The 144179-nt window shown below is 38.6% G+C and overlaps 3 protein-coding genes and 1 pseudogene across 6 annotated transcripts; 3 read left to right on the forward strand and 1 right to left on the reverse strand.

Moving 5' to 3' along the window:
* Positions 1-9287: 9287 nt before the first annotated feature.
* On the forward strand, positions 9288-15482 carry LOC149833333 (zinc finger CCCH domain-containing protein ZFN-like). Of its 2 annotated transcripts, XM_090015051.1 has the most exons (7): positions 9288-9980; positions 10062-10219; positions 10823-10885; positions 11976-12095; positions 12233-12529; positions 13604-13933; positions 14460-15482. In XM_090015051.1, exons 1-7 carry the CDS (start codon positions 9872-9874, stop codon positions 14751-14753), a joined length of 1371 nt encoding a protein of 456 aa, XP_089871177.1. In that variant the 5' UTR covers positions 9288-9871; the 3' UTR covers positions 14754-15482. The 2 variants fall into 2 exon arrangements, with proteins under 2 accessions (XP_089871177.1, XP_089871178.1); XM_090015052.1 differs by lacking the exon at positions 10823-10885 and having other exon boundaries at positions 9313-9980; positions 14460-15434.
* A 2512-nt stretch (positions 15483-17994) lies between these two features.
* LOC149833334 (GDT1-like protein 4) lies at positions 17995-69261 on the forward strand. Its single transcript, XM_090015053.1, has 9 exons — positions 17995-18293; positions 18413-18481; positions 20350-20499; positions 20592-20690; positions 20894-20966; positions 35705-35790; positions 40721-40804; positions 40982-41041; positions 68821-69261. Exons 1-9 carry the CDS (start codon positions 18180-18182, stop codon positions 69007-69009), a joined length of 924 nt encoding a protein of 307 aa, XP_089871179.1. The 5' UTR covers positions 17995-18179; the 3' UTR covers positions 69010-69261.
* Positions 69262-78993: 9732 nt separating this feature from the next.
* Positions 78994-79632, forward strand: LOC149833335 (molybdopterin synthase catalytic subunit pseudogene; annotated as a pseudogene). The gene has a single exon (XR_016433158.1). The product of XR_016433158.1 is annotated as a molybdopterin synthase catalytic subunit pseudogene (transcript).
* A 9435-nt stretch (positions 79633-89067) lies between these two features.
* LOC149833336 (DNA repair protein recA homolog 3, mitochondrial-like) lies at positions 89068-95616 on the reverse strand. Of its 2 annotated transcripts, none has more exons than XM_090012805.1 (8): positions 95414-95616; positions 94499-94556; positions 94186-94403; positions 93337-93424; positions 92926-93098; positions 92263-92409; positions 90929-91063; positions 89068-89890 (listed from the first exon to the last, which is right to left on the reverse strand). In XM_090012805.1, exons 1-8 carry the CDS (start codon positions 95465-95467, stop codon positions 89504-89506), a joined length of 1260 nt encoding a protein of 419 aa, XP_089868931.1. In that variant the 5' UTR covers positions 95468-95616; the 3' UTR covers positions 89068-89503. The 2 variants fall into 2 exon arrangements, with proteins under 2 accessions (XP_089868931.1, XP_089868932.1); XM_090012806.1 differs by having other exon boundaries at positions 89753-89920.
* Between the last annotated feature and the right edge of the window lie 48563 nt (positions 95617-144179).

Consider the following 144179-nt stretch of genomic DNA (forward strand, 5'->3'; position numbering starts at 1 on the left):
AATTTCTCAGATTGGCTCGCATTTCTCATGATGTGTGGGGCCACCAATGATGGTACTGTGGGTAAACAATGCAAACTAGGGCAATAAATTTTCAAAATGGACCTTCTTAAATGCAATGCCAACCATAGGGTGTTAACGGGTCGGGTTTACCCCTACCAAACCCTATAGAATCCAGGTATGGTGATAAATAAGAAGACCCATTTAAGACCTGGGTCCGGACCTGAAGGTCCGATTAATACATGGAGCTGGGTATAGTTTCTAAAATTTTATACCAAGCCCGAGTTCCGATTAAGACCCGCAAATTTTCAATATAAAAATGACAATAAAATAGTATGTTACTGGGTCTGGTTCATATGGTTATTATTGGCTCTGGGTATGGTTTCTCTTATGATGGGTCCAATTGGACTTGAGTTCGGACCTGATACCATACCCTAAAATCGGGACAAGGACTGGTTTCACCTGGGTCCCAACCAAACCCCACCGGTTAACACCCTTAACCATAAGGGTGTGTGTTTTGGGGGAACTAGAATTCCCATTGGGGTCTTCAGTTGCAATGTTTGGAAGAAATTGAGTTTTTTTTGTTTTTTGTTTTTGTTTTACGAGAAACCCTCACCCACAACTAGGGTTAACAGGCTCCATTTGTTTCGGGTACCGAACCCAAACCCAAAATCTCAAGTATGGGCATGAAAATTGCCAACCCAAATAATATTCGGGTTGACCCAAACCCAACCTAAGCAATATGCAGGCTGGCTTTGGGTTATGATTTTTGCCATGTACCTGACTCGACCTGAGTATTTTATATGTATTTTCAGTAAAAGAAAATTTCTAAAATTATGTGAGTCCAGGTTTGAGATTCAATTCTCATGACCCGACAAAACCTGAACCTGGTCATTAATTATATGGGCGGGTTCGAGCCAACATTGACCCAGCCTGTTGACAGCCCTACCAAAACTGAGTCACTTAATAGGGCCTCTCCCCTTTGCATGGTAAGCCGCCGGTGGGGTTCATGACCACCCTAGCTTACTTGCCCCATTTTGTAATGAATGTTTCTTGTTATCATGGATACAATTATTTTAAAATGTTTCTAGTTTCTTCTACATTTTGAGATTAATGTATGTCTCTTAAATTCTCTTAAGTACAAAATATAACTTCTTTTTTTTCAAAGGCAAGCTGGGGTTAGGCAGACCCCTACCAGTTATACAACGATACCATTGAGATTTGAACTTGCAGCATCCCATCTCAAGGTGACGTACACTAGCTTCTCCTACCAGACAAGCCGAGCCCTGCTGGTCTGGTCAATGAGCCAAGCTAGTGCAACTGTGCAACCTGACTAGTTTGGGGTGAGCTGAGGGTGCCGGCCACCCAAAAATCAGCTCACCTTTTAAAAGAAAAGGAAGGAGACTGCGTCAGCCCGGCCCGCCTTTGTTTCTAACGATGCCGTTCAGCCCATTGGCTTGTGCTAGGCCCGGAGTAACCCTGGTTCGGTCTAAGTTGGGTCGCCAAAAGGAGGCCCTAGCTCGGCCCCATTTCCACCTATAGAGAACATTTAATAGATTAGGTGAGTTTGATGTTCAAATTGAAAATACATTTGCAAGTATTGATTGAGTAAATGACATGCCTGTGACCAAAGGCGTGGGGGGGGGGGGGGGCAGGACTGGGCTGTAGCCCAGTCCTGCCTCTCGAAACAGTTAAAAAAAAAGTTATTTTTTTTAAAAGCCCAGTCCTAGCCCAGCCCTGACTGCAGCAAATATTTTGATTCGTCCATATGAAATAGATTTTTATTAATAATTGTAGCCATTTTTTATTTTATCTCAAAAAAAAAATCGGGGGCGCTGCCCCCTAACCCCCGACTATCACACAAAATTTTTTTGTTTGCTACACCCTGAATCCTAGCTACGCCACTGCCTGTGACTATAACTTTCTACTTGACACTGGTAGTATCCATAGGACCATAGTGACAAAAGTTAAAAACGTGATTTTTCTGCAGTAAAAACTTGTGAGATTTTGATTTTTTTTTTTTTAAATTCGTGTTTTTTTCAGCAAAGTCTTGGCAATAAAAAGTAAATTAAAAATAATTTTATAAGAAAATATAAATATGAAATGTTTGCAAATAAAAACCACAGTTTTTCACAATAAATAGCGGTTAAAAAACTTAAATATCACATTTAAATGATGATATTTATGTTTTGCCAAAAAAATCATAATATTTTGAATATATAGTGAGAAATTGCCGGTTTTAACTTTTAGGTAATTTCTCGCGATATTTATCACTATGGTAGTATCACAGTACCAAATTTTTCCGAAGCAACACTCATTTTAATTTTTACCCAACGGGGGCTCTGCATGGTTGGTAGGAGCTGTCAGTGTACGTCTCCCTATGGTAGGATGTTGAAGGTTCAAAACCCAGTGATAAGTTGAATAATAACCGGTGGAGGTCAGCCTAACCCCAGCTTGCCTTTCAAAATTAAGAAACACTTAATTTAATTTTTCCTGTCATCAGTTAGCATGGAAAAAAAAACAAGGAAACAACCTAAAAATGAAGAACTTTAGGTTTACACATTATTGATAATTTTGATTTTTTTCCGGTTTTATTGATATTAAAATTCTCAAGCTAGGTGACTGAATACCCTTAGGCTGCAAAAAACTGTATAATTTTTTCTACTTGTTTTTTTTATGATGAGAAACCCTTGCTGAAAACCGGGTCACTTTATGGGCCTGCCTTCCCGTGAGATAAATATCCGGTGATCACCAACACCCAAGCCCTTGCTAAGCCCACCAGTTAAAGGCACCGGGTACACTTTGCAAAACAATACCAACTCCATAGTAATGCAGGCCTCTTGTATGAAAATTTTTCATGACAGCCAAACCCTCTGCTTGCTGTCAATGGGATGGGTATGACATGGACCCAACAAGTATCAGATCCAGTTACTGTCTGATTAATTATTCGGGTTAGACACATAAGGCAGGGTGGTCGTGGGGTCTCACCCAGGGTTTTCCTTGCTTCGGTGAAGGTTCCTCGTCATAATTTTTTTTTTATTCCGGTTAGAGACGTGAGGTGCCATATAGATGCAAAGCCTGGTATGGTTTATGAACCTGGGTCCAACCAAAGTACAGATAAGTTTAATGTAAAATGTATTAAAAAAATAGTATTTTATGTAGTCTGATTTAGGTTATCCATGTAGGAGCTGGGTATAGTTTTGCCTTTGGTAGGTCCAGTTGTACTCCAACCCAGACCCTATACTAATTATCACCTCAGAGTTGAAACTAGGTCTGAGCTCACTAAGCTTAGTTAAGGTCAGACCCATTCGAGTTGAGATCAAAGGAGCGGTAAATGACATGGCTAACTGCATTAGCCAATCACATGACAGCATTGCATGGCCCCACATGAAATGTTGTCCAGTGGCACTTAGCCATATCACATAACCTCTCCCTGGATCCCTACTCTTAATGGTCACCACCGCTCCCGTCTCAAAATCTGAACCTCCATTCTTGCCTTCATCCTTATTTTATGTCTTCCATCCCCTGTCCAAATGGGGGCAAGGCATGAAATGTGTTTAGCATGATTTGTTTGTTAATGATCAAGCCTCATATTGCATTTTATTAATATAAAAATTATAATTTTTTGAGTTATAAAAATTTGGCACAATATGGGACATTGATTTTTGAACTTCTTTAAAAACCTAATTAGTTATTATAATCTATAAAAAGTTAAAATAATAAAAAAAAGGTGATTTCTACTACTCATTCCTTACCTTCACTAGTAGCTTCTAATCACATTTAAATAAACAAATCAAAAACTTTGCACGTAACTCCTCAAATCAGAATTAAAAAAAAACAAAAACAAAAAATTACTATTTTTAAATAGGTGTGCACGTGGTGTATCGAAACTGGCATATCTCTCCCTTCTCAAAAGAAACAACCAAAAAGAATCTCGGGGAGCCCGCGCATTTCCGTACATCCATCTGTCCTAGGGCGTCACAAAGAAAAAAAAAAAAAAAGGGCGTCAAAATAGACCACCGACGCGTGGCGTCAGTTGGTGACCGAATTGTTTCAGCGAATGGATTCCCACCACGTGTCCCGACAAGTGACGCTGCGCGACAAGGTCGCCAGTTCGACAGTCGTTTTCAGAAAAGACGGACTCGGCTTTTGACTTTTTAATGACCAAAATGCCCTCTTCTTCTCTGGGGCCGCTCAGGTTGATTTTGGTGAGTAATAAAAATCATTTAAATAATATTAAAATAATCTCCGCTCGTCGGTGAGTGACACCTTAGCGCGTTAACGGGTTGAGTTTGCGTAGGACACGCCCTACGTCATTAAAAAGTGGATGTTGACGTGAGCTGTCCATCTTGGAGATGGACGGTTGTGAATATAGATTGCAGTTGTAAACTAACCACGATCATGTGGGCAGTTGATCTAAAAGATGTTTGACACTACTCTGTACCATATACGTTAGCATGATAAATGTAGATGACGTGTGATGACTACGGCTTGTCAAGCCGAACCAACCCAACAAGGCATGTTGGGGCTTGGCTCGCTTAGCAGGAGGCATGCGCAGCGAACCGAGCTTGCTCAGGTTCGGCTCGAGCTCTTTCGTTTTGCAAATGAGCCGAGCTTGTACATGGATCTGAAGCTCGAATGAGCTAACGAGCCGAGCTCGTTAAGGCTCGATAAGACTCAACTCGAGCTGAAAAACATGTAAGAAGTAATAGTGAAATTGTTTTCCTTTGTTAGTATTTCTTTGGTTTTCTATCGTTCTCTCTCTTTCTCATTCTTTTTTATTGAAGGGCCGGAGAGAGGAGAAAACTCTCTATGTGTCGGTTGAGCTCAAACTGAATTGGCTAGGGCTCAGCTTGGTTTGTTAGCTTAACGAACCAAGCCGAGCCTAGGTCAGTTTAGTTCGTTGTGCTCAAGACGAGCTTAGCGAAACAAGCCAAGCCTAAATACCAGTGGTGCAGGCTTAGGCTAAGCTCAAGCCGAGTCTGAGCACCATTTTACTTGGGTGAGCTGAGCTTGAATGTCAAGTTTGGCTCGAGCTCGACCTCGTGTGCATCCCTACTTACCAGTAGATCAAGCTCATGACTTGACTAGTGCTCTTATTTAACTGAACATGAGTTGGCCCAAGCGGAAACATTTCATAATATTCATATATGAAATATATAATTTATGTATTATATTTAAAATATATATATATATATATATATATATATATATATATATATATTTATATATATTTTTTACATTGACACAAACAAACCATCCTCCAGATGAAAGATCGAGACATGTCATGCTTGCGATCATTGTCCCTGCAACAAAAAACTCTGTTAGCTTACCCTGCTCCAAAGGAGTCATCACGCTTCAGCTTAATTACTCAAGGGGTGGCACCCATTGAATTTGAACCTAAACATATATATGAATGTATGTTTTTTTGTCATTATAGGCTCAAATGGTTAAAAGTTAAAACTAAAAATAACAAGGAGATGAGTTCCTTCACAGTTATGTTCATAAATACACATTAATGTCTGCTACTTGTGGTCTTGAAACCCAGCTACCCTCATTAGTAGCACCTCAGCCGATCATATTATTACTATCCATTGATCCATGATTTGTTTGGAACTGCTTCTGTTTCATGAGTTCATGACCTCGGCCTCTAATGAGAACACTAGAGTTCACGAAATTGGTCGTGATATGGGCGTTCTAATCCTGTTCGTTGGTAAACCAAGTTCTTATATTACACGGCACATTCAGTCGCGGCTCGTTTACCTGTAGACCAAGTTCGTGGCTCCGCTTGTCTGGTAGGAGCAGCTAGTGCACGTCACCTTGTGTTGAGACGCTGCAGGTTCAAAACCCAATGGTATAGTGTAACCGGTAGGGCTCTACCAGACCCAGCTTGCCTTTGACTCTTGTGATTGGCCGAGCGGATCAGCTCAAGCTCGGTTCATCTTTGAAAGAAACATTCTTCATGCTATTTATATATGAAATATATAATTTTTATACATTAAACTTATTATATATATATTGCATTCTTTTATTTATGTATTATACTTAAAATATATACCATAAAAAATATTTTTTTTTAACTATACGAGCTCACCAGAGCTGAGCTGAGCGCCCTGTGTTCGGGCTCAACTTGTTTAAGCTAAACGAGCAACTCGTGGCTCAACTATGAGACAACCTTGAACAAATTAGTGACAACCTGAACCAAGTCAAGTCATAAGTTCGGTTTATTTTTCAGACCTATTTATGATTGGGTTCTCTTTGACTCCTTGACATTTGGTATAGGCATGGTAACTAGGGGTGTCAACATGTCCGATTTGGTCAGACCTGACTCCAACTTTTGTGTATGATATCGGTTCCAGACCCGGGTCTAATCGGACCCACCATAAGAGAAACCATACCTGGACCCAATAAGAACTACATATACCATACTCGGGTTGTTATCATTTTTACATTGAAAATTTGCAGGTCTTAATCGGAACTCGGGTCAGGCCTAGGTCTGGTATATAATTTCACAAACTATACTAAGATCCATGTATTAATTGAACCAGGTCTGGTATAAAATCTCATAAAGTATACTAGGATCCAATAGGGTTTGCTATGAGTTGGGTTCAGGTAACCTGTCCTGTTGACACCCCCAATGGTAACCCTATCTAAAAAGGCTAACTTAAGACAACTAGGGTGAGTATGGATAAGTCATAAGAAATCTTAAGGGTGTGTTTGATTGATTGTTCGAGATTAGACAAAATGGAACATATGTTTTGTCTGTTCTATAACAAATGTACTACACCTGTGTTTGTTTCAATTGGGCAAGAAGTTGTGTTCTTTGAGCATGATGTTTGATTTTTACGCAGTGTGGACAACTTTGACAAATATGGGTAATGGGTCAGATGACTTCGTTATGGATTATACAACTCGATCTGCTCCACCATATGAGTGTTTTAACATGTTTATTATGGATTTTAGTTTTGAGTACAAACTTAAAAAACAATAAATATTTAAATATTAGATAAATTAAGAAATATAAAAATTGATATTTTTTGATATATAAATGCTTTAATCAATTTCATATTGAATCTAATTATGAAAGTTTATTAAAAAGGTAAGGATTTTAGCCCCAAATATGGATCTAAAAATGGCTTCCAGTATGAAAAATTATTGATATTTTGAGTAATTTGAGAAAAAATAAGAATTCATATTTTTTATATATAAATGCAAAAATCGCAAATAAATCATAAAACCCTAAAATACAATGAAAATTATAAATAAATTATAAATAAACCAAAAAACCTTAAACTATAAGAAAAAAAATTCATAAAATTATAAATAAATTATAAAAATAAATATTAAAAACCCTAATCAAATACAAGAAAAGCCCTAATCAAATTAACTATAAGAAACTCTAATTAAATAATTTGAATGAAAGCCTTAATCAAAGAAAATAAAAGAAAAAGCGTTAATCAAATAAAAAAATCACTAAATCAAATTAAATATCAAAATCCTTAATTAAAGATATTTTATTTAAAACCCTATTCAAAGAAAAAAAAACTTAATCAAATAAAAAGAACCCTTGTCAAAACCCTAATAAAAAAGAAGAAAATTAAGAAGATGAAGAGAGAGAAAAAGCGAGAAAGAGAAAGAAAGAAATAAACAAGGAAAAGAAAAAGAAAAGGGAGAGAGAGGGAGATAAAGGAAAGAAAAGAAAGAGAGAGAGAGAGGGCCTAACCGTTGTCCTCGTTACCTTGCCTTGCTTCTTGGCCACTGTATGGGGGGAAAGAGAGAGAAGGGGGGGGGGGTAGAAACCTCATAGAGTTTTTTTAGGGTTTTGCACATCCAACATTTGATCTTCGTAGCATCCCACATGTCTTCAACTTCCTACCAGATGCACAATCAAACACCCCCCTAAATAGTACTAAAGTCACTTGCCTTATATGAGAAATGCTAAGTCAATATTATATTCAAGGTGGCATGAGATCGCCCCCAAAGAGGGTTGGCATAGTGGGATGGGGCAATGTTGTCAGTTTGAGTGTGCATCAGCCTAAATGTATCATATCACCAAAAAATCGATACAATTTTGACCCGAAATAATAAATATAAAAACAGTTTAAAACTAAATTTTTAATATTATTTTAATAGTTTTAACATGTATCATGCTTTGATTGAGACAAAATACTTTTTTAAATATTTTTAAGCCAATTCAGAATAATACACTTGAGTATATATCGGTATTGTCCGATACACGGGAATCATTGGCCAAACAATACAAGTCCAATTCCGATACTGACAACATTGGGATGGGGCCTAGGCCGCTAGGCAAGCGGTCTAGGTTCAAATATCGTAGATGTCAAGCTGAAGCATAGTTGGGGCAAGAGGTAAGCCCATAGAGTTTTACGTAGTCAAGACAATGACCATAAGTATGTCAGGCAGAGCCAACACTGTTAGGTCTCTGGTTTTTATGGCTGTTTCTCCGTGTAAATCAATATAAAAAAGTGGCATTAGATCTTTTGCCCCAACCTATACATACAAACAAAACAAATTTCCTTGATGCAAATGTAAGGTCTGAGACTTATTTTCAACTAAAACACCTTTATCCACGGATTAGAGATCCAAAGATCTAGTTCAAACTAGAGATCCTCGGATCTGAGATGGGGTGGGATTCAAACACACCCTTAATAATCATTAGCAACTACTGCAAGAAGCTCAACACACTCGACTAAACCAACTCCTTCTAACATGATACCATTCGCGCTAATGCCGTGCTTGTTAATGGTAAATTTTTTCTCAAAAAGTTCGGATATTCACTTCACATTGACCTACGTGGGATACACCACTATGAAAAAATTTCACCACTATTTCCCCACCTCTTTAGGCGCCCACAAGTTTCCGTATGCACGAATGGTGAAATCGCCCAAAAATATGAGAAATCCCCGTACAAAAACGTTCCCTCTCGTCTACAACAGCAGCATGATATTCCGTTTTCGTACGAATTTCCCTCGTTTTCCCCCGCTTCCAAAGCGTATTTACCAGAGGAAACGTGCAAAATGAATGTCCCACTCGCCGTAGTAAAACTAAAACCCACGAGAAGACACAATAATCCGAGCCGAGCCGAGCCGAGCCGAGCCGTGTGAAAAGAGTCACGAGGGAGAAAGCCCAACAGCCAAGTGGGGAAAAGCAAAGATTAAAGGAAAAAATAATAAAAAACGTATCATCCACGCGGCGGTCCGCGGGCCGTCGGTAGATCACCATCCTCTAGAGAGAGAAAGTTAAACCGAGAAAACAAGAGAGAGAAAGGCTGAAACAGTAGAGAGAGAGAGAGAGAGAGAGAGAGAGAGAGAGAGAGAGAGAGAGTATGTATGTGGGGGGTGTGACGACGACCGTACCTCTGCGTGCGTGGTTTCGGCGCTTTAAATGCATCCTCTTTAAAACTGGGAAGCCCCAAAAATAGGGGAGGAGATCCGCTTCAAATCCCTCCACTCCCTTTCCTCCTTCACTCCTCCCATTGGCTCTCTATTTTTCTCTCTCTGGAGGATAAAAAAAGAGTGAGAGCGGTTTCTGCGGGGTTGAGGGGAGAAGGGAAGAACCCAAACGGTGACAAAAACGCGGTGGGCCGTGCAGAACCAAAAACGGTTGGTTGGCGTTGAGTTGCGGGGACGACGAAGGCGATGCCTTGCGTGTTGTTTCTGTCCGTTCTCTTCTGCTCCGCCCAGTGAGGCCGACCCTAAACACCCCACCACCATCGTCGAATGCAGTCCTCAATCTGATCCGCCAGTCTCGCGGGCAGGTATCCGACACAGTAAGAGAGAGAGAGAGGCGGCTGTTCAAGCGCTTTCCGATGGCGAATTGCGCGTCGGTGGGGGGTGCGTAAGGGGCGTCGGCCATGGATTACACTGCGGCGATTCAGATGTCCAGGCCCGGGTTCGCCGCGGCGGCGGTGACGGAGGGCTCGCAGTTCGCGCGGACGAGGGCCGGCGGCGGCGGCATAGAAGGTTATTCCGGAGCTTGGTTCCCCGGATGTGTGCTGGGTTAGGGGTTTCGTCTTTTTGATCGTGTGTTTACTTGTTTGACAGATGCAATGTGGCAGATGAAGCTGAGATCGAACGAGATCGCGGAGCCGGGTCCGTACCCGGAGCGGCCCGGGGAGCAGGATTGCGCGTACTACATCCGGACGGGGTTCTGTAGGTTCGGGATGGGCTGCCGGTTCAATCATCCTCCCAATCGGAAGCTGGTAATTTGTTTCTTCGGTTTCTAGGGATTGGATTTTGGGAATTGCGAATTCCTTCATTCGCTTGCGGTGTCGGGGATTGTTGGGGTTGCAAATTGCGATTTTGATGCGTTTTGTATTCGAAAGGACGAATTTTTGTTGCGTTTATTGCTGATTGATGTTGAGGGGTGGGAATTTTGATTGCTCTTTTGATTGCCTTCCCTTGTGAATCTGTACCCAACGGGTTGATGGACGCAAGCGGGCTCCGGTAAGCGTTGGTTGATTCTTGATGGTCATTGTGCATCTGTACTCAACTAGGTAGCCCCCGTGTTTGCGACCAGTTTCGTGTTCCAACCCGGCGATATGTGGCCCTCAAATCAGGACCCTGATGAGTTGCCTTGGCTTGCGTGATAAAGGGATTGTCTGCAAAGCAATGAAGCGAAAGGGGTTCGATTTGGGGTGAGAACGTGCCAATGTGGTGTTGTCCCGGGTTGTTGATCTGAGAGATTGGTTGTTAATGAACTGTGCATTAGTAGCCATTAGCTAGTTGGTTCACTGGTTGGATTCAAATGCTGGTTAAGATGTTTGTTTTGTTTTAAAAATACTTGGCATTGTGCGATTTGGCAGGCTGTTACCGCTGCGAGAATGAAGGGAGGGTACCCTGAAAGAATTGGGCAGCCCGAATGCCAGGTATCCTATATTGCTTCCGATCCCTTGTGGTTGAATCACATGGTTCCGGGCTGAGAGGTTCCGATATTGCATTGGTGTATGTAATTGCCTGTGTGGGTTTCTGGGTTCATCCTCTTTGAATTGTTGTTATTACGAATTGCCATCCTGTGTGCTGAAGACATATGTTGATGCAATGTTTACTTTAGTTCTTGTTGTAATCTGTAAAGATATGGAAACGTTTCTCTTGATGTTTGAAGAGGATATGTCAACCACAATCGCCCCACAGGCGTGGTTGGTTCATTACATCAAAGTCTCTTATGCTTTTAGTGCATTTATGGAGGCAGTATGCTTTCATTTGTTTTGGTTACACTAGACACACTGTTTTGATTAAAGCACATACTTAGAAGGGCTTGGAGCCCAATGAAGGCATCAGCTCATTTGAGGTTGCATGTGTTGTATCAGTGCATTGTTCGTGTTTGAATTTTGTGGGACATCCAATTAACGGATGTAAATATAGAGAAAACACCTGCATAGTTATGAGCCATCTGATGAGGGAGGCAATATTATAAGGTGTGTGTGGGCCATGCGGCTGATAGCAAACTCACTTGGAGCTCTAAATGGTAACCGAGTAGTCTCGGACTCTCAGCTTCAGCTTGTGCACGTTTGGTTAACAGTCCTTGGGCTTTAGTTTCTCATCACTGATATGAAAAAGTGATGCTTTGTCATGAGGTGGTTAACCTACGAAACTCTAGTCCTGTTTTTTCAGAACATTGAAAAGGTGTAAGCTTCTGTTAGTATGTGTTTTTGCTTTAATGTGATGATATTCATGTTCATTTGGTAATGGGCGGTCATTGTGAGTGGCATGGTGTTCACATACTCCACACCTTTTATGTGTATGCAAATCTATTCAAACAACATTTCTCCGTTCTTCTATGTGCATGTGTAATGAATTTCCCATGTGAATCTAGGTGTACACATCTTTTAGTATTTTTGGTTTTGGATTGCCCAATAGATACCTGTTCTCTCTTTAAGTTGTCTGTACTTGTGGAAACTAACCATGCCTTTCTCAGTTGAACTTTGAAGAACCAACAATTCTTTAATTGTTTTGCAGTATTACTTGAAAACGGGAACATGCAAATTTGGAGTAACATGCAAGTTCCATCACCCTAGAGATAAAGCAGGGATTGCTGGAAGAGTATTGTTAAATATTTTGGGCTACCCACTCCGCCCGGTATCTCATCTTGTTCACAGTCACTGTTGTTTTAACATTTCTTCAGAGATAGTTGATGCAATGATGCAAGTCCTGACTATAGTTTTTTGGAACCCTGTTAGCCTTACAGTGTTTTTTTCTTCCTCCCCTTATTGCAGAATGAGAAGGAGTGTGCTTATTACCTTAGAACTGGACAATGTAAGTATGGCAACACTTGTAAATTCCACCATCCACAACCGACCAGCACAATGGTCTCATTGAGTGGATCAGCTATTTATCCTCCCATACATTCTCCGACAACTCCTGGTCAGCAGTCTTATCCAGGAGGACTCCCAAACTGGCAATTGTCAAGGGCATCTTTTATTCCAAGCCCTCGTTGGCAGGGTCCTTCCAGTTATGCACAGCTGATTCTTCCTCAAGGAGTAGTGCCAGTTCCCGGCTGGAACACGTACACTGTAAGTTCTACTCTTTTCTGTTTTTATCTAACTGTCATTGCTTTGTTTTATTTTGTTCGTGGTGATACTGTGGGATGTGGCTTGAGGGATGCCTGGGTTGCAACCATCTTGGGTTACCACACTCCAGATTGCAGTTCTACCCTCTATCATACGTTCCATTCAAGCTCCTATGAGTAGAGTGAATGGACCATGGCATTCTTCTTTCTTTTGGAACTGGTCTAGTCCACCCTTGGGTGGCACATCTCTCTGGAATGAATGGATCTGGTCTGAAGCTGGCAGCGTATGGCTGATATCATTTTAAACATCATTTTCTTTGTTAGATTTCTTTAAAATGTTTTTCTCCTTGACTTGAAAATAAGAAAATCAACTTGCTTTTTCTGAGAAGCTCGTCTCCCTAGAAGAATGAACTTCGATGGATAAGCCAATTATACTTATTCGGTAATTCCAATATCTGGCTATGTATTTGCCATTGAATAAGCAATTTGAAGTGTACTGTAAAAAAAAGCAATTTGAAGTTTAACTGAGTATGTGTTTTTCTCTTTTTGAAATGTATAAATGCATTTCTATTTTTAAGAAAATTTGTCAGGCTGATTTTTCTTGAATACATGTTTATTTCTTAGCTTATTTCTGTGATCTCTTCATGGCCCTTTATGTATAACCGGGTTAGGATTCTTCATGGATCCCAGTATTGCGACAGAGTGGATCAGGTTAATGTGAGGCGTGTTTGTTTCATTTTGCTGCATTTGTGACCAAACACATTATACTGCATATGTTATGGTTATTTCTAGCTTGGTTCATTTTATGCATAAGATTGTTTCCACAAAGGATGATATTTGAAGCTTGAGGTGCTGCTAACTTTTTTACATTTTAAGGGAAACCACATGCTGAACCTGAGTATATTCTTTGTCACCAGGAAAAAAAAGTTGAGATTGAATTTGGACGATGGGAATCATTTTGTATTTGTTGTTCTTTATGCGGACACACTAACTTTATGAGCTCCCTTTCAGCTAGTTTCCATTTCAATCTGATATCATCTTTAGGACTATTCCTCAACGCACATGTTTAATCTTCCAGGGGCAGTTAGGTTCAATGTCATCTTCAGATGGTCAACAACAAGCTTTAGGAACTGGTCAATATTATGGGACCTCTCGCCAGAATGACACGATGGATTCAGGAGGTCAAGGAACCTTTTCTCCTTATGGTTCGGGTTCTGTTCCGGTGGGGCTCTTTGCAATTCAGAGGGAGAATATATTTCCTGAGAGGCCTGACCAACCTGAATGCCAATTTTACATGAAGACTGGTGATTGTAAATTTGGTGCTGTATGTCATTTTCATCATCCCAGAGAGAGGTTGATACCTGCTCCCAACTGTGTCTTGAGTCCGATGGGACTTCCACTGCGCCCAGTAAGTTGTATCTATTTTTCAAATATGCAGTTGCATCAAAATCTTATGTTTGAATGTTTCACTGGATTCACTACATGAACACAATGCATTTTGTCATTTTTGCCAGTGCTGAATGATCCCTAAATCACCATTTAAGTGCCAGATGCACTTAATAGGAGGGGGTTGGACTGAGAAGTGCATCTTGTACCATTTTGTGAAAATGTCGAATTGTTGACCTGTGTATTACAATGCATTTTGTTTTTTTTTGGAATAGTGTAATCTGGTCCATTGATGCGTTTTGTGTTTTAGTCTCTAGTGAGCTACATCAGCATCCAAATTGCAATTAGAAAAGAATATCTTTGAAGCATTTTTAGGGGTCCCGAGACAGATCCTTTTTGGTTTCTCCACATTGGATGTTTTGTCTGTGTTGTTTGGACTTGGATCCTATGCATGATGTTGTATGTTATTGTTTTGTCAGTCTCGATTTTATACTTGGTTATACTGCAATTATATGCATTAATAATTGTTTTTTCCTTTTTTTCCCCAGGGAGAACCCTTGTGTACATTCTATTCTAATTATGGTATCTGTAAATTTGGCCCCACCTGCAAATTTGACCATCCCATGAGTAGTGCCATCTCTTTCAGCCTGCCGGCATCTTCTGATGTTCCAGTTGTTCGTCGGTTATTAGGAACATCATCAGGAACACCTGTGCTACCTTTGACATCAGAAGTTTCTTCAGAAGCCGGCTCTGGAAAATCTAGGCGGCTTCCAATATCGGACACAAGGCAGATACCTTCTGGTGATCAGAGCATTGACAATGAGGGGTCACACACTGCTTGAAGCATCTGGCCTTTCCCTACGTTTCCTTGATCAACTGATGACAAAGGTCTTCCTTGAACTGAGGTTCAAGGGCATTAAAATGGTGACATGTATGCATCATCGATCTTTTCAATGAGATTCATTTTTTCTTAGCCAAACTTCAGAGACTTCACTACTGCACCCTGTAGACTTTCACTTAGTACTTCATTCATCTGCTCTGGGTTCCTCTGCCAATCTTACGGGGAGAACTTTTTCATGGATTTGAGATGCTTTTGGGAATTCCTCGTTCTTATTCTGCCTCTGTACTTCCACTACCATCTCTCTCAACGTCGGCCTGGCATTTCCATGGTAAATTTGAGTCTGTTATCCAATATCTGTTTGGCTTTCTCCTGAAAGTTGACCTGCAACTGCTTGTCCTCCTGCCGTCCCCCCCCCTCCTCTCTCACTATATATATATATATATATATATATATATATATATATATATGGGATGATGATGGGAAGTTCTCCATTACTCCTGTGTCCTGTAATTTATTTTTCCTGTAGATAGCTGCTCCATTGTCAAATTCTATTTTCGTGTTGTTCCCATCAGACTGGAAGATCCAGTTTATTTTCTCAATTCCATAAGTTCTCTATCGAGTCAATCTTTCAATCTTGGCTTCTCTGGTAGAAGTCGTGCTATTTCAATTGACCCCCCAGTTAGTGAGAATACAATAATTTGTTCAGAACATGGAAATGGACCTGCTCAAAGTATCAGAAGAATTAATTTGATGGTCTCTATCGAGTCAATCTTTCAATCTTGGCTTCTCTGGTAGAAGTCGTGCTATTTCAATTGACCCCCCAGTTAGTGAGAATACAATAATTTGTTCAGAACATGGAAATGGACCTGCTCAAAGTATCAGAAGAATTAATTTGATGGTGTATGCGAAGATATTGTGAAAAAATTTTCTTCGCTTGCCTCACAAGTGAAAAGAAAAACGAGAATCGGTCACAAGACCGATGGAAGAATCTAGTGCAGTTATACCATTGTTCTATGATTTATTTGTGGAAATTCAGTTTACCGGGTATCATGTGGACTCTCTCAAGAACTGTTGTCTGATTTTTCTGCCATTACAAAAAATGTTAAAAACAATTGTTCTTATTCCGGCATTTCGAAGACCATTTTATTTAGGTGTGGCTCTTTTGCACGTGCAAGTGTGTTTGTGTTTGTGTGTGCTAGTAGTGATACAAACGGCTTAGTTCTTAGTTCAAAACATTGTTTTTTTATGATGAGGAACCCTTGCTGAAGAGAGAAAAAACCCTGGGTGGGGCCCCTCGACCACCCTGCCTTATGTGGCCCACCTCTGAAAGCTATGGACACACCCGTGCGCACCGGTGGGGTTTGATCTGGGGTCTTCAACTCCACCTTCACAACCATCCCGCTGGCTGCGGATCACCCGGGGGTGGTGCTTAGTTCAAAACATTGTTAAATGATGGATTATGTGAGGTCGTGTGCGCTATACGTCCAAAGTCTAGTCGTTGCAGTTAAATAACTGTGTTTATATATATTCATGCTTCCTCAATTCGTTGCATTATCTGTGGTAATTTGGGTACATGATTAAGGCTTTTGTCATTCTATAATGCATGAGATACAGTGTTTGCATGTAGTACATTGTGCACGTATCTGTTCAACGTATCTTTGGGCTCAAGGTGCCATCTTTCAACATAGGCACGTATTTCACACATCTACAAGGAGTTAGGTTGGTATGAATTTGTCATTTGCAGTTTTTTTTTTTTTTGTGAAACCTGACTGTACAGATGTGATCTGCATGGTTTTGTAGGAAATGATTCTTGGATTGTTCATTTGGACACTTGATCCGGCATTTTAAGACTTCTAAAGTCTAGGGCCCACAAGCACTCCACTCAATTGGCTGAGGGGACTCTGTCACCAATTTGACAGGAGGGTTCGAACCTCATGGTTGGTGTCCCTTGCCCCAAGGTCGAAGCTGGGTATGAGGGACCTCAAGGGTTTTACCAACAGGCCAGTCAATGTGTGATAGGTGATGTGAGGGTTTCTCTTGGATTATCCAAAAAAAAATCAATGGTCTACAATTTTTGTGAAATTCAAGGCTTTTTTCCATTCAAAAACATGATCCAAGTATTTATGCCTAGCAAGCGGACCATGCCAAACATATTGGTGAGGTCAGATTTGTACAAAAGTGTTCTAAATGTCCAGTTCGCATTTATGATAGGTTGTACCTACCAATTTATGTTGTTAGTCCTTGTACTCCTCAACATTTAGGAGAACCAAATTGTAAAATGTGAATAGGGTAGGGGTTAATTTGCAAAAAAAAATAATTCACTAACAACTATTTGATGAAAGACATTTTGATAACTAGTTAACCATGGTCATGCTCTTGACAGAAGAACACGGATCCCATGGGTTCTATCATACATTCAATCCTAGCCATCCAATCAACGGCTAGATGGTTCTGCAGGATGGTTAGGATTGAATGTATCATGGAACCCATGCTATTTCAAATGCTGGGATCCATGTTCTTGACAGAAGCACCAGTTTGTAATTAAGGTGAGAAAGGCCAAGACTGATCTGCTAAACAACGGACGGATTCTTTTGCAATTTGACTGTAAGCAGATTGTGGATTTAAATCGAGACAGGTTTATTATGAAATTTCATAAACCATACAGTTCCATATATTAATCTAACCTTGGGTCTGACCTGCGTTCTTAATTGGACCTCCTCCTTTTTATCACCAAGCCCGAACCCTATGATGTTTGGTACATGTCCATTCTGAGTCAAACACAACCCCTTCACACCCCTATCTATATATCCCTGAAAAGGGAGAGGATATGACCCAAAGCTCCAAACCTGTCAAACCTAGTTCATGCCAGACGGATTTACATCAGAACACAAACAGGGGTCCAGATACATTTGGATCTGGACCTCATTAAAAAGGCCAACAATCGGATCCTGACCCGGACCCACTTGGAACCAAACGTGCATACGGCCTTCCGCACTAGGGTCAAGCGAAACGCGTGGATGTGATGGTGTTATAGTAATTTTGTTGAAGACAAAGTCCCAAAAGATAAAGAATGAATCCAATATGATTGACCCGACCGACACCAACCTGTCTCGTTTCTCGCTTTGGAGCCATGTGGAGTCGATAATTTTGTCACCCTAGATCTCCTATTATTTTCATTTCTGCCATCCCCCAGGTTCCTTTTTTCCCAGATTTATTTCTACCCTTTTTCGTCGATCAGAATCTTCAGCTCCCGCAAGATCCGATGCGATTGTCATAAACGTTGTTCGTTTTTCCTGAAAATTTGTGGCTTCTTATGTTAGAAAATGCCATCGGATCCGGATTTTCGTTCTCGTTGGATTAATTTCTCGTAAAAATCCTGTTCTTTCCTGAAAATTTGGGTTTGGAATTGGAGGTACAAATCCCGATCATGGCTGCATCAAGGAACCCAAGAAATAGGCGTTCCTCTCCCTTGTCTCTGCTTCTTCTTCTTCTTCTTCTTCTTGTGCCTGCGTCGGTGATTGTCTCTTGCGTCTCTGCGGAGGTAATTCCTTTGTTTTTTTTGGGTTTCGGTGATCCTTTGGATTCTTTGTGGAAGTTGTGATTTTTGTTGGGTTTTGTTCAATTTCACATTTTCTTTCGTGGGGCTGTTTTGGTTTGTAGGAATCAGGGTCAGATGCTGACGGGAATCTGTCGAATGATCCCATCAAGGTGCTCGATCGGCGGTCGAAGGTGAGCGAATATCTGAGCTTCTGCTTTGGGGGTTGTTTTTCGTCGTCTTCGTCTCGATTTCTTGAATATCAATCTGGCAAAATTGCGAATTTTACTTGTTTTTTCTTGAGCACCAATCACGCAATTCTTGTAATTTACTTTGTATGGTGGCTCAGGATTTGTTGCTGTTGATGTTTATTTGGTTTTCTTGAGTACCAATCACACAATTCTTCATTTTTTTTAAAAGTAGCGCAGAGTTCCTTTGGGTGTGGAGATGGTGGTAGTCTTGTGATTAAGTGGTATAGAATGATGCCTGCTTTTAGAAGGACATTTATCCTTTTATCACACTCATGTAAGAGGAAGAACATTGACGATGAGCTCTGCCTCTGGTGGCTATTTGTCTGTGGTAAATTGAGGGCATACTTGTCCAAGGCTCTTACAAGGATGAACATTGTGTTATAACAAACCTGTACCAGCTCCTTTTTTTGTTGGCTTCTCCCGAATAATGAATTTTCTTTCATCTCCATCAACCATCAGATGTCAATATTTTTTCTTCGTGATAGACATCATGCGGTACTTGTTCAGAAGCTAATGACAATCTCAGAATTGGATTTACACCACAGTTTTTGAAGTTCTGCTGAATAGTGATTTTTTTCCTCAATATAAGGAATCATTGAAGAATCAAGGCTGTAGAAGGTGCTTTGAAAGTTGCTAAGCAAGCATGAAGCACCTTCATTATGTTACTTATGGTTGTAGATCCAACCATCAAAGCCAGTTTGGACTCTGCATAGAAGCAGGAACTAACCATTTGAAGGGGAAGGCGTTGTACACTGCTTTGCTTCATTGAGGCCTTTACAAAGATCAGCAGGCCGTTCAAGCTGATGTAGTCTTTACAGTACTTTCCACCCAGAACTCAAACTGGAAAAACCAGAGAGTCCGTATAGCAATCCAGTTTCTCCTCATTTGCCTATAAACCGTTTTTGTTTCTTTTTTCAAAAGGGCTCAACCTGTGGTGGGCACAAAATATTATTCTTGACATGGTTGAGTCATTTTACAGAGTTATATGTATAAAGATTCTGTAAAATTTTCTATTATTTTGTTTTACATTTCTCTTCTGCAATCCCAGCAATTTGATGATTCACCATATATTTGGATACCAATTCCGTGAAAATTTAATTTGTTGTCCTGGCGAACTCAGCTTCCTAGGAAGTAATTGAGAATTTTTTGGAGTCAATAGGATGACAATTGGCATGTGGTTTATTGAGAAGCGAATTGTATAATAGATCTACTTAGATTTTAATTTTTATTCAATTAATCATATTAATAATGAATTACAATCTGTTTTATTAAAGAAATGCTAAAGAATATTCTTTTCGCTGTTGCTTTATTAAGTTTTGTAGAGATCAATTATTTCTCCATGATGGTTTAGATTTATGTGTGGCTTTGAGGTGGCAGTTTGATTGTGGGGCTCTTCATAAAAAAAGTTTTTCTTGCTGTATTGTGCTTCTTGGTGTTTTAACTTTATTGGTAATATTAATGTTTGTCTCAATGGTGTAGTATCTGAATGAAACAGGCGGACTTGTTTTACAGCAAGAATAAAATGCAAACAATGAAATGTAGCATCATTTTCCAAGTAGAAAATGGAATTTCTGGGCCTCAATAAGTTTCCATTTTTAAATGTATGTATTCTGCACTGAAAATGACTGCCTGCAACTATGTGTATGCTTCAGAGGGAATGATGGTACACCTAGATAACATTTTTGAATCTCTTCAGCTTCAAATATCTTTCTATATAGAATACCGAGTTTTCATGTGTTTCCTTTTTAGTTTTCACTCCTCCTTGTCCCCTCTTGTTTGTGGAAATATTTCTAACATTTCTTCTTGGACAGATTGTTCTGCATACTTTAATAAAGGATAATGCAGCAACAGATGATGAGGGATCCAACCTTAAAGCTACTGATATAACTGGATACTCAGAAATTGGCCTCGGAATACTGGATGCTTTTTTTGCTAGTTTGTCAATGATCATCATCAGTGAGGTTTGATTCTCAAATTCCATATTCAAAGTCCATCATAATTACAGATACATTCTTCAGTTGATATTTGTGGCTCTTATTCACACTCCCTACAGATTGGAGATGAAACATTTATAATAGCAGCTCTTATGGCTATGCGTCATCCAAAGTCCATTGTTCTATCTGGTGCACTTACTGCGCTAATTGTGATGACAGTAAGCTATTCTACGTTATTGGTGTAGTTGATTATCAACAACCTTTTATTTTCTTCTGTAGTGATGATCTGAAACATGTTTTGACATCATTATTCTTGATTTTGTGCCAATTCTTTGAGACATGTGTCCTTTTCGGTCAACATGTTCTCTTTATATTCCTTGATATTTGAGATACTCATAGCAAAAGTTCGCTTGCATTATAGGTTCTTTCAACTGGGCTTGGTAGAATTGTTCCCAACTTGATATCAAGGAAGCACACCAATAGTGCAGCTACAGGTGTGTCATTTACCTTTTCAAGACCTTTATTTTTGGCTAAATATAGTTAGCCCTTCTGGATTGGTTTCTTCATTTTAGCTTTATAACTTGGTGTAATAGGTAATGGTACCAAGAAAGAACACCAATTTGCAAATGGAAGCGTTAATAAAAGCACCTAAATTATTGCTCTGAGAAATTCCGTTCAACTCAACTTGAGTTAAGAAATTAATGTTATTATGTTGCCCTCTCTTTCTCACTATATTGTTTATTAACCTTTCCTTTGTCAAACCTGACTTCATTTCCTGCCCATCCACCCAAAATGAGGCTTCCTTCTTTAGCAAGTCACCTTTTTCATCATAACATGAAATTTCTTTTCAGCAAGGTCACCTTCTCTCTCTATCATAACCTACCGTAATCCTTTCTCTATATGATGCTCAAGGTATGTAGTAGTCGTTGACCTATGTCCGGGTGGGGGGTCCCAACACCATGCTGTGTGCTAAAATTAAGGCAGACAGACAAGCTAGCATAAGTCTGAAAGTGATGCTGTTTCCCAATGAGTTTGGGCTAGATTTAAATCCTCATTGTCTGCTTGAACCTTAGATCAGGTGTATCTGATATATGTGCTGTCCCAAACAAACTGCAATTGGAGAACTAATTTTCAGACCCATTCATGCTCTGACCTGGATCTAGATCTGAACCCACTGCACCAAGGGCCTGAGCAGGATCCTCATCAGCCACAGTCTGCCCCAATATTTGACCTGTTTTTACCTTGTTCTGAAGCTCAAAAATTTTTTATGATGTTTCAATGCAACACAACTTTCACAATTCATATCCATCCACTTCTCAAGTTGATGGCCAGATTGGAGTAGTTGTCCAGTGCATGTTGGTCTAGTAGTGGATGTGGTCCTGAATTAGCCTTAGCAATTTTAGTAGGTCCTCATTTTTGTAATTACAAGGAATACAAGGAAGATCAGATCTTAGCAAGTAAACTATGACTTCAGAATTGGAAGGATCTGAGCAGGCAATCAACTTCATTGTTTCTTGTAACCTATTGATGCAGTATCGATCCTACTGCCTTCGATAATTTGCTTTCTTAGATTTCCTCAACATTGTGCCATAATATTCTCAAAGTCAGGACAAAGTAGCATAAGCAGTTGAGTACTTGAGTCCCCAAGTTTGAGCAAGAAATTATTTTTATTCTACTGAGCTAACTATATAATATAACAGGTGAGGCATGACGTGTTTCACAGGTGCATCTGTATGCTTCCAAGGATGTTTCTTGTGCATGCTCTGATGGGTGGAAGAGAGCAGAGAAAAATAATGATGGCTTAAGAAAGAAAATCCTTCAGAAGAGAAAGTTGGGGCGATTAAGACTTTTCAGTTGCAATGCAGCATAAGAATATGAAGGAAACAGTGAAAATAATAATTGCTGTTGAGAATCAACTCTTCCCGAGGGAAAAAAGTATCATGCATGCTTCACCATGTTTGATATTTATGAACTTTTATATTAGAAGATGAACCAAAGCCACCAAAAGGATGCCACAGAATTCTGGTAAAATCACTTGAAGCACTTTTGGTTCAACGAACTTTAAAGTTAGACATGATCATTGAACATAATGGGTGGGTTATATAGTTTTTGCATGTTAAAGTTTTAGAAATAGATGCTGAAATAATGTCTTGTAATATTTGTTTCCTAATTGGAGATAAGAGCACAAGCAACACCTTGTCTCCTACCTTGTCCTTGCCTAGATGTAGATGTGGCAATAGACATAAACAATCATGGATATTTGCACATTTTGCAGGCTTTATTTGGCAAACATTCACATATGATTAACTGTAACCAGATTATCTTGAGTTCTTCATTAAGCAATGTGAATTCCAACTCGTCCTACAGTAGCTTGAACATATTCCTCCAGTGTTGTGTTAGCTGGAGGGCTCTAGCTACAGCCAGGAAAGGTGACACCTAGGTGATAGGATTCCAGCAGCCTGAAAGGGATCACTTTCCTTGTTACCATCACTCTCTTAAAATTATCATGATCCTTTTGGAACCTCACCCATCCCACTGTCCTCATAATGCTGACCCAATGCAAAATCGAGTGGAAGAGTCTGAAAACCAGATAAAGGAAGGTCACACTGCCTCAATTGACATCATATCAGCAAATTGCTATCAAAGTCACCATGTTTATCTACTGTGCTGTATTTAGTGGAAAAAGAAACCTCATTTTCCACTCTTTTCTTGTCTGCCATCTTCTCCTCTTTTCTTTTTGATTAAATAACAAATGTGAGTTGGTAATTTATTTTATAAAAGGTAAACATGTCATTTCACATCAAAATTAATGTTTTTCAGTATGTATTTGATCAGTAAACTATAGGCAGACATATTGAATTGTTTATACTATAAGCAAGTATTTGTAATATGCACTACATAATGGGTATATGTGAATTTCGTGATTCAAATACTTGTGCATTTGCAGTTTTTTATTGATTGTTTTCTACATTAATTTTTCACAGGATCAAAGGTTAGTAGTTTCCCCTGTTAACTGTCATCGTCTCTGAAAAGATGTCACGACTGGCCGAATCTGTTTTAGTTTTATTTAAACACATGCTCATTAATGGCATGTTGTAATTTCCACACTTTATGTAAATGGTATTTTTGTACCCTAATTAAACTGTACGTGTATATAGTTAATGAAGCAAAACCGCAGACCCTAATTTTGGGTTTTTTGCAGCCACCGACGCCTCTCTCCCTCTCTACTCCTCTTCCTCTTGTGATTGATGGTGGAATACCATTTCCTAACATGGTATCAGAGCATTAGATCCTTTGAAGATCGTGTCCGGCCTCTTTTTCATCTTCTAAGGTATTTTTCTCTCGATTCCTATCGTTTCTTCTTTTCCTTCACAATCCAAAATACTTGATTTCTTCTTCTCCAGTTTGTTTCTTCTCTCACTATTCTTTCCTTCGTACCGCTGCATCTGATTTCACCCATACAATAATCTTTTCTAACCCCACAATATCAGAATTCATGTTTGCGTGATTTCAAAGATTGAAATCACATCAAACTCGTTCTTCCCTTCATATTGATGTCAGAACTGAATCTGATCTGAACACGATCTTTGTACTGCCTTGATTGATTAATATCACTCTATCTACCTCTTCACTTTGGAATTTTCCCTTTTAGAAAGAAAATACGTTAAAGAAAACACATTATTTTCATATTAACGTGTTTTCTTACTGATTGATATTTTTTTTTCTTTAGAGTTGTTTTTCCTTTACTACATATTCTGTTTTCTGTCTCGGGTCTGCAGGTTATTATTAAAAAAAAAAGGGCAAGCAGCTGAGTTCTCTAAAATTCCATTATCTGTTATAAGTTTTTATTTTGTTTGCTCTAAAGTGATTTCTCTTTTAAGTCTCTTAATCCTTCTCGTTTTTCGCTTCCCATTGACTATGGATTCTTTTTCTTTTTCGCAATCTGACCTTTCTTCCAACTTTCTCAGTCAGCTTGTGTCTGAGAAACTGTGTAACGCCCCAAATATTTAGCTTTAAAATTTTGGAATAATTTTTTTTTTTCTAAACAACAACGGAAAAGCTTTATTAAATTTTTAGTCAAATTATTTGGGCGGGTTACAAGTAATAGCACAGACTCCAGGCATTAAGTAAAATAAACTCTTGCATTGATATACCACAAGTTTTAAATTACAACTTAATGATTTATTACAAGTCATGTTCCTCAGGACATCCGAAGAAGATATGGTCACATGGCACTGTCCGCAGCGATGATCGCAATTGCTCACCATACTGTTTCCTGAAAATATTAATTCAGAAGGAGTCAGACTACCATGTCTGAGTAAGAAGCATAATATCCATATGAGTGTGCACAGTATCATGTGTACAAGTATATGTGCAACATGTTTAGATAGAACTAATAACCATTTAATAAGTGATAAATGTACAGGTCACTAAAGTCAAATATTTCATGATTAATTTTCATCAACATCAAAGCATGATACGTCATATGCATGAACCATATTTATATAAGTAATAACAACATTGGAAGTTATGTGGATGTACACCTGACTTAAGTAAAACATTCCATGTAAAGTTTGCATAAAGCACAAACCAATGTTCGACACATCATTTACAAGTTATCACATCTTTCTTGAAAAGGAAAATCGATCTGAGGCATGCACCATAGGAATCACAGCTTACTCAATAATTGCAACATCAAGCTGTATGCAACTACTTGAAGATTTTTCTTAATGCACTAACTTTATGTTTCATCTTGTTAATTACCCTGTGGGTACGCACAAACATTTGACATCGTAGCGGACCGAGACCACATGGGGGTCTATTATTTTATAACCCGTGTGACTAGCCGTACGGATATCCAAAGGGCTAGAACTAGAATTAGGATGCACCCTGTACTTCTGCAGAAGACTTAGATCTACCACCTAGGACAAATTGGTAGTCCTGACCCCCCTAACTCCGAGGACTGGGGACTGGGTGAGACCCCTAGCTCTCACAAAACAATAATTGTCCCACAGAGCTTGTACCATCTACCCTCTCTAAGGTAGACCATGGGTCCGGTAACATACACCGTCTTTTAGGTGTACCCAGAGTCTTGGGAAATCAGTAACATATACCGTTGTCAGGTATACCCAGTATCCTGGAAAACCAGTAACATATACCCTCTTTCAGGTATATCCAGAACCCCCTTTAGTTATTTTAGATATGTATAATTTTTTTCCATTTTTGTTAGTTTGGATCCAGTAACATACACAGTCTTTTACGTGTACTCAGAACCCTGGGAAACTAGTAGCATATACCATCTTTCAGGTATACCCAAAATCCCAATAGAAACTGGTAACATATACCGTCATTCAGGTATACTCGAAATCTAGATTTTTCATTTATATGATCATATATTAATTTGACTTTTATTTTTGGTACTGAGGTATACGTGTCGTACCCCGCTCGTCATGCTACCACATGGCATCTTTCAATTTTAACATTTCATAAGTGCTCGTATGGCACTTTTAGAGTTCTGTGAAATTGCCAGCTAAATTGTAAGCTTTCACATGACCATGGCATGACAAGTATCCTTTATTTTGCAAACTATTGTAAAACAAACATAGATCCCCTGACACAAATATGTCATAACACTTACACACAAATCATAACTCAATTTATATGCAATTTGATTAGCATCATAAGTGCCCATACGACACCACAAGAGTTGTGCGTGCTCAGTTTCAACCTTGTACCATCATGCCCCTATATATATATATATATATTTTTTTTTTTTTTCCATTTTTACAATTATAACAAAATCATATATTTAACCATAGGCGGTTCCTGCACTCAACCTAGGTTGCAACATTCCTATGTCAACCACAACCCAAAACAATGTGCACAAGATTACATCATTAACCTCTCATTCCTTTGGCTCATGTACCAACACATAACATTCTCTTCGTAAACAGATAATAAAGTAATTCATCATACTATTTAAACGTTCGTACTATGGTGGCTTTGTCGTGACCGATATATGTGGACCATGAAGGGTTTTCGACCAACCAGTGGTATGTATACTATAGTGAATTGCCAGTGCAATACATGTGTATAGACAAGGCGAATTTCCTTTTTTTTTAACGTTCATTTATTAATCTCATGAATTACAAGGCATACACCAACACATTGTGGCGGTTTTAAGTGCTCGATTATAACCGTTGCCATGAATATTCTTTCATAGATGAGTGTTGATGCCTAAACCCACAGTTTAGTTTATGGCTATGTATTAGCCGCAAGGCAGCGCTCACTTGCCATTCCCACTGCAAGGAGATATACCTTGTCAGACCCAGAGTGTTCAGTACACTGTGGCCTGCATCCCAGAGGCTGTGGAGTGGCATACTTGGGGTGGTCCTAACATTTTTGCCTTTTTACACAGGGTGGCAACTCTCAGAACTCTAAATTTAGATTTCCAGGTTGACAGCCCAAACACTCCACCATAAGACCAATTCATGACCTCCTTTAGGTCCCATAAAGTGTTCCAACTTAAATGGGCTTTTGGTCTCAGACAATCTAGTTGATCACTTGGACAAAGCATCCAAGTGCTTGGTAGTTACCACTGGTTGGATTACACTAACTTTTTTCGTTTTGCCAAAAGAGATCATATTTTATTGGTATAATCATTTTGACTCTAGAGGCCACAAATTCCAGCTGACTTCATACTTCAATCTTTCTAAACATATGATCTATACACCTGTCAATTGATCATATAAAATATACATAAAATATCTTATTGACACCAAACCATTAGTAAAATTAATATATAACAGATAAGAAGAGCTGTAGACAACATATCACTAATGTCATGTTAGTAAATATGTGATCATTGGTAAAATGAAGCATTGTACTGTTGGTGTTGATGCCGTGTTAATAAATATGGGGAAAACCTAGAGTTGCCTAGCTTGATTTTCTCTCCAGTATGAGTATGAAACATAGAAACAAGAAAATTAGAGAAATAAAACACGCTATTCCCAAAGGATAATAGGGTACATGTGAAACGAACTAAAACCTATAAAAATTAATAACGTTTTTAATTATGCGATAGTTCACAAGATGGTCTCAACTCAAAGATAAAGAGATTCACGAACCAAAACCTATAAAAATAATGACATTTTTAATTATGTGATAGTTCACAAGATGGCCTCAGCTCAAAGATAAAGAAAGAGAACAAGAGATCCCCAACCAATAAGCCCATCTACAAATCAATTAGCCATCTGGCAAAACAAGAATATATCAAATACAACATGTTAGACTATAGTATCGTAGCATTATTAATCTGTTTTCTCATTTTGACAGCAAACTTTTGGTGAAACCTATTATCAACAATAAGCACAAGTAGAAGAATGCCTAGCGTAAAATATGAGCAGAATTAAGAAGATTTTCATTGATAATATTACCAAAACACTTAATCAGAATAAATGGGGATTGTGTTAGCAACTTTATCAAATCTTACAAAACCCATGTTGGACCCTGGAGTCTGGACTATATGGCGCACTGAGCCTCATCCAGAGTCCTACATGGTTGGTGCACCTCCTTCTAACCACCTTGGTTATCATTAGGTCCTCACAGGTAAAGGATGAGGTATAGTGGCAGATGGGTGCAGGGAGGCCAGATTGATGAAGAAAAGAAGGTCAGGATCGGTTCCAGAGAACCAAAAGAAAGTTAAGCTCAGAAACACAATACCAAATAATAAAAAGATGGAAGACGCAAACAAGATTCGCAGCAGAAATTCATAACCCAAAAACACAAATGCTGCAAACAAAACCATCTACTAACAAAAACAAGAAAAACAACATACAAGAAGCAACCGATCACAGGCAAAATCCAAAAGCCCCAAAAAAACAAACCCAAAAGGAAACCACAAACTAACACAAAAAAATTCCATTCAAACGCAAAACCCGAGCGAAGAATGCTGGTACACGCAGGCAGCTAGTCCGGCACTAGGGATGGCAGTGGGGCGGGGCGGGGCGGGGGACAAGGTTTCCACCCCCGCCCCGCCTCAAAATTTTATCCTCCACCCCCGCCCCGCCTCCGCGGCGGGGATGGATTTTATCCTCCACCCCCGCCTTCATCCCCGTTTCATGTCCTCCACCCCCGCCCCGTCCCCGTCCCCGTCCCCGCCCCGTCCCCGTCCCCGCCCCGCCCCCGCCCCGTCCCCGTCCCCGTCCCGACCCCGCCCCCGTCCCCGACCCCGCGGGATGAGCGTGCTCGTCACCGGCGCCGCTGGCTTTGTCGGCACCCACGTCTCGCTCGCCCTCCGGAAGCGCGGTGACGGTGTCGTCGGCCTCGACAACTTCAACGACTACTACGACCCCTCGCTCAAGAAGGCCCGCCGTCGAATCCTCGGCGACCACGGCGTCTTCGTCATCGCCGGCGACATCAACGACGCCCGGCTCCTGGCCAAGCTCTTCGACCTCGTCGCCTTCACCCACGTGATGCACCTCGCCGCCCAGGCCGGAGTCCGGTACGCTATCGAGAACCCGGCGTCCTACGTGCACAGTAACGTCGCCCGGCTCCAGGGTTAGGAAATTAGGGAAGGGAGTTAGGGTTAGTAAACAGTTCATCTGAGTTGGGGGCGGGGATGGGGCGGGGCCGGGACGGGGATGGGCCGGGGGCGGGGCGGGGATGGGCCGGGGCGGGGCCGGGGCGGGGATGGGGCGGGGCGGGGCGGGGCGGGGGAACGTGCCAGTCCATCCCCGCCTCCACCCCCGGACGGGGATGGATTTTAACCTTCATCCCCGCCTCCATCCCCGTTTCATACCCTTCATCCCCGGTCCAAACGGGGCGAGGCGGGGCGGGGCCCCGCTTTCCCCCGGTCCACTGCCATCCCTATCCGGCACATACATGTGCTTCATAACACCATGCATAAACACACGGAGATTATGCCCTTACCTCGTTGAAGATCAAATCCGGAGGTAGCCACGCTTCCTTCGTTGGTGCGTTGAATGACCTCAAGCAAGTGTCTTGTCGGAAGTACTGGAGAAAGAGAGACGAAGAGGAAAGGCCACACTGCTGGGCTCTGGTGAAGATAGAAAAATCTGGATTTGCTCGGCTTTTCGCGTGCTTTACCCACCTTTCAGCTTCGTTCTTCTCGGAAGTAACAATAATAGTTTGGTTCATGCACCCTAATGGGAATAGGAATGGCCGGAGAGAGGAAGGGAATGGAAAAAAGAAAGGGTCGGATGGAGAGGGAAAGGTTTGTCCCTACACTCCATTTTTTTTAAAACCTCCTTAATTCCCATTCAATTTTCTTGAAAGCCCCCCTTTGCCATTATTCCCTGTAACTCCACTTTCAAAATTAATTTTATTGCTTAGGGTTTCCTTCCAAAGGAGGAAAAACGTAAATGCCATCCTTCTTTATTTGGTTTTCCCCCAATCCATTTATGAGGCTGCCCATTTAGAGAAAGAAAAAGAAAACAAAGCTTTTCATTTGTTGCCTAATAAATTTTTTTTTGTTGTTGTTGGGTTTCCCTTTTTGGGAATTCGGCCAGCCCACTCCTTCCTTGAAAACGTGTTTATCTTATTAATGTCATCTTTAAATGAGGAGTTACGATTTTTTTTTTTAAAACAAACAAATTACATTTTTTCTTGGCAAAAAGAATTTGGCACACAGGGGGGATTTGAACAGGGATCGCCTCCCTAAGGGGTAACAAGCCCCACCAGTGCGTCAGTATTGATTTCGTTGCAAGTCCTTGCAACGAAATTTACTTATCCTTTCTCTTTCCTGTGTTGTGCTTTCAAAAGGCTAGCGGTTTTGCAAAAATTCTTGATGCCCAAGGGGTTTGAACCTGTGACTTCTATCATGTGAGTCCATCGTCCTAACCACTGTGCCAACTCTTCTTTAGTTGCCCTTCCTTGTAACTTAAATTCTCTTATCTACTTATGGCAATCCTTCTAAATCCCTAGAATGGACATTTTCGACAAAAAGACACATCCTCTTTCAAAAATCCGTGAGTTTGACTATTGAGATTTGAACTCAGGTTGCTTCCTAACTAGGCAAGACCTCTTGCCATTACACCACATCACCTCTAGTTGTGATATTGACCTTGTTTAATTCTTTTATATACGAATTGGTTTTCGACGAATTTCAAATACGAGTTGGATAAAAATTATATTTTAGATCTTCTAAACTTTCTAACTACGTTTCTAGATCTTGATTGTGGTTCGACCCTATTTGGATCCCTTAAGATCCAATTGGATTCTAATTGAGTTTCGGATCCGTTCAAGATCCGAATCCATTCATCGTATTCGAATCCCGATACTGGATCCAATTGATCCAATTTGGATTTCAAGATCCATTTGGATCGACTCTATATCATTTTATCGTATTTATTTCAAAGGATTTTATCCTTTATTTAATTTGATAATTATCAAAATTTTGCGGGTTTTACAAACTGAACAATTCCAACTTCTTAACCTGAAAGAGTCAAATCATCCCATTCATAAGGAGTCAGGATCTTTCTGAACATCTGGATGGCTCTGTTCTTGTTCCTCTAGAGTTCATATCACAAAAAGGCAAAGAATGGAGAGGGTGATACTTCAATTACTTTTGTTAGAAATCCATAGTATGTATCTTGGATGAAGCGAGATCAGGCTTTGGTTGCCTATATCACTTCTACTCTGTCAGAGGAGGTGCTTGTGGCAATCCCAGATGATTGCTCAGCTATGCAGTTATGGCATCGTCTTGTTCAAACATGTTCTCAAGTTTCTCAAGCTAGAATTTTATTTTTAAAGAAAGAGTTTCAAATGCTGATGAAGGACTCCATGACGATCATGGAGTACTTAAACAAAATGAAGACTATCATGGATCAGTTGGCCATCGTGGGTTGCGCGGTCAGTGACAAGGATATGGTGCAACAGACTTTGAGCGGGTTGGGACCCGATTATCACATGATGGTTACCTCTTTACTGTGTTTGCCAGACTTACCTACATTTGAAGACCGTGCTAAGCTCTTACAATATGAGATGTCCTTTAAGGGATTCTCCAAAGGTACTCACAACCCCATTGGAGCATATGATGTTCTTGCCACAGACGTTACTTATGGTCGAGGACGTGACATATATGAATCTCGGGAAAGGGGAGGTCAAGAGAAGAATGGACAAGGAGCCCGTAGAATATTACCTACTCCCAGTATGCCTCCTAATCTGCAAAGGCAAAGGATAATACCTATCTGCTTTCTCTGCAACAAAAGGGGGCACATCAAAGCAAATTGCTGGTATAACCTACAAAGTAGAGGAAAACAATTGGAGACAAGAAAGTGAACAAATACATTGAAGAATACTGGAGAAGTCAAAGAGTTGTTATCTGCCTTGGCTGAATTGAACATCAAACAGAATGATTATGGTACTTGGTATGTTGACTATGGTGCAACCACTCATGTCACTGGTGATGCTGGTAAGCTCTTAAATCTTGTTTCTTATGTTGGTAGAAATAGTATTGTCACTGGAGATGGGTCTCATCACCATATTTTGCACATTGAAAATTCTGTAATTCCTATGTCCAACTCTTCCCTTGCTCTTTCAAATGTCATTCATGCTCCTAATATCAAGAAAAATATTGTTTCAGTCTCTAAACTTGCCGATGACATTAATGCTTCAGTTGAGTTTACTCCTTTTTATGTTCATGTTAAGAACCTTCATACGAGGAAAACGTTCGCTGAAGAAAAACGGCAAGAGAATATGTACGTGTTTCAAGAGAATCCTTCCTCTTGTGTTCAACCTGTTGATTTCATCTTGAAGCTCACATCATCATCTTCAGCTCCTCCTGAGAGTGTCCTTAATATTTCTGAATGTATTGAGCCAAATCTTTGGCATGGTCGTCTGGGTCATTGTAGTAGTCGTTTTATTGATAACCTTGTTTCAAGCAGTCTTATTCCCAAGTCAAGTCTGAATTTAAGTGTCAATAATAAAAAATGTTCTAGTTTTCTTCAACGTAAGAGTCATGTTCTTCCATTTCATTTCATTAATAAAAGAGCTTCATGACCATTTGAAATTATATGTTCTGATGTTTGGGGTCCGGCTCCTGTTCCTTCCATGTCTGACACTTGATATTATCTCATTTTTGTTGATAGCTATTTTCGATATACATGGATCTTATTTATGAAAAGTAAATCTGAAACCTTCAAATTGTTTCAGAATTTTTATTCTTTCGTTCAAAATAAATTTTCTGAGAATATTACTTGTTTTCAATGTGACAGAGGGGGTGAGTTCTCTTCAAATGACCTTATTAATTTCCTCCAAACAAATGGAATAAGTAGGCAAGTGTCTTGCCCTCATACACCTCAACAGAATGAGATTGCTGAACGGAAGCATCACCATATTGTCGAAAGTGCAATGAGCATGATACATGATAATAATATTCCAGTTACCTTCTGGGCAGAGGCCTTTCATACAACAATCTATGTCATAAATCGATTGCCCATGAATATTTTGGAAAACAAATCACCCCATTTTTTTTTGCATGGTGTGCATCCAAATTATCATGATTTGCATGTATTTGGGTGTGTATGTTATGTTTATGTTGACAGTTCAATGCGACACAAGTTTCAGGATAAGGCCTTACAGTGCAGATTTGTGGGATAGGCTGATGATTACAAAAGATACAAATGCTATGATCCCGTGAGCAAGCGCATCAAGATATCGAGAAATGTTGTGTTTGATGAATCAAATTTTGGTCATAATGTTGACACTCATGAAATTGAAATTTATCACCCTTGGTTGAATTCATCTCTTTTCTAGTATTGACGATGTTTGTTCTTCAGACTGTAATCAAAGAGATGAGGGAAACGTGTCTACTGCTGCGCAAAGAACTCAGGAAAGTGTGATCTCTGAACCATCATTGGCCCCCGAAAGGTATAAAGGCATTGTTTACTCTCGACGTGAGAAAGAGATATTCTCCAGCTCTAATAAGGAGCTGAATTCTCCTTCTGTTTTCATTCAATCACTTGTTCACAGACGGTCTACCCGGCTTCGACATCCTGTTGATAGGTGGGTTAGTTATGAGAACTTCACAATGGATTTTCAACTTTTCTTAACCTTTTTGGGCAAGGAAGATCAACCCACCACGTTTTATCAAGCAATAAACTCTAAAAGATGGATTGAAGCTATGAACGAAGAAATTGAGGTTCTTCATGAGTGTGGCACTTGGGATGTTGTTTCCAGACTACACAATCAAAATGTGGTTGGTTCAAAGTGGGTCTATAAGATAAAGTATAAGCCGGATGGTACTATCGAGCGATACAAGGCTAGACTGGTTGCCAAAGGCTTCACACAGGAGCCAGGACAAGACTATGATGAGACCTTCAGTCCAGTGGTGAAAATGGGTACTATCTGCATCATATTATCATTGGTTGTTGAGCACCAGTAGACTCTCAGTCAACTGGATGTAAAAAATGTTTTTCTCTATGAAACTTTGAAGGAGGAAGTATACATGGAGCAACCCACTGGGTATGCCGAAGGAAATTCCAAAGAATACGTGTGCAGGTTAAAGAGAGCTATATATGGTCTGAAGTAGGCATCTCGATCTTGGTTTGATAGTTTCTCTCTTGAAGTTGAAAAATATGGCTTTAGTTGGTCTCTTCTTGATCATTCCCTTTTCATATTCAAATGCAAAGATATAGTTACCCTGTTATTGATATATGTTGATGACATTATCATTACAGGTAACTCTAATGAACATATTGAACAGGTCAAAGAACTTTTGAACCATAGATTTAAGATGAAAGATCTTGGTAAACTATGATACTTTCTTGAAGTGGAAGTTGATAGGACTCCTGAAGGCATGACACTTACTCAACATAAGTATATTGTTGATGTTCTTAGCAAGACAGGTATGACAGACTGCAAGCCTCTAAGCACACCTAGTGTACTTCATCAGAAACTCAGTTCTCAAGATGGAGATTTGTATGAGGACCCTACATGATACCGCAGGGTAGTAGGAATGCTTCAGTATCTTACCTTTACTCGACCTGACATTGTCTATTCGGTCAATCAGGTATCTCAGTTCATGAATGAACCACATATTGGACATATGAAAGTTGTTAAACGCATTCTTCGATATTTGTAGGAAACTATTGGAGATGGTCTTATATACAGAAAGAGTATGCATGGCCATCACATGCATGAACTTCTTACTTACACAAATGCAGATTGAGCAGGAGATCCAGATGAGCGTAGATCGGTCCCAGGATATTGTGTTTTCATTGGCCTAAATCTTGTCTCCTGGAGCAGTAGGAAACAAAAGGCCATAGCCAGGTCGAGCACAGAAGCTGAATATAGATCAATGGCAGCTGCTACAGCCGAAGTAACATGGATCAGACACCTGTTGGCAGAAGTAGGAGAATCAATTTCTAAAAGCATTCTCTTGTGTGACAATCAAAGTGCTATCAACATATCATTCAATCCTATCTACCACAGTCGTGCCAAGCATATTGAAATTGATCAACATTTTGTAAGACAGAACGTCGAAGAGAAGGAAATTGAACCAGAATACGTTCGGACTGCCGATCAAGTTGCTGACTTGTTTACAGAAGGACTTATCAAGGACAAATTTTGGATGTTAAAAGGCAAGTTGTTCATGGTTCAAAACCATGTACAACTTGAGGGAGGCTAAAAAGGTGTCACGACTGGGCCTGGATCTCTAGATGTAGACCCAATCTGTTTTAGTTTTATTTAAACACATGCTCATTAATGGCATGTTGTAATTTCCACACTTTATGTAAAGGGTATTTTTGTACCCTAATTAAACTGTACGTGCGGACCCTAATTTTGGGTTTTCTGCCGCCACCAACTCCTCTCTCCCTCTCTACTCCTCTTCCTCTTGTGATTGATGGTGGAATACCATTTCCTAACAGTCTCTTGTTGTATTCTTTCTCATTTGAGACGCATATAAATGTAGTATTTCAAGGGTGTGTGTGTGTCCTTAATTAGGTAACTGTTAAGTTCTCTTTTCTGCTGTTAAAATTGGGCATCCAAAATGTTCTTTAAGTTTGTGACATACATTTTGAGTTTGATATGTTTATGTACTCTATTGTGATCTTCATTTTGCTTATATGTTTGACTGTTCATCAATTCTCCTGTCAAACTTTATTTCAGTTGACTGGAACTTATTTATTGCATTTGGATTAGATCGTTTATGTGGGAGAATGACTGGATGTTGCTTGAGGCTTTAACTTTCTTGTACTCCCTTTTGTAGTTCTTTATGCATTCTTTGGTTTGCGCCTGCTCTATATTGCTTGGAGATCAGATTCAAAGACATCACAGAAGAAAGAGATGGAAGAGGTGTGCTTTATTTTCCATGTGAACTTCCTTTACTGTATTTTGGAACTCGTTATCTCTTTGCTTACATGATAAATATTGGCAAGTATCTTTTGCAAGTACAACAAAGCAGGAAATAGAGTTCCATAGTTTCAATTTTTGTCAGTTGTCCTAGGGAAACAATAGGTTGAATTGTTTCTTTTGTGACAAAAGTTATGTGAGAGCATGATGGTTTAATTTGATTTGTTGAAAGTGGCAGTATGAAAAGAGCATTTGGACATACAGACACATTTTTATTTCAACACATCTATATAAGTAAAATAGTATAACTAATTACAAATTTTAAGCATATGCAGGGGTGATTGGTGAATGAATACATCCTTAAACCATGGGTAGAGTTGGATGACAAACACTATATAGATTATGGACAAAATAGAGAAATGTGATTAAACACTTTAAATACAATGAGAATTATTGTTATTTCTGTTCTCCTAAACATGATTTCTAGAACATCAAATAAGACGATTGCAATTTGCTTGAAATTGTTGAATCAAAGTTTTCTGGTGTCTGTGTTTGTGATTTCAGTGATTTCAGCATGACATAAATAGAGAAATCATAGTGACAATTGTGAGGAGAGGAAAAGTTGCTGGTCTTGAGATGGACAAGTGTCCTTTATTTATTTATTTATTGAAGCAATGTTACTAAAGCATCATCTGCCATAAGCATGAATCTGCTTGGCTAGATATGTCTTCATTATACAAACCCTGTAGCCATACTCGCCATGTACATCCATATGGGTCATAATTTAGACATCAGAACCATGAAATAAATGGTGCTTACTGGATCAATCATGTAGACGGAAATAGAGAGATTGGCAGAAAAAAGGTCCCCAAAAAGTAGCAAGCGACATCATCAATCACAAAGAACAGACAAGCTTATGCATGCCTGTGGACCAGGGGTCAGTACTACAACGCTAAGTCACATGGATGCGGGTGGGAAAACCTAGGGTGCAGGGGTGTGGCAGGGCAAAAATGTAAATATATATATATCTTATATATATATATAATTTTGAAGTTTTAACAGTTAACATTGTCATAATATCATTCATCATACATATAATATATCAACCTAAATATCAATCAAATAAGTAAAACAATTACATAAATCAACCTAAATATGAATCAAATAAGTAAAGCATAAAAGAACTAAATTACATACCAAAAGTAATGGATCTTAATAATTTTTTTCATCATCATCAAATGCATCACTAGAAGGAAGACTGAGATCAAATAAATTCATGTTTGTCATGTTGAAATCATGGTCTCTCTCAAAGTCACACTCTTCTGGGTTTACGTCCCAAAATTTGGATGTTCCTTGTTTGCATTACAAACCCAATTTGAAATTGTTAAATACAATAAAAGTATATTTAAATGAAAAATTAAAAAATAAATAATCGAATAACTAAAACAAGGAGGGACTCAGCCCCTCCCCTAAAATAAGAGGGAGCAGGGAAGGGGGCTTGACCCCTCCCCTGTCGACCCAACAAGAGAGCGAGAGGGGGAGCTTGACCCCCTCCCCTGCCGAAAACAGAGGGAGCAGGGGCGGCTCAGCCCCTCCCCTGCCGACCCAATAAGAGAGCGAGAGGGGGGACTCGGTCCCTTCCCTGCCGAAAACAGAGGGAGCAGGACTCGACCCCTCCCCTGCCGAAAACAGAGGGAGCAGGACTCGACCCCTCCCCTGTCGAAAACAGAGGGAGCATGGGGGGCTCAGCCCCTCCCCTGCCGACCCAACAAGAGAGCGAGAGGGTGGGCTCAGCCCCTCCCCTGAAATCAAAGGGAGTAGGGTGGGGGGCTCAGCCCCCTTCCCTGCCAAAAACAGAGGGAGCAGGGGGGCTCAGCCCCTCCCTTGCAAACCCAACAAGAGAGCCAGAGGGGGGGCTCAGCCCCCCTCCCCTGAAATCAAGGGGGGGGGGGGGGGGGCTCGGCCCCTCCCCTGCCGAAAACAGAGGGAGCAAGGGGGGGGGGGGCTCGGCCCCTCCCCTGCCGAAATCAGAGGGAGCAGGGGGGGCTCAGCCCCTCCCCTGCCGACCCAACATGAGAGCGAGAGGGAGCAAGGGGGCTCGGCCCCTCCATTGCCGACACAAGAAGAGAGAGAGAGAGAGGGAGCTAGAGGGTACCTGCGACGAGGGAGAGGAGGAGGTGGCGTCGGGAGGACTTGAGCTGAGCTGTGCGGCAGAGGAGATTAGGGCAATTTTTTTTTGCCCTAATCCTCCTTTTTCATCATTTTTTTTAACGTTCGAAAAATTGGACTAAAATGACCCTGGGTGCGATAAAAAGAAACCAGTGCCGCACTTGCACATGCACCCGCGTCGCATCGCGCCGACGGGGGTGCGGCACCTGCTTTGCCGAGTCCCTGTGACTTTGCTACAGAGTGATGCACCTAATCTTGTCGATTCTAAATTCATAACATAACACACTCTTTGTATAATCTTTCAAAGAGAAATAAAACTGGTTAACCTGTTGCCCTTCCACCAAGGGAAATAAATACATGGAGTGATAAATTATTTATTTATTGTCTCGAAGCCATGTTTGTGTTGGGTTTTGTTCCCTTCATGTTGGCTTAACCTTGAACAAATGATTACCAAATATGATCTCCTAATATTCAATGTACTTGTTATGATGGTCACTAGTTTCAGTCTCATGATGTTATCAACAAAGACTTTTTTGGCAAAATTTAAAAATAAATTGTTTTTCAGTTTTTCTTGGAAAATTTCAGGGATTTAAAAAATATTACTTAAAATCAAAATAAAAGTTTGCAAAAATTGAATTTAATATATAATTATAAATTATAAATTGAATACAAACTTGTTTGTACGGAGGGTAAAATGGTGTGTCTGGGTGTCGACGCATGTCAACACGGGGATACACATGTTGACATGGGTTCGGAGGGCAAAATGGAGTGTTTGGGTACCATAGGTTCTTGGCAAGTGTCATCCGTGTGTAATCTCCAATTATGTTTGGGATCTGTTGTCAAACACAATAGGCATAGACCTTTATAAAACTTGGGTCTTATGTCTTAGGTGCTTGATGACTGATGGGTGATAATGTCCTATGAGCACTTACCATTGCCCACTTAATCCATAGTTGGCAAACCTGTCGAGTTGACTTGGGAATCGCCCAAGTCGACCCAGATCGGATCCCAACTGGGTCACCGATCCAAGACCACCGATCTGCATGCCACTTATGTGTCTTTTGTCATGAATTTCATGGTTTTAATGCATAATGCTTATAAAAGGCTAATTTTTATTAGGAATCATATATTTTTAAATCATAAATATCAACAATTATGTATAGTTGAATACTTATATAGCTTAGTCATTAATATCATGTGCTAAATTTAGTGATTATACAGATTGGAGTTTAATTTTTTCCATATCTTAACACTAAAAAATTCATGTCCTAACTCATCCGAGTTACCGAGTCAACTCACTGACTCGCGAGTCAAGGGTCAGGCGATCCAGATCCGAGTCACGAGTTTGTCAACTATGACTTAATCATCTATGGAGATATTTATAAAGCTTGTTTTTCTAGCTGCTCCTACACAAAAATTTATCACTAGTATGGGCTGATGTGTAAATGTGTAATCTTTCTTTTGGACTACTAGGTATTAGGTGACGTAGATACACAACAAAGTTTAACTGTTATCTTCTATGTCACATAGGTGCGGGTGTGGGTACAAGTGTGGATGTGGCGATGTAGCACTTTCAAAAAACTTGGGTGCGGGGAGGGAAAATATGTGAACCAGAGTATGAACCGAGATTTTCAAGGATATTATTTTTTTCTTAAATTTCACCATACTAATGTGATCTAGATGCTTGGGGTTTTATAGAAACAGACTCTTGGATCATCTGATTATGATGCATAAGGATCTTTTAAGGCTTGAAAATCAATGGCTCAATTTTTGTAAATATTGAAGCATCCAAAAATCACATTTTTTCATAAAAAATACGTGATCCAACAAATGATTCCTAGTAAATGGACCATGCCAAATGCATCTGCAGGGTTAGATTTGCAAAAAAAAAAGCAGCGAAAATGCCTAGTTCACACTCTGGTTCACATATTTCCATTTAACATATTCTAGTGGCTATATATATACTAATGAAATAAAAACAATTATCAATTTATCATCAATTGAATCCAGGTCTGGGTTGGTTCACTCAAAACCCAGCCCAAGCCTAGGTTCACCCCCTAAAACCCAGCCCTGGCCTGGGTGGGTTCAACTGAACACAGCTGAGCATCATAGGAGAGAGAGAGAGAGAGAGAGAGAGAGAGAGAGAGAGAGCAGCAGCAGAAGTGGATTTCAGTGAGCATAAGGGGAGCAACATCGGGGGAGAAGGGTGGTGTAAGGAGAGGAGCAACGTTGGTGGTGGGGGGGGGTGTAAATTTTGCCCTAACTCCTCTGCCTTTTATGTTGTTTTTTCTTTTTTAATTTGTTACCCCAAAAAAGTTGGACAAAAATGAACTCTGTCAGAGTTGACTGAGTCCATTGTTGGACAAAACTAAGGTCTGGTGTGGTTGACCGTGCAGTTATACCCGTGTCCCACCACACCCACACCTGAACCTGTGTCACGTCGTGTCGATGTGGCTGCGGCAGTCTCTTAGGCAAGTCCATGCTACATAGGTTATCGTATATATTCAATTTTTTTTGGGTATCTGTATTTCTCAGTGTTGTACAGGTGTCTTTTGACCAAAAATTATGCAGGTATATGATTTTTTGTGACCAAAAGTCTAGGACGCCATGTTTACCTAAAATGCTGGATAATGGGTCATTTCAGATCCACAGCTAGGAAGTTTCTTTTATTAAGTTGGTCATGGTATGTATAGGATTTTTTACTGTCTTTCATGTGTATATCTGGGGTACTATTCTTGATTTCCCTTGACAAAATACTATGCAGGTGGAGGAAAAATTGGATGCTGGGCAAGGGAAAACAGCTTTTCGCCGCTTCTTTTCTCGATTTTGTACACCAATTTTTTTAGAGGTATTTCAAACCTGCTTCTGTTCTACGTAGATATATTGCTTATGTTGTCAGGATTCATCATGTCATGCATGAATCTAGTTACTTATATGAGAAAATTGATGGATCTTGACAGAATTTTAGTTTTTGCAGCTATTTCTTTGCTTTCTTTTCTCATCTTATTTGGCGATGCATGTGCAGTCATTTATATTGACCTTTTTGGCGGAATGGGGAGACCGTAGTCAGATAGCAACAATTGCGGTAAGATGGTTCTCTATCACTTGCTTCTGATTTATGCATTACAACTAAAGTTGTTTAGTTGAAGATTAATGCAAGCTGTGTCTTAGGTCTTGCAAGAGCAACGTTGACACTTCGTATGTTAGATCTATGTCTGTTAGGAACTCGTCGTCTATATGTTTTGAAAATATAGAAAAAAGTATTACAAATTGAAAATTTCCTAAAGTGCCTATTAAGGCAATTTACCAATAGAGAACTTTTAAATTTCAATCAAGTTATTATATTAAAACAATAGAAAAAAATCTCCCCATATCAGAAAACCAAGTGTCTCTACAATTGTTCAACAAAAGAGACATAGAAGCCATGACATCTAATCCTATATACCAATATGTACACCTAGGGTTAGTTCAAGTTGCAATAAAGTCCTTAACCTGAAAAGGACTAAACACGACAGTGTTAATTAGTTTAAGGGATTGTAGGAATCTAAAATATACAGATTCTCTTTTGAGCTTAGTAGAAAAAAGCTTAAGCCAAGGGCCAATATTCTTTTACACTTTTCCTGATTTCTTACTATCAGATCCTCACTTGTCCAAGGTCTTAACTTTCGACCTACAAACTTTTGGGTTTAATATGGAACCTGGAGCAGTTAATATCTTGGTATTATTTTGAGTATATTGCAAAGTGACGATCACTTTAACAACAGGAGCAAAACAACATATCCTAAAGGATTAACCACTTATTTTCAGACAAATCCCAAAAATAATTTTATTGTCCCAAAATAGATAAAATGGGAAGACATTAAACGTCTAGAATCATAGACAGTCACTGATGTTGTGCCACCACAACCTTTACAAGAATCTGAAGTTGAGAGAATCATAGAAAATTTTGATGGTGATGTACACATCAGGTTTGCATCTAAGAGAGAGAGAGCAATGACTCCAACTGGGGCTTCAACCTCCTTTGTCCCTACAACAGAGAGAGAGAGAGAGAGAGAGAGAGAGAGAGAGAGAGAGAGAGAGAGAGAGTATATGCAAGTTATGAATCAAATGTACAAACAAAAGACGACATGAGAAGAAATAAAGAAAAAACAAACTGGTTCTGTAAACATTATGATGAAAAAGCTATAGCCAAAATTAGAGAAAAATGGTATGGTCAAATGTACAAACAAAAATAAATAATTTTTTTTTGAATGGTATGAAAAATATTATGCGCCTTCTGTATTAAAATTTTTATAAGAATCAGAATTTTAAGAACTCTTAATGCTTCAAGGCAGAAAAGGTTTGGAAAACTGCTAAAGGAGCAAAAATAGAACTCACATCCTCCACTAGATACCATAGTGGAAGGAGAAGTTAAAGCTTGTCCTTTCAAAATGTTTACAAAAATGGAATCAATCGAGGCTAAAACAAGCACCTACAACATGTAGTAGAACAATAGAATTATACTAATATCATGCTACATTCAATAGGAAAACAAACAGATAGAATAGAGAGTACTCTTTCCAGCCTAATTCGGTATAAGGGAAAAGCACCCATGACATCTCCTACCTTAATTCAGGTGAAAACTTCCAGTTCCAAGAAAGCCAATGCTTCTGTGTTTAAGCAATCAGGGGTTGATCCTAAAATAAAACTAGGATCAAAATATTCTGATGAAATGATGTCCGAGATAATGACCAGGCTTGCAAATCTAACATTAAGAGAACCTTCATCATCAGGTTCTGTCAAGAATCTTTCTGAGGAAGAACCTTCATCATTAGGTTCTATAAACAATTTTTTTGGGAAAGAACCTTCATCATTAGGTTCTGTAAACAATCTTTTTTGAGATAGAAACTTCATCTAGTTCTAGTTCTAGTTCAGGAGAGGAATCTAGATCTAGCTTTGAGGAGGAAGAAACTCCTGAAATCACAAAGGAGTCATATCAAGAAGAATCATCACAAAAGGACTCATTAGAAGAAATAAATAAAATTTATTCCTCTAAAGGTCCACAAAAAATAATCAGGACTAGCAAAATAAAAAATTATTATAGGAGACCAACCTATGCTGATTTAAATTTTCAGAAGACAATCGTGAAAAATCTTGAAAATATCTGGAAAATCCTCAAATTTTGAAGGATAAAATCCTAAAAACCAAATATCCCATCAAAATTCCTTGAAAATTTGTGACAAAATTCACGAGGAATCAAGAAAAATACTCCTTAGAATCATCAAATCAAAATAAAAAAATTCAAAAATGATTAAAAAATAATTAAAATTCTTGATAATATTGTCAAAAAGTCCCATCACAAGACACCAAGAATCCTTGAAAATTATCAATCATAAAAATAAGGAAAATATCTTAAAAAATCTTCTCAAACTTGTTGCATCCGAGCATGGGTAATAACAAGTATCCAATTCAATCATACTGGATAAAATCTTAAGTCTAAATCCTTAAAATCCAGTAAATTTTCAACACAAAACAATCCTAGAAGTCTTTTGAAGTCCTTGCCTTTGTCACCTCCACTTTTCATTGCTTTCGTCTCATCACAAACAAACATATCTTGAGAAAGCGAGCAATAAAAAAGGGGTAAAAACTATGTCACATTAGGTGTGGGTGCGGTGATATATATATATATATATAAATTTTTAACAGTTAACAACAGTAACACTAATTTTTAACAGTATTTTTTTAAATTTCAGATTTGGACATTTATGACCCTAGGTGCATTGACCGTACCCAGGGTCGGCTTGATCGTACCGGACCCACACCCGTACTCGAGTTGCGTCGCGTCGATGTGGGTGTGACACTCTGTTGGCCGAATCTCTGTGACAGGGTAAAAATCATTCAAAAATATAGAAACCCCAAAACCATTACAAAGTACAAAAAAATTCAAAGAAAATCATAAAAATCTTGAAAATCTTAAAGTCATTCAAATCTTTGAAAAAATTCCAAGAAATGCAAGAAAAATTCAAAAGTACATAAAATCTTCGGAAGGTTCTCCTTCCCCCGAAGGTACATTCATTACTTTCACGAACATGTTTATTAAAGACATTCAACTTTTTCAATCTTGTTTTCAAAACAAGTCGACTCATTTTCGGGCATGTTCACTTGTCTAAGTTGTCCATAAGTCTGAACCCCCCCCTTTACCTTAAGAGTAAAAGTTGTGAATTCTCAACAAAAGAAAAGAAATCCAAGTACAAGGATGCCCACCAAATTCTCTCAAAGACTAAAGTCTCTTCTCTTGCTTGTTTCCTCTTGAGACTGATGACTGGTCTTGGACAAGACTCCTATCTTCAGAGGACCCTCAAGTAAATCAAGTTGCTTACTATGTCACATGGGTGCGGGTGCACCGCAATTTTAAAAATTTTGGACACGGGGACTCGGCTATATATATAATAATAATAATAATAATATATCCAGTGTGTGCATATATCTATATAAATTTTGGACACGGGGACTCGGCTCGTGACTCTTTCGAGTTGTCTCAGATCCTGAACTAACCGAGTTAAAATAGTAGTATAACTGGGTTAGAACCAAACTCGACTGAGTTTATCATTGACTCGGTCGAGTCTTAGCTACCATGGGAATAAATCATCATCAAGGTATTAATTAAAAGCATTAACTAAAAGCATGTTCTGGTAAATGCATTAAACATCTTTTGCAGTTTTGCTAAAATTCATAACATTAATTAAAAGCATTAAAAGCTTTTAATTTTTCAAAGCTAGATTTGAAAGAGAGAGAGAGAGCGATCTCGGTGGATGAGAAAGTGTTGCTACTCGTGGATGAGAATTTATTAGCTTTTATAAGAGAGAGAACTCGGTGGATGAAAAGTGTTAGTATTCGTGGATGAGAATTTATTAGCTTTTAAGATTAAGAGAGAGAATTAAATGATAATATTTAAGAATAATTTTTTTTCTGGGGCTTATGTTTGAGACTCATGCTATATATATATATTAAAAAATATATAAAAAGATCATTTTTTTTGTTTTTTGCCCTAAAAATGGACATTTTTGGACTCAATCAACGTTGACCGAGTCCAAAATAAGGACGGACTGAGCCTCGACTTGTTGACCGAGTCCGACTCGGCGTTGACCGAGTCTGAGGCTGCACCCGTGTCGGGGCGTGTCGACTCGGGTGCGGCGCCTCCCTAGCCGAGTCCATGTGACATAGGTTGCTTACCTTATCCTGCAAAGCTTACACAATAGATTATTGAGCAACGACACAAGTTTGGCAGGACCTTGGCTTAGGGTAGTCCTAACCAGTGTTGTGAGAGGCGTACGCCTCAGTACCTAAAGCGTACGCCTCAGAGGCGAGGCGCACGCTCAAGGTACTGAGGCATTGCTGTGATGCGCAAATTGCCCCTCATCAACCTCCGACCAATTGTGACCACCGACCACCGGAGTTGCTGTGCTGCTCAGTCTTCTCCGACCACCGGACGACCGGCATATCCCTCACTTCCGTACCAGTTGGGCGCGTGGTCCTTCTCCTACTGCCTCCCCTCCCACCGCTTCACTTCCATACCAGTTGTGAGGGGCGTACGCCTCAGTACCTGAGGCGTACGCCTCAGAGGCGAAGCGCAGGCTCAACGCCTCGCTTCGCCTCATCGCATTTAACAACCTTGGTCCTAACTCTCTGAGTAAGGAAGCATTCAAACAAATTTTTTGCTAAATCAAACCCCATTAATTTCACATTATCTCTATCTTTGGATTCTTCTCTCACGGAGAGAATCTCCTGCTTTAATTGAATGAAATTTTTGGTGTGTCAAGTTCTTTGTTATCAACCAAGCTTCACATGCTCGATAATAAGGAGGGGCATCTGTTGACACCCACAATTTTCTGTTTTCCCAATCAACATAAATGTTGGCCCTAAAAGAGTAGGGTCACCTCGATGACTCTTCGGAAATGGGATAGTTTGTTCACACTCAAAATATTTTAGATGTGAACTTAAAGTATCCTCACGTTCAAGGTTGACCAGTCCTTCAGGTACATTCTACAAGAAAATCATTTCAAAAAAAGAAGAGAGAGGGCGAGAAATCTTTTCATAAAAACCCCATAAAGAGCTCAAAATCATTTCATAAATGTTTTGAGAATCAATTTTTACTGTATTTGGTTATCAAAATAACCTCCTCCCAAGTAAATTTTTTCAAAAAGTTGAGGTTTCAAACTTTTAAACCAAGTAAAAATTACTTTGATCCGACGTTGGAGTGAAAAGTTATGAGCGAAACAAGTATGAGTTTCGGGAAAATAGTTTTAAAAAGTAGGGTACACTTCAAATAAATTTTTGACTAATCAAATGACCAAATTTAATTTTTTGCTTAAAACAGATTTCTTAGAGATGGATGTAAGCTTTTCAACTCTTTAAACCGCACATCGATCTGACACACGGTTGTGAAGATTTGGCCAAAATACCAAGCATAGGTCGGGACTTAAACACATGTTTCGGCAAGTCAAGGACTTGCTGACACATTGTGTCGACAAGTATGATATTTGTCGACACTACAGTGTGTTAAGTGTCAGCAAGTCTATTACTCATCGACACAATAGTGCTGGCAAGTTCTCTTTTAGGCTGTTTTGTCTCATTTTTTTGTGCATTTGAGCGTGAAACGCATGGGGGCTCCTCAAGCCTGTAAATGGGCCTCCTCACCTGCATTTGCTTCCGATCTTTGAATCTTCTGCTCAATCAAAACTTCAAGAGCTCTCTTGAGCACTCAAGTCCCTTAAAAAATTCTTTTCGGAAAAATTGTCCCATTGGAATTGTGTGTTTTTTGAAAAATTATGGGCTTTGAGATTTTGGGTGGGGAAAATCCACTCGGTTCCCAAGGCTCTCTCTCTCTCTCTCCTCGAATTGCTTCCCACTTCATGATCAACCTATGCATCCTTCTTCATCTGAGGTGGGGGGCTCGAGGTAACTTCAAATCTCTTAATTTTTCAATTTCCTGTACTTTGTCTTACTTTCTTGGGTTCTTTTTCCCAAAATTTTGGTCTTTTTGGGTTTATTTTTCCAAGAAATCTCTTTTTCTTGAAATTTTCATTCCAAGAACCTTGCTCCTGCATGGGAAAGTTCATTTTTCCACTAGGATTTCATCACCATCAAGAGCTCAAGACGCCACCCACACACTGGATCGTTGCAAGAAAGGGTCTAGGTTTCCTAGAAACCCGAGTAAATTTCTCTCCCTCTCTTGTACTTTCTTTCCTTATTTTCTTGGAAAATTTTATTGCCTGAGCAAACATTCTAATTAAAAAAAATACTTTTTTAGATTGAGATTTGCTTGGGTGGGTCCACCATCCAAGCTTACCACAGATTTTCCCTGGTAAAAGATTTCAATGTTGGTTGAATTATCCCTTGCCATTTGGGAAGGAATGGTTCAACCTCGTACCGAGCAAGTGAATCCCATCACCATTTGAAAACGGAGATGAGTTTACAAGGTTTTTATTAAAAACCTTTTTCAAAACCTCATTGGTAAATTTTCTTATCAATAAGCCAATCAGAGGTTGACACCTCAATTAGCCAACCAATTAGATTCAGGTTGTTGTGCAACAGTTGGATCTGGATATTCAGATCCAAAATTTATAGAAACTGGATCCTGCATATGAAATCCAAAGTCTAGGATCTGCCTCAAATTCTATAAATAGGAGCTTACCCCCTACATCGAGAGAGAGAGAGAGAGAGAGAGAGAGAGAGAGAGAGAGAGTATGGGCACCTTGCTGTACTAACCCTAGCCTAGCCCAAACATCCCTACTCTGCCGGAGTCTATCTAGCCCATTTGACTTAGTTCTAAGTCCATAGTCTTAGCCTACTGTGTCCACCCTGCTGGACTCAGACCCATAGAGGCTCAGCCTTGCGAAAGCTCTACCAAATTCATCTTGGCTCGCCAAGCCGTCTAGGAAGACTACCTAAGACCGTGGTGAGCACTCTCAAAATTTTCTTGTTTTCATTTCATTTATCATTTTAGTTTGGTTTTATCTTACGTCTCGCAATATTTTGTTGTGTTTTTCGTATTTTTCTCGAGCTTTGGTGGTGTTAGAGACGACCGGAGTCTCATTCGGTATTTTCAGGAGTTTTCTGGAAGGTACACACAACCCAAATACGTGAAGATCTGATCTAAGGTATTGCGATCCTGTTTGAGCTGATCCCTCGCTGCTTGGGGAGGAAAGGTGATCAACTTGCAGGCCGAGCATCCACACTTTCACAAATATGATTTCAAAACTTTATTTATCTTTTTTTGAAACCATATTTTGGTGAAAAAAATCAGCATCCACAAAATCATAATTAAATTGGGTTGGGTTCGAGTCCAAGGTTTAGGCCTGATTAAAAGCATATCTACTTAAGTCCTGACCTGTTTATACCCAACAGAATCAATACATAAACTATTAACCCATGCAGGCATGCAATTGCAGTCATGCCCAGACTTGGACTCAAACCAGAATCAAATTGGCCTGGGTATAAATTCAATTTGTAGACCCATTCCAAAACGGGTATGACACATCTAGTGGCACTTGGAAGGTCAAGTATCCAGCCACTTCCTAAAGTTCAAACTCAGATCTATCTCAAAGGGTCTCATCTTTTTTTTTTATTGATGAAGGAACCCTCACCGAGATCCCGGTCACTTAATGGGCCCACTTATGTCTTGTGCAGGAATGAAGCGTCTGGACCGCTCGCTAGGTTGTAGATCTACTGGTGAAAGGCTGGCAGGTTTAGATTTATGAGAGCAGTTACAGTCTTATTGTATAGAACCAACTGTAGGTGATATTAAATCCCTAATGCACATCTCACTTAGTAACTGTGCATCTCAGTTGAGATATGTGAGAGTGAGGCCCACTTACATCAAGTGAGATGTTGGGCGGTGATGAAATATAACCAATAATTTGGTTAGTTATAATATAACTGTAAGCGCTTTACTAGAATGAATGACAACAGTTAGTGTCAATCCCATCACCCATCTCACTTGGGAAGAGCCATGCAACCCATAAAAATGACCAAGCTGAAAGAATGTCACGAGTTCAAAACCAGTAGAGGATGACCCTTGCCGCATGGTTGGCTTTAACCCAAGGTTGACTATATATCTAGAAGTGGCCCATTAAACGAACCTTGTGTAATGAAATATGCGGAAAAGCAAAGAGTGCACTAAGCACTTACAACATCTACTAATGAACAAACAAAGAGAGGCTAATACCCAAACCCACAAGAGACAACACAACATAAAAATATAAATGCCTCTTATTGAAAGAGAGAGAGCTCTCAAGAGTAAGAAATACAAGAGGGGAGCACCCCTATTTATACACAAGAGAAGGAGAGGGAGAGGGCCAAGAGGCCTTAAAAGGAGAGCCACCTAGGGGGCTCCCCATGTAACGCCCCAAAAATCCAGGACTTGTAACTTTTAGAATAGTTTAGAAAGCTTTGAAATCATACAATTATCAGAGTTTAAATAATACTTCAGCGGAAAATAATATTTTTAAAACCACAAGTCAATGGACCTTGAGCGCATTACAATGTAAACTTTCCTTTGTCAAATCTGGCACAACTATTGAAATCAAATGGTTTTTAAATGCAATTTCAATGATGGAGAATTTGTTTGTTGAAACCGAAAAGAAGTTTACTAAAACAGCTTTAGTAACTCAAGGTTTAATAAAAAGAGAAATTTTGGAATACCCTTCATACCCAATTTACCAACATGTCCTCAGGAGAGGAACGTCAGGGAAAAAGCTCTATCTTGCTCTCATCACGCCATCGTGCCATCACAGACTGTATTACCTATCCAAAACCTGCCCATAAAATGGGTTAGTTTCACTAAAAACTGGTAGGTGCACAGACATGACAATATTGAACATAATTAAGCAGAATAATTTAATATGTCAAGTAGACAGACAATTATATAGCAATTTAATTTCAACAGATTCATAGAGCAACTATCATGAACACAATGTTAAAATTATTACACGCATTTTACTGGCACCAGTAGGCTAACTATTACAAGCAAAGCACTGCACAAGAAAGTTAACTAGCAAAATACAATGCTTCATCAACCATACACACAATTCCATAAGTATTGAACCTGTTGTACCCTATAACTTTCATACGTGCATAACTGAACACATTGCGATCAGATTTAACTTATGTATCGATATTAACTGGCCAAGCGGGTACGCACAAGGCAAGACTCTAGAAACATCCTAGACTGATCCGGGGGTTTATTATGCTATGTATTTTATGATAACCCGGATAGCTGACTGAGTCCGCACCTAAGGGGACGGTCGGTGACCAAGAGAGAAATCCCCAAAGCAGCATAAACAATGGATGCATCCCAAACATGGAGAGCTACCACCTAGGATAATTATGGTAGTCTCATTCCCCTAACTCCGATGACTGGGGAAGCCGAGTCTTTTGCTCGTAACTGCCATTAATGGCCTGTCCATCGAAGTTTTGTACCTTTCTGTCCTCTCTCCTGACAGGAGTCAGCGATTCGAATGAGTACATCAGGGGTAGTTAACTGAAGACTCATTCTACATACTCTGGTCTTTCGACCCACTCGAGTATCTTGCCGGTGAAGGCGAAAACATCACTTATTTAGGTGATCACAACATTTTGTTATTTGCGCTCATCGAGGTTGCCACAACCTACTCATCCAATCATCGCAACGTAAGAAGACGTACTTGTCAAAAAGTACGGTCGTACATGTCATAAGTACGACTACGATGAAAGAGATATGGTTCCACAAAAGAAACCCCAACAGATGTTATCTGCAAAAGAATTAATACAACACAGCCTGGCAAGATAAATCTTGAATTCACTTCAACAACATTTTTCATATTTCATGATGCAAGGTCATCTCGGATCTCTCGTCCGATCAACAAAGTACTTAACATGTTGTGCATGTCTAAAAGTACGCCATACTGAACCAGGGAGGTCTGTGGGCTTCTCAAAAGGAATACCCAACACCCAACTTCAAAACAATTCAAAGAATATAGGAGTGCTCATTTGGCATGATTCATCCTTAAAAGCCATAATGCCACATTAAGTCATTCACACAAGACACAACACTATCAATCTTACATCCAAAATTTATCTTAGTATCGACATGTTACACTAGATTGATACATAAGGAATGGGTCCTTCAACAGAACCCCACTCATTCATATGCTCATGCCCATGATCAGGGTTATTCAAAATGAGCCGCAACTTGAGTCAAGGTTATAAAACATTTCTCCCAAGTGTGTGGACTTGGGAGGGGCCAAATGTGACTTCGCAATCCTGCAAGACTTAATCATACTTTGCAAAAGTTGTGCATTTTGAAGAGCCCTGGGTTTGCAGAAGGAAATCCTCTTTAAAAGAACTATAGTGCACAAGTGCAACTTCTGGTGTTTTGAAAACAGGTGATAACAGGATAGGCACAAGACTACATTTATGTAAGTACATATTTACCATGAGTGTGAGCATATGCAGGTTATAACATGTCAACAAACAACTCTCGACTTGCGATGCCGCACATCGAGGGAAAAGCACATAAGTAATACATGAGGTACCAACACCATACATTGACCACTTAGACAGGCAAACACATAAGGTCGTCGTACCTCACTCAAAGGAAACGTGCAGGCAAAAATGGATACAAGCAAACAAGGGCATATGTATTTCAAGAAATACGAAACCACACCTCAAATTCATAAACACTACGCGAAATAATAATCGAATAATGAAATTGTACATCCACCCATAGAAAGGTACAGGCAAGTATACATGCAAGCAATTTAGGGCATAAGTATTGCAAAAAGTGCGAAACCACCTTCAACACGTAAGCAAATACACAAATTAATACTCGAAGAGTAAAACCGTACCTCGACTCATAATCATGGAGACAAGAATAATTAGTCACGCAACAGCAGTATAAATCTAAGTACAACTAGCATAGACATTTTAATTATTCCAACTTAATTAGATCTTATTGCCCCTTGTGCGACTTTACCCTACCTTGGGATGTCGTGCAGCTGCGTACGCCTACGCGAGAGGATAATACGAGGGTTGAGCCGTGGAGCACGATCGGAACCTGTTGCGTAAATAGGCAAGAGTGTTAAATATTCAATTATGTTAATATAATTAATGGTGCAACGGGGCAAGGGTAGAATTAGGCAATGGCGGCACCGACGACAACGGAGCGACAGGGAATGAGCCACTGTAAAAAAAAAAAACAGCGAGGCGGCAGGGGGTCAGCCCCTGCAGACAGCACTGAAGTGGCAGGGGCTAGCCACTGCCGACAACAACGAATCGGCAGGGGGGCTAGCCCCTACCGACCATACTAAAGCGGCAGGGGTCGCACCCCTGCCGACGGCAGCGAAGCGGCAGGGGGCTAGCCCCTGCCGACAGCAACGAATCGGCAGGGGTCGCTCCCCTGCCGACCACACTGAAACGGCAGGGGGTCGCACCCCTGCCGACGACTGCGAATCGGCAGGGGGCTAGCCCCTGCTGACAGAAATGAATCGGCAGGGGTCGCTCCCCTGCCGACCACACTGAAACGGCAGGGGGTCGCACCCCTGCCGACGACTACGAATCGGCAGGGGGCTAGCCCCTGCCGACAACCACGAATCGGCAGGGGTCGCTCCCCTGCCGACAACACAGAGACGGCAGGGGGTCGCACCCCTGCCGACGACAGCGAATCGGCAGGGGCCGAGCCCCTGCCGTCCGGCGAAAGGACAATGGCAGGGGAACAAACCCCTGCCGAAGAGAGAGAGAGAGAGAGATCAGGGCGAAGGGGTGTCGCAGGGGCCCTTGGCCCCCTGCCAGCACTCCGGCGAACCCCCAAAAGAGGGAAGGGGACAACAGGGGCCCTGTAGGCCCCCTGTCGGGTCTCAAAAGGCAAGGAGGAAGGTGGGAGGGCGCGGCAGGGGCCGTGCGCCGCCTGCCGGCATCCCGACGAGGTGTCAGAGAGGGAGATGGGAGGGGGAGAAGAGGGAGGAGGAGACTGAGATAGAGGGCGTACCTGGGAGGCGAGGTGGCTGGCGATCGACGGCGTGCGCAGGGAAGGAGGAGACGCACAGGGGAGCCGAAGGGCTGTGTGCCTTCCCCCGCCTCCTGCAGTGCTTTTAAAAGCCTCAGGGGGGCGACGAATGGGGAAACCCCGATGGGTTTCCCTAATCTTCCGAAAACGAAGGTGGAAGGGGGGCGGCGCTCGGGAAGAGGATTTAAAATCCTCTTCCTGAGTCGGGTTATTAAAACCCTATCGCAGGCGGGCCCGGGCCCGGGTCCGATAAAATAAAATTTTTTTTTTGAAAAACATGGGTTTTACACCCCATGTAGTCGTTGGGAGCCCCCAACGGTCACTAATGTGACCGTTGGAGGCCCCATCGACTACATGGTGGGGCCCCTTTTGAGTGAGCAAAAAACAAAAAATAAAAAATACATTTTACAAAAAATAAAGAGAAAAATAAACTAAGAAAAACAAGTACCCCTATCGGGTACTTGTGAAATGACAGAAATACCCCTATCGGGTATTATATATATATATATATATATATATATATATATATGAATTACATATATTTTAACACCCTCCCTCAAGCTTTACGGGGATATAACCGAAAGCTTGTTAAGGAGAAACAAAAACCGAGGAGCCGCAAGAGCCTTAGTGAAGAAGTCCGCCAACTGGTACTCTGATGTGACGTAAGGTAGTGCTATAGTTCCTCTTAGGTATTCATCCCGAACGTAATGGCAGTCCATCTAAATATGTTTATTACGCTCATGGAAGGTGTGATTGCTTGCAATATAGATTGCGCTTTTGTTGTCACAACACATCTTCGAAGGAGTAGAGATGACAATGCCCATATCACTGAGGAGGCTTCTTAGCCACACAAGTTCCATGGTTGTAGTGGCCATAGCACGATATTCTGCTTCCGTCGAGGACAATGATACTTTGTGTTGCTTCTTGCATCTCCACGAAATCATAGTCACCTAAGAAAACACAAAAACCGGTAGTTGAGACACGGTCATTGGGATTTCCTCCCCAATCTGCATCAGTATAAGCAATTAAATCAAGTGACGAGGCAGAAGAAAGAAAAACTCCCTTAGTTATGGTATTTTTGATATATCTGACAATCCTTAAGACTGCACTCATGTGCACGGTTGTAGGTGCATGTTGAAACTGACTGACAGAGTGGACGGCATGAGCAATGTCTGGCCGTGTGATGGATAGGTAGGTTAGAGACCCAACAAGTTGCCGGTAGGGAGTAGGATCCTCGAGAGGTGTTCCATCTTCCAACCTTAATTTTGCATTGATGACTTCTGGGGTTTCTGTCTTCTTGTCATCGGAGATACCCGATTTGGAACAGATGTCAGCAACAAGTTTCATCTGAGAGAGAATGTACCCTCGAGGAGAGTACGCCACTTCAATTCCTAAAAAATATCTTAATAAACCAAGGTCAGACATATCAAAATTTTCTTTCAAAACCTTTTTAATATCATTAATGCCTTGCTCATCACTTTCTGTGATGATCATATCATCAACATAAAGTAGTAAAATAACTACAGAAGACCCTGCACTTTTCACAAACAAAGCAGTGTCAGTATAACATGAACGAAAATTTAAACTTGTCATTACATTACTAAATCTATCATGCCAAGCCTTTGGAGCTTGTTTTAAACCATATAATGCCTTTTTAAGTTTAAGAATTTTATTTTTACCAATACATACTCCTGGTGGGGGATCCATGTAAACTTCTTCATTTAATTCGCCATTTAGAAATGCATTCTTAACATCAAGTTGATAGATAGGCCATTTCTTTACAGACGCAATAGCAATAAGAGTCCTAACACTAGTCATTCTAGCAACAGGTGCGAAGGTTTCTTCATAATCTATACCATATTCCTGAGCATATCCTTTAGCTACTAATCGTGCTTTATAACGTTCTAATGAACCATCACTCTTGGTTTTAATTTTGAAGACCCATCTACATCCTATTGATTTCTTTCCAGTGGGTAACGAAGTTATTTCCCAAGTTTTTGCTTTTTCAAGGGCACTAAGCTCTAAGTTCATGGCTTCAACCCATTGGGGAATATTTTTGGCCTCATTATAGTGTGAAGGTTCATGAAATGAATGTAATGCAATTAGACATGCTCTATATCTAGGAGTTAAGGACTCATAGGAAACAAACCTATTTGGAGGATTGGAGATCCGACTGGATCTCCTTAAAGATGTTTCTTCAATGTCGGATCCTTGAGAGTATTTTTCTAAGGCACTTATCTGAGTTTGTTGACCACGCCTAACATATGTTTGGATTGGTCTATTATTCTCATCTACAGCATTATCAAGAGGGATTTCCTCTAGGTCATTCAAAGACTCATTAGAGATTTCCTCTTCTTGAGGAGTCTCATCTTCTTGAGATAGAAGATCAAATAAAAAAGTATATTCACTTTCGTCAATATCTTTAGTTTTCACAAAACCATTTTCATTTTCCAAAAATGTTACATCTTTGGATACATAGAGTTTGTTATTTTTCAAGTCAAAACATCTAAAACCCTTTTGATTTTCTCCATAACCCAAGAAAACGCATTCAATAGCTTTAGGAGATAATTTGTCCCGTTTATGAGTAAGGACAAAACATTTACATCCAAAAACTCTTAATCTATTGAAGTCAGGTGTTCTTTCAAATAGTTTTTCGTATGGAGATGTATTTTGTAAGGATGAAGATATCATTCTATTTATTAAATAAGTTGAGGTTAAGGCCGCTTCGGCCCAAAAATTCTTTGGAATTTCTTTGGAAATAAGGAGTGTCCTAGTGGTTTCCATGATATGTCTATGCTTTCTTTCGGCCAAGCAGTTTTGTTGAGGAGTCCTAGGACACGATCTTTGATGACAAATCCCATTTACTTCTAAATAGTTTTGAAATTCATTTGATAAATATTCTCCACCCGAATCGGATCTAAGAGTAGAGATATTACTTGAAAATTGATTTTTAACTATCATATGAAATTTTTTAAAAAACTCAAAGACTTCGGATTTTAAATTGAGAAAGTAGATCCATACATACCTAGTATAGTAATCGATGAAAGTGACATAATAGGAGTACCCTCCTTTAGACATGACGGGGGAAGGACCCCAAACGTCCGAATGGACTAACTCAAAAGGTCTTTTGGATACAAAAGTCCGGTTTGGAAAATGAGTAGATTTCATTTTGCCAAAAATACAATTCTTGCAAACAAAATGTTTCTCATTACAAAATTTCTTTCCAAATGGAAAGGAGTACATTTTTGAGAAACTTGGATGTCCAAGTCTTTGATGCCAAATATCAATATTTTTATCTTGGACATGGTTACAAAAAGAGTTAATGGGGAGTTTCAAGTTGCTCATGTAATAGAGATCTCCCCTTCTATGGCCTTGCCCAATCAGCTTCCCGGACCGGAGATCCTGTATAGAGCAATCCTTAGTTGAGAAGAAGATTTTACATCCATGATCGCATATTTGAGCAACAAAGAGGAGATTTAAATTAAGTTGAGGTACAACTCTCACGTTTGGCACAAAGAAGTCTTTTGAAAAGTTTAAGGTTCCAAGACTTTTAACTTGTAAAGATGTACCATCGGCAATTGAAACATAGGAGTGTTTAAAGTTATTACATAAATCGGAAAGCTCATTTTCAAGGGGGGTCATATGAAAGGAAGCTCCAGAGTCAAGGATCCAAGACGACATACCTGGAGGAGAGGAGGAAGCTACGGCGGCACCCGAAGTTGATGGAATCTTGAGTAGAGTTTGTAGTGCCTCCGATAGTTGAGCAAGAGAAAAAGAGTTCGTTCCTTTGATTGCTTCCTCTTTCTTTTGAGTAGCTTCTTCAACGGAAGCAACTTTATTTTTTGGTGCTTCATTCAACTTAGGGCAATTAGGTCTTATATGACCCGGTTCTTGACAATGATGGCAAATGGCTTTTCTATAGTTGCCATTATAGTTATTTTGTCTTCCAAAATGTGGAGGTTTGTAGGTTTTCATATGGTTGCCGGGTTTGGATATGGCCAAGACATCATTTTCTCCTTTAATCATGCCAAGACGGGTTTCTTCTTGGCATATTTCGGCTATGGCATCTTCCAAGGGAAGAGACTTTGATCTATGTAGGAGGGAGGATCTAACTTGTTCATATTCGGGCCTAAGCCCATGTAAAAATTGGAAAAAGTGTTCTTTTTCCATTTGTTCTCTCCTTAATTCCACATCTATACTAGAAACCCATTTTGGTTCTAGTAAGGATAGCTCATCCCATAGAGGGCCAAGAGTGCTAAAGTAATCCCTAACACTCATTTCTCCTTGCTTGATAGTCCGGATTTTTTCTTGAAGAAAGAATTGACGAGCAAGGTCTTTTTGTGTAAACATACCTTTCATGAAGAACCATGCTTCATTTGCCATCCTAAATTTGGCAATGTTGGCGCAAATCTTGAGCTCCACATTATTCATGAACCAAGCAAGAATCTTGGCATGCTTACTCTCCCAATCTTCTATTTTAGATTGGTGATCTTCAATGGCCTTTATGCGGGCATCTCCTTCAAGAGCTTTTTCTTGATCGCCTTCCATCTTAGTTAGTTGGAGTTGTGGTTCCGGAATGGTGCCCATAACGTATCCCCAAAGCTTTTTCCCTTTGAGGTTGTTTTCCATGGCGGCGGCCCACATCATGTAGTTGGAACCATTGAGCTTGAAGGAGAGATCAATCTTTTGTTCTCCTTCCATAACAACCACTTACAAGAGAATATCAAGGAGAGAGAAACAAAAAACAAATATAGCTACACCACTAGCTATATTAAAAAGAAGAGCATACACAAGGCTTTGATACCATGTAATGAAATATGCGGAAAAGCAAAGAGTGCACTAAGCACTTACAACATCTACTAATGAACAAACAAAGAGGGGCTAATACCCAAACCCACAAGAGACAACACAACATAAAAATATAAATGCCTCTTATTGAAAGAGAGAGAGCTCTCAAGAGTAAGAAATACAAGAGGGGAGCACCCCTATTTATACACAAGAGAAGGAGAGGGAGAGGGCCAAGAGGCCTTAAAAGGAGAGCCACCTAGGGGGCTCCCCATGTAGTCGTTGGGAGCCCCCAACAGTCACTAATGTGACCGTTGGAGGCCCCATCGACTACATGGTGGGGCCCCTTTTGAGTGAGCAAAAAACAAAAAATAAAAAATACATTTTACAAAAAATAAAGAGAAAAATAAACTAAGAAAAACAAGTACCCCTATCGGGTACTTGTGAAATGACAGAAATACCCCTATTGGGTATTATATATATATAAATATATATATATATATATGAATTACATATATTTTAACACCCTGTTCCCATGTCGTAAAGAAAAAAGAAAAGAAACTGTTGTCGTAACTCGTAACCAACAATGGTACACTCTGGGATAGAAATAGCTTTCACTTGGCAAAGTGACTTACCTTGATGGTGGTACGTACAGTTAGAATGGAATGCTAGGCACTGGTCTGTATCTCCACTCATCCCCTATGTCATCGCTCATTGAAAAAAATGTGATTTTTTAAGCTACAACATTTTGTGTATTGTCAACCGTTGATTTATCACAAAAAAAATACTGCATACAAGTTGGATTTAGATGATTTAAATGTCGATCTATGTAGACCACTTCTGCCCACAAGGGCTGCGGTCACCTGGTAAGGGCGACTTGTGAATGTCACGAAGTTGATGGATGTCACAAGTTCGAAACCCACAGGTGGTGTCCCTTGCCGCAAGGTCGAAGATGGCCGTAATCCTTGGTGGGCAGGGGGGACCTCAAGGGCAAAAAAATTGTAGATCACTGATAGAATTTCATATGCACCTGCATTAAGAGAGAAAACAGAGAAAGAGAGGGAGAGAGAGAGAGACGAGAAGAGAAAACCAAAAAGGGGGCAACTGCGGCTGTCACGATTTCTGCATATCAGAAATCGTGACCTAATGCTTTGTATAAATGCACTTAAGTGTACATGGGTCGGGTCGGGTCTAATGTAATATCCGAACCCCAAAAAAAAAATACACTACACTTAAAATTTTACACTAATACATAAAATGGAATGAACTCGGGTCTGGTATAGGATCCAGACCCGAAACACTATACACCTTTTTCACCCCCCCTCAAGTTGATCATGGTTATGAACCATGCACAACTTGCCTTTGAGCGTCCAAAAACGATCCTTTGTTAATCCTTTCGTAAATAGGTCCGCAACTTGTTGTTCAGTATTGACGAACTCAGGCTCAATCTCTTTTTCTTCAACTTTCTGTCTCACAAAGTGTTGGTCAATCTCAATGTGCTTAGCACGACTGTGATGTACTGGATTGAATGACATGTTAATAGCACTTTGGTTGTCACATAGCAAGGTAGTATGGGAGATCTTTTCTCCTACTTCAGTCAGTAGATGTCTGATCCAGGTGACTTCGGCAGTAGCCATAGATCTATACTCAGCCTCAGTACTTGATCTAGCGATAGCTTTTTGTTTTCTACTGCTCCAAGAGACTAAATTTCTTCCAATGAAGACGCAATATCCTGATGTAATCTTCGTTCATCAGTATCTCCAGCCCAGTCTGCATCACAATATACAGTGAGTCCATGCTCATCTTTGCCATATGACTGTGGTGAGTATGTCAATCCATCCTCAATAGTCCCTTTCAGATATCTAAGGATCCTCTTGACAGCTTCCATATGTCCAGTACGTGGCGCATGCATAAATTGAGATACTTGATTGACTGAATAAACAATATCTGGTCTAGTGAAGGTCAGATACTGTAACATTCCTATTATGCTTCGATACCTGGTGGGGTCATCACACAAATCTCCATCATGGGCACTAAGCTTTTGATGCAGCACACTTGGAGTTCCCAGAGGTTTGCAGTCTTTCATACCTGCTTTGCGGAGAACATCTACGGTGTACTTGTGTTGAGTGAGTGTCAAGCCATGAATTTGAGTATCAACTTCTACACCAAGAAAATAGCGTAGAGTTCCAAGATCTTTCATTTTGAACCTCTGACCTAGTAAGTCTTTCACTTCTTGGATGTGGACCACAGAGTTTCCTGTGATAACAATATCATCAACATAAATTAATAACAGAGTGGTCACAGTCTGGCTTCTGAAAAAGAATAATGAGTGGTCCAGCATGGAACGCGAAAATTCATGTTTCTGAATCTCTAGTGAGAAGCTATCAAACCAAGAGCGAGATGCTTGCTTCAGACCATAGATAGCTCTCTTTAACCTGCACATATGGGTTTTACAATTTTGTTCTTGATATCCAGGGGGTTGCTCCATATACACTTCCTCCTTCAAGTCCCCATGCAAGAAGGCATTCTTTACATCAAGCTGACTCAACTTCCAGCCAGAGATATAATAATCCGAATTGTTCCCATTCTTACAATCGGACTAAAAGTCTCATCATAGTCTTGCCCTGCTTCTTGAGTGAATCCTTTTGCTACGAGTCTTGCCTTTTATCGCTCAATAGTTTCATCTGGCTTGTACTTTATCTTGTAGACCCATTTACATCCAACAACATTTTTGTCAGGCGGTCTGGGAACGACTTCCCAAGTTCCACATTCATGCCAAGCTTGCATTTCATCATTCATGGCTTCTACCCACTTGGTAGAAGTGGCTGTCTGGTAGTACATAGTGGGCTCATCTTCTTTATTGAGAGCAGTTAAAAACAGCTGAAGATCCAAGGAGAAGTTGTTATAGCTGACCCACCTGTCAATGGGATGTCGTATGCGGCTCGATTTTCTGATCTCAAGAGTGTGAGAAGGGGTCGAATTGCTGACTGAAGCATGATCTGAATGGCTTGATGTCATCGGTCTCTGTCTGGAATAGACAATGCCTTTGTATCTGCCAGGTATTTTTTCTGAATTCTGTGATCCCGACGTCTCTGTGTTTTCAGACATCTCTTCTTCTTCCTGCACGCAACCTGGTGAACATGCTTCGCTGGAGCTAGCAAAAAGTTCTGAACTCAACCAAGGATAGTAAACTTTAGTTGGTATATTCGTTGCATCTGCTTTGTCATCAAAATTTTGTTCATCAAAGACAACATTTCTTGAGATTCTGATACGTTTGTTGGTGGGATCATAACACCTATATCCTTTGTAGTCATCTGCGTATCCCACAAATCTAAACTTCTGGGCCTTGTCTTGAAACTTGTTTCTCAGGGACCGATCAACATGCACATAGCAAACACATCAAAAAACACGTAGATCATGATAACTAGGATGAGCTCCAAAGAGACAGTGATAAGGAGACTTGTTTTCCAGAATGACCATCGGCAATCTATTTATCACATGCACGGTAGAATGAAAGGCTTTTGTCCATAGGTTGGTGGGGAGATTGCTGTCATGAAGCATACTCATGGCACTATCAACGATATGTCTATGTTTTCGTTCAGCAATCCCATTTTGTTGAGGAGTATGAGGGAAGAACACCTTTCTTCCTATTTCGTTATCTTGAAGAAAAGAAATAAAATCATGGGATGAAAATTCCCCACCTCCATCACATTGGAAAAACTGAATGGACTCAGAAAATTGGTTTTTGACCAAGGAAAAGAAATTTTGAAACAAAGAGAAGACTTCTGACTTATTTTTTATGAAATATATCCAAGTGTATCGAGAATAGCTATCAACAAAGATTAGATAATATCTGCTTCCAGACCCAGAGACAATTGGGGCGGGTCCCCACACATCAGAACAAATGATCTCAAAAGGTTTTGAAGCTCTCTTATTAATTGAATGGAAAGGCAATACATGACTCTTGCATAAAAGGCAACTGGAACATTTATGATTGCTCTCATCCCCTTGAAGACTTTCTTTTGGAATGAGATTATTAGAAACAAGTTTCTCAATAAAATGACTCCCACAATGTCCTAACCTAATATGCCATAAGAATGACTTATTGCATTCAGAGATACTAAAAACACTAGCAGAAGAGGAGGAACATGACTCTGATGAAGGCTACCAAATCAGGTGAGAAGGGCGAACATCACGACATGGAGCTTCTTCAAAGACATACATGTTGCCTCGTCTCTTTCCTTCAGCGAATGTTTCCCTCGTGCGTAGGTCCTTGACCTGCACAGAGAAGGGAGTGAATTCAACTGAAGCATTATTATCATCAATAAGTTTAGAGACGGAGACAATATTTTTCTTAATGTCAGGGGCATGAAGAACATCAGAAAGAGTAAGAGTGGAATGTGACATGGGGATGACAGTCTTTCCAACATGGGAAACAGGATGGTGGGATCCATCTCCAGTGACAATCTTACTTTTTACAAAATAAGGAATAGGATTAGAAATTTTACCTGCATCGCCTGTCACATGAGTCGCTGCCCCGGAATCGACAAACCAAGTGCCTTCATCATTCTGCTTCAATTTTAACTCTGACAAGGTAGATATCAGCAAATCTTTAATCTCTCCACTGTCTCTGGTATTTGTGAACTTTCTCTTGATTTCTTTCTGTGGACTCTTTCCTTTATTCTCTAGATTATGCCAACAGTTCGCCTTGATATGTCCCTTTTTGTTACAAAGGAAGCAGGTAGGGATGGATCTTGTTCCCTGCGCATGAGTAAACGTGTTTGGAGTGTGAAGTAAACCACGCCCTCCGTGTCCACTTCGCCCTTGTCCTCCTCGTCCTTGTCCTCTACCATAGGTCACTCCTGTAGCAAAAACTTCTTGAGAATTTGAATGATTATGAGTTTCTTCAGAGAATCCCTTCAGAGTCATTTCATATTGGATTAATTTGGCTCGTAGCTCATCAAAGGTAGGAAGAACAGGGAGACACAATAGTGAAGTGACTATCATATTGTAGTCAGATCCCAATCCACTCAGAGTTTGTTGCACCATGTCACTGTCACTAACGACACACCCTATAACTGCAAGTTGATCTGTGATGGTCTTCATCTTGTTCAAATATTCCATGATGGTCATAGAATCTTTCCTTAACAACTGAAATTCTCTTTTTAGAAAAACTACTCTTGCTTGAGAAACCTGCGAATACGTCTGAACTAATCGTTCCCAGAGTTGTAGAGCTGTACAATTGTCAGGAATGGCAAGAAGGAACTCTTGAGACAGGGTGGATGTGATGTATGCAACAACTGACTGGTCTTTTCTTTCCCAATTGAGGAATTCAACATTTTTGACATACACGATTGAACTCGCCCCTTTATCGTCTTTTTCTTCTCTCGGGCTAAATTCTGGTGGAACTGAAGTGGTTCCAGGTGACCTAAGAGACCTTGACTCCTTATGAAAGGAATAATCTGCCTCTTCCAGATCAAGAAATTTGAGGTATTCAACTTCTCAGAAATAAGCTGGTTGAGAAAACTTGGAGAAAGATTTGATTGAGGGTGGTAGGGATCCATAGAGAATAAGAATCAACAGACAAAAAAAGTTCAACCTTCTCCCAACACTTTTTTTTTTTTGCTGCTGTCTGAGAATCACAGACTGTTAAAATCAGAAAATGAAGAAACTTTGGCCTTTCTGTGCACCAAAAAGGGCTTGCGTGAAAAGATAATCACACGTTAAGAAATAATCTCACGTTAAGAAACCCCTCCTTTGACTGTTTCAGCAAAGGGAAATCAAGAATAATAATGTGCAACAGAGCATAGGGAATCAAAGAGAAGCACTATAACATCCGAATATGCAGAGAGACTTTGGAAAAGATAGAATGGAAAAGGGAATCAAACGATTAATAAAAACAAATTTAATATCTCACGTGAATCAGTTCACGAGTTCACGTGAAGAGTTGTTAACCCACGATCTGGGAGAAGACCGATGTTTCACGTGAACCAGTTCACATGAAATGCAGTCAATCCACGATTTGGATTCACGTGAATAGAGTTCCCGTGAATCACAGATTCACAAAGATGTAACTCATGTGAGGTGTGAGTACACAGGAAGATTCAGAAAGGGGGGAAGAAAAGAGACGAAGGAGAAAGAAAAACAGAAAGAAAATGAGAAGCGAAAAACCTCAAATTTTTTTATCGTTGTCACGAGCTTTTTTTTGCCTCTAGAAGGATCTATGCTCTGATACCATGATAGAATTTCATCTGCATCTGCATTAAGAGAGAAAACAGAGAAAGAGAGGGAGAGAGAGAGAGAGAGAGAGACGAGAAGAGAAAACCAAAAAGGGGGCAACTGCGGCTGTCACGATTTTTGCACATCAGAAATCGTGACCTAATGCTTTGTATAAATGCACTTAAGTGTACATGGGTCGGGTCGGGTCTAATGTAATATCCGAACCCAAAAAAAAATACACTACACTTAAAATTTTACACTAATACATAAAATGGAATGAACTCGGGTCTGGTATAGGATCCAGACCCGAAACACTATACACCTTTTTCAATCACATCTATGGAATCCAATTTGATCAAAATAACTTGCATCAATGAAATCCCAAGGACTGGTATGAAGATAAGGATGACATAGGAGATGAGTGGAACCGATTTGGGTCTTTGTTCTTTTTTATTTTTTTTCTATTATGTAATTCTTAGTCCCATATTTTCTATTCAGGTTATTGCTTTCCATTTTTAGAGCCGATCAGGTCCAAGGGGTCTTGGACAGAAAACTGTCCAAGGTATCCTGGATACCGTCCATCATCAAAATTAGCAGCGCCCAAGAAGTATACTAAAAGCTTTTTATTTTGGACAAATTTCAACCGTCCAATTTTCAGTGGTTGATGTCGTTCATCTAAGATGTGAATGACCTCAAAAATTCTTTGTGGGGCCCATTGTTGAGACCATCCTATTGGATAAGTTTTGTGTGCCGTTCATTTCGTTGATGGACCACATGCAAGGTGACAGAAAACCGTCCAAGGACCCTTGGACCTGATCTACTCTTTTCCATTTTGATTTTATCCTTATAAGTAAATTTGTTATATATATATATATATATAATGGGTGCTTCTATGAAGGATTTGGGTATGGTTAGGTATGGTTAGATGTATCAAAGATGAAACGCAAAGGGTTTTAGTCAAAGATGAGGAGATTAAGGAGAGATGGAAAGATTATTTTGATAAGCTATTTAATGATAGTCATGCTCAAGATCTTGGAGACTTCTCCATTCCTTTTCATGAGATAAATCGTGACTTCATGCGCAAGATTCAAAAGAAAGAAATTGCAGAGGCTTTGAAGAAAATGAAATCAAGAAGGGCAGTTGGCCCAGATGGTATACCTATCGAGGTTTGGAAATGCTTGGGAGAGAAAGGTTTAGAATGGTCGACAAATCTTTTTAACTTGATTTGGCGAACAAATAAGATGCCTAATGAGTGGAGGAAGAGTACTTTGGTGCCTTTATATAAGAATAAGGGTGATATACAAGATTGCACAAACTATCGTGGTATAAAACTCATGAGTCATACTATGAAACTTTGGGAGAGGGTGATTGAGTCTAGGTTGAGGAAGGTTGTCATGATATCGGAGAATCAATTTGGTTTTATGCCTGGAAGATCAACTATGGAAGCTATACATCTTCTTAGACAACTTATTGAAAGATATAGAGAGATGAACAAAGATTTGCATATGGTTTTTATTGATTTAGAGAAGGCATACGATAGAGTACCTAGGGACGTTCTCTGGTGGACAATGATGAAGAAAGGTGTTTCTCTCAAGTACATTAGTATAATTAAAGATATGTATGAAGGAGTAGTAACCAATGTCCGCACTTGTGGAGGGGTGACAACCAATTTTCCGATAACGGTTGGGTTACATCAAGGATCTGCTTTAAGCCCTTTCCTATTTGCGATAGTGATGGATGAACTTACGAGATCAATTCAAGAAAATGTACCGTGGTGTATGTTGTTTGCTGATGATATTGTTTTGATTGATGAGTCTAGAGCTGGGGTTAATGCTAAGTTAGAATTATGGAGACAGACATTAGAAGCTAGAGGTTTTAAGTTGAGTAAGAGTAAGACTGAATATATGGAATGTCGGTTTAGTAAGCAACGAAGTAGTGATGGGAGTGTAGTGAAGCTTGGTGAGCAAGATATACCGGTGAATGATTATTTCAAATATTTGGGATCCATCATTCAAAAGTATGGAGAAATTGATGGAGATGTAAATCATAGGATAAAGGTTGGGTGGATGAAATGGAAAAGTGCTACTGGAGTGCTGTGCGATCGTAGAATGCCATTGCGGTTGAAGGGAAAGTTTTATAGGACGACTATTAGACCCGCTTTACTATATGGTACGGAATGTTGGGCTGCCAAGAGACATCATATTCAAAAAATGAGTGTAGCTGAGATGCGGATGCTTAGATGGATGTGTGGAAATACAATAAAAGATAAGATTCGGAACGAAGAGATACGTAAGAAGGTAGGTGTTGCACCCATTGAAAATAAGATGCGAGAGAATCGTTTACGGTGGTTTGGACATATTCGGCGAAGGTCTAATGATGCTCCAGTTAGAAGGTTGGAGAAATGGGAAAATATATTAGTTAAAAGAGGTCGGGGTAGGCCTAGGAAGACTTGGATGGAGATGATAGGAAAGGATATGAATGCTTTGAACCTCACCGAGGACATGGCGTTGGATAGAAATGATTGGAGGAAAAGGATTCATGTGGAAGACCCAAAATGAATTTCTTTTTGGTTCATATCGCTGACCCCAATTGTTTTGGGATGAAGGCGTAGTTGTTGTTGTTTGTATAATGGGTGCTTCTATGGTGGTACTGTACCACCATAACTTACATGGTACACACTTGATTTACATAGATTTAAGCTCCAAACATGAAATCTTACCTTTGGATGATGTTTAGCATGTCTTATTTACTATTTTCATGTGTTAATGATGACTCTAATATGATGTTTTATATCATTCCTAATTCACTCTTATTTTCACGAATTGTGAGCCGTTGATTTTTCACCATCTCAAAAATGAATTTGATGGTGTCTTAGACATATTAAATACACCATACTAAACACATCTGTAGGTTAGATTTATTATTTGGTTGCTAGATTCATAGAAACAAGAGTGTGTACCACCATAGGATATCATGGTATCATGGTACAGAGCCACCATATATTTTATATGGAAAAATATTTGCTACTAATGAAGGTAAGGAACTAATGAACTAGAAATCATAGGTGCAAGTTGTATCAACTCAATCTAAACACATAGATGTATTCAGCATGGTTTGTTTTTTAATGATCAAGCCTTGGATCATGCTTTTCTGATGTAAAAATGTGATCTTTTCAGTTATGAACTTTTGGCACATTGTGGGCCGTTGATTTTTTGACCCCTTTAAAAACCTAATTACTTGTCATAATCACATGATTCAAAACAAGTTTCCTGCTAGACAAACCATGTAGATCACATCCGTAACATTTGATCTAAAAAACTTGGAAATTTTTGAAGAAAATAATGATGTATACTCATTAGTTCCTTACCTTCATTAGTAGTCAATATTATATATATATATATATATATATATATATATATATAGAGAGAGAGAGAGAGAGAGGGGGGGGGGTGATGATCCACCCCTTCAAAATCTGCAAGTTAAATATGTTTTTTGGCATCGATGTGATCTTCATGGTTGAAAACATATGAATACTCTTGGATCAAGTTTTTTTATTTGTAGGTAAGATTTTATAATAAGAAAAATTTCAGGAATTTTAAAACAGTTGAGTTTTTTATCCTTGTAAAATCCTATGTACACATAAAAAAAGTTTGATCCAAGAGTCTATATACAGATGTTTTCAACCATGGAGATCACACACATATGGTTAGACTTGCCAAAAAGTTTATTTAACATAAAAATTTTGAAGGGGAGGATAAGGGGTGGATCATTTAGTGGGAGGAAAATATATATATATAAACCATTGTACTAAGTATATATTATATAATTCCCAATAAAACAGTAATTAAAAGCAAAACATGTAGCTGGATTGACTCATCAAGTTTTCATTGAAATAGAACCTACACGAGGAAAACGTCATTTGTTGGTTATTAGGGGCATTCCAATAATGTCCTGGTTGAAATATGGCTCTTAAATTAATTTCCAAGTTTTTTTCTTTGAGAGAGTGAAAATTTGTTCAGATAAATAAAAAGGTGATGGGAAGTCACCCCAAATCAGCATACTTAAGTTCTGAATTAGTCGATGCTGCCAAAGGGAGTGGAGATGCCACTAGCAAAACACAAGAAACTTCTTAGAGGCCAATAGAGCTTTTAAACGTTTTTGTTAATCCATTAATAAGATCAAACCTTATTACATGGCATTTGCATGAACTTACTATTTCTTACTCTTAAGCAAGTCCCTAAGAGGCTATTTATTGCCTAGAATTTACACCAACAAATGAGAAGCATTACTACATTACATGCTCATGCGTCTTGCATGAGCCTTTTGTACTCCTATCCTGTAGTTGCTCTTTCATGATTCATTGCTATCTACCGATACCATCCTGGAGATGGTACTTTTTCAGACTGTTGCTACCTAGTTTGCTAGAACTTGTCTGTCAAGAGGTGTTAGATTGCTGCTCTTGTTAGCACTTCAATGGTCATTTTATCTTATGCTTTAATTGTTTTGTTTCCCATCGAATACTAGGAAAAAGAATTGAGTGTTTCTTCACCTGAGAGAATCTATTAGGTTGTGCTTTTTCATCTTTCAAAACAAGTTGCTGAATTTTGTATTTGTTCTCTTTCTGGATGTTGTTTCTGTAATGTTTTTAATCTGTTCAAGATTCAAGTGATTGCCATTAGATTGGTGGGCACCTTGCACATGCATACACATATTTGTGCATGTAGAAAGAATGGTGGATGTCAATGTTTCATTGTTTGCTGTACCACATATTTCTGCCTATCTGGCAGTGTTATTAATGTTCATTGCACAAATTTGCTTCTAATTTTTTGAACCTTCAGCTGGCAACCCACAAGAATGCGCTCGGAGTTGCTGTGGGAGCAACATTGGGCCACACAATCTGCACATCAATTGCAGTCGTTGGGGGAAGCATGTTAGCATCTAAGATCTCTCAGGGCACTGTTGCAACCATTGGAGGTCTGCTGTTCCTGGGCTTCTCCTTGTCTTCATACTTCTATCCACCATTGTGATTATAATTGCTTAGTTCTTTTCCACACCCATCTCTATAGCCGGCCTCCCTTTTCTTTGCTCTTCGAAATATGAGAGCATGCACATGGTTAGCCAAAAAATTGTTCACCACAGACCATGGAAGGGACAAATATTGTCATACAGTCCACTTGGCATTGCTATCTTTTTCTGTTTTAAACTATTGGTGGCCATTTGACTTTGTGAGGCCATTTTGAATGATTGATTTACAGAAATTATATCAGATGTCATTTTTTCTTTTTTGTTAACTTGCACTGTGAAGGGAAGCCATGAGTTTGTTCTGTATATGCTATCTTTGTTCAGGATTTTGATCATTTTATCAAGTGGTACTTTTTTTATTTGAAGTTAGACAAGTTTTGGAAATGTGTGGTGCTTTCAATAATTGAACAGGGTATATGGTGGGTCCATGAGTCGTGACCCCTGGATGCCGAAGGCGTCATTGGGGTGATCTCGTAAGACTGGTCTTGATCCAATTAATAATCAAATTACATGGCCTTTTGAAGTTCTAGCTTTGGGAAAAAGGTAAGATGTAGAAATAAGGGGGTCGTTTATTGTTATATATGTAATTAGTCTCTAAAAAAAAGTGAACATTTCTGTTGAAAACCTAAATAAAAGTCGAAGCCATTAAGGGCCTGTTTGGAATCTAGGAACTAGGATAGGAGTTAATGCATTTGGCAAAAAGTTGGTCAAACTACCACCTGGTGGCTGTTTGGAATCTGGTAGCTGGGATGGGAGTTAATGCATTTGGGATGGGAAGTGGCATTGTATTTATACAAAATCATGGAATTGACAGCTACCAAATCCAGGATTTGGCAGCTGCCGCTTCCTGAAATGCTACTTCCCATCTCAGCTACTAGTTTCCAAACAGGGCCTAAGTGAAAACACGAAGGAATTAGGTAACTGGAATGGGATGAGTTGACAGCAAGAAGCAGGCATCTCTTGTGCTTTTAATTTAGCGACTGAGAAAAGAAATTTAAATGAGAAATTTTTTGTTTTATATGGGAGAGACCAGCCTGCGATTTTTCATGGTTGTGGGAAGAGCCTGTTAAGATTACCGGACAAAGTATAGAACTCTTCACATCACGTGGCCCAGCCAACCGAACTTGAACAATGACCAGGTTAATTACATTGAAAATTTCACCACCACCTCTGTTTGGGAGGGAGGATTAGGTGCAATGTGATTGCACACTTTTAGTGTGCTGCTGCACCTGATCACTCTCCGTCTTTGAGATACATCCTGTCAGCTGTGGGGACCCAGCAATGATGGAGGGTGCAGGGTGATCAGGTGCAGCAGCACACTAAAAGTGTAGGTGTGTGTGCACGAGTGCGCGTGCTGCACTCATATGTTGCCTCATCAATGCCCCGTATGCTGAGATATGGTAGTGCACCTTAGGTGGCATTTATTTCATGTCTGTTCTTAAAAAAGAGGCCTTCCTTCATAGGAAAGATGATTTTTCTTTCCTAACAAACATTTACATGGGATATGTGTGGTGGGTCTCACGTAATAAATTCAAAAAGCATCTTTCCAATCAAAAGAGGTTCACACCTTTCCTCGTGGGGAAACACTTTCCCTTCTAGGAATTTTGGGAGCTCCAATACCTTGTAAGGTACTCGGCTTGATCACTGGATCATGTCTCTAGTGTTGCGTTCTTAGACTTGTGCCTCCCATGTTCACACGCCATGGTAGGACTGGATCATGTCTTTAGTGTTGCGCTCCTAGACTTGAGCCTCCAAGGTTAACATGCCACGGTAGGACTTTATCAGCTCACGAGTATGAAATCAGAACATAGCAGATCGGCGCGCGTAGGCATGGTTGTTGTGCAGTGTGACTGTAGCACACGTAGGTGCCTGTGCAAGAGGTTGCGCATGCAGGCGCAGGAATGACTCAGCACACGCAGGCATAGAATTACTGCAGTGCATGCAGGTGCAGAATGACTCAGTGCACGCTGGCGCATGAATGACTCAGCGCATGCAGGCACAGAATGAATCAGTGCACACATGCGTGAGAATTACCTCAGCGCACGCAGGTGCATGAATGACTTAGCACATGCAGGTGCATAAATGCCTTAGCGCATGCAGGTGCCGTTCCTGAAGCGGCACACACAGGCGTATCAGGCGGAGATCGTACGCACAGACGCGATGAGGTGAATGAGTGCGTGCAGATGCATGGTTGTAGTAGTGTGCATGCACAGGCACACTGGATCTGAGCTGCGGCTTCACTCCAGCATGAGCACAGCAAAACGCACACGGTGTGGTGGTGCACAAGATGCTGACAGGCGCACCAGTTCAGCAAGACATTGACTGCAGTAGATCATGTCCGATCTGCATAAAGATGCAAGAAGAATGCACAAGTGATGCGTGCTTAGGAAAATCAAAGGTAAGAGCGTGTAATTTCACTCATCTAAACCGCAAACAAGACGATCTAGAGCAATTCACTCTAAGGACCGTCAGAGCCTTTGATCAAATGAAGTGCACGGCCAGAGGACTCCACGACCGGCTTGGAGATGAGCGTAGATGCACGCTGCAGTCGGATCCCGAAAGATCAACACGACTCAAAATCGTCTTCCTTCTTGATGAGATCTAAGCTCGGTGAGCTAGATCAATTCTATCTAACTCTAAGCTACTTAGAAACTAATTCTCAAAGAAAAGGATTCAATTCTTCATTTCTTTTTTTTTCAAAATACAAAGACGAAGCCTATTTATAGGTTGTACAGTGAAGTGCGCCACTTGATTTGGGTGGCCCATGATTCAAGTCTCACTGGAGAAAACCTTTCGCGCGTAGTTGGGACCGCACAGGCTGTGGTGCACTGGCGAGCTAGTTGGTGTGCGTGGTGCCTAGGCAGGCAACGGATGTGCGGTCAACAGTATGCAGTTGGTCTGTGTGTGGGTGTTCCTTGCCAATTGGATGCACGTAGGCTGGATCGCATCATTTCCTCCCTCTTGAAAACTTTCTAGTCCTCTAGGAAGGAAGTCTAGAAATCTCCTTATGTTAAAATCTCACTCCCAAGTGGTTGTGGTTTCTACCTTATTGTCCCACTTAATCAAGTGTTGCTTCACTAAGCTGTTACGATATTTCTTCTTTCTAGTTTTCAACACTTTAGTAGGCTATCGTGTAATAGATGTGGAAATTTTCTCTTAAGGAATAGGGCCATGATATGCTTTTAATCTTGAGACATGGAAAACCGGATGCACCAATACCTCCGGTGAAAGTTTCAATCTGTAGGCAACTTGACCAATGCCCTCTAGAACTTAATAAGGATCAAAGTATCTTGATGTGAGCTTTATGATAGGAGTTTTGCTTAGAGAAAATTGCCCATGAGAAATTCTTTTGAGCCAAACCCAATCACCTACTTTGAACTTCCTATCCTTTCTTTGCCGGTTATAGACTTGTCGCATTCGATTTTGAGTTTTTCAAGGTTATATTTCAAAGCCTATCTGTCGTACTTAACCTGGTTGTGCCATCTTCATAGAAGATTGGTTGGGGAGGTAGTCATCCATATAAGGCCTCATAAGGTGTCATTCCAGTGAAAGAATGAAAAGAGGTGTTATAGCACCATTCGGCTCATTAAAAACTCGACCTAATTATTTTGCTTCTCACTTGTGTAGCATCTCAATTAAGTCTCAAGGGATCTATTAATCACTTCGGTCTGCCTATTGGTTTGAGGATGACTTGCTATACTGTAACACATTTTGGTACTCATTGGAGTGAAGTACTCTTTCCAAAACCCACTCAAAAAGATCGGATCTCTGTCCCATATGATGGTTTTTGGCATTCCATATAACTTAGATACATTCCAAAGGAAAGTTCGTGCTACTAGCTAAACTGAGTAAGTACTTGGCAATGCCAGAAGTGGGCAAACTTTGTGAGTCTATCCACTACCACAAAGATTTATTCTTTCTTTTGAGAAGAAGAAAGATTCTCAATAAAGTCCATACTTATAGCAGCCCATGCATGTGTAGGGATTGGTAGAGGTTGAAGCAATTCGAAGGGGGGGGGATGCCTTCGTACTTATTAGCTTGGCATACTTGAAAATTCCTTACAGATTCTTTAATATCTTGCTTTATGTTAGGCCAATATAGTTCTGATTTAACTCTTTGCCAAGTCTTGTGAACTCCCTCATGACCTCCTTCTCTGGAAGTATGAAAGTATTCCAATATTTTCTTATGAATAGGTGAGTTATTTGGCAACACAAACTTGTTCTCATAATATAACTTGTCTCCCTTAACCGAATAATGGGGGTTATTATTAGGGTCTTCAATCAACTCCCTATCAATTTGTTGAATCCCTTCATCTTTCTTTTGAATGTGATTCATTCTTTTCTTAATTTGACAAGTGACCTTCCAAATGACCATGAGAGAATCCCCCTCCTAGTCTTTTGGCCAAAGTATTAGTCACTATATGTTCTTCCCCTTTCTTGTATTGTATTTCACAATCACAGACCAATAGATTGACTAGCATTCTATTTTGAGATGATGCTAGAAGTATCCCCTTTGAATCTTGTGAGACATTCTCATAAGTGATCAAGAGTATGTTTGAGTTGGATGTTGTCTCACTCAGCATTACCATGCGAGTAGCTCTATATAGGTTAAGAGCTTCTTTCCCATCAACTTCCTCTTGACTTGGAATCTTGTTGACTTTTAGAACCATGAATTTTTCAGCTTTATTGAAAGACATTTTCATTTTTAAGAAATCCCAAGTCACACTTTCTAAGGACCTTAGCCAACACATTCCCAATACTATGTTTGCCCCATACATCGGAAGAACAAATAGATAGAGAGTGAATTGTGACCCTTATAAACTTAGCTCCACATTCGTGCAAAGTTGTCCGCACTTGAGATGATTGTCATCTCCTACCATAACGTTAAATTATGGATCCAAATGTGGGTTATACTCGAGTCTTGGCACTAGATCTTCTAGCACAAAGTTGTGAGTAGATCCCGTATCAATTAGGACATTTACTATCTTCCCTGAGATTGTGCCAGACACCTTCATCGAATTGGACATGGCCTTACTTTCCAATACATAACACTGTCCACTTATTTCTTGGACGAATTCAGTTTTATCTAAGTCAAGTTCTTCCTCTTCACCCGAATCTTCACCCAATTCGTCTTCTATAACCATGAGACATTTAAGTGCCTTCATCTTGAACTTATGTTCTACTCTTCATTCTTCCTTGCACACAAAGCAAAGTCCCTTGCTCTTCAGTTCTTCTATTTGAGTTTGGGAGAGCCTTTCGATTCTTGTATTTGGACTGTCCCGACACTTCACTCTCTTGTTAGGCATAGGCTTTGCATGTTGCTTGACCTCGAAATTGAGAATTGAAAAGTTCTTGCGAACTCCTTCCACTCTCTTTAACTTTTCCTCAATGACCCTTGCTTGCATGTAGCATTCCTCAACTGAGTGAGGGTTTTGAGCTAGCAACTCATTGTGTATATCATCTATTAAGCCCCCAAGAAATGCACTCAAAAGAACATCATCATTCCAAGCTTTGCACAAGGAACAAAAATCCTCAAATTGTGCTTGATAGTCTTGGACCGAACCCGTTTGACGTAATTGCTTCATTTTCACTCCATAATTCATGTAGGGTGTAAGTCCAAAGTGCTTGAGCAGCTCACGCTCTAGCACTTCCCAAGTAGGCTGACCATGCCTTTGGTCATACCACCTAAACCATCACAATGCCTCACCTTCCATGTTCATAACCGCACATCCAACTCGGTGCTCATGGCCCACATTGTGACTTATGAAATATTGTCTGACCTTCACTGCTCTCAACAAAATCTATATGCAATCATACATATCATTCGACCCATACATGTAGTCGACACCATAGGGAGATTGTCCATGAACTGTTCTTGGACGTCCTTTCTCGTCATAAGCATCACATGTCTGAGCATTGGACTCAATTTCATCACTGGACTGATTAGACCCTGGTCTCATGTTCAAGTGCTGGTCATGATCAACATAAACGGGTCTGGCAGGTGCGAGCACACCCTGTGCTGCGGTGCGATGTGTCTCGTCAGGTGAGAAGCAGTTGGTGCAGAGCTATGCTCTGCATATGCTCCTTGCATCCAACCGACTTGCATATTCGTGTGCTGATGTTGTGAATAAGAGTGTACAAGTGTGCGTGGATGATAGCATGCAAACTGCTGAGTTTGAACAGGCGCACATGCATGTGCGTGCATGCATCGTAGGCATTGTACATCTGCGAGTCATGCGTTAATGCCATACGCTCACCCAGTTGCACGCCAGGCGCTACCACGACATGCACGTGTGCGGCCTGGGTGTAAGTGTGAGGCTGTGGTGCTCTACGCACCAGCTCGAGTTTAGCCTCCTGAACTAATTCTTTGCCTTTAACCTTCAATTCATTTAGCAGTTGTGTGGGCTACTGTTACATGCCTAAAATCTGCACTTCAATGCCTAAAATCTGTAATTTTTTCTTTCAGCTTGTTAACTTGGATGAAAGCATCTTCGAGGCTTTCTTCAAAATGCATATGAAACTGCTCCATTGTGTTGTCCTTCCTTAGAGTTGCGTTAGGCTGCATGTCCACTCTGATACCACTTGTTGCGCTATTAGACTTGCGCCTCTCAGGTTCACATGTTGTGGTAGGACTTTATCAGCTCACGAGTCTAAAATCAGAATACAACAGACTGGTGCGCACAAGCGTGGTTGTTGTGCAATGTGACTATAGCTCGGGCAAGCGCCTCTACAAGTGGTTTCACATGCAGGTGCAGGAATGACTCAGCACACACAGATGTAGAATTACCTCAGCGCATGCAAGCGCATAATGACTTAGCGCATGTAGTCGCAGAATGAATTAGCGCATGTAGGCACGAGAATGACTTAGTGCACGTAGGCATGAGAATGACTTAGCGCATGCAGGTGCCATTCCTGAAGTGGCACACACAGGCGCACTGGGCGGAGATCGCATGCACGGGTACGATACAGTGAACGAGTGCATGCAGACGCATGACTGCAGTAATGTGCATGCACATGCACACTGGATCTGGGTCGTGGCTTCACTCCAGCATGAGCACAACAAAACGCATGTGGTGCGGTGTTGCGTAGGATGCTGACAAGCAGACAAGTTCAATAAGATGTCGACTGCGGTAGATTATGTGATTATGTCTGATCTACATAAAAATGCAAGAAGAATATGCAAGTGATGCATTCTTAGGAAAATCAGAGGTAAGAGCATGTAATTGCAGTCATCTGAACCTCAAACAAGACGATCTAGAGCAATTCACTCTAAGGACCGTCGAAGCCTTAGATCAAATGAAGTGCACGGCTGGAGGACTCCATGATCGGCTTTGAGATGATCGTAGATGCACGCTGCAGCTGGATCCCGAAAGATCAACACAACTCGAACTTGTCTTCCTTCTTGATGAGATCTAATCTCGGTGAGCTAGATCAATTATATCTAACTCTAAACTAACTCTAAGCTACTTAGAAACTAATTCTGAAAGAAAATGATTCAATTCTTCATTTCTCTTTTTTTCAAAATACAAACACTAAGCCTATTTATATATTGTACAGTGAAGTGCACCACTTGATTTGGGCGGCCCATGATTCAAGTCCCACTAGAAACAACCTTTCACGCACGTTTGAGACCTCACGGCCTGTGGTACGTTGGTGAGTTGGCGGGCAGCGGGTGTGCAGTCATCAGTGTGCGACTGGTCTGTGCGCAGGTGCTCCTTGCCGACTGGATGCGCATAGGCTGGATCACATCACTAGTGTCCTAACTCCTTTTGCATGTAAATATCCAATTCTTGTTCTTGAAATTTATTTAATATATTTTTATTTGAAACACGTATGAAACAGTTTCAAAAAATATTGATACGAGTTTTTAATATACATTGATACAGTTTCTAAAAAAGTCTTTAAATGAAAATTGATCGTACTGTACAGGTAATTTCATGCGTTTCTCTAAAAATCTTATAAGTTTTGATATTCTCTCCATGTCCAAAATCACAAATAACCAATGTTGAAATTTTCTTTTACCCTTCGCATGCATGGAACTGATGAAGTTTGAGTGATATATCGCTCCGCTTTTTGGGTGTCACATATGCCTACTTAAAATGTGGTTCACACATTTTGTTTACGGACTTTGTGAAGTTCGCATAAAATTATGTGCAAACATCTTGTTTAACTTGAATAAAATGAGGAAGTTTGCACGTATTTTATGTGGACTTCCTCGAGTCTTTCCATAAGTCCGCATAAAATATATGTGAACTTCCTCAAGTCTCTATAAAATATATGAGGACTTGAGGAAGTCTGTATATATTTTATGTGGACTTCTTTAAGTCTGCTTATATTTTACGTGGACTTTCTTATTCTCGCCTATGTTCATTATTTGCATGTTTAGGGTAAACAATCTATCTTTCAAATGAAGTTTCTCTTTAATTGTTCATCAGATCAAGGTGATTTTGGTGGCAGTGAAAAGCTAACATCTTAATCTATTTCTTTCTTTCTTTTGAATTTTCACTGCAAATTGACCACAAAATAGTATAGAGCAGATGAAAAATGCACAACTATTTCGCATATGTAAACAGTAAAAAAGTTTTTTTAAATACAAATATTTATGATTTTGAACACGGAAAGAATATTGAAAATTATAAGGTTTTTAGAGAAACACGTCAAATTATCCATACAGTAATGAGTATGATCATTTTTTGTTTATTTAAGGTTGATACAAAGTATATATAATTTAAACATTATATGTAAACCAATCATTATTACATAATAAATTTTCATACTATAATGTTTATTATTTTTAATAGAAAAAATGTGCTTATAAAATGAAATTGTTTGTATGGAAATGAAGTTTATACTCATTTATAATGTAATAAAAATGTGCTTTTGTGTAAAGATGGTATGTGTTTCTTATGTAATTAATTGAGACGAGTTTCTTAAACATTTGATACTTCTGTTTATGATTTTAGAAATGAGTTTCTTACTAGTATCGGTATTATTAAGCTTGTGTATTGAATACCAATACAACTATGATATAATGCCTAATGATGGGCTTATCACATCATCGTGGTCCAAGGGGTTACATGGGAAGAGGAGAGGTGGGGATGGAAAAAGAAAAAAGGTAAAAGGGTATTTTGGAGATTTTTAAAATACTTAACTCAGGTTAATCAGGTTAGTTTGGTCTTTGGTTACAGCAGGTCCTTATGTGACAGTTGTGAGTAGGGATATCAACAGGTTGGATTTACCTAAACCCGACCTGACCCGAACCAAACCCTCTAGGGTCCAGGTATGGTGATAAATAAGAAGACCCGATTAAGACTGGATTCGGATTCGAAGGTCCTAACCCTTACATGGACCGGGGTATAGTTTGTAAAATTTTATACCAGACCTGACCCGACTGGAGTTCCAATTAAGACCCATAAATTTTCAATGTAAAAATGATAAAAAAAATATGGTTTTACCTGATATGGTCCGGGTTTAGTTCATGTAGTTTTATCGGGTTTGGGTATGATTTTTCTTATAGTGGACCTGATTAGACTCAAATCCAGATCTGATACCATACCCTAAAATCTGATCCAAGTCTGATTTCATCCGGTCAGAACCAAACCCGACCCGTTGACACTCCTGGTTGCGAAGAAAAAGCAGGACGGAATTAGAAATTTTGAAAAAGATGGTAGTTAACAGGGAAAAACAGCCACAGGGGTTTGGTGTAGTGGGATGTGGCCTAGCTGCTAGTCCGGTGATCTAAGTTCAAATATCATGAGCATCACGCTCTGCTCAAAGTGTAAGCGTGGTCTGGAGGGGAGGGGTGTAAGCCTTCGGAGTTTTATGCTGCCGGACGGTAGAGCCAGCGCGATTGAGTCTATGATTTTGAGGTGTTTTTTTCGAGTAAAAAAAAACAGGCAAAAGTTTAATCAATGTCACGAAATTACCTTTGTTTTTTTATCAACGCCGTGTATATTTATAAAGCAAGCAGAAAGAAAGGAGAAATGTTGAGGAAGGGAAATGGCTGAAAACCGTAACGGAGAAGGAGAAGAAGGGGCAGAAGAAACCCTAACCCTAATCGAGATCCTCGACGACGGCATCCCGATCGACGTCGCGAAGTACGAGAGGTTCGTGCGGGACCCCAGCTGCGGAGCCGTTGCCACCTTCGCCGGAACCACCCGGTCGACTTTCGCCGGAAAGGCCGTGCTCCGCCTCGTCTACGAGGCCTACGCCCCGATGGCCATCAAGCGCCTCGGGGCCATCGCCCGCTCCGCCCGCTCGCTCTGGTCCGTCCGATCCATCTCGATCGTCCACCGCCTCGGCGCCGTCGCCGTCGGCGAGGAGAGCGTCTTCGTCGCCGTCTCCTCCGTCCACCGCGACGCCGCGCTCTCGGCCGTCCGATTCATCATCGACGAGATCAAGGTGTCGGTCCCGATCTGGAAGAAGGAGGTGTTCGTCGACGGCGAGGTGTGGAAGGAGAACTCAGAGTTCTTCCTCTTCCGGGAAGAAGGAAAGGGCGTTTCGGGGATTACGGAGAAGAGTCAGGGGTGTTGTTGTCACTCTAAGGAAAAGATCGCCCACGATGGGAATTGAAAGAATTCTCCTTCGGAATAATAACACAGCGAAAAAAACGCGATAAGTTTGTTCGTAGCTATGTCGAATGACTTAAATGCCCTTACTTGATGTTGAAATTTGCAAAGGCGTTTGTTTCCAAAAGTCGAGGCGTTGTTCAATGTCTTGTATTTAGCCGCTGGCGAGGGAAAATATCGCGATATTTTCGAAGATTCTGGTTTTTCTTTGATACATAACAATATATAAGTATTAAGTACGTATAAAACTTAAATACAAAATCGGTAAATGTTAGCTATAGAGTACGGTACCCTCTAGCTGAATCAGTGCATACATCTTGATTGGACGATCTAAAACATGTTTCTAACTAAATAAAACCATGTAAATCATATCCCTTGATCCACAAAAAAATGTGAAAGAATGAGTGGTCTCAATACACTCGAGGGTCGCAGATATTATCCCTTTCTTTCTAAAGAATTAGGTGAGCCTCCTTTGTTTGGGCAAGGATGATTTGGAGGGTCTAGATTGAATGCTTCAGTCAAATTGGATCTTGGACATTGAGCCATCTCAAGTGGGTTAAGCTGGCCCCAAAGGGGTTTGGCGCAGTGGGATGAGCCAGGCGGTCTAGGTTCAAATCTCATGGGCATCACCCCTTGTGCAAGCCGAAGCCTCGTGACTCCCTGGGGGCAAGGGGTAAGCCCACGGAGCTTTACCCTGCCAGGACAATGAACGTAAGTATGGCAGGCAGAGCCAGCGCGGTTAGGTTTTTGATCCTGAGGGTGGTTTCTCCGTGTAAATATATATAAAAAAAAAGGTGGGTTAAGCTGGTGGAGTTTAGCTACTCCTATGAGACTTTGACCTACCTTGGGTTGAGTCAGGTCAAGCTTCAAATTGACGAGCCTGATGAACCCACAAAAATACAGTTAAGGATTTAGAAGGATCAACTGATGCATGAATAACTCATCTCAGCATTTGTAAGCACCTGACAAAATTGGCAGTCTTTCAAGGCTAAGCTACTTCAAATTGGTGTTGGCCAACTTATGACAAACTTGTTATCCTGTTCATGGTATTAGAGAGTTTGGTCAGTTTAAAGCAACCAAAAGGGCGCTACTATTGATTCAGTGCACGAGCACCATGTGCTGAGGCTTGGCCAATTTATTTGGTAGGCTTATAAACTAAACCGAGTTTGACTTATTGGATCCATGCAACCCAAGTCGGCTCAGAATGGACTCAAATTAACTGGATGGTTGTGATAATGCCCGAGTTGGGAGTTAAGCCTAGATACTCAGCCCAGTGCCGCGGATTCAACCCAGTTCTACGATTCAATAGATGCAACTTGTGCTGCAATGTGGAGGTGAGCTTGCTAGGATCCACTTGATCGCTCAAAGGATTCTGCATAGAGGGTGCAGGGCACTGGCACCGATCCAGTAATTGAAGCGATCACCTCCAAAAGTCATAAGCTCGCTTATGTCCTAACAGCACCACCATGACCGATTCATGTCCACAGCCACAAACAAATAGGTCTGTTCATACTTGTATTCGGAGAGTCTAGCTGGGTGATTAAACGCGGCCAGTTATTCAGCTGCTCCGAATTTGATGTGATTGGATGTAGGACTATGTCACATAGGTATGGGTGCCGGTTCATAGGGTATTACGCGTATTAGAAAAGCATGTGTATTATCAAACACTATGCAGGAATGGATCAAAACAACCTTTAAGGTGCTTTAAAATGGATGAAAATGATCTCAAGTAACAGGTACTGGGTTGGTTTGAATCGAGTCAAATCCGAAACTAGTCTGACCTGTACCCATGAAATACCAATACCAGTACTAGTACCCATGTTTCTGGCTACTTTAATATGGTTACAAAGGATGCTTGTCAAAGTAAATGAAAGAGAGAAGAGAGAATCCCTATAGAGATCTGTCATTATCATCTTTCAGAACATTGCCTGCATTCATGTGAAGGCTATTCAGAATTCAACGGCCAAGCTGAAGTTCATAATTTCTTCCTTCATGTATGAATCCTTTACATATTTTTCAATGTTCTCTAAAGGGAGTCAAAACTAAGGAAAAAAAAAGGAATTGTTGGCAGTTTCATGACTTGGTCTAGAAGATATGCAGATGGACCAATGACCCCAGAATATCAAAATAGTGCAACTCAACATTTTAAAAAAAATGGTTTGTGGAAAGTGGGACAACACTACAAAATGAGAATAAGCAAGAAAATTAAGTCAAGAGGCACAGTTTTACCCACTAAAGAAACCAACCAACTCCATGAAATACCCTCTGCAAAAAAGTTTGGTGGATCTCTCACTTTCCAAGCTTTAAAAGAAACCAACCAACTCCATGAAATACCCTCTGCAAGTGAGTTTGGTGGATCTCTCATTTTCCAAGCTTTAAAATCATGCTCTCTTGCATTCCAAGCAAAATTTTCCTGTATAAGCAATCACTTCTGCTGTTTGATGCTGCATTTGAGCAAGAATCATGAGAGACCGAATGGAAAGATTGGAGGTGTTGCCTTTTGCAATTGGATGTGTTTCTGAATCCAGTATTTCAGTCAAACTCCAGAACCACGAAAAGGCAAAATTGGAACTCTGCCACCATATAAGAGGTAGCCTCTGTTACCAGATTTATGTGTCCATCTCTTAAATTTATTTTCTTCTTGATTGCTAACGTGCTTTTCTTTTCTTTTTTTAAGGGGAAGATTATATCTCTATTGAGCAAATGAAAAACTCATTTGGATTGCTGCCTCTTCCAAGATCCATACTTTACACTGGATTGCAAAGATCGATTGATTAGGAGTCTCAAGAGTTTATCTTATTTTTTTTGGTAATCGTAATATCTGAGATTATTACTCGATACTATGTTATTTCTAGCTGGTGATTGAACAGTCAAAACATATTGAAACAACTAAGAAATTTTGACTTATCATTGTGAGGTAACCCGCATGGCCAGCAGGGTGGTTGTGAAGGTGTTGGGCCAAACCCCGCTGGCGCACGGGTGTGTCTGTAGCTTTCAGAGGTGGGCCATGTAAGGCAGGGTGGTCGTTGGGCCCCACCCAGGGTTTTCCCTCACTTTGGTGAGGGTTCCTGTCAAAAAAAAAAAACTACTAAATTTTGACTTGGTGCAGTTAGGCACCAAATCACAACCCGGTCACCCATAGCTTTGTGGGTCGGCTTAAGACATTCAAGCTGAAGGACATCAAGAGTTCCATACCTGAGGTGTGTATCCCTTGCTGCAAGGCCAAAGCAGCAGGTCCCCTCTGTTGAGTCAGGGGGTGGCCTCAGATTATGCCATCAAGCATGGTGACTATGCTTGGCAATAGGGATGCAAACGGGTCAGATCCAGAAGAGTTAAATATATGGGAGAGTCAGATCCGATCGGATCGAGAACAGCCAAAAATTGCAAAACCTCCATCCTCTATCCTACCCATTTTCATCCCAGATTGGCAGGACATTCCAGTGTGGTTGATTTCTCATGATAAGTGAGAGAAAAATTTACAACCTGGTCACTTTGTTACTGCATGTTGTAGAACCAATTCAGGATGCCTGGTTGCCAAATTGATGATTGTTCGTTGTTGCAGTTTGCAAGGAACAGTTTGTGGAGATGGAGATAGGGCTTCCAACAGAAGTAAAACATACAGCTCATATGGGTTGGGATGGTTCAACAACCATGTAGAGCTGGGAAGACTTTCAAGGACCAGAACTGTCTCCCTTACCCTCTATCTCTCTCTGCAAGATTTTGAGTTTGTCATGGCTGCTTAGGCTGTCAAAGATGGGCAGTTTCACATCCAGTTCTGAGAGAGAGGTTTGGATATGTATAGATGCCAGCACCAATATTAACTGGAGTCCTTTTCAGTGGGGCCGTTTGTTTCATTCCCACCAATAAGAAAAGACTCCATGGGAAAGGCACCCCATGATGGGAAGGCCATCCCATCTGTGAAAAAATGCTGGTCTAACTCGGTTCTTAGGTGGGGTGGGGTGTATAGATTTACATAGTAAATGTGTGGTCAACGTGAAAACAACCTAGGTTTCACTGGAAAATGGAGTTGACATGTTTGTTTTACCTGCATACAAAATTGAGAGTTTCGTATGTAAACCGTCGTTTTCATCATGTGTAAATTGGGTGAAACTAACGACCTCTCAGTGTTTACTTTTTTTTTACTAAAGATTATAGGGTTTTCCCCGCAAGGGCTTTTGCTCATCTGAGAGGGGCGACTTGTGAATGTCATCAAGTTGATGGGACACCACAAGTACGAAACTCACGGCCGTCCCTAGCCAACAGGTTGAAGCTGGGTGTACTCCTAGGTGGCAAGAAGGAACCTCGAGGGTTTATCAACCGGAGGCCAGGGCAGCTCAATTTGGATTGTCATATATATATATATATATATATATATATATATATATATATATATATATATATATATATATATATATATATATATATATAGGGTGTACCTACTGCCACCTATGATTTTCAAATTTCATGAACCTTTTTTTTGTTGATCAAACCTTAAAGATGTGATCTATAAGCATTATTTAGTGGAAAACAAGTTTTAGATCATGTGAGTCATGTGATTATAGCATGCATGTAGGTTTTTTAAGACATTTAAAAATCAATGGCTCACAATGTATCAAAATTTTATTACTTAAAAAATTATATTTTCATCTCCAACAAAACACGATCCAAAGCATGATTCCTAACAAATAAACTATGTAGAGGACATCCATAAGGTCTGATTGAGAAGATACAACCTACAACTATGATTTATGGTATGTGGGACTAGGTGCTCCTCGTAGCATTACTATATATATATAGTGTGTGTGTGTGTTTGTTCTCCCAACCAACTTATGAAGAGGGATAACTACCCCATTTTCTTTTGTGCTATGCAATGGACAATCCTTTTCTTGTTGGTTTCGAATCTCATCTTTGCCGTCCATTTGAGAAATGGAAGGTGTAGATAAATAGGCATTTGTAAGCCACAAAAAGCAATTTGAATCCCACTTCAATCTCTACTTGATCCGCTTGCTTTGGTCTTAAAAAGATTTGATAATTCTTTATAAGAACCCCGATGTAGAGATGGCGAGAAAGATACCACTTCCTACCTGTCATTATTAATAATCAGCCGTGTCTCTTCGGATGGATGTCAACCGATCGGATAAAGCGGGTGAAAAAAGATAAAATAGAATTGGATCAGACCTAATCAGATTCGGATGAAAAAAGTTAAAACTGGATCCGGATCCTATTAGTTTAAAACCCGATATTTACACTTAATCGGATTCAGATTCAGATTCAGATTTCAACACAAAATTAATATTGAATCCGATTTCTAATCGGATTTTAATTCAGGTAAGATATCTGGTTACATCCCACCCGTTGACATCCCTAGCAGTTAGAAAAGAATTAAAGGAAAAGGTAATTTTGACCACCAAACTTCGAGTCTTAATTAATATATTTTACCAAAGATTTTTTATTTTTCAAATACCCCCAAACTTTTTAACATGAATTCAACAAATAACCCGGAATTAGCTCCCACTAAACTTATCTGTTGAAATAACAAAGTTTTTAACAAGTTAGCTTATGACTTCTTCAATTGAAACAATAAATTGATTTAGAATCAAACGACCTTACTTTGCTTTCTTAATCTTCAACAATCAACAATTAAAATTTGGCATGCTTTAAATGTAGGGAGGCAAATTTTGATTGAGCATAAGAGAAAATTTATAGATACATTCGTACAGGGTAAGTTAACGTGGTAATTTTAAGTTCACAATCACGTTAACCCAACTAGCTAAGATTAAACCAGGCGGGGAAGAGAAATGGGGAACTTGCTTAAAGGTGGCAGAAGCCTAGTTATCATTTGAAAAATGTGAAGCCTATGGTGGGTATATTAATTAAGATAAAAGGTTTGGTAGTCATTCAAAAGTTACCCTTAAAAATTTGTACATTCACAGCATTTTTTACAGATATTATAGTGCTACACAACACTGCAGAAAATAAATAAATCAAAGAATCACCTCTTGATGTCCTAATAGTCTTAAATTGCTAGTAGCTTGAGGCTCTGAGGGCACGTTTGATTGAGGATGCAGTCTGCTCAATGCGTTGGGCCCTCAGGGTATGTTTGATGGTTTGTTCAGGATTGGACAAAATGAACAAAAAAGGATAAAACTGTTTAACAACTGTACTAAGTCCAACGTTTGTTAGGATCATACTCTAATGTTGTGTTCTAAATATCAGTTTGATGTATGAACAATTTGGACATTCAGGATCGTATGACTCGATTCACCCACCATTTTACAAACAACAACAACTACGCCTTCATTCCAAAACAATTGGGGTCGGCGATATGAACCAAAAAAGAAAATCATTCTGGGTCTTCCACATGAATCCTTCTCCTTCAATCATTTCTATCCAATGCCATGTCCTCGGTGAGGTTCAAAGCATTCATATCCTTTCCTATCATCTTCATCCATGTCTTTTTAGGCCTATCGCAACTTCTTTTAACTAATATATTTTATCATTTCTTCATCCTTTTAATTGGAGCATCATTAGGCCTTTGCTGAATATGTCCAAACCACCGTAAACGATTCTCTCTCATCTTATTTTCAATGGGTGCAACGCCTACCTTCTTACGTATCTCCTCGTTCCGAATCTTATCTTTTATTATATTGCCACACATTCATCTAAGCATACACATCTCAGCTAAACTCGTTTTTTGAATATGATGTCTCTTGGCAACCCAACATTTTGTATCATATAGTAAAGCGGGCTTAATAGTCGTCCTATAAAACTTTCCCTTCAACCGCAATGACATTCTACGATCGCACAATACTCCAGTTGCATTTTTCCATTTCATCCACCCAACCTTTATCCTATGATTTACATCTCCATCAATTTCTCCATACTTTTGAATGATAGATTTCAAATATTTGAAACAATCATCCACCGATATTTCTTACTCACCAAGCTTCACTACACTCCCATCACTACTTCGTTGCTTACTAAACCGACATTCCATATATTTTGTCTTACTCTTACTCAACTTAAAACCTTCTTCTTCCAATGTCTGTTTCTATAATTCTAACTTATCATTAACCCAACTCTAGACTCATCAATCAAAACAATGTCATCAGCAAATAACCTACCCCACGGCACATTTTCTTGAATTGATCTCGTAAGCTTATCCATCACTATAGCAAATAGGAAAGGGCTTAAGGCAGATCCATGATGTAACCCAACCGTTATAGGAAAATTGGTTGTCACCCCTCCACAAGTGCATACATTGGTTACTACTCGTTCATACATATCTTTAATTATACTAATGTACTTGAGAGAAACACCTTTCTTCATCATTGTCCACCAGAGAACGTCCCTAGGTACTCTATCGTATGCCTTCTCCAAATCAATAAAAACCATATGCAAATCTTTGTTCCTCTCTCTATTTCTCTCAATAAGTTATCTAAGAAGATGTATAGCTTCTATAGTTGATCTTTCATGCATAAAACCAAATTGATTCTCCGATATCATGACAACCTTTCTCAACCTAGACTCAATCACCCTCTCTCAAAGTTTCATAATATGACTCATGAGTTTTATATCACGATAGTTTGTGCAATCTTGTATATCACCCTTATTCTTATATAGAAGCACCATAGTACTCTTCCTCCACTCATTAGGCATCTTATTTGTCACCCATCATTTTACATTAAAAAAATATTAAAAAATAAAAAATCTCATATTGAATCTAAAAACTAAAAAATGTTTAAAAAATGTATATTCAAAATCACATTTTATGTTAAAAAACATAAAATGATTTCTGGTAAGATTTTTAACTTTTTTATTTTTCTTAGGTTCTTATCGACAAATTTTTGGGAAAATAAAAAATAAATAATTTATCAACAAAATCTTGGAAATTTTCAAAAAAAAAAAAAATTGTGATGCAACAAGTATCTAAATTCATCAAAACTGTAAAAACCATATGCTATTATACAATTTCTTTAGGGGGTGAAACAAATTTCTAAAAGAAATCAAGTTGATAACAGAAAAAAAAAAATCACAGCACGAACCCTCCACTCAGAAAAATTCAATCTTTTGAAATCTTTCAACAATTCAACAAAAGAAAATCCATGAATGTTTCAAATTCATCAAAACTGAGCAAAAAAGATCAAGCCAAAAACCAACTCTATTTCATAGATACTATCATGCTCAACTTAAAACCAACAAGTTCTCATATTTACCTTCAATTCCCCCCACAGAGCACCACCACGATGAAATCAACCAAAAACACCATCATATTCACACCCAAAAGAAATTCTAGAACAAGAACCAAACCCAAAAAACTCGCAAGCTTTACTGCGACGACCTCTTTTGTTGCAGTATGCACCACTGAAATAAATTAAAGAGGGGGAAAAAAGAAAGAAGGTCAAAGAAGCACGAAACCATCGATCCAAAAACTAGAGATAGAGAGAGAAGGGAACTCTCTCTGCTCCTCACCTCCGCATGCCCCTCACCTCTGCCAGTCCCTTTGATCGCTGCACAGGAGAGCATCACTCTCTCTCTCTCTCTCTCTCTCTCTCTCTCTCTCTCTCTCGAGTTTTTGGCATGGGCATGCGGAGGTGAGGAGCGATGGGCACGCCTGTCGATGCATTTGCTTTTTTTTATTTTGTTTCCCACTGTTCTTGTTCTTTTGGTAACAGGGGGTGGGGTGGGGTGGAATGAAAATTTCATGTTATAATGGATGTGGCAGACGGCATTCCGCTCGTCCGCCGCATCCAACGTTTGTTGCTTTTGTATTTTTTATCCCGCACGACGCGCGGGACGCTCCATCAAACGTGCCCTCTCTCACACAAACATGGGACAGACGGGACACCGCATCCCTTTTGGATGTGTTTTGCTGTCCAGTTGAGCTACACTCTCCCACTTGGAACTCAAAAAAAGTGTCATTGGGAGTCTTTGTCCAAAGCTGTCCACAAACAGGACCGAACAGGACAAGTCAAGACAATGTATCCTTGTCCGTGAATCAAACGCCCCCTAAATCTTCTAGCACTTGAAGTACGTGCATTTTGGTATAATTAAAGCTCAAAACATGTTTGAAGTTTAGCTTTATGAGTGTGAGTACGCGCCCGTGTGCGGCTTTATGTTGCCAAGACCGACTAGTGACTAGAGGTGCCAATTTCTTGGACCCTCAACTTTACTGTCAGGCTAGATAAGCCAACCCAAGTGGATGGGCTTTAGTAATTTCAACTTCCAACATCCATCAAGCACCTTCAACAGCCACTGCAGCCAAATCAGCATCATTTACCAAACAGTGAAAAGATAGCAAGGAGCTGGGGCAAGACAAAGTCGACCCCAACTACAAGTTTCGATTGGAGAAGCACCTGTTATTGCAACCAAATCTATCAATCCATTACAAGTTTCGATTGGAGAAGCCCGGCCAGCCATATCAACCTGCTACAAAATAGAGGTGTTTATGCACACAGGCATCACATTCAAAACAAAAACATTACAAGAAATAATATTAAGCAAAGCAGAAAAGCTGAATCACTATATTAATTAAACTGTATATATCACAACTATACAGACACGATAATCTAGCGAGGGCTACGCTCTCACGCCATTTACACATCATCTCAGCATAGCTTCCATGTCCATATGGGAAGGTGTCAAACAGAATTGTTAAGATAATCCTCTCAACGCCATCCTCGGTTAACAATAAGAAAACATCAGACATAGTTAACCATGTCAATATCCTGATAAGAGAGAGCAAAACCATGAAATCCCGAGACACCAGCCTCCAATCACACTCCCATCAAGATTAAAATTTACTGAACTGTTCACCCTTTGTGTATTCTTCTGGCATTGTTATGCCAAAAAGAAAACCAAATTTAAATGCAAAGCTCCTCAGTACACATCAGAGGGGGGAGTTCTTAGACTGAATCACATCTCTCTGATTATTATGCCTCAACAACTGCGGAAACTGATTCATCTTCAGTGGACTCTAATGAAACATCTTCCTCAGTCTGATATGAAGTCTCTACTTCTTCCTCTCTTTTCTCGGCATCCGAATGTAGGAGTTTCTCTCTTAGCTTCATCAACAATTCTTCCCGAGCATCTTCATGCTCAGCGAGGTAGCGCTTCAGACTGTCTTTTCCATGGAAAGTTTGATCATTGACGGTATAATATGCACCAGCCTTTCTGATGAACTTGTACTTGCAACCAAATTCTAGAATTTCTGAGTCACGGTTGATCCCCTTGCCAAATTCTAGCTCAAATTGTGCAGTCTTGAACGGAGGAGCATGTTTATTCTTCACAATCTTCACCAAGACTTCACTTCCAACGGTCTGTCAAGAGCCCACGCTATTATAAGACCCCTAGCTCAACAAAGATCAATGGAAAGGTAAAACGTAATGAAGTACTACTGCATGCATATCACTGCACACATTGCATGTGTACGTGGACAATTGCAAATGCACAAACACAGGTGTCACTGAAATATTCTATAGGCAACTTATTATCATATGGGCAATAAATTCCCCAAACAACAATCCTTTCACCACTATAACAGCTCCAATATAAATACAAAACAAGTTGTGGAATGGAAAGCATAAATAAAGCCTAGTCACAGAGGCAGCCACTTAGTGAGTTTTCAGTACATTAGAAATTCATACAAAAATCATAGGACTAAAATCAAGAGATTCACAAAATTGTCAGCAGTTAAAATTTATCCCAAAAAAGAAAGTGAGAATCAAGAGAAAATCATGTCATTTTTGTTCTTTATAGATTTCTTTTCACTAAAAACTTTGCCTGTATCTATTAAGATCTCCCAAGAAATTACCTTGTACTATTATGCTGATAGCCTGATACTAATATCACTCATTGAAGCCATAAAAACTGGAGTCCATTTGTATAAACCATAGTCACTTATATCGTTCAAGGTAATTTCTCGTTGAGGGTTTTTCTTAGAGAGGTTTTCAAAAACTGTTCTTCTCGGGAAAATCTAAAGAGTTTTAAATATAAAAAAAATATAAAAATAATAGCTTTTGTATAAATTTTTCTTGCAAAAATATAAGGAAATAAGTTCAAAAAGTTTTTAAAATACAAAATAAACAAAAAATACAAAAAATGGCTTATAATATATAAATTAATTTTTTTACTAAAACTATCATGATAAATTCATGATATTTTCATATCTAACAATATTTTGAAAATATCACAATGTTTTTCCGATATTATTGGCTTACATAAATTTTGGTGATATTATCATGATATTTTCAAAATAATGCCAACATCGGTGACACAATATTATGGCTAACATCGATTAAACTACACAGGCTACCTACATAGATAGCTAACAGTTGTTAACAAGACAAGGCAGTTACCTCTTCCCCCTTTTTAATAAGGCCGATTCTTTTGATATTTAGGCGGACAGATGAATAAAATTTCAAGGCATTTCCTCCTGAAGTTACTTCAGTAGGTCCACCAAATCCTCCGAATGTGCTCAACTTTGATCTCACCTAAAATAACAAAACATCTTTACTTATCAAAGGAGACACAACTCTTGTTCTCAGAAAATATTAACAACGCATTTATTTTGCAAAAGAAAAATCAGAGATTCTGAAAATGAGTAGAAATGTGGATAACTTGGTCTCGATGATGTAAAAAAGAGAGGACCAGTTTTTAGAAAATACTGGGACATGAGTGTTTTAAGAAGTTATCCTTTGGGGCTCAATTGAAAAAAAAAGTGATAACAGCAGAAAAAAGAATAATGAACAGTGCATTTATAAAAGGGTGGCCTGCGGCTATAGCAAAGCCAGAAAATGTCACAGGGTCGTTCTGCACACAGAACAAGGAACTACACCCAACCCTCAAATTACACCATTGAAAACTGAAACATTTCTGGGTTTCTCCAACCCTCTGATTACACCATGTCATTGCAGAAAACAGGAGAGAATGGGCGTTTCAGTGGTATTCATGCTTGCTGGTAGGGATGGCAGCGGAAGGGGGCGGGGGCGGGAGACAAGGTCTCCACCCCCGCCCCATCTCAAAATTTTGCTCTCCATCCCCGCCTCCATCCCCGCACGGGTTTTGATTTTAACCTTCATCCCCGGTCCATTCTCCCTTTCATGTCCTCCATCCCCTATCCAAAAGGAAGGGCCCCGTTTCTCCGGTCCTTCCGCCGCTGCCGACTTCGGCCATTAGAGGAAGGAGAGGAGAGAAATGGGAACTCGCGCGGCTCATTAGAGGAGAGATTCGAGAAAGGGTTTTATGTTAGAGTTATAATATATAAGGGTATAATAGTGATTTTATTAACGAAAATCGGGGACGGGCCAGGGCAGGGGCAAGACTAAGTCCATCCCCGCGTGGGTTTGATTTTAACCTCCATCCCCAGTCCATTCCCTATTTCATGTCTTTCATCCCCGGTCCAAACGGGGCGAGGCGGGGCGGGGCCCCATTTCCCCCCAGTCCACTGCCATCCCTACTTGCTGGTAGCTTCCCCTGCTATTTCCAACCTTGACATGGCTGAGAGACAAGGGGATCTTCCACAAGTTATTCAACCGAAACTTTTATAATCCAAATACTGGGATATAGTGTGCCTAACAATGATTGATCTAGCAGGCAATTCAATGACAAAATCAAGAAGCATTATTAACAAATACAAGAGAAAGTGACAGACTTCTTTCGGCTTTTCATTATGGCATATGGAGCAGCTGACCTGATTTATAAAAATTAAAATAGTCTGTGAAAGAGATAATGAGTGGCTCAGCTTGCGAAGAGCCTGGCTCATCAATCTTGCCTGCACAGCCATATGTGCATCACCCATCTCACCGTCAAGCTCACTCTTCGGCACGAGAGCAGCCACCTGGATTCAAACTGGATCATTAATCAAAAACAACTAAAGCTAAGAAATTGAAACTCGTTTCAGAACAATACAAGCTTAGCAAATAAGTTATGTGACAATCCTAAAGAAAGCATACTTACATGCATAAAAAAAACAGACCTACAGAGTGCAATCAAAGAAATGGATACATACAGAGTTGCTAACTTTTTTTTGAGAGGAAAAGTTGTTAGCCTTTTACTCTTTTAGGATAAGAAAGAGGCTTTCCTTGGGTGGGAGTGTAACAAACGCCCCCTAAAAGAACTTTGAAACCACTTTGGGCAACAGAATCTAATAAGAATAATTTTAGAAGGCTAGGTACTCAACTATTCATTGACAAAGTTACACTACTTATGAATAGGGAAGTTGAACTTATGAAATATAAGTACAATATTCTCCACCCACAAGCAACAGCAAGCAAACTGATAGGGCCTCTATAAATGAATGAAAGACATAACCCAATTATTGAACAGATGCATAATACAGAGCAGCTCTACTTACACTGTCTACGACAACAACATCAATGGAACCACTACGAATCAAAGTATCTACAAGGCTGAGTGCCTGCTCTCCACAATCAGGTTGTGACAGCAATAAATTCTCTGTTTTCACACCAATAGCCTCTGCCAATGCTGGGTCAAGTGCATGCTCAGCATCAACAAAAACACAATAACCTGAAAAATGGAATGTAAGATATATGATCAATAAGTTGATTATTCGCATAAAAGAATACAAGAAATTGGTTTAACTTTGCCAGGGTGAATTTTTTTGTTTGTTGCTTGTCTGTAATTAAAAAGAACCCCAAATCAATTGAGTGACAAAAAATTGCCTATTGATTGTTCCACAGTTGATTCCTGCAAGAAAAAAGAACAGAAGGAATCTCATTGTATTACACTTAATTTTCAAAATTACCTCCATGCTTTTGTGCTTCTGCAATCACATGAAGGGCAAGAGTTGTTTTACCAGATGCCTCTGGACCATATATCTCAACAACACGCCCCTATATATAAGGTCATCAACCAAAATACCTAGTTAGAAAAAGGGGTAAACAGCTTAAAATCAGAAATACAAGAGGCTCAGCTTGCAACAGGACAAACATATGACCAAATAAACAGTACAAACTCAAATGTAGAGAAACATCATACAGCAATAACAATGCTGAAACTGCACAGCAGTGACACGCATGCATCTCATTTATCACTTCTGAGTCATTATTTTTCAACAGACAATAGCAACTCAGCCCCTGAAAAATGGCTGCTAGCAAAAGAAGGAATATCATTTACTAGTCTTAATTCTCACCTCTAAAACTGATTTATTGGTGCTACTCTCAAAATCAGCTAACAAAAACCATGTAGACCACACTCAATGTCCAAATGATTTTGAGCGCTTGTATTCACAATCCAACAAGGTTCTTATGGATTTTAGTTCTTTTGTTTCTCTAACATATGGGAGGCATCAAAATCCAATTCCACACAAGGGGGGGGGGGGGGGGGAATGAACTACAGGCTACAGCTGTTCACTACATCAATAATTTGCAAACAACCAACTATAGCATTCATCAATCCAAAGCGTGCATACCTCAAACTGAAATTTGCTGCTTCAATCAAAGGTGAACACAACCAAAAGATGAATAAGAGGCAGAAGAACAGCGAGTGATCATATCGCACACCCCATCACTCAAAAAAGAAATTAATGTTTCTACATAACAAGTTTACATGTAAAAAGAGCACCAACAACAATAATGATAAGACTAACGACTACCTTTGGAAGTCCTCCAATCCCCAGTGCCGCATCCAGGGCAAATGATCCGGTAGAAATTACAGGCACAACTCTAGGACCAGCATGACGACCAAGCCACATGATTGCTTCCTTCCCAAATGAGGATGTGATCTGGTCCAAGGCCTGCTGCAGAGCCACTTCTTTCTCATTCATTTTATCTTCACTAGAATCACTTCCATCTGATCTGGATTTCCTCCTTCCTAGAAACAACAAAAGCACCTTGGCTCACTGAAACAAATGAATATATAGTCTAGCCCTACTGTAAACGGCTCCATATCAAGGGGAAGTTTCTAACCAGATTTCGCAAAATTACGTAATTGAAAAGAAGACACTGAAATTCCGGGTCTATATACCTGCAACCAACAGAATCACGAAATGAGAAGCTTTAAGATTTGAAAATTTCCGCTAATGGCTGAGTACATAAGCATTGCCTTTACATGCATCTGTGTGTATGTATGTGCATCTGTTTCCCCGTTCATTGCCATAATAAAAAGTCAAGTATTTTATTGGAATTCATTGAAGAAAATGACATAGATCATTGGAACAAACTTCAATAGAAACGTACTATTCGATTAAACTAAAATACTACTGCTCGAATACATTTTCAAATGCTATCGAGATTTCTTGCAACAAGAAACCACAGTAAAAACCAATGAATCCATAAACAAATGGCATTGAGAACCTTCACGCAGTATGAGAGAAATCACCATCCTGAACACTGAAAACCAGTGAAAAGAAACAGGAAAAAGAAGAACAAATTAAAAAAAAAAAGAATTTCAAAAACAAGTTTTCTTTCTCTAACCCAAAACATAAAACCCCTCCAGTGTCCGGACACAAAAAAAAAACTGACTCCACAGAAGAACAAAATCACTAACTAATTGGGCAGAAAAAGATCTACACAATCACACCGTCCAATCCATTAAACGATAACTAACGAATCACCAAAACCCCACCAACCAACATGAAATTTACAACCCCAAGAGGTCATCCGGTAACTATTCCCTTCAGCAATAATACTAAAAACTGCTCCAAGTAACCAAAACGCCCAAGAAAAAAGATAGGCGGCTCTCAACTACTCATTCGAGCAAGTAACGGCTAACCCAAATGAACAGAAAGGTTAAAAAAAAAACCGTCTTTGATATCCAACATCCATCAATACATCACCACTAAGAACCCGCAGAACCATAGAGAGAGAGAGAGAGGACGATACCTTGGAGTGAAGCAGAGAGGAGAGGCGAGAGGCGCCCATCAGAATCCTCGCCATCCTCTCTCTATCTCTATATCTCTCTCTCTAACCAAGGAGGAGAAGGGGGAATCGACTCGCAAGGAGAAGGGGGAGACGATTCCCCTCGCGGGCTTTTAGCGCGGGAAACGCTTCGCCTTGTTAGGGTTTCGTCCTTCCTCCTCCGTGCGTCGCTCGCATTTGAATTTGCTCCTTCGCTTTTAACCCTTTGAAGGGAAACTGAATGTCTTGTTGTCGCCTTTGTTGGGCCTGCAAACGGATCGGAATTCGGACGCCTATCCGACCCATACTAGATCTGATCCGGGAGCCAGGATTAGGTGCCATCACATGGCACACTTTAAAGTGTGCCGCTGCACCTGATGCCCTCCATCTTTGGCTGACAGTCTGTCAGTTGTGGGGCCCAGATAGAAGGCACCCAGGTGCAGATGCACACTCAAAGTGTGCCATGTAATGGCACCTGATCCGGATAGTGTATGTCCGAATCTGAGTGGGATCAGGAACATGTTATGGTATATTGGGAACACGGACAAAATTGGATAAGCACGTACGGTTAGGTGCAGGATAGTTTAGACCCATTTGGCTCTATCACTTGAAAATCATGGGTTTTTTACACAGCTAGATCCTCTATCATATTGTGAGATCCAAATACAATTTGGTTCCAGTACTGGACCCAACTTTAAGAACCTGATACAGTGTTGTATCAAACCTAACCAAACCATATCCGACCCATGCATATTTTTTACCAACTCTTTGGGAGTTGGGACTAGCGTTTGTTTTAGTAATTAGCAGAAAGGCAAGACTTAAAAAAGTTAAGCACTCTATTCCTTCTGATCTGTTGACTGCAACGATAGACCAAAGATAAGATTAGAAGAGAGAAAGATAGAATGCCTCTAATCCCTATTAGAAGCCTTTTCCAAAGCTAAGTGAATTGAGAGGTCGCTAACGATCAAATAGAGTGAGGGAGCAAAGCGATCGACCAGTAAAGATTAAAACTTTTAATTGGGGGGTTAAATGTATGGACAAAGTATCATTAATATGTATGAGGGGTCTAGGGATGACTGTGGACCGGGGCAGGGGTGGGGGACAAGGTCTCCAGCCCTGCCCCGTCTCAAAATCCGGACCTCTATTCCTGCATGGATTTGGATTTTAACCTCCACCCCTGCCTCTATCCCCGGTTCAAACGGAGGCGAGGCGGGCTGGGGCCCGGTTTCCCCTCGATCTATTGCCATCCCTTAGAAGGATTGGAGATGGGGAGGAACGGGGACGGGGCAGGAGAAAGTGTAAGTCCAGTTTCAGCCCGAATAATTGAAAGTACTGACAAACAAGGAGGGTCCTTCTAATTCATTCCAAAACCAGTTCTTGCCATTAATTTCCTCTCAAGTCATTTTTGCTAAATTTCCATCTACCAAACAAATTAAGCTTAAATACCTTACGAGGCAAACTGACTAAACTCTTTTTTACCCGTTTTCTTTTTGTTTCTCATTTGGAGAGGTCACTTTACCATGACTTTTTTAACCATTCAACTTCCTACTAAAGATTTACTTAGGCGTGGTTAATTTGTTTCATGCAACTTACATGAGAAAAGTGTTGAGTTGGCAACCCTAGACCTAGTTTGATTCATTTCCATGTAAAGGAAAGGCTTTATATGAGAATGACCATTGATTTCTAAAAAGTATTGTCAACTCAACCATGTGAAAGCTTTAATAGGAGGAGGTATAAATGAATTTAGGAATACAAAGTGGTTGGTGGTGGATTACATCAGGTTGCCAACTCAACATTCTTCTATGTAAGTTGTATGAAACAAATGAGACCCTAATGTAACTCATTTTCTCCTGAATGAAACCAACACCTATCATTTTTTATATGTAAATTTATTCATACCACACTAACTTTCATATGAACTGCTTTTGATAGGATTTTTTTTTAAAAACAGCATCCATTTTCATGCAAAGCCTTTCCTTTACACGAAAATGAAACAAATGAATCATTGTATCATTTCCACCTTAAAAGACCCGTGATGAAAGGTCAATCTAACGTGTGAAAACGTCATGTAAATCCATGGGCAAAGGCTGGTGCCAATGTACTTTTGTATTAAATGCATAATCAACGTAACAAAAACCTTTGTTGACTGTGGGTCCCACAAGAAAATGGAGTTGACATGCCTGTTTTACCGACACATGAAAAAGATGGGGTTTCATAAGTGAACAGAACCCCACCCACAACATTTGCTCAGTCCAATATCGTCAATGTCCCTTGCCCAAACCCAGATGGAAAACTATTCCCAGTGAGCAAACGAGAGTAATCTGGAGTTTTACACTGTTGACACCAAATTAAGTTTAATGGTCAACATGACGCCTACTGGCGGGTGATGAGATGTCCCAACTATAGTAGTGATTTTTTTCGTTGAAAGGCAAGCTGGGGTTAGGCAGACAGACCCCTACCAGTTATACAACTATACCATTGGGTTTTGAACCTGTAACGTCCCAACACAAGGTGATGAGCACTAGCTGATCCTACCAGACAAGAGCGGAGCTCCAATTGGTAACTATAGTGGTGATTTCTCCACCCTAAACTTTTAACCCAAAAGATAAAAATACTCAAGTTCCTGTGCTACTTTGATACAAGTAACAGAAAATAAAAGTTAAATATGAAGTCATGAAACAGATTGTTAACAGCTTTACAAATTGCAAGAGCAAATACTATGACAAGCACCTCTGTTGAGAGATTGGCAATCGATAAGTTTGGAATGCAAGCACAGTCTGAACCAATTCTGAAGAGCAAATGCAAAGCACAGTCTTGCCAAACCATGCCATAACGATCAGCACGTACACTTTTTTTTTTTGGTGATTAAGTTCCCTGCAGAAGCAGGTAATCTCCCGACCGGTTTACCCATAATCTCCCGCTCGGGTTACCCATACCCAAGCCCTTACGGAGCCCACCAGTAAGTTGAAAGATGAAGGGGTCAGCACCTTCTCCCCACGTCCGCTCTATCACCACACCACTTTATTTTCACCGATAGACCGTTCTTTGAAAATATCGCAAATTTAATCACAAAATTTTAAAAAACAATAGGGCATTTTTCAAAGTATTACTGATTTTCGCATTATTAACAAAATCATCATGGTACCAACGGGGGGCTCTGCTTGGTTGGCAGGAGCTGTTAGTGCACGTTACCATATGTTGGGATGTTGCAAGTTCAAAACCCAATGGTATTTTGTGTAACAGGTGGGGTCTGCCTAACCCCCAGCTTGCCTATAAAAAAAAAACATAATCATCATGGTGTGTTTTATGATTGCGTCATGACTCATAAGTCGCTTTTGGAAACATCATGCTCCTCCGCGGCAGTATCACCTGGGTACATAGTAAGAGGGAAGCGAGGAGGTGTTTGGAGATTTTGCTATTGAAGGGCAAAAAAGTAATTTAACATATCGACCATTTTTCTTTCCTCTTCGCATCTCATCTCAGACAATGATTTTGCTTTTTAGGGATAGTCCAAGGAAAAAACCCACTCATCGATGACCACACATTGGCTGACCTCTGGTTGGTAAAACCAGGGTTACTAGAAACACTAACTCGTGGAACAGTTAAATGCGGCGCTTCTAAAATCTGCAGGGAAGCAACCATTTTAAATGGAAAGTGTACTTCTCCACTTCGCTTCCCATTATCGGAAAGCGAGTTTTTTTTTTTTTTTTAGGGGGGCTTGGACAGTTTTAGGCTTCGATAACTTTTTTTACTGAAAAATAACTCGGTTTTTAAAAGAGTAAAGTGGTAATTTTTTTATTCTTGTGAAATATAAAAAACAAAAGCCAAATAAGATTTGGGTTTTCCATTCCCAAACCCTACAAACTCTCTCTCGCTGGCTCCCTCCCTCCTCTCCGGTGACCTCTAAGGGTGTCTTTAGGGACTCTTTTTTAACTCTCTGCCTCTCTCCCTCTCTGTTGCTCTGACACTCTCTCCATCTCTCGCTCTCTCTATGTTTCTGTTTCTCTGGCTTTGACTCTCTCTCGCAGCAAATTGTTGGTCTAGTTCATGCTAGGTACCGATGTGTTCTTTCTTGCTTAGTTTTAATTGTGCTATGATTATGTCATCATATTAAATTGTAAAAAATACTTTGTATGGATCATTTTTTTTCTATTATTTTAAAGCATTTTAAGATAAAATCCAACAAATTTGATAGTGTGTAGTGTGTACACTGTATAATGATTGTTCTCTAAGCTAATTTAATATTCTCCTATTATTTGAGACTTTGGATGCTGACAGCAATTATCATTTTTTAATCTTGAATTATAAAATTTTCTTGATGTTTTATTTATTAAATGCTTGTAATGATGCATTTGTTAAATGATTGCAAAAGAAATATAAATTATTAATTTATTTTGATATATTATTTATTAAATGGTTTCAACATTATGCATTTGTTAAATGGTTGGACTTGCATATATGATTTAGTTTTGAGATTAATAGATCAAGTCTAATGTTATTTACTCATGTTTATATTTTGGTAAAATAAAAAAATATAATTATATTTTTTATTCTCTATTCGCTTCCAACTCAAATCCTAGTTAGCTTTCCTCTCTTGGACCTTACATCTCTCTCTATAAGTAAATCAAAGATTCCGCCATCATGGTAGAAAACTGTCCAGATAGCACAAGTGGGCCGCATTCTTCATATAGATCCTTTCGTACCTCCCTCCACATGAAAGAATTCTCGTGAAAAAGCTGTGGTAGCTTTTAATGATATGGTTAGTATATTGGCCCATGTATCCAACTCTTTTTTTAACCAAATCTGGTGCAACAAACCACCGGGCTGGCACCCGTACTTGTAACCTTTGTACAAATTCACCATGAGATGGGACTTTGCAAGTTAGAACCCACTGGTATGGATGGTTGAATAACTACTTGGTTGTATAGCCACCAGTAATGGTTGTATGCTGGAAAAGAGGGGGGCTTAATCCCCCAGTTTTTTTTGGATTGAAAAGCTAGGAGAAAGGCCACTATTCCTTTATTTAGATCGACTATATACAACTATACAATAAGAGAGACAACTATAGAGCAGAACAACAAAATCAAATGAGCAAATTAGACTCATTACACACATCCCAGTCAGCTGGCTAATGCACCAGCTAAATGCATCCTAATTGCGCAAATGAGAGCACAGGTGAAAAAACAAAAACCATGCTCAATTACAAAAAATGCTATCGATGGATGTAAGAGCAGCTTGCAATTTAGGAACCATAGTATGGGTACCATTTTTCAATGACCTGAGCCAACTTCCCCAACGGGCGTTGGAAGTAGAGATGGAGATTTGCTGCCTCTGACAGTTATGCGAAGTTAACAAGTCCTCCAATGTCAAAGACTCCGGGAAAATCATTTCACAAAACCCCACACGAACTCCTGCTCGCAGGAAGGAGACCTGATAGTTTATAATGCTTGTAGTAGCAGTCCTTATATATAGTATTAACAATCGAAATATGGTCGAAAGAAAAATAAAAGCATATTTAATTCGTCTACCTTGACTGCGATGCAAGATTTGAATGTGAAAGAATTCATATATTTTCCTATCATCTTCATCCAAGTCTTCCTAGGCCTACCCCGACCTCTTTTAACTAATATATTTCCCCATTTCTCCATCCTTTTAACTGGAGCATCATTAGGTCTTCGCTGAATATGTCCAAACCACTGTAAATGATTCGCTCTCATCTTATTTTCAATGGATGCAACGTCTACCTTCTTACATATCTCCTAGTTTAGAATCTTATCTTTTATTGTATTTTCACACATCCATTGAAGCATACACATCTCAGTTACACTCATTTTTTGAATATGATGTCTCTTGACAGCCCAACATTCTGTACCATATAGTAAAGCGGGTCTAATTGTCATCCTATAAAACTTTTTCTTCAACCGCAATGGCATTTTATGATCACACAACACTCCAATTACACTTTTTCATTTCATCAACTCAACCTTTATCCTATGATTTACATCTCCATCAATTTCTCCATCCTTTTGAATGATAGATCCCAAATATTTGAAACAGTCATCCACCAATATTTATTGCTCACCAAGCTTCACTAAACTCCCATCACTACTTCGTTGCTTACTAAACCAACATTCCATGTATACTAGCTTACTCTTACTCAACTTAAAACCTCTTGCTTCCAATGTCTGTCTTCATAATTTTAACTTAGCATTAACCCCAACTCTAGACTCATCAATCAAAACAATATCATCAGCAAACAACATACACCACAACATATTTTCTTGAATTGATCTCGTAAGCTCATCCATCACTATAGCAAATAGGAAAGGGCTTAATGCAGATCCTTGATGTAACCCAATCGTTATAGGAAAATTGGTTGCCACCCCTCCACAAGTACGAACATTGGTTACTACTCCTTAGTACATATCTTTAATTATACTAATATACTTGAGAGAAACATCTTTCTTCATCATTGTCCACCATAGAACATCTCTAGGTACTCTATCGTATGCCTTCTCCAAATCAATAAAAAACCATATGCAAATCTTTGTTCCTCTCTCTATATCTCTCAATAAGTTGTCTAAGAAGATGTATAGCTTTCATAGTCGATCTTTCAGGCATAAAACCAAATTGATTCTCTGATATCATGACAACCTTTCTCAACCTATACTCAATCACCCTCTCCCAAAGTTTCATAGTATGACTCATGAGTTTTATACCATGACAGTTTGTGCAATCTTGTATATCACCCTTATTCTTATATAAAGGCACCAAAGTCCTCTTCCTTCACTCATTAGGCATTTTTTTTGTTCGTCAAATCTTGCTAAAAAGATTTGTCAACCATTCTAAACCTTTCTCACCCAAGCATTTTCAAACCTCAATAGGTATACCATTTGGGCCAACTGCCTTTCTTGATTTCATTTTCTTCAAAGCCTCTGGAATTTTTTTCTTTTTAATCTTGCACATGAAGTCATGATTCATCTCATGAAAAGGAATGGAGAAGTCTCCAAGATCCTGAGCATGACTTTCATTAAATAGCTTATCAAAATAATCTTTTCATCTCTCCTTAATCTCCTTATCTTTGACTAAAACCCTTTGCGTTTCATCTTTGTTATATCTAACCATACCCAGATCCCTCAATTTTCAATCTTTCATCTTTGCAAGCCTGTAAATATCCTTCTCGCCCTCTTTGGTATCCAACTTGTCATAAACCTTCTTATATACCTTATCTCTCACGTTTCGAACTACTTTTTTAGCTTCCTTTTTTGCTATCATATATTTCTCCAAATTTTCATTATCACGACTCTTACTTAGATTTCTATAACAATATTTTTTAACCTTAATAGCTAATTTGACATCCTTGTTCCACCAAGATGTATCCTTACCTAGCGGTGCACCGCCTTTAGACTCACCCAATACCTCCTTAGCTACCTTTCTCATGCAACCCGCTATCTTATTCCACATTGATTCTGAATCATCCTCGAGACACCAATCAACTCCCTTAACTACCTGCTCTACAAACATTCCTTGTTTAGCTCCTTTAAGTGCCCCCACTTAATTCTAGGATTTATCCTATGTCTAACCCTTTTGCGGCATTTTCTAAATCTAAGATCTAAAATTAAGACTATGTTGTATAGCTACACGTTCTCCCGGTATAACCTTACAATCGATGCAACAACTCTTATCTCTCTTTCTAAGTAGGAAAAAATCTATCTGACTCATATTAACCCCACTTTTAAATGTTACAAGGTGAAACTCCCGCTTCCTAAACCAAGTGTTGGCTAAGATCATATCATAGGATAAACCAAAATCTAAAATCCTTTCTCCATTTTCGTTTCTTTCTCCTATACCATAGCCTCCATAGATACTCTCAAATTCATCCCTACTAATGCCTACATGTCCATTAAGGTCACCGTCGATGAAAAGCTTTTCTCCATAAGATATCCTTTGTACTACTTCATCTAAATCTTTACAAAATTGATGCTTAATGGATTCATCTAAACCTACTTGAGGTGCACAAACATGAATAATATTAATAATATCTGTACCTAATACTAATTTAATAAGTAAAATCCTATCACTCTTCCTACGGACCTCAACTACATTATCTATAAACTCACGACTAATAACAATCCCTACTCCATTCTTATTTCTATTTACTCCTGTATACCAAATCTTATATCCCCAATGTTCTATCACTTTTGTTTTCTCACCTACCCATTTGGTCTCTTGTAGACATAAAATATCAATCTTTCTCCTACACATAACATCTACTAACTCTACCAACTTACAAGTTAAAGACCCTATGTTCCAAGTGGCTAACCTAATTTTATGGTCTTGAACTATCTTCTTTACCCCCACCCGTCCAACAAAGTGAGGGAACCCTTGCCTATTTGACACCACACCCGGGCGCCAGTGTGACACATCGCTTCCGGGCGACAACCTAGCAACCTTGCCCATTTATCACTGCCTCTGGGCCTATGGAGTACAACGCGTCGCTCAGTAAGGAACGCCCCAACGAAATTCTCATATTGGTTCATATTCATAGGTTGTGACTAAGTTTTTATACTAGTTGTCACTAGCCTACCACAACCCTCCTCCTTTATCCGGGCTTGAGACCGACAGTGTATAACTAAACAGTTATATATATATATATATATATAGAGAGAGAGAGAGAGTAATGCTATGGTGCTCCTGAAGTACCTACTCCCACGTACTAGAAATCATGGTTGTAGGTTGTATCTTCTCAATTAAACCTTATAGATGTACTCAACATAGTTTATTTGATAGGAATCAGGCTTTGGATCATGTTGTTTGGATATAAAAATAGGATTTTTTAAGTCATGAAATTTTGATACATTGTGAGCCATTGATTTTTAAAAGTCTTAAAGAACATACATGTATGCTATAATCACATGATCCAAAACTTATTTTCAACTAAATAATGCTTAGAGATCATATCTATAGGGTCTGATCAACAAAAAAAGTTTAAGAAATTTGAAAATCTAAAGCTTCTGTTAGGCACCTTATCATTACCAATATATAGATAGAGGAAATAAGGACTTCTAAATAATGAATATGTATTCACTATCAATTATACATGCCCAATACTAATATAGTGACACACCAAGTTAATGTTTCAAATGTAATATTTTCTGAGAAAATTCAGTGGCTTATCTATTTGTCGTGAGAAGGAATAGCAGTTAGTTCCCTAATATATATGAAACTGTTCTTGAGCATGAACACTCATTTTACTAGGTCAAAAGACTCAAAACCCCAGTATCAGAGTTGCTTGTGAGCGCAACTCTTAGTTACCTATAATTTGTTACAAGTATACATCATCAATCCACAAAAGTCATCAAAAGCAAAAGAGTTTTCAGGGCATTTTTTAAAATAAAAACTATTCATAAAATTAATAAACGTACAACTTGGTGGTAAGTGGTAGCAATGGGAAGCCCCCCCCCCCCCACCACCACCACCACCACCACCACCACCACCACCACCACACACACACACAGCGCACAACAATAGATGCAGAAAAATCACGATCAATTACAAACACAAAACACCTCAAGTAATAAAAACAATAAAAGCACAAAACAATGTCAAAAAGTTCTATCCAAAAACTAAAACAAGAGAACACAATAGTTCTGAATTTGGTGGAGAAACAAAAGCATAATAAATATTGCAAGAAATAGTAAGGTGATTTAGGTGAAAATCCTATTTTTAGATGAAATTGGCTTCAAAGGTATTCCTCTTTTGAATGATATGAGATCATCAGATCAATTATATTGACACTAACAATGCCACTAGCTACTGGTTGCATGAAAGTGAAAAGCAAAAAGAATATTTACCAAAACAATTCATATAAAGAAAATGACCTCATACAAAACTTTTAAAATGACAAAGTATGATCACACACAATCAATGCCAAAGGCAAAGCAGACCTAGCAAGCAGCAACACTAAAGCAAGCACAATTATCCTTGCTGCAAGTTGTAGAGTATATAGATCATCAAGTGACCACAATGATGTCGATAATCTTCATCGTGACTGCAAAACTGAAAACAACTAATGCCAGTAGATGAGTCAAGTGACCTCATAGATAGCTTGTAGGTAATCGTGGAAAAAGTCAATGCAGCACATACAACTTCTTTCTAAGCAAAATTGTCACTAGCATGTAGAAATGATAAAATATTCACAGCCATTCTTTTGTGCATCATTAACTCGTTAAGATGAGGTATGAATTAATTGTCCATATTTATCCCAGGCAAAACCAGAAAATTCAGCTATATAGACAATGAAAACAATGAAGTTAGGATCAGCTGGTTTTGGAACTAATCAATGCAAACTTATCACTACCAGTTCAATTAACTCAAATTAGATTAATCTACTCATTATCTAAAAAAGATTAAGGGACATTGGTTACATCTCTACCCAAGACAAGCCATTTTACCTTGAAAGCGATGCTCAGGCATGCTTCACCATGGGGGGAGGGTGTGAACCCATTTTGGTAAGAACAATGGTTTTTTGCTTTTATTATTTAGGCTCCACCACATATCTCCAATGAGATGCTTGTTTCACGGTTTAACCTCACTTAAGAAATGTGCCTTCTTTCATACGAAAGAGAGCATCTTTCCTAGGAAAGAGCATGAAACAAGCACTCCCTGAACAAATACATATTTAGTGATATCAATGGAAAATAAAATAATAGTTCTCAAGGAATGACTGATATGAATAATAAAGAACAAGAATAACTAATAAAAAACAAAGAACATGAATAAAGAAACAATTTCATTAAAGGGGTTCGTCATGCTATGGTAAAAAGAAGACTGTGGAAACAAATTTTTTTCCTTATATACTTGATGGTATGGTGAAAAAACCTTAGAGCTTAAACAAAGAACACTAAATGATTTTATCAACTTAAAAGACTCGTTGACAAGATGGATTAAAAAAGAATCACATGTCTTCAGATAGAAAATGTATAGAACTTCCTTGTAGAAAATGAAAGCAGCATTTGATTAGCACCCCTGCCAACACGTATCCACTCAAGTACACACAAATACCCAAGCATAATATCAAACAAGGATGAAAAAGGCAAGAACAACCATGACATCACAAATCCAAATAGTATAAGATAAATAACAAATTTCTAGAAGAAGGTTCAAATGTAAACAGCAAATGCAAATGAATACTAAACATAAATAACCTAATCAGCTACACTTCTTTCTCTGCCACTTCTGACTATCAATAGCATCAAATCACCTGTCTCATTCCAACCGAAATTGGATCATCTCATTTAGAAAAACTCCATCCAAGTTTAAAACATTCAATAGCATTAGAAAACTATCCATATGGCATGCCACCAGACAAGTAATGACCTTGGACTGGTTGTGAGCAGCATCAAGATTTCCATGCCACTTCTATTGTCACAAGTAAATCTTAACAATATGAGAATGTGATGCTACATGGTTTTGATATCAAATTGAAAATATCAAGGGATTTACACATCCCTTTAAATTCAGTTCTTCCCAATAAATCATAAAGAACTCAAATGACATACATATCAAACAACAACCACAATATTCATCAAACAATGCCCTTGTTTACATTACACAATAATGTGAAAAAGGCATAAAACCCAACAACAACGATTTCCTTTTCCTCTTCACAAGAGTTATAATTGTCCCATCTCTCAAAAGAAACATTATTTCTAAGCATTTCTTGATAAATAAAAAATCTGGATATCAACGAACCAAATAAGCCTCGCAAATACAGTCAAAATAAACACAGAATGGATAAAACAACACTAATCCAGTTGCTTTAGGCAAACTGATGGCAGAAACATGCACCAAATCACACAAGATAGAAAAAAGAAGACCCTCTCATATGTTACTCTAACCATGAAACTCAAGTTCCATTAGCTACAAAATGGGTTCTCTTGGGAAATCATTAAATCTTTATCTTCTACATCAGCTAAAACATGAAAACTTTATATTAGAATTAACGATTACCAATAATGCTAATGCTCAAATCGATAAAGATGTCCAAAACATATTTAAGATAGGTTTAAGCCATACAAATAACCAGGATACGATAAAAAAATCATTGTGCATCAACGCTTACTTATGAGCAATTTTAAACAATTATATATATATATATATATATATATATATATATATATATATATATATATATAGTTCGTTAAAGATCTTAAATATCACAGATACCCCAAGTCTAAGTAAATACAGAGATACACTCTGTAGCTTAAAACCTTTGTCACATGGGTGCGGGTGCAGCGCATTTTCAAAAATTTTGGACACGGGGACTCGGCTATATATATATATATATATATATATATATATATATATATAATAAAAAATTAATAATAAGATTATAAATTTTAAAGCAAAAATAAAAAGGTAATTCTTAACAACACAAACTTACCAAAATATATATATATTTTTAATATATATATATATAATTATATATATATATATATAATTATATATATAATAATAAGATTATAAATTTTAAAGAAAAAATAAAAAGGTAATTCTTAACAGCACAAACTTACCAAAATATAACAACGGGATGACAGGGAGGGGCTCGGCCCCTCCCCTATGAAAATGGGGCACCGGGGAGGGGCTTGGCCCCTCCCCTACAAAAATGGGGCACTGAGGAGGGGCTCGGCCCCTCCTCTGTGAAAACGGGATGGTAGGGAGGGGCTTGGCCCCTCCTCTACGCAAACAAAGAGAAGAAGAAGAAGATGATGAGAGGGAGAGAGATATTACCTGAGACTGAGAGGTGGTCGGAAAGCTGGCGTTGGGAGATGGCGCACGGGGGGTGTTGGCATCGACTGCCGGAATACGATGAGTGGGAGGGAGAGTCGAGCGTCGGGGGCTACCGACGACGAGTGGCTGGGAAATGGGAGAGAAAAGGGATGCTCGAGGGGCGGTGCCAGAGGGTCGCCGACGACGGTGGTCGCCGGTGGCCTACTGGAGCTTGGATGAGAGAGGAAACCCTAGAATTCTGTAAAAAGAATTCAAGGGCAGCCCCTCCCCTCCCCCTACACCTCGTAAGGGTCGGGCTCTGACCCCTCGACTGTTTTGGATCCAAGTCGGGTCCAAATCCAGACCCAACCCGAATCCAAATCATTTTTTTTAAAAAATGGATAAACATGGACTCGATCAAAGTTGACCGAGTCCAAAACGTGGATGGACTCGACCTCGATGTGTTGATCGAGTCTGACTCTCCATTGATCGAGTTTGCCCCGTGTTCGAAGCCGCACCCATGTCGAGGTGTATCAACGCGGGTGCAGTGACCATAAAGTTGAGTCCGTGTGACATAGCTTAAAACCTAATATTAGTAGGCCATGCATTTAGCTTGCTTAAACCAGATATCAACAAGCCATACAATCCTCTTGTAGATTTATTGCATAACAAAGACTGCAATTGTAACACTCATTAAAATTGCTCAAGTAACAAGCAATTCCAAATTTGAAAAGAAAAGAAAGTAAAAGAATAATGCAACCTATGGCACTAACAATCACCATGACTTAAAAAGGCTAAATATAAAAGTAAAACATCATACAAAATAATAAAAAGATCTCTATAAGAAAAACATACTAAATGTAATATATGGATTTTACATCCTCTAAAACTTATAAAATTAAGGGAAACAAAAAATAAATAAATACCGAAAATGGACATTTTTGCTATTAGGTCCCATCTCAGAAAGAAAAGCAAAACTAGCTCATGACAGAACCTTATGAGCTAGCCATCACCAATGTAACTATGTAAGACAAGAAAATGTTTGAAGAATTAGGTCAATCTAAAGCAAGGTGATCACACCACACATGGGCATGCCCCCTTTTGGTCACTATGGAATGGATTCAATATTTTAAGTTACCAAGATCTAATGTCATTGTTTGTGCTCTCTCTCTCTCTCTCTCTCTCTCTCTCTCTCTCTCTCTCTCTCTCTCTCTCTCTCTCTCTCATGTACACACGCGCACTCACAGAGGCACAGTAAAAAATAAAACAATTTCAAAGAATTTAGAGTTTTAGCAATTCTCTGAAGAAAATCTTAGCAAAATCTCAAATTTTTGCAAATATGAAAGGAAAATAAAAATGAAAATTATTTTCTGACATCTTGTTGAGACAAAAAACCTACTTTGTTTTTACTATCAACATATTGATATAATGGAAGTGCTAACACTTAAATCATGATAGCATACCTTTACAAAAAAAACCTTTAAAATCAATTTATGAAAGCCTCATGATAATATCAAAACATCATAAAAATTCAGAACATAAGAGACATCATCAGTTTACAAAAGCCTCATGGTAATATCAATACATCATAACAATTTCAAAACATGAGAGACATCATGCATGGTCCTTGGCAGTTGCTAACAAGATCATGTAATTTTAATACTAAAAGTTCAAATCACCTAGAAGTTTTACAAACACACAGATGAAGTAGTTGCATGGTGTGGGTAGGAGCAGCGAGGGCTGCGTATTTTAGGTTCCAGAACAAGCATTGGGCCCAGGCCAAGAACCTAGAAGTCCATAGGCGTCTACCCAATGCACATACTTATAGTGGACAAGAAGGAATAAAATGTGGTTTTCAATCTAAAAACTATTTATCCAAGAACAGTAGGCAAATGGAAACTCTAACATGCACAACCAAGCCAGGATTGGTCATTGGAAATGGAAAATCCCAACCAAGCTAGACTGGAAAAGATCTTCTAAGGATTGTCATATGCTCAGTTGAGTCAGTTCAAATAAGGTCAATCCCTATAAGCGTCAAATTCTGTAGAGGATCAGTTTGGGTAAAGCATATTAAAGGACTTTTGCCTTGCAAGCCAAGTTTATCATGTTATCTATTAGATCAAAGCTAGAGTAAGGTTGTCAAGCTGTGACCCAAAATTTTTAGACCAACTTGCACTAGGTAACAAAAGTCCATGGGGCTGTCCAGCCCAACACGCCTAGAAGGCCAAGCATGTTTCCAACTAGGTTAAGTCCTTAAACCTACCATGCTTGTTTTGCCCCCACCTGTCCCTATGTTTTTAGGTTCCAGAATAGGTTTAGGCTTGCTAGGCTGCGCTTGCTGTTTCAGGCACACTTTAGCTAACTTGAACACAAGGTATAAGGGACCGAACATGCGTTAGATTGAAGTTTTGTGAGGCTGAAGAGTAACCTTTCATAGCAGTTAGCTGAGCCAAGTCTAACTCAAACAATAGTTGCTAGGCTGCGCTTGTTGTTTCAGGCACATTCAGATAACTTGAACACAAGGTATAAGGGACCGAACATGCGTTAGATTGAAGTTTTGTGAGGCTGAAGAGTAACCTTTCATAGCAGTTAGCTGAGCCAAGTCTAACTCATACAACACTTGCTCAGAAACATATGCATTCCTCGACCAAGTGCAAACTATGTCTATCTCAAACTCTAGACAAAGGCTTGATAAAATGTTCACAAGAAATAATTAGAAATAATAGAAAAGATAAATTAAGTGAAAGTCATGAACTGTAATGAAACAATACCAGATGAAAGCTATAGACAAGTACGCAAATACACGGCCCAAATTTTAGCTGCAAAATTTCACAAGCATTTCTCTTGTGGAAGCTACACTTTCACCAACCTACCGATCATAAAAACTGAGTTGAAAATCCATTAAGAAGCCAAGGAAAAGCCTATCAAATGAGATCAGGTCTAAAACAGACTAAAAAGTAAAATGATCAAAGTAAAGGATTCTTTTCAGAATTTGTTGTAATATAGAAAACATTGATTATTCCAGAAACATAGTAACATAAGTTAAAAACAAAAATAAAAAAGAAAAATCTTAATGTCTTTGGGCACAGAATTTCTATTGCCACTTCCCCCTTCGTGGCTTCAGTGTTACTAGCGTTGCCAATAATAAAGAAGATGGATACTCAATCTGGGACAAACCCAACGCAAGCTGGCATACGGTCGAGAATGGTTCAAATTGTAGAACCATTCAAGCTTCCAGTCAGGTAATAGGTATTATCACGCTAGAAATGGGTATTATTGCAATATCCTTTATAGAGTAATTCATTCAAACTATAACATTAAAATCACACCAAGCTACCAAAAAACTTGACCTGGTTCAAAACTAAGGCTGTAAGGATCGGAAAGCCCAAAATACTAGCACTTATATCCATGCATAGGATGCATCCACTAAGTACTAAAGAGAATAAATTTTTTAAAGGCTTACACCTATCACCGGGAAGGCCTTCCTTCCCTTGCAAGCCAGAAAGGCATGCACACCACATGAGAAGTGCAAAATATCTTTCTCCCTTTATACCGCTAACTAGATGAGCCTCAAATTAACGATAAGCTATCCTTTAAACGCTTTTATACAAAATGGAAGGATCCCAGCACTTCTTTTCCTATTTCTAGTTTTCTTATTTTATGAAATAGATGTGAACTGTTTGAAAGTAGTACAAACTTTAAACAAATCATAAATATATGCCGCCATATTTTGGACTAGATGGCTCAAAACTTGGAGTCAAAGACTCAAAACAAACAGCCCAATCCATCAAAAAGACAAATATGATGAGGCCCTTCCAGTGCTCAGTTGACTACTTGGGCATGTAAGTTTCATGGAGCAATATATCTAAATTCGGTACCTTCTCATGTGTATTCCATTACAGGTGAATATTTCCAATCCCAAAAAATATTTCGACCTAATTTACTTATTCACAAAAAAAAAACTAAATTTTTGCTGTCTTCAAGTCACAAATTTGAAACCATCTCCAACAATGGAAAAAATAAATTATCTAAATATAAACTTTATCATAAAAAACGCACTAAAAAATGGGAGAGAAACGGCAGCTGATAGAAACAAGTGGAGCTGCCTCACATCCAAAATCTTATTTCTATTGATGAAAAAAAAAATCTTTGGAAGTAATCATTTTGTTATGCACTTGACAAAAGAATGCATAAAACAAATGCAGAAGTACTTATGATGAGATAGAGCTAAGAAATACAAAGTTAATTTTTTGGTTGAGAAAGTGCATACAACATTTATAGACACCAGATGTAACACTATAAAAAGCAAAGGTGGAGAAAAGATCTTATGCCCAATAACCTCTCGGCTGATTCTAAAGCAAACTCATTTTCTTGTCATGCTTTCATCATCGTTATCTTTGCTTTCTCTAACTCATTGATACTGTAACCGCACGCAACATGAATGAAACACCTTTTTCCAAGCTGCACAAGTTGTGTACCATAATCAAAAGACGAGAACCTATTAGGATAGTACCCATAACATCATTACAATTCGCACGGCACAACCATAACGGAAGTTAGCAGTCAAAAGCATGCTATTTACAGTCTTAGAGCCTGATAGGGCCTAGGTAGCTGGGTGGGAAGCACCTGAGCAACATGCAGATATATTTTTTATACAACTTAACATAACATTTTCAGATTTTTATGATTTTTTATTTCAAAAACATTATATTTATTTGGGTCTATTAGTGATGCGTAGGCGAGGGCTTTCAACTACCAAATGAAAGAGAATAAGAAAAGCTTTATATCATAACTAAGTGGCCAATGCTACTCTAATTGCTTCTGCCTCTTAAGAACTAATCATGTCCAAAAAAAGCCAATTTTCATATTTTAGATCTCAAACCCAAAACTAGCCAATTCAAAATGGGATAGCAACTATGGGTTCAACCTTCTCTTTCAAAAAAAAAAAACTATAGGTTCACCCTTCAAGAAGCCTCTAATGCTTCTTCTAACACAAGTTGGAAAAAGACAATCAGAATCCCGTATCCTGGTTAAACCAGGCAGAAGCCAAGTGGCATGTCAAACACAAGATACAGTGTACCACAAGGCGAAACACCTGCCAATGGTACTATGAACCAAATATCATGAGACGAATTCAGGGAGATGGGATCAAACAAAATGAAATGGTATTTGCAATTACACCAACAAAATCATGGTTTTCGAACAGAAAGAGATGGACAAATAGCGCCAAAACTCCAACAAGTGATGCTAACTTACACATACGGCTAAAAAATATAGCTTCAATAAAAAGCTGCATCAGACTTCCAGTACAGATGTTAGAAAAGTGCTTTTGTCATCTAGCACACAGTCTCATTATGTGTATCCCCAAACCACACAGACAACATAATAAAGGGAATCTATTCACAGTTTCATTTCACTAAATACCTTCAGGAGAAGGAAACTCCACGCAGAACACTGCAACAGAACAACTGCTACAGAAAATAATGCCATCTAAGATGCACAAAAAGGAAAAAGCTGACTGGAGAAATGATAGTTACAGGATGCAAAAGGAAGAACATGCACTGTAGATGCTTATGCATTATAACTGAGATTACAAGTGTGGGCCTCCCACCCAGAAGGACAAATTTAGCTGTTGTAAGAGAAACCATGAATCAAATACACAGCTTCCCGCTGCATGTTTATCTCAAGTTTAAGATCATTTCATTGCATAGCGGTAAGTACTAAGTAGTCACTTGATTTCTCGTTTCAGAATAGGCTGATACATTATCAAACAAGAAGAAAGGCCAATCACCGAGAATATTGGCCAACAAAGAGTGGAGGAAATGTTTTCAACGTTCAAATTAAAAGCTCATTTGGACATCAATATTTTCATTCCAGACCACCTCCAACGCTAATAACATATTGACCGCAATGCGTGTACGCAACCCTTTGTAGAAAATAACGTGGTCCAACACAACCTCCAAAGTTACCCCGCCCTTTTGATTACACCAAAGTTCACAATAATATAGCAAATCCAAAACGAGGTAACCAGCCGGTATGCTATCGGCCTTTCACTTCAAAATTCATTAATTAGCTGGTTTACAAAATGGGAAAAACTGATCTGGAGCCACAGACTCTAAGGCAGAAGTCACCACGAAAGCCAAAGAAACTGGGCCGTCAACAGTCTAAGCTACGCTTCCGCTCGTTTTAATTTACAAAATAACCCTATCAAGGATTGAGGACAGGTAAACGAAAAAATCACCTATGCACCTGCACCATCATAAAAAAGGACCGACCACCATAAAAAAGGACCAACCGGAATGAAAAAAATTAAGAGATCCGAAAGCACACTGCCACCATCAACTAGATTGAAACACGCATCACACCAACAAATAACAAGCAATAAGGGATCAACAGAGAGAGAGAGAGAGAGACAGAAAGAAACCACTAAGATATCCATGTGGACCCATAGAAGTAGATTCATGAAAAATGTACGGCCCACCACCTCAATATTTCATGGTTTTAAACCAACAAACATTTGAATCCATTACTACCTTAACGGCCATTTTAGGAGAATATTTTCTGGAGCAAGAACAAAGAATAAACCAATATAGAGAGAAGGAAGAAGCAAACGCACACATACATATGAAAAAACACGAACCTTTGCTTCTTGCGCGCATTTAATAGTTGACAGAATGAATGGATGGGCCCACACCATCTTGGCAAACACGGAGTGCTTTGAGCGATTCAGTCGGATGGCAACGGGAAAGAGCACGCATGTAAACAAGCATGTAGCTTCACATGCGTACTGACAAGCGTGCTCTCTCTCGTTGTCATGCAACGACTAGCCAAAGCACAGAAAGGAGAAAGAAGCGGTCCACTCCTGCAACAGAAAGAAAATAGAGCTGAGAAAAAATGGTTTGCATGGTACTCAACACACTCGCAATACTACCAGAGAACCCCCCCCCCCCCCCCACACACACACACACAGGGGGGAGGGAGGGAGGAAAGGAAATCCACAATGATTTCCTTACGTCGAAACACTCTCCTGATTTGACCGACACCACCACAGTGAGCCCCACTGTCACAAAGGACCACACTCAGTGAATACTCCTGCAACAGAAAGCCAAGAGAGCTGAAAAAAATGATGTGCATGGTACTCACACACTCGCAATATACTACCACAGAAACACCCCAGGGGGGGGGAGGGGGAGGAAAGGAAATCCACAATGATTTCCTTACGTCGAAACACTCTCCTGATTTTGACCGACACCACCACAGTGAGCCCACTGTCACAAAGGACCATACTCAGTGAATACTCGAAAAGGCCAAAAGAATACTGTTCCCGAGAAATCTTCGTGCTTTTTTTTAAGGCAAGCTGGGGTTAGATCCCTACCAGATATCTCTTAAGCCCCATGTGGCAGAGGGATTCGAACCTGGGCCTTCAGCTTGGCACAGGACCCCGCTTAGCACAAGGGATACCACCTCGGTGGTAAATCTTCGTGCTTCTTTGACGCATCCCTTATCCTTTAGAGAACAGGAGCTTCAGCAGGAAAATGCCCCCATATTTAGGCTACAAGCGCGACGCCGATGAAACCCAGCTACCATCACCTCTTCAAGAATTTCAGAAAAGAAAATACCATCTAAAAAGCTAAAAAGGAGAGCCATTTTTTGGTCCTGAAGAGGAGCATAAACTCATGGAGAAAGTTCTAGAAAAAGGCAACGACAAACCAGAAACCCGTTAGAACCAACCATACGAAAGGAACAAACAAAAAAAATCGGTACTGAGATGAAGCAAGATGGTGGTTCCGATAGGTAGCGTCACTATCTTATCCGAGGGTCGCGAGAAAGAGAGAGAGAGACTAAAACATATTACAAAGAAGGGCGTCTGCAGTTGGAGTGATGGATTTGCGGAGTCTTATCTAAGAGGTCTCCGGTTCAAACCCCTCCGGGAGATATATCTCCCCACCTGATTACAGAGAAGAAAACGGCCATGATGAGGACGGAAAATACTCCAAGAGAAAAATACCCCAACGAATAGTCGAAGGCCCCCAAAATTAAAAAAAAATGACGAGAAAATAAAATCGTCATGTTTCGCGTCAGTACAACGCAACAGATCCGGAGAATTTGTGCTACAAAATAAACAACTAAAATAAATAAAATAATTGCAAGAGGTCGAACAAAGAATAGACACAAAGAAATAGAATAAAGCGGAGAAAGAAAACGGAACAAACAATCTAAAAAATCACAAAAGATAATCGCGATTTCCAGATCGAGATCAACAACCTCATGGATTGATCATCAGGAACGATACAGTTCATGATTCTCGACATAAAATCCCAACAAAAGACCGTGATTTCCCGCAGAGATTAGATCTAGATAAACGGAGAGATTATCAAAAGCAAGAATGTTGATCTGATTCAGAGTAAGCATAAAGAAATAAACAACAGTTTTCCCACTAAAATAGAGAATTTGATAACTGGAGAAGCGTGAAGAGCAAACTTGAAAAGAAAAAGGAAAAGAGTGATATATATATATATAGAGAGAGAGAGAGAGGGAGAGAGAGAGAGAGAGAGAGAGACTCCGATCTAGACCGATAAAAGTTTTTCTCAATAATCGCGACTAAATCTCGCAAAAACCGAACCGGGAACGCCGAATAACTTCCCGGAACTCATCATTTCCGGGCGAAACTCCAGCCACGAGGCCGAGGAAAACAAAAAGAGGAACAGAAAGGAAAACATTAAAACGATCTACCAAAGCAAGCAACTGATATCACATCATTTCCAAAACGATAACAAGAACCCTAAAAATCTCGGTACTCACTCTTATCCCCTGAAAAAAACTATGATCCCACCGCAAAACTCGCCGGAATCCTGAAAATCACACCAAATGCCAAAAAAGAAAAAAGAAAAACACAATCCCGACCACCCCAAATCCCGAGAACGACAAACCCAAACGCAAAGAAAACGAAGTTAGAAATTAAAAAAAAAATAGAGGACAAACCTCCAAACACGAGCGATCGAAAAGATGAAGAGATACTCGTAATCCTCCCAGAAGTGGAATGTCGGTTGCGGAAGCAAGAAGCGAGGAAGATAGAAAATAGAGAAAACAGAAAAGGGAAAAAGAAAAAAGAAAAAAGAAGAAAACAGGCGAAGACTAGAAGAGTCTCTAGGGTTTGCATAAAACGGGAAGCCCTTATGTATAAACAATTTTTTCAGTAAAATTCATATTCTCGTCTAAGCTTCCAGCATAATTTAAAAACCCAGTTATGTTTTAAAAAATTTCAAAAAAGTGCACGTAAAGTTTATGGCATTTGTAGCTTGGTAAAGAAATAACTTGGTAGTTTCGACATTAAATTCTTATCTAGTTTCAAATGTCCCTTATGGGGCGTTTGATAAACTCCGCTTCTTTACTTTGAGGCTGTGTTTGTTTCCCGCATAAAAAAAATGCATGATTAGTGTTTCTGCAGAAACAAAATCCGACCACCCTCCATTTGACTTTGTTTTCTCTGAAAACATTACAGTGTGGCAGTGGCTGATCCAGGATTTTGCTTAAAGGGTTTAAATTTTTTTTATAATAAAATAAAATATAAAAAAGGACAATATAAATGTTTATATTTTGCTTAAAAGAAGGCAAAATTCTTTTATAATAAAAATAAAATATAAAACTAAAATATGAAAAGGGGCAATATAAATTTTTATATTTAGCTTAAAGAGGGGTAAAAAAAATTATAATAAAATAAAATATAAAGGAAGGCAACATAAATTTTTATATTTTGATTAAAGGGTGCAAAATATTTTTATAATAAAATAAAATATAAAACTAAAATTTCAAAACTTGTAGATAACTACGATACTTGTGCTTAAAGGGGGCCAAAAAATTTCAAAACTTTAGAAGGGTCTCCAACCCCTCCTCTCCCATTGGATCCACCCCCTGTGTGGGGAAAACCAAGTGGTTCAACGGGGAAGAGGAGTTATTTTGTTTGTTTGCCCCCAAAGAAAAAAACTCTATTTACCACGGTAAAGTGTCTTTTTAAATGACATTTTAGAAGGAAAGTGCTTTCACAAGGGCAGGTACGAAAGCATTTTGACAAGAAAGTTGTTTTTTTTTATTTATTATGTAGATCCCACCATATATTTCTCATAAACATGTTGATTCATCTTTTATAGGAAAGAGATCCTATTTCTTGAAAAAGAGGCCTCTTTCCTACGAAAAGGCATGTAACAAATTCCTTCACAAGAGCTTGTTATTCAATTTTTTTCTTCCTCCATATAAAGTTTGGTTGTTTTTTTTCTACAAGTTGAATCCATTGTTGTGGCATGAGTATAGTAATGATAAATTAAAAATGATAAAATTATAAAAAAAAAATGTCTACCTAAATCATGAGGCTGCCAAAGCCAAGTTGGCATACTAGACAAAGAGTATATCCAAATTGTTAGTGGCGGTGTTATCTTTATAGTAATGTAGGGCAAGTTGTTTGAAATATTTTATTTCTGAAAGGAAAATTTTCATTTGGACACTAACTTTTTGCCTGCAATTTTCAAAATGAGCTTCACTTTTATGAAATTTTAATATTAGCTTCTAGTTTTTCGAAATTGTTAAATGAAGACTTCAGGTTGACGCCCATCGTCTTAAGAAAACGTTTTTTTTTTTCGTTTCCCACATTTTCCTTTAAAATTGAAAAAAAAACTCATTTATTTTCATAAGAAACAAAAACGCAAATACTTTGAACATTTGAGTGGGAAAGAAATTATTGTAATTTGACTTGAGATTAAACCTGATTTAATATATAATAATAAAGCTAAAATCTTTCTTGAAGAGAAAATTATCAGGAGCTTCAGTTTTCTGTTTTTTTAAGTGACAGGAACTTTAGAAATTTTCAGACCCAAAGGGTTTGGCGTAGTGGGATGTAGCCTAGACCCATTGCCTTCCATCAGGCCTTGGGCCAATAGTCACAAACATTTTTTTCTGCAAAATCTTATTTTTCAAAAAACTGCTAGGAATTGAAAAAATTTCATAAATCTCGCATTTTTGGCAAAATCTCGGCAATAAAAAATATAAAAATAATTTTATAAGAAAATATTAATAAAAATTATTTAAAAATAAAAAATACACAGTTTTTTTTATGATAAATAGCCATTTAAATCCTAAATATCATGTTTAAATTGTAGTATTTGTGTTTTTTCATAAATCTCGAAAGATTTTAAAAATCTTGTGAGAAATTACCATTTTAAACTTTTAACTCGTAATATTATCATAAGATTTTCATAAATCTCATGATATTTGTCACTATGCTTGGGCCTCACAACTGACAGGTCCTGTCATCAAGATGTAGGGTGTTCGGGTGCTTAATGCACAAATATTTGTTCAATCATATTGCACCTGATCTTTTCATCTACTTAAGCCGAAGCTTGATGACTCCTTGCGGTCAAAGAGTAAACTCTCGGAGTTTGTTTTTTTATGCTGACATGGACAGCAATCGTAAGTACGGCTGGCTGAGCCAGAGCGATTAGATCTCTGCACTCGGGGCGGTTTCTCAAACTATAAATAAATAAATAAATAAATAAATAAATAAATAAAATTCTTAAACAAAAACACTACTAGTTAAAAAAAAACCTTCTAACATTAAGCAGCTTTCCTTCAATTATACAAAAAGTAGTGATCATTTTCAAAATTTCTTTTTCTATTTATAAATCACTTAATCAGTAAAAACACCTAAAATCTAAAAAAGTTGTTGTGGGAGGAGGAGGAGGAGGAGGAGATAAAAAGGGCATGAGGAGATAAAGAATAAAAAGTACAAATTTTACCGTTTACGGCAGCGTGATTACGGAGAGGGCGTGGCCACGGTGGGCCAGGTGGTCCCCGTTGATTGCAGGTACGTCCCGCCTGATTTATTTAACCCGTCCTCTTATTTTTAGATTAAAAATAATAATAATAAATATTTTTGGCAACTTGTTACTTGTACTTATTGACCGTATGAGTAGCTGACACGTTTTCTGTACGGACTATCTTATCCTTCCCAATGACGGTTATTACGAATCTGCCACTGGAAAAAGAAGGGAGTGACCGAAAACGAGAGTGCGGGTTACACGATGCGCCACTGGTATCGCGACACGCGGCGATCCGTGCGACGGTTATCTTATTAATTTTTTGTACGTCAGGAGAGAGAGAGAGAGAGAGACGGATCCGAGACATCCGGATTCGGACAGTACGCGATCCAAACCATTTACGTTCCTGCTTACACGTGTAATGGGTCGGTGAGAAACGTTAGAGTTTGGTGATAAATAAGAAGGCCCCATTAGAATCCGGGTCGGACTTGAAGGGTCTGATTAATATATGCAGCATGGTATGGTTTGTGATTTTTTACACCTGACCTGAATTCCGATTAAGATCTAAAATTTTTCAATGTAAAAATGATTATATATATATATATATATATGATCTTACCCGGTCTGGCTCATGCAATCCTTCATTTACGTTTTTTACACCCGACTTGAATTCTGATTAAGATCCTGAATTTTTCAATGTAAAAATAATAAAAAAATATGATTTTATGGAGTCTGGTTCATGTAATCCTCATAGGATCTGGGTATGATTTCTCTTATGATGGGTACGATTAGATCCAGGTCTGAAACCGGTACTACATCTCAAGTCAGGTTTAGGTCAGAGGGAGAGAGAGAGAGAGAGAGAGAGAGAGAGAGAGAGAGAGAGACTCCGATCTAGACCGATAAAAGTTTTTCTCAATAATCGCGACTAAATCTCGCAAAAACCGAACCGGGAACGCCGAATAACTTCCCGAAACTCATCATTTCCGGGCGAAACTCCAGCCACGAGGCCGAGGAAAACAAAAAGAGGAACAGAAAGGAAAACATTAAAACGATCTACCAAAGCAAGCAACCGATATCACATCATTTCCAAAACGATAACAAGAACCCTAAAAATCTCGGTACTCACTCTTATCCCCTGAAAAAAACTATGATCCCACCGCAAAACTCGCCGGAATCCTGAAAATCACACCAAATGCCAAAAAAGAAAAACACAATCCCGACCACCCCAAATCCCGAGAACGACAAACCCAAACGCAAAGAAAACGAAGTTAGAAATTAAAAAAAAAAATAGAGGACAAACCTCCAAACACGAGCGATCGAAAAGATGAAGAGATACTCGTAATCCTCCCAGAAGTGGAATGTCGGTTGCGGAAGCAAGAAGCGAGGAAGATAGAAAATAGAGAAAACAGAAAAGGGAAAAAGAAAAAAGAAAAAAGAAGAAAACATGCGAAGACTAGAAGAGTCTCTACGGTTTGCATAAAACGGGAAGCCCTTATGTATAAACAATTTTTTCAGTAAAATTCATATTCTCGTCTAAGCTTCCAGCATAATTTAAAAACCCAGTTATGTTTTAAAAAATTTCAAAAAAGTGCACGTAAAGTTTATGGCATTTGTAGCTTGGTAAAGAAATAACTTGGTAGTTTCGACATTAAATTCTTATCTAGTTTCAAATGTCCCTTATGGGGCGTTTGATAAACTCCGCTTCTTTACTTTGAGGCTGTGTTTGTTTCCCGCATAAAAAAAATGCATGATTAGTGTTTCTGCAGAAACAAAATCCGACCACCCTCCATTTGACTTTGTTTTCTCTGAAAACATTACAGTGTGGCAGTGGCTGATCCAGGATTTTGCTTAAAGGGTTTAAATTTTTTTATAATAAAATAAAATATAAAAAAGGACAATATAAATGTTTATATTTTTGCTTAAAAGAAGGCAAAATTCTTTTATAATAAAAATAAAATATAAAACTAAAATATGAAAAGGGGCAATATAAATTTTTATATTTAGCTTAAAGAGGGGTAAAAAAAATTATAATAAAATAAAATATAAAGGAAGGCAACATAAATTTTTATATTTTGATTAAAGGGTGCAAAATATTTTTATAATAAAATAAAATATAAAACTAAAATTTCAAAACTTGTAGATAACTACGATACTTGTGCTTAAAGGGGGCCAAAAAATTTCAAAACTTTAGAAGGGTCTCCAACCCCTCCTCTCCCATTGGATCCACCCCCTGTGTGGGGAAAACCAAGTGGTTCAACGGGGAAGAGGAGTTATTTTGTTTGTTTGCCCCCAAAGAAAAAAACTCTATTTACCACGGTAAAGTGTCTTTTTAAATGACATTTTAGAAGGAAAGTGCTTTCACAAGGGCAGGTACGAAAGCATTTTGACAAGAAAGTTGTTTTTTTTTATTTATTATGTAGATCCCACCATATATTTCTCATAAACATGTTGATTCATCTTTTATAGGAAAGAGATCCTATTTCTTGAAAAAGAGGCCTCTTTCCTACGAAAAGGCATGTAACAAATTCCTTCACAAGAGCTTGTTATTCAATTTTCTTCTTCCTCCATATAAAGTTTGGTTGCTTTTTTTCTACAAGTTGAATCCATTGTTGTGGCATGAGTATAGTAATGATAAATTAAAAATGATAAAATTATAAAAAAAAAATGTCTACCTAAATCATGAGGCTGCCAAAGCCAAGTTGGCATACTAGACAAAGAGTATATCCAAATTGTTAGTGGCGGTGTTATCTTTATAGTAATGTAGGGCAAGTTGTTTGAAATATTTTATTTCTGAAAGGAAAATTTTCATTTGGACACTAACTTTTTGCCTGCAATTTTCAAAATGAGCTTCACTTTTATGAAATTTTAATATTAGCTTCTAGTTTTTCGAAATTGTTAAATGAAGACTTCAGGTTGACGCCCATCGTCTTAAGAAAACGTTTTTTTTTTTTTCGTTTCCCACATTTTCCTTTAAAATTGAAAAAAAAAATCATTTATTTTCATAAGAAACAAAAACGCAAATACTTTGAACATTTGAGTGGGAAAGAAATTATTGTAATTTGACTTGAGATTAAACCTGATTTAATATATAATAATAAAGCTAAAATCTTTCTTGAAGAGAAAATTATCAGGAGCTTCAGTTTTCTGTTTTTTTAAGTGACAGGAACTTTAGAAATTTTCAGACCCAAAGGGTTTGGCGTAGTGGGATGTAGCCTAGACCCATTGCCTTCCATCAGGCCTTGGGCCAATAGTCACAAACATTTTTTTCTGCAAAATCTTATTTTTCAAAAAACTGCTAGGAATTGAAAAAATTTCATAAATCTCGCATTTTTGGCAAAATCTCGGCAATAAAAAATATAAAAATAATTTTATAAGAAAATATTAATAAAAATTATTTAAAAATAAAAAATACACAGTTTTTTTTATGATAAATAGCCATTTAAATCCTAAATATCATGTTTAAATTGTAGTATTTGTGTTTTTTCATAAATCTCGAAAGATTTTAAAAATCTTGTGAGAAATTACCATTTTAAACTTTTAACTCGTAATATTATCATAAGATTTTCATAAATCTCATGATATTTGTCACTATGCTTGGGCCTCACAACTGACAGGTCCTGTCATCAAGATGTAGGGTGTTCGGGTGCTTAATGCACAAATATTTGTTCAATCATATTGCACCTGATCTTTTCATCTACTTAAGCCGAAGCTTGATGACTCCTTGCGGTCAAAGAGTAAACTCTCGGAGTTTGTTTTTTTATGCTGACATGGACAGCAATCGTAAGTACGGCTGGCTGAGCCAGAGCGATTAGATCTCTGCACTCGGGGCGGTTTCTCAAACTATAAATAAATAAATAAATAAATAAATAAATAAATAAAATTCTTAAACAAAAACACTACTAGTTAAAAAAAAACCTTCTAACATTAAGCAGCTTTCCTTCAATTATACAAAAAGTAGTGATCATTTTCAAAATTTCTTTTTCTATTTATAAATCACTTAATCAGTAAAAACACCTAAAATCTAAAAAAGTTGTTGTGGGAGGAGGAGGAGGAGGAGGAGATAAAAAGGGCATGAGGAGATAAAGAATAAAAAGTACAAATTTTACCGTTTACGGCAGCGTGATTACGGAGAGGGCGTGGCCACGGTGGGCCAGGTGGTCCCCGTTGATTGCAGGTACGTCCCGCCTGATTTATTTAACCCGTCCTCTTATTTTTAGATTAAAAATAATAATAATAAATATTTTTGGCAACTTGTTACTTGTACTTATTGACCGTATGAGTAGCTGACACGTTTTCTCTTACGGACTATCTTATCCTTCCCAATGACGGTTATTACGAATCTGCCACTGGAAAAAGAAGGGAGTGACCGAAAACGAGAGTGCGGGTTACACGATGCGCCACTGGTATCGCGACACGCGGCGATCCGTGCGACGGTTATCTTATTAATTTTTTGTACGTCAGGAGAGAGAGAGACGGATCCGAGACATCCGGATTCGGACAGTACGCGATCCAAACCATTTACGTTCCTGCTTACACGTGTAATGGGTCGGTGAGAAACGTTAGAGTTTGGTGATAAATAAGAAGGCCCCATTAGAATCCGGGTCGGACTTGAAGGGTCTGATTAATATATGCAGCATGGTATGGTTTGTGATTTTTTACACCTGACCTGAATTCCGATTAAGATCTAAAATTTTTCAATGTAAAAATGATTATATATATATATATATATATATGATCTTACCCGGTCTGGCTCATGCAATCCTTCATTTACGTTTTTTACACCCGACTTGAATTCTGATTAAGATCCTGAATTTTTCAATGTAAAAATAATAAAAAAATATGATTTTATGGAGTCTGGTTCATGTAATCCTCATAGGATCTGGGTATGATTTCTCTTATGATGGGTACGATTAGATCCAGGTCTGAAACCGGTACTACATCTCAAGTCAGGTTTAGGTCAGAGGGAGAGAGAGAGAGAGAGAGAGAGAGAGAGACTCCGATCTAGACCGATAAAAGTTTTTCTCAATAATCGCGACTAAATCTCGCAAAAACCGAACCGGGAACGCCGAATAACTTCCCGGAACTCATCATTTCCGGGCGAAACTCCAGCCACGAGGCCGAGGAAAACAAAAAGAGGAACAGAAAGGAAAACATTAAAACGATCTACCAAAGCAAGCAACCGATATCACATCATTTCCAAAACGATAACAAGAACCCTAAAAATCTCGGTACTCACTCTTATCCCCTGAAAAAAACTATGATCCCACCGCAAAACTCGCCGGAATCCTGAAAATCACACCAAATGCCAAAAAAGAAAAAAGAAAAACACAATCCCGACCACCCCAAATCCCGAGAACGACAAACCCAAACGCAAAGAAAACGAAGTTAGAAATTAAAAAAAAAAATAGAGGACAAACCTCCAAACACGAGCGATCGAAAAGATGAAGAGATACTCGTAATCCTCCCAGAAGTGGAATGTCGGTTGCGGAAGCAAGAAGCGAGGAAGATAGAAAATAGAGAAAACAGAAAAGGGAAAAAGAAAAAAGAAAAAAGAAGAAAACAGGCGAAGACTAGAAGAGTCTCTACGGTTTGCATAAAACGGGAAGCCCTTATGTATAAACAATTTTTTCAGTAAAATTCATATTCTCGTCTAAGCTTCCAGCATAATTTAAAAACCCAGTTATGTTTTAAAAAATTTCAAAAAAGTGCACGTAAAGTTTATGGCATTTGTAGCTTGGTAAAGAAATAACTTGGTAGTTTCGACATTAAATTCTTATCTAGTTTCAAATGTCCCTTATGGGGCGTTTGATAAACTCCGCTTCTTTACTTTGAGGCTGTGTTTGTTTCCCGCATAAAAAAAATGCATGATTAGTGTTTCTGCAGAAACAAAATCCGACCACCCTCCATTTGACTTTGTTTTCTCTGAAAACATTACAGTGTGGCAGTGGCTGATCCAGGATTTTGCTTAAAGGGTTTAAATTTTTTTTATAATAAAATAAAATATAAAAAAGGACAATATAAATGTTTATATTTTGCTTAAAAGAAGGCAAAATTCTTTTATAATAAAAATAAAATATAAAACTAAAATATGAAAAGGGGCAATATAAATTTTTATATTTAGCTTAAAGAGGGGTAAAAAAAATTATAATAAAATAAAATATAAAGGAAGGCAACATAAATTTTTATATTTTGATTAAAGGGTGCAAAATATTTTTATAATAAAATAAAATATAAAACTAAAATTTCAAAACTTGTAGATAACTACGATACTTGTGCTTAAAGGGGGCCAAAAAATTTCAAAACTTTAGAAGGGTCTCCAACCCCTCCTCTCCCATTGGATCCACCCCCTGTGTGGGGAAAACCAAGTGGTTCAACGGGGAAGAGGAGTTATTTTGTTTGTTTGCCCCCAAAGAAAAAAACTCTATTTACCACGGTAAAGTGTCTTTTTAAATGACATTTTAGAAGGAAAGTGCTTTCACAAGGGCAGGTACGAAAGCATTTTGACAAGAAAGTTGTTTTTTTTTATTTATTATGTAGATCCCACCATATATTTCTCATAAACATGTTGATTCATCTTTTATAGGAAAGAGATCCTATTTCTTGAAAAAGAGGCCTCTTTCCTACGAAAAGGCATGTAACAAATTCCTTCACAAGAGCTTGTTATTCAATTTTCTTCTTCCTCCATATAAAGTTTGGTTGCTTTTTTTCTACAAGTTGAATCCATTGTTGTGGCATGAGTATAGTAATGATAAATTAAAAATGATAAAATTATAAAAAAAAAATGTCTACCTAAATCATGAGGCTGCCAAAGCCAAGTTGGCATACTAGACAAAGAGTATATCCAAATTGTTAGTGGCGGTGTTATCTTTATAGTAATGTAGGGCAAGTTGTTTGAAATATTTTATTTCTGAAAGGAAAATTTTCATTTGGACACTAACTTTTTGCCTGCAATTTTCAAAATGAGCTTCACTTTTATGAAATTTTAATATTAGCTTCTAGTTTTTCGAAATTGTTAAATGAAGACTTCAGGTTGACGCCCATCGTCTTAAGAAAACGTTTTTTTTTTTTCGTTTCCCACATTTTCCTTTAAAATTGAAAAAAAACTCATTTATTTTCATAAGAAACAAAAACGCAAATACTTTGAACATTTGAGTGGGAAAGAAATTATTGTAATTTGACTTGAGATTAAACCTGATTTAATATATAATAATAAAGCTAAAATCTTTCTTGAAGAGAAAATTATCAGGAGCTTCAGTTTTCTGTTTTTTTAAGTGACAGGAACTTTATAAATTTTCAGACCCAAAGGGTTTGGCGTAGTGGGATGTAGCCTAGACCCATTGCCTTCCATCAGGCCTTGGGCCAATAGTCACAAACATTTTTTTCTGCAAAATCTTATTTTTCAAAAAACTGCTAGAAATTGAAAAAATTTCATAAATCTCGCCTTTTTGGCAAAATCTCGACAATAAAAAATATAAAAATAATTTTATAAGAAAATATTAATAAAAATTATTTAAAAATAAAAAATACACAGTTTTTTTTATGATAAATAGCCATTTAAATCCTAAATATCATGTTTAAATTGTAGTATTTGTGTTTTTTCATAAATCTCGAAAGATTTTAAAAATCTTGTGAGAAATTACCATTTTAAACTTTTAACTCGTAATATTATCATAAGATTTTCATAAATCTTGATATTTGTCACTATGCTTGGGCCTCACAACTGACAGGTCCTGTCATCAAGATGTAGGGTGTTCGGGTGCTTAATGCACAAATATTTGTTCAATCATATTGCACCTGATCTTTTCATCTACTTAAGCCGAAGCTTGATGACTCCTTGCGGTCAAAGAGTAAACTCTCGGAGTTTGTTTTTTTATGCTGACATGGACAGCAATCGTAAGTACGGCTGGCTGAGCCAGAGCGATTAGATCTCTGCACTCGGGGCGGTTTCTCAAACTATAAATAAATAAATAAATAAATAAATAAATAAATAAATAAAATTCTTAAACAAAAACACTACTAGTTAAAAAAAAACCTTCTAACATTAAGCAGCTTTCCTTCAATTATACAAAAAGTAGTGATCATTTTCAAAATTTCTTTTTCTATTTATAAATCACTTAATCAGTAAAAACACCTAAAATCTAAAAAAGTTGTTGTGGGAGGAGGAGGAGGAGGAGGAGATAAAAAGGGCATGAGGAGATAAAGAATAAAAAGTACAAATTTTACCGTTTACGGCAGCGTGATTACGGAGAGGGCGTGGCCACGGTGGGCCAGGTGGTCCCCGTTGATTGCAGGTACGTCCCGCCTGATTTATTTAACCCGTCCTCTTATTTTTAGATTAAAAATAATAATAATAAATATTTTTGGCAACTTGTTACTTGTACTTATTGACCGTATGAGTAGCTGACACGTTTTCTGTACGGACTATCTTATCCTTCCCAATGACGGTTATTACGAATCTGCCACTGGAAAAAGAAGGGAGTGACCGAAAACGAGAGTGCGGGTTACACGATGCGCCACTGGTATCGCGACACGCGGCGATCCGTGCGACGGTTATCTTATTAATTTTTTGTACGTCAGGAGAGAGAGAGACGGATCCGAGACATCCGGATTCGGACAGTACGCGATCCAAACCATTTACGTTCCTGCTTACACGTGTAATGGGTCGGTGAGAAACGTTAGAGTTTGGTGATAAATAAGAAGGCCCCATTAGAATCCGGGTCGGACTTGAAGGGTCTGATTAATATATGCAGCATGGTATGGTTTGTGATTTTTTACACCTGACCTGAATTCCGATTAAGATCTAAAATTTTTCAATGTAAAAATGATTATATATATATATATATGATCTTACCCGGTCTGGCTCATGCAATCCTTCATTTACGTTTTTTACACCCGACTTGAATTCTGATTAAGATCCTGAATTTTTCAATGTAAAAATAATAAAAAAATATGATTTTATGGAGTCTGGTTCATGTAATCCTCATAGGATCTGGGTATGATTTCTCTTATGATGGGTACGATTAGATCCAGGTCTGAAACCGGTACTACATCTCAAGTCAGGTTTAGGTCAGAGGGAGAGAGAGAGAGAGAGAGAGAGAGAGAGACTCCGATCTAGACCGATAAAAGTTTTTCTCAATAATCGCGACTAAATCTCGCAAAAACCGAACCGGGAACGCCGAATAACTTCCCGGAACTCATCATTTCCGGGCGAAACTCCAGCCACGAGGCCGAGGAAAACAAAAAGAGGAACAGAAAGGAAAACATTAAAACGATCTACCAAAGCAAGCAACCGATATCACATCATTTCCAAAACGATAACAAGAACCCTAAAAATCTCGGTACTCACTCTTATCCCCTGAAAAAAACTATGATCCCACCGCAAAACTCGCCGGAATCCTGAAAATCACACCAAATGCCAAAAAAGAAAAAAGAAAAACACAATCCCGACCACCCCAAATCCCGAGAACGACAAACCCAAACGCAAAGAAAACGAAGTTAGAAATTAAAAAAAAAAATAGAGGACAAACCTCCAAACACGAGCGATCGAAAATATGAAGAGATACTCGTAATCCTCCCAGAAGTGGAATGTCGGTTGCGGAAGCAAGAAGCGAGGAAGATAGAAAATAGAGAAAACAGAAAAGGGAAAAAGAAAAAAGAAAGAAGAAGAAAACAGGCGAAGACTAGAAGAGTCTCTACGGTTTGCATAAAACGGGAAGCCCTTATGTATAAACAATTTTTTCAGTAAAATTCATATTCTCGTCTAAGCTTCCAGCATAATTTAAAAACCCAGTTATGTTTTAAAAAATTTCAAAAAAGTGCACGTAAAGTTTATGGCATTTGTAGCTTGGTAAAGAAATAACTTGGTAGTTTCGACATTAAATTCTTATCTAGTTTCAAATGTCCCTTATGGGGCGTTTGATAAACTCCGCTTCTTTACTTTGAGGCTGTGTTTGTTTCCCGCATAAAAAAAATGCATGATTAGTGTTTCTGCAGAAACAAAATCCGACCACCCTCCATTTGACTTTGTTTTCTCTGAAAACATTACAGTGTGGCAGTGGCTGATCCAGGATTTTGCTTAAAGGGTTTAAATTTTTTTTATAATAAAATAAAATATAAAAAAGTATATTTTGCTTAAAAGAAGGCAAAATTCTTTTATAATAAAAATAAAATATAAAACTAAAATATGAAAAGGGGCAATATAAATTTTTATATTTAGCTTAAAGAGGGGTAAAAAAAATTATAATAAAATAAAATATAAAGGAAGGCAACATAAATTTTTATATTTTGATTAAAGGGTGCAAAATATTTTTATAATAAAATAAAATATAAAACTAAAATTTCAAAACTTGTAGATAACTACGATACTTGTGCTTAAAGGGGGCCAAAAAATTTCAAAACTTTAGAAGGGTCTCCAACCCCTCCTCTCCCATTGGATCCACCCCCTGTGTGGGGAAAACCAAGTGGTTCAACGGGGAAGAGGAGTTATTTTGTTTGTTTGCCCCCAAAGAAAAAAACTCTATTTACCACGGTAAAGTGTCTTTTTAAATGACATTTTAGAAGGAAAGTGCTTTCACAAGGGCAGGTACGAAAGCATTTTGACAAGAAAGTTGTTTTTTTTTATTTATTATGTAGATCCCACCATATATTTCTCATAAACATGTTGATTCATCTTTTATAGGAAAGAGATCCTATTTCTTGAAAAAGAGGCCTCTTTCCTACGAAAAGGCATGTAACAAATTCCTTCACAAGAGCTTGTTATTCAATTTTCTTCTTCCTCCATATAAAGTTTGGTTGCTTTTTTTCTACAAGTTGAATCCATTGTTGTGGCATGAGTATAGTAATGATAAATTAAAAATGATAAAATTATAAAAAAAAAATGTCTACCTAAATCATGAGGCTGCCAAAGCCAAGTTGGCATACTAGACAAAGAGTATATCCAAATTGTTAGTGGCGGTGTTATCTTTATAGTAATGTAGGGCAAGTTGTTTGAAATATTTTATTTCTGAAAGGAAAATTTTCATTTGGACACTAACTTTTTGCCTGCAATTTTCAAAATGAGCTTCACTTTTATGAAATTTTAATATTAGCTTCTAGTTTTTCGAAATTGTTAAATGAAGACTTCAGGTTGACGCCCATCGTCTTAAGAAAACGTTTTTTTTTTTCCGTTTCCCACATTTTCCTTTAAAATTGAAAAAAAACTCATTTATTTTCATAAGAAACAAAAACGCAAATACTTTGAACATTTGAGTGGGAAAGAAATTATTGTAATTTGACTTGAGATTAAACCTGATTTAATATATAATAATAAAGCTAAAATCTTTCTTGAAGAGAAAATTATCAGGAGCTTCAGTTTTCTGTTTTTTTAAGTGACAGGAACTTTAGAAATTTTCAGACCCAAAGGGTTTGGCGTAGTGGGATGTAGCCTAGACCCATTGCCTTCCATCAGGCCTTGGGCCAATAGTCACAAACATTTTTTTCTGCAAAATCTTATTTTTCAAAAAACTGCTAGAAATTGAAAAAATTTCATAAATCTCGCCTTTTTGGCAAAATCTCGACAATAAAAAATATAAAAATAATTTTATAAGAAAATATTAATAAAAATTATTTAAAAATAAAAAATACACAGTTTTTTTTATGATAAATAGCCATTTAAATCCTAAATATCATGTTTAAATTGTAGTATTTGTGTTTTTTCATAAATCTCGAAAGATTTTAAAAATCTTGTGAGAAATTACCATTTTAAACTTTTAACTCGTAATATTATCATAAGATTTTCATAAATCTTGATATTTGTCACTATGCTTGGGCCTCACAACTGACAGGTCCTGTCATCAAGATGTAGGGTGTTCGGGTGCTTAATGCACAAATATTTGTTCAATCATATTGCACCTGATCTTTTCATCTACTTAAGCCGAAGCTTGATGACTCCTTGCGGTCAAAGAGTAAACTCTCGGAGTTTGTTTTTTTATGCTGACATGGACAGCAATCGTAAGTACGGCTGGCTGAGCCAGAGCGATTAGATCTCTGCACTCGGGGCGGTTTCTCAAACTATAAATAAATAAATAAATAAATAAATAAATAAAATTCTTAAACAAAAACACTACTAGTTAAAAAAAAACCTTCTAACATTAAGCAGCTTTCCTTCAATTATACAAAAAGTAGTGATCATTTTCAAAATTTCTTTTTCTATTTATAAATCACTTAATCAGTAAAAACACCTAAAATCTAAAAAAGTTGTTGTGGGAGGAGGAGGAGGAGGAGGAGATAAAAAGGGCATGAGGAGATAAAGAATAAAAAGTACAAATTTTACCGTTTACGGCAGCGTGATTACGGAGAGGGCGTGGCCACGGTGGGCCAGGTGGTCCCCGTTGATTGCAGGTACGTCCCGCCTGATTTATTTAACCCGTCCTCTTATTTTTAGATTAAAAATAATAATAATAAATATTTTTGGCAACTTGTTACTTGTACTTATTGACCGTATGAGTAGCTGACACGTTTTCTGTACGGACTATCTTATCCTTCCCAATGACGGTTATTACGAATCTGCCACTGGAAAAAGAAGGGAGTGACCGAAAACGAGAGTGCGGGTTACACGATGCGCCACTGGTATCGCGACACGCGGCGATCCGTGCGACGGTTATCTTATTAATTTTTTGTACGTCAGGAGAGAGAGAGACGGATCCGAGACATCCGGATTCGGACAGTACGCGATCCAAACCATTTACGTTCCTGCTTACACGTGTAATGGGTCGGTGAGAAACGTTAGAGTTTGGTGATAAATAAGAAGGCCCCATTAGAATCCGGGTCGGACTTGAAGGGTCTGATTAATATATGCAGCATGGTATGGTTTGTGATTTTTTACACCTGACCTGAATTCCGATTAAGATCTAAAATTTTTCAATGTAAAAATGATTATATATATATATATATATGATCTTACCCGGTCTGGCTCATGCAATCCTTCATTTACGTTTTTTACACCCGACTTGAATTCTGATTAAGATCCTGAATTTTTCAATGTAAAAATAATAAAAAAATATGATTTTATGGAGTCTGGTTCATGTAATCCTCATAGGATCTGGGTATGATTTCTCTTATGATGGGTACGATTAGATCCAGGTCTGAAACCGGTACTACATCTCAAGTCAGGTTTAGGTCAGAGGGAGAGAGAGAGAGAGAGAGAGAGAGAGAGACTCCGATCTAGACCGATAAAAGTTTTTCTCAATAATCGCGACTAAATCTCGCAAAAACCGAACCGGGAACGCCGAATAACTTCCCGGAACTCATCATTTCCGGGCGAAACTCCAGCCACGAGGCCGAGGAAAACAAAAAGAGGAACAGAAAGGAAAACATTAAAACGATCTACCAAAGCAAGCAACCGATATCACATCATTTCCAAAACGATAACAAGAACCCTAAAAATCTCGGTACTCACTCTTATACCCTGAAAAAAACTATGATCCCACCGCAAAACTCGCCGGAATCCTGAAAATCACACCAAATGCCAAAAAAGAAAAAAGAAAAACACAATCCCGACCACCCCAAATCCCGAGAACGACAAACCCAAACGCAAAGAAAACGAAGTTAGAAATTAAAAAAAAAAATAGAGGACAAACCTCCAAACACGAGCGATCGAAAAGATGAAGAGATACTCGTAATCCTCCCAGAAGTGGAATGTCGGTTGCGGAAGCAAGAAGCGAGGAAGATAGAAAATAGAGAAAACAGAAAAGGGAAAAAGAAAAAAGAAAAAAGAAAAAAGAAGAAAACAGGCGAAGACTAGAAGAGTCTCTACGGTTTGCATAAAACGGGAAGCCCTTATGTATAAACAATTTTTTCAGTAAAATTCATATTCTCGTCTAAGCTTCCAGCATAATTTAAAAACCCAGTTATGTTTTAAAAAATTTCAAAAAAGTGCACGTAAAGTTTATGGCATTTGTAGCTTGGTAAAGAAATAACTTGGTAGTTTCGACATTAAATTCTTATCTAGTTTCAAATGTCCCTTATGGGGCGTTTGATAAACTCCGCTTCTTTACTTTGAGGCTGTGTTTGTTTCCCGCATAAAAAAAATGCATGATTAGTGTTTCTGCAGAAACAAAATCCGACCACCCTCCATTTGACTTTGTTTTCTCTGAAAACATTACAGTGTGGCAGTGGCTGATCCAGGATTTTGCTTAAAGGGTTTAAATTTTTTTTATAATAAAATAAAATATAAAAAAGGACAATATAAATGTTTATATTTTGCTTAAAAGAAGGCAAAATTCTTTTATAATAAAAATAAAATATAAAACTAAAATATGAAAAGGGGCAATATAAATTTTTATATTTAGCTTAAAGAGGGGTAAAAAAAATTATAATAAAATAAAATATAAAGGAAGGCAACATAAATTTTTATATTTTGATTAAAGGGTGCAAAATATTTTTATAATAAAATAAAATATAAAACTAAAATTTCAAAACTTGTAGATAACTACGATACTTGTGCTTAAAGGGGGCCAAAAAATTTCAAAACTTTAGAAGGGTCTCCAACCCCTCCTCTCCCATTGGATCCACCCCCTGTGTGGGGAAAACCAAGTGGTTCAACGGGGAAGAGGAGTTATTTTGTTTGTTTGCCCCCAAAGAAAAAAACTCTATTTACCACGGTAAAGTGTCTTTTTAAATGACATTTTAGAAGGAAAGTGCTTTCACAAGGGCAGGTACGAAAGCATTTTGACAAGAAAGTTGTTTTTTTTTATTTATTATGTAGATCCCACCATATATTTCTCATAAACATGTTGATTCATCTTTTATAGGAAAGAGATCCTATTTCTTGAAAAAGAGGCCTCTTTCCTACGAAAAGGCATGTAACAAATTCCTTCACAAGAGCTTGTTATTCAATTTTCTTCTTCCTCCATATAAAGTTTGGTTGCTTTTTTTCTACAAGTTGAATCCATTGTTGTGGCATGAGTATAGTAATGATAAATTAAAAATGATAAAATTATAAAAAAAAAATGTCTACCTAAATCATGAGGCTGCCAAAGCCAAGTTGGCATACTAGACAAAGAGTATATCCAAATTGTTAGTGGCGGTGTTATCTTTATAATAATGTAGGGCAAGTTGTTTGAAATATTTTATTTCTGAAAGGAAAATTTTCATTTGGACACTAACTTTTTGCCTGCAATTTTCAAAATGAGCTTCACTTTTATGAAATTTTAATATTAGCTTCTAGTTTTTCGAAATTGTTAAATGAAGACTTCAGGTTGACGCCCATCATCTTAAGAAAACGTTTTTTTTTTTTTTTGTTTCCCACATTTTCCTTTAAAATTGAAAAAAAAACTCATTTATTTTCATAAGAAACAAAAACGCAAATACTTTGAACATTTGAGTGGGAAAGAAATTATTGTAATTTGACTTGAGATTAAACCTGATTTAATATATAATAATAAAGCTAAAATCTTTCTTGAAGAGAAAATTATCAGGAGCTTCAGTTTTCTGTTTTTTTAAGTGACAGGAACTTTAGAAATTTTCAGACCCAAAGGGTTTGGCGTAGTGGGATGTAGCCTAGACCCATTGCCTTCCATCAGGCCTTGGGCCAATAGTCACAAACATTTTTTTCTGCAAAATCTTATTTTTCAAAAAACTGCTAGAAATTGAAAAAATTTCATAAATCTCGCCTTTTTGGCAAAATCTCGACAATAAAAAATATAAAAATAATTTTATAAGAAAATATTAATAAAAATTATTTAAAAATAAAAAATACACAGTTTTTTTTATGATAAATAGCCATTTAAATCCTAAATATCATGTTTAAATTGTAGTATTTGTGTTTTTTCATAAATCTCGAAAGATTTTAAAAATCTTGTGAGAAATTACCATTTTAAACTTTTAACTCGTAATATTATCATAAGATTTTCATAAATCTTGATATTTGTCACTATGCTTGGGCCTCACAACTGACAGGTCCTGTCATCAAGATGTAGGGTGTTCGGGTGCTTAATGCACAAATATTTGTTCAATCATATTGCACCTGATCTTTTCATCTACTTAAGCCGAAGCTTGATGACTCCTTGCGGTCAAAGAGTAAACTCTCGGAGTTTGTTTTTTTATGCTGACATGGACAGCAATCGTAAGTACGGCTGGCTGAGCCAGAGCGATTAGATCTCTGCACTCGGGGCGGTTTCTCAAACTATAAATAAATAAATAAATAAATAAATAAATAAAATTCTTAAACAAAAACACTACTAGTTAAAAAAAAACCTTCTAACATTAAGCAGCTTTCCTTCAATTATACAAAAAGTAGTGATCATTTTCAAAATTTCTTTTTCTATTTATAAATCACTTAATCAGTAAAAACACCTAAAATCTAAAAAAGTTGTTGTGGGAGGAGGAGGAGGAGGAGGAGATAAAAAGGGCATGAGGAGATAAAGAATAAAAAGTACAAATTTTACCATTTACGGCAGCGTGATTACGGAGAGGGCGTGGCCACGGTGGGCCAGGTGGTCCCCGCTGATTGCAGGTACGTCCCGCCTGATTTATTTAACCCGTCCTCTCATTTTTAGATTAAAAATAATAATAATAAATATTTTTGGCAACTTGTTACTTGTACTTATTGACCGTATGAGTAGCTGACACGTTTTCTGTACGGACTATCTTATCCTTCCCAATGATGGTTATTACGAATCTGCCACTGGAAAAAGAAGGGAGTGACCGAAAACGAGAGTGCGGGTTACACGATGCGCCACTGGTATCGCGACACGCGGCGATCCGTGCGACGGTTATCTTATTAATTTTTTGTACGTCAGGAGAGAGAGAGAGAGAGACGGATCCGAGACATTCAGATTCGGACAGTACGCGATCCAAACCATTTACGTTCCTGCTTACACGTGTAATGGGTCGGTGAGAAACGTTAGAGTTTGGTGATAAATAAGAAGGCCCCATTAGAATCCGGGTCAGACTTGAAGGGTCTGATTAATATATGCAGCATGGTATGGTTTGTGATTTTTTACACCTGACCTGAATTCCGATTAAGATCTAAAATTTTTCAATGTAAAAATGATTATATATATATATATATATATATATATATATATATATATATATATATATATATATATATATATATATATATATATATATATATATATATATATATATATATATATGATCTTACCCGGTCTGGCTCATGCAATCCTTCATTTACGTTTTTTACACCCGACTTGAATTCTGATTAAGATCCTGAATTTTTCAATGTAAAAATAATAAAAAAATATGATTTTATGGAGTCTGGTTCATGTAATCCTCATAGGATCTGGGTATGATTTCTCTTATGATGGGTACGATTAGATCCAGGTCTGAAACCGGTACTACATCTCAAGTCAGGTTTAGGTCTGGTTCTGCATGAGTCCGAACCAAACCCAACCAGTTGACACCCCTAAAAGTTTTTTTCTTTCACAGGGAACTATGTCCATAAAAAGATACGTGGGTTATGTGGCTTAGGATACGGATTCGACTCAAAGTTCAAAAAACGGAAGGCAGAATTTTTATTTTTTAATCAATAAAAAATATTTTTGATATTTTAATGTTTAAAAATACTTTATTATTGAAATGTCATTCAGATGTAATAAAACATGATAAAAAACAATTTAATATGCGCTGTAAAATTCAGTGTTCGAGTCTGCGTGTCTGCATGTCTTCGTGTGTCACATGAGACACGAGGCCAAAATGGCGTGTCCCGATGTTATAGGCTGGGAGGTTGCTGTTGCGAGTAAGGCCTTTGGTGGGGCGGGCATGAAATGGGTCTGACCTGATTCTGGACGTTGATAGTAGGGATGAGTCGGATCTAAGTATTATTGAATCCAGCATAATCGGTTGCAGATTCTGATGGAGAATGGTAATCCCAAAGGCCGGACCCGATTTGCTACTCAGATATCTTTTATCTGCAATCGAAGTTTGGATTATGTATAGGATTCAGATTAGGTTCGTCTCCTAAATGGATTCAGATGCAAAGCTGCATACTGAATCCAAATCCTATTGTTAATAGGATTCTACCTTGTTTCTCCGTGTAAATATCAAAAAATATGAAAATAGAAATAATTTCATGATAAAGTCAACTTCCCACCTATTTTAAGCATAGCATATTTTGGTTGTGTTTTTCATACAACATAACACTTGTTGGAGCTTTTTCTATTTTATATTTCAAATATTTTTATAAAGCCAACTTCCCACCTATTTTAAGCATAGCATATTTTGGTTGTGTTTTTTATACAACATAACACTTGTTTGAGCTTTTTCTATTTTATATTTCAAATATTTTATATTTTTATTTATTTCTTAAACCTGACATTAACCAAAATTTCTTAAAGCTGATGAAAAATTTTCTTTACTAGCAAAGTTCCAAAGTCGATATCACTATGATGAAAGAAGTTGATCATTGAAATGATAATGGAATAAGCACCAACTATTAATTTTTGTGTACGGCTTGGAAGGAGATCTTTAATGTCTTTCTAGATTCACCGAGGGGTGTCAACAGAACCAAACCCTATAGGGTCCGACCATGGTGATAAATAAGAAGACCTGATTAGGACTCGGATCTGGACTCAAAGGTTCCATTAATACTTGGACCCGAGTATAGTTTGTGAAATTTTATACCAGACCCAGACCCTACCCAAGTTTTGATTAAGACCCATAAATTTTCAATGTAAAAATGATAAAAAAATCTAATTTGAGTCTGGTTCATGTAGTTCTTATCGGGTCTGGGTATGGTTTTGTTATAGTGGATCCAATTAAACCCAAATCTAAACCTGATACTATACCCAAAAACCAGGTTCAAGTCTGGTTTCACCTGGGTCTGAACCAAACCCGACCCCTAAGTTCAACCTATAAATGTAAGGGTCGAAAAGCCAAAATAAGTTATTCATGTTTAGTCCTTATGAAGCTGATTTAGAACTTGTTTTACCCTCATGGCACTGCAGAAGAAAAAACTACAAAATCTGTTTAACTTTATCATAATTGACAAGTTAACATGGTTAATTAACCATATTCTATTTATCAGATCTTTCAAGATCCTCCTGTAAAATTTAGTCAAATTTATCATAATCGATTAGTCAACATGTTGGTTGGCCACCACTGCTGTGGTTAGTCATAACGGTCAGCGGGGTCCTGTGTCAAGTTGAAGGCTTAGGATCAAATTCCGCTAGTACATGGGGGCTGCCGTTTCTTTGTCATGGTTGAGGCATGTAAGGCTGGGTGATTGTGTCCTCAACCCGGAGTTTTACCTTACAGCAAGGCGGGCTCATTAAGTGACTCAATTCTGGATGAGAGTTTTCTTTCCTCATAAAAAAATTGTTGGTTGGTCATATTATGAAGCATGGAAAAAAATTATTACCAAAAGATCTACCAAGCCATGAAAAACATAAAACAAAAGACAAATGAAAGATCAGATTACTCAAAAGTAGCCAATGGGCTCACATGGTTACTTGTACCAGATTTGGCTCTAATATTAGAAACAAAAATATGGGTAGCAATCATGTAGCAAGAAAAAGAGTATCTATAGAAATTAAATGGATCAATTTTATTTTTTTTGACTGAGAAAGTTGGGGGTTAGGCACACCCCTACCAGTTATACAACCATATCATTTGCAATGTCCCACCATAAGGTGACAGCACACTAAATGCTCCTACTAGACAAGCAGAGCCTCACTTGGTAACTAAATTGATGAATTAGCTAAGAGTATGTCGATTTCTTGGGGATTCTTCAATATCTAACAAAATGGGGTCAAACTACATTTCCAAAATGATCTTCTACCTAGAATATTTATTTATTTATTTATTGCTGGATTCTATATAGCAAGCTATCATATCTGTCATGGGCATAGAACTTTTTGTAAACTAACGACATGCCAGACTGCCCAGTCTGAACAGCCTAACGGCTAAAGGCCGTGCACCAACACTTTTTCATGTGTTGAATCATTTCATCGGCCCTGCACACCACTTTGTGCGCAACTGCCTAACGAAAGCTGATTAAGGGCATCTCCAAATGCGTATTTTATTTGATCCATGTCAGTTCGTGCATAATCGTCTCATACCAAGTATCACTTTTGAAAAGGGCACATACTTGCCTTAGCCTTGCGTGCCATGGAGCGTATTGCGACTTTATGTGCATGCTACAACAAAACCTCGTCAATGAAATAACAAGACCTTGTGGCTCCCATTTCGAAGATCAGTTGATAATTGAACATCATAGCGAAGATCACCACTCAGACTCATTCGTCAGTGCCTATGTATTCATTGGCCTAACCTCGAACGACCATACTCAGTTGGAATCACCTACGGTGACCCCTAAAAAAATTAACCCTAACCCACACGCACCACGGTGCATCCAAATATTATGCATGAAAAACTCCTCCAAGTCGAGAGGTGCTTAATCAAATTGTCAAAGGCAACATCTTCTGATTTGCTGGCACTACTTAACCAAACAACACTCAACGTCTATGCCATCATACAATGATGCACTAACAATGATACAGTTGCCTATCATGTGCCATGCTATCACCGTACATCACCGATCAAGCCAATGCATATTACACATTCTTACACTCAATGCATTTTCACTCAGTAAAGCTCTACACTGAACATGCCCCATTCAAAAAACTCGGTTCAGGATATTCTCCCTCACCCAAACCATTGTCGTCATCGACAATGCTGGTGCAGGTAAGAACACAGTCTTAACTGATATGCCAGTTTCTCTTTGCATTTATCTTTGGTCTACTTCTTTTCTTCACCTTACTCAACTTGTTTTGGTTTCTACCTGCCATCGCTACAACCTTTAACACGCCAAGTCTCATTCCTTAACGTACTTCCAATCACTTAGACAGTGGGATTTTGCTGTATCAATATCAAGCATTCTTCGCTTGTGGGACCCCAATATAGTCTCATACATAAGCGGGTCATCCTCGTCCACACAATAAACTTAATTATCACCTTCATGCTCATGGTTGGGGTACCTTTTGACCTCAATAATGACAATTTCAAGCCCTTTATGGTCCTCGTAGAGAATGATGACTACCAACACAGGCAGTAGAGATATTAACTCATTTAAAATACCAACTTGCGATTTTTTAACAATCCAAACTAGTCTTCAAGTAGGGGATGCCTATTTGGGTATCACCCCAAAGCAGTCCTTTAAAGCATTTTTCTGGGCACTCATCTACATAAGGGGCAAGATGGCTCAACGTTTCAACTCTCATCTAGAGCCAGCACGCTGCAACTCTCATCTGAAGTTGGCAAAAGATTATCGTAGGAACCAAACCGGTGAGCCACACAAAAAAATCATACATAAAATTCATAGTGGAACTACTAACTCAAGGAACCAAAACAATAAACATTCTGCTCAAGATGAGCACTCCGCTAACCCACAATCTTGGGAGAGAATATAGAAGTTCAATTGAGTCTCCCATACCCAAAGGTGCAACTCTATCTAGTTGAATACAGTGTCATTCTCAACATGTACAAGGCAAACATCACGCTCCATCTGTGAGCCTAACGCACAACTGGCAAGAATCTTGGGCTTATCCATGTTTTCTTAGCTAACTTAACAATAACCTTACACTTCTGCTTACCATCAACAAGATGACCCATACCATCCTACCAACATCTTGTTTCTGTGTTCAGTCAACAATACTTCAGCTGTGCAACTTTGTGTAACCAGAATAAACCATCATTGTCCTTTATAGTGTCTTACTCAATAAACAACAAGGTCTTAGTGAATTCTTTTACTCTGATGACAATTTGTTACAAGCATAGAATTTTTTACAAACTTGTGACGTGATAGACTGACCAATTTATCCAACCTAATGGCTAAATACCACACACCCACACTTTTTCATGTGTTGAATCATTTCATTGGTCCTACGCACCACCTCGTGCACAGCTGCCTAGCTAGCTGATCAATCTCATCTCTAAATGTGTATTCTATCTGATCCATGTCACATCGTGCATAGTTGTCTCATACCAGCTATCACTTTCGAAAAGAACAAAAACTTGTCTTAACTTTGCGTGCGAGTGTATTGTGGCTTCATGCACACACTACAGCAAAACCTTATCACTGAAGTAACAAGACCTTGTGACTCCCAGTCCGAAAACCAATTTATGATTGAACATAGCAAAGAGCACCACCCAGACTCATTCGTTGGTGCCTAGGCATTCACTCGCCTAGCCCCAAGTCACCATACCCAGTTGTAATCACCTAAGGTGATTATTAGAGGAATTAATTCTAACCCATGTGTATCCTCATGCATCCAAAACACTATGCATGAAAAATTTCTCCTAGTCGAGAGGTGTTTAACCTAATCTCCAAAGACAACATCCTCTGATCTGCTGGCATTTCTTAATCAAACAACACTCCACATCTGTGCCGCCACATAATGATGTATTAACGATGATACCGTTGCCTATCGCATGTCGTGCTATCACCGCAAATCACTCATCAAGCCAACACATATCGCACGTTCTTACACTCAATGCATTTTTCACTCAGTAGAGCTCTGCACTGCACATGCCCCATTCCGAAGGCTCGGTCCGAAACAATATAAATTCTACTTGTTAATCAACATTTTCTTTGGATCATCACCTTGTTGTAGCACATCCTTTGTATGAGACATTTTTTTTCAATAATTGCTCCTATCTGGTTTCTTGTATTCAAATATTAATCAAATATTTTTTTTACTTCAGGTGATACCTAAAGTTTTGGCAATAATAAAAAACACAAGTTTTGGCATTGTTAGAAACTTACCTAAATTTATGCTTTTAATTAATAACACAATTTCATGAATTTAACTTGGGTTATCATTAACTCAAGTTGAATTAACAAAATAAAGTTAATGATTTACCCTAAAAAACAATAATATTGTTTGGAAACAAAATTCAAAAAACACACCTAAAGTTTTGACATTGATAAAAAAAACACACCAAATTTCCCGTAATTATATAATATATTTAATGGCAACTTTGATGGAAGCAAATCATTGCTTTTTTAAATAACCATAAAAAATTTTAGATGCATTTCTAAAAATGTCAAAAAACCTTGGAAGCTCTGCTTGTCAGGTAGGAGCAGCTAGTGCACGTCACCTTGTGTTGGGACGTTGCAGGCTCAAAACCCAATGGTATGGTTGTATAACTGATAGGGGTCTGCCTAACCCCAGCTTGCCTTTCCAAAAGAAAAAAAAAACTTGGTGTGCTTTTTGTTATCACCCAAAGTTTAAGTGCATTTTAATTTTTTTCAATAATATTAATGAACACGCGGTAAACTTACGTGGTTCTAATCTTTAAAAGTAAAAATTAAACATTGGAATATGTTGGGTATGTTTTATTTAGCATTTTCATGCATTAAAGTTGAATAAAAAATGATGCTTATTTTTTCTTTCTTTATCACTTAATGGGGTCGCCTCCTTATGAAGTAGACCTTGGGTAATCCACCGACCCCATGCATTGCGGTTGTTAGAAAAAGCAGTGAGATAGATCCTCGTGGCAATGAGGTTTGATTTGGCATACATCTTAAGCATCTTTATACACCAATTTGAAAATGATGTTTTGTGTATTTTTAAACCAATTTTATCTTTGCCACAAAGGGGTTTGGCGTAGTGGGATGAGACCTAGGTTGCTAGGCAGGTGGTCTAGGATCAAATCTCATAAGCATCACCCCTTAAGCAAGCCGAAGCGTTACGACTCTCAAGAGGCAAAGGGTAAACCTACGGAGTTTTGCACTAACAGCGACTGTAAGGATGGAAGGCAGAGCCAAGGCAGCTAGGTCTTTGATCCTGAGGGTGGTTACTTCATGTAAATATAAAAAAAAAAACATCTTTATCTTTCATTTCTACGAATTGTTCGATTTTACAACCTAAATGGCTAAATCGTATGATTATTAAGCATATTACCATAGTAAAAAACCATAGTAAAAAAATCTAGACCGTGAAAACAAGAGACTGCACTGCCATTGGTTCAAATTGAGAAGCCTGAAAGCGTGAAGTTTGAAGAGTTGAAGATTCATACACCAGTGGCGTTCTAGCAATTTACAGGAAAAATGGTGGCAACGATGTTGCTTGGATAGCCTTCTAGCCTAGCTAGATCAATAAGCCACAAAACCCTGTAAACAGGGGCCGTGTCCTTGGGAAATGGAGTCTGTGTGCCCAAACTTAGGCTAA

This window comes from Nuphar pumila, chromosome 7 (assembly GCF_984573655.1).
Source record: "Nuphar pumila chromosome 7, dmNupPumi1.hap1.1, whole genome shotgun sequence".
Taxonomy (NCBI): Eukaryota; Viridiplantae; Streptophyta; class Magnoliopsida; order Nymphaeales; family Nymphaeaceae; genus Nuphar; species Nuphar pumila.

Excerpts from the sequence above, each read along its gene's own strand:
- LOC149833333 (XM_090015051.1), top strand. The coding sequence starts at position 9,872 with ATGGATTACACTGCGGCGATTCAGATGTCCAGGCCCGGGTTCGCCGCG. Across the intron at positions 10,220-10,822 it reads ATCCTCCCAATCGGAAGCTG|GCTGTTACCGCTGCGAGAAT; the intron begins GTAATTTGTTTC and ends GCGATTTGGCAG. Across the intron at positions 12,530-13,603 it reads CCGGCTGGAACACGTACACT|GGGCAGTTAGGTTCAATGTC; the intron begins GTAAGTTCTACT and ends TTAATCTTCCAG.
- LOC149833334 (XM_090015053.1), top strand. The coding sequence starts at position 18,180 with ATGGCTGCATCAAGGAACCCAAGAAATAGGCGTTCCTCTCCCTTGTCT. Across the intron at positions 20,500-20,591 it reads CAATGATCATCATCAGTGAG|ATTGGAGATGAAACATTTAT; the intron begins GTTTGATTCTCA and ends CACTCCCTACAG. Across the intron at positions 20,691-20,893 it reads CTGCGCTAATTGTGATGACA|GTTCTTTCAACTGGGCTTGG; the intron begins GTAAGCTATTCT and ends CTTGCATTATAG.
- LOC149833336 (XM_090012805.1), bottom strand. The coding sequence starts at position 95,467 with ATGGCGAGGATTCTGATGGGCGCCTCTCGCCTCTCCTCTCTGCTTCAC. Across the intron at positions 93,425-94,185 it reads GGATTGGAGGACTTCCAAAG|GGGCGTGTTGTTGAGATATA; the intron begins GTAGTCGTTAGT and ends CCTTATATATAG. Across the intron at positions 92,410-92,925 it reads ATGTTGTTGTCGTAGACAGT|GTGGCTGCTCTCGTGCCGAA; the intron begins GTAAGTAGAGCT and ends GTTTGAATCCAG.